This window comes from Xenopus laevis, chromosome 9_10S, assembly GCF_017654675.1.
Source record: "Xenopus laevis strain J_2021 chromosome 9_10S, Xenopus_laevis_v10.1, whole genome shotgun sequence".
Lineage (NCBI taxonomy): Eukaryota > Metazoa > Chordata > Amphibia > Anura > Pipidae > Xenopus > Xenopus laevis.
This window is the reverse complement of record NC_054388.1, coordinates 74,317,905-74,462,083: the sequence shown is the minus strand read 5'-3', so window position 1 is coordinate 74,462,083 and position 144,179 is coordinate 74,317,905. Positions and strand designations below refer to the sequence as shown.

The following is a 144,179-nucleotide window of genomic DNA, read 5'->3' as shown; positions in this document are numbered from 1 at the left end:
GTTATATTTTCTCTTTGGTCAAATCTTATATCAATTGAATTATGTTGCCGAGTAGATTTTACTTGCTGCAGGTGATTAAAATTCCAAAGCTGTTTTTCATCTCGAGTGTGAGTGAGGAATGTCAGCCCTCATTGCAGGTGAATTCTTTTGAAATCTCATTTAATTCTTGTTATGGATCTTGTGTTTTGAGTATAATTTATTTTTTAATAGCTTATGTAATTGCATTTTGGGACATGGGGTATTCATCATGAGAAAAAACCTTTCTATTATCCTCTGCAGCACACATAAATAATAAAAACCATTACACTAACCCACAGTATTCTTACACTGTTGCTTCATTATTCAACTTTATTTATTAATAAATATTAATATGATAAGCTTGAGCATATGTTTGGTACATGGCCTAGTCCTCTGATTGGAGTGGTCTCTCTTAGACTAGGACCCTCAGCATGCCTGCCAGTAGAATAAGGGAAATTAACAGGGCCACACAGTCATTTCTTTTTAGGTTAACCTCCAAACCATGCACAAGATGTTTTGTTTTATCACACCTATGCTAAATTGTCACAATGCCCACAGGGTTTTCTATATTCCTAGGCCCAGCAGCCCTGCAATTGCTAATGATATTCCAGGTACCTGGCCCATATTTGCTCCACTTGTAAAGAATATCAATATAAAATATCAATATAGGACCATTACAAGCTGCGTCATCAGTGGTTCCTAATAATTATCTTTCAAAAATAAATGTGCTACTTTATTATATTAAATAACAAATATTAATTTTTATTATAGTCTTAAACTTTTCATCTCTTTGCACTTGCAGGGCCTATGATTTCTGAGCACACCCCTCTTATCCCAGTCATATATGCTGTTGTAAATTAAAGATGGAAATATATGCATTTTTTAATGAGACAATGGTATTGTGCCTAAAGAAGCATTTGTTGTATCTTTTATAGATATATCCAAGTATCCGAAATGTAGAGTCCGCAATTTACCACAGCCAGGTAAAATGATTCAACCAAGGTTCCCAGAGATGAAACGATTTAATCAGATTAACCAGCCCAGAGTCATCAAATTATACAGAGATCTGTGTGCCCACAGGTTATACTTCCTTCCTTCTCTCTCTTCTTCCCTTCCTCTTCTCTTCTGCTTCCCTTTTTCCTCTGCTCTCCTTCCCTTTCTCTTCAGCCAAAGACCAACTCCCTTGTTATACTGTTTCTATGCCATTGACCCAAATAGGGAATGGTTCTGATTGGCTGATGACAGGTTAAACAGGAAAACCAGCTAATTTCTTTAGATGTCCCTTTTACCAATAACAACTGTACAAACAGTTCCTCTTTGAAAATGTAAAAGACCCTCTCCAGATGGTCTCTTGGAATGTGTCCCACCTATTTCTTATCTTATTTTTGCATTTTATTACAAGACAGGATGGGCTCCTTTGAAGGAGTCATAAAAACTCAGGATACCTTCTACCTAAGGATTAATTACAAACGGTCTATATATATTACTACAGCATTGTGTGTACTTTTGTCCTTGAGCAAAGGCACTGTGTGTTATGTGGCTCATAAATGTTTTTATTATCATTTCACGCAGAATGAAACAAAAGTAAGCTGCTGGAACAATAGTGGGAAGAGTAATGAATTCCATCTGATGTACATTACTATCTAGGCATGTTTACTTTATGCTTCAACTTGATGACAATCACATTAAGGTGCCCATTTGTCACCATAAAATTATTATTAAGATGGTTTACCACTTCTCTTTGTTCAGTGTTCACTATGCTGTATGAATCTCATTGTGCTAAATTAGAGTTGTCTAAGAATTATAGAATTGTGATATTAGATTCATTGTGTGGGTGTGAATCAGTGAAGGCCATTAATAAATACAGAGGAAACTCAGAGGAAACCTCAACAAAGTTATACGTAGTAGTGATGGGCGAATAAATTCGCCAAACCGCAGTGAAAATTCTCTGGCGTAAAAAAATGGACGCCGTTGTCAAAAACAGATGCAGCGTCAAAAATGAGATGCTGTTTGGCAAATTTTTTGCCATTTCGCAAATTTTGTGGGAAATTAGTGAATTTTTCGGCCAATCGAAATGCACGAAATTCACCCATCACTAATAGGTAGCCAACAAATGTATTTTTGCTCCATGTTACAAATAGGACACATACAGTACAAACCATATAAAGCATATTCAAGTTCCACAAGCTGTTGATTAAGTTGCTTATCCCTGAGAGGGTGCAGTATTGATATTTGAAGTATGCAGCATAACTACTCATTACAACCAAGCCAAACTTTTCATTATGCCCAAGTCATATTTATTACAACATTTTACTAGCAATACTCCAAAACCAGGGGTTGAACTTAATGGACATTGGTCCATTAAACCCAAATTAACTATGTAACTTGTTACATAATAATACCATGAGCTAATCTGTCCTAACAACTATTAAAATAAACTGTAGTATGTGAGTCAGGCATAGAATTACAGACAGCAGACCCTGTGGCTCTAAGTTCCAAATCATGTGCCCGACAGACCATTTTGCAGCTTATTGGCCCATGCGTGGCGCCATTGTCGATATCTGGTTGAAAGTCGGGCAGATGCCGATTGGGCAGGGTAAAAAATCCTGGATCATGGCCGCGATCAGACCACCTGTATCGCCTCCGTTCTGATCTGATCGTAGGGGCCTAGGGCCCAATGATCGGATCAGCCTGATATCACCCACCTCAAAGTGGGCATATCGAGGGAGAGATCCGCTGGTTTGGTGACATTACCAAATGAGCAGATCTCCCTGTGTATGGCCACCCTAAGAAAGGACTGCACCAGGTCAGAAATACACACATATGTGGATCTTGACTAAAGCTGGCCATAGACGCAACGATTCTTCTTTGGTGAACAACCGATTTCAGTGCAGTCCGACCAATCCGTCAAATTATCGTGCGGTTAGTGGGATGCGAACGATCGTACATCTTACGATTTTTCGGCCGACATCGGTTGGGGAATTGATCAGGCAGGGTAAAAAATTTTCGTTGTCTAACGATGAAAATTGCCCATTGATGGGACAGACAGATTGCTATCGTTTACAATTTGTAAACTGCGCATGTGTGGGGAGGTGCTTGTGTGACACTGGCAACGAACGATCTTATTACATTCATAAAACACAAAAAAGCAAATAGTACACAAAGTAAAAATATTGTTTTTAATGTTTTTTTTGCATGTTCAATAATAACAACAACAGTCATATATATGTATGCAGTAAGCATTCAAAAGAACACATTGACATTGGAACAATCATGTTCATAGCACATTATATAACATAATATATATGTGCCTCTTTTGTTAACACATAGGATGTTAATATATATATATACACACACTGAGGATAGGTGAGTGCTTGGAGATAAAATTGAAAAAAAAGGACAATCTTGTCCATAGCACATTATTGAACATTATATATATAGGCCTCTTTTGTTAACATATAGGATTTTATATATATATATATATATATATATATATATATATATATATATATATATATATATATATATATATATATATAGAGGAGAGGTGAGTGCTGCTTCACAAAAGAATACTTGGAGATAAAATTGAAAAAAAAGGACAATCTTGTCCATAGCACATTATTAACATGCTATATTATGTTATCGAAAGAGGCATATAAAGAAGAAAGACTTGGAGATAAAATTGGGAAAAAAGAAAAAAGGACAATCTTGTCCATAGCACATTATTGAACATCTTGGAGATAAAAATGAAAAATGAACAAACTGGCCCATAGGACACAACATCCTTTCCTTAAGGTAAAAAGAAGAAATTTTTATGGATAATTATTTTTTTAGAGCTGCAACTTTACTTTGTATTGCCTCCACCATCTCTAAAATGGCACCTAAACCTTGCTTCAAATTAGTAATGGCAGCTTTGCATGTTTCAATTCTGTCAAGGATGTCGTGCACATTTTCTTCACCGACTTTATTGTCTGCTGCTGCATCCAGAAATAGCTGCTCTGTTGCTGGTACTGTCTGCTGCTGGGTGGGGCCATATAGCAGGCCATCGTGCTCCTCTGTGGGTAAAACAACATAAAATACAATTTTGAGTGCAAACTTGTAAATGTGTACAAGGTTAATGTACAAATAAAAGTAGAGATACATACCTGTACTTGTGACCAGGTAAACTGGACTATTTGGAGGCACAGAAAGCATCTGTTCATTTGCAGGACAAACAGGTACATTTTCACATGGATTTTCCTCTGCATCTAGCTCTATGTCCGACAGATCCACTACTGCTGTTTCTTTAATTGTGTCTTCATCATCAACAGCGATATTGTTATTAGCCTCTGGTATCATTTTCTTTGATGCTTGAGATCTCATTTTAAGTTGTGCAGTTTTCAAAACCCGTCGTTTATCCTCTGCAATTAAATGGATGTGGATTTTTATAGATAATAGACTTATTAAAGGAAAACTATACCCCCCAAACAATGTAGGTCTCTATAAAAAGATATTGCATAAAACAGCTCATATGTAAAATCCTGCTTCATGTAAATAAACCATTTTCATAATAATATACTTTTCTAGTAGTATGTGCCATTGGGTAATCATAAATAGAAAATTGCCATTTTAAAAAATAAGGGCCGCCCCCTGGGATCGTAGGATTCACTGTACTCACAAACATACCAACAAACCATACATGTTAGGTCACATGAGCCAATTAACAGACAGAGTTGTGTCTTTTGCTTCCACACTTCTTCCTGTTACAGTTAGAGTTGAAGTATTTCTGGTCAGGTGATCTCTGAGACAGCACAGAAACCATCACGAAATGGTGGCTCAAGGTGAGAGATGTAAAAGGGCAAGATTTACTTAAATATATATTCCAGTTTGGTAAGATTCTTTAATATGCCACTTAATATGATATGAACTATCTGTTGCTTAAGTGTTCATTTTGGGGGTATAGTTTTCCTTTAATAGATGTACTACATATACATACCCCATGCATAAAAATGTTCTTGAATATATATATATATATATATATATATATATATATATATATATATATATAGATATATATATATATATATATATATATATATAGATATATATAGATATATATATATACACACATACACATATAACAGCATTTATATGTATAGACACACACCCACAGATACAAAAAGTACACACAAAGTATAATAGCACCTAAATAACGGCTTACTTTTTTTTATGATCTTTCTTATTGCTGTCAGCTGCTCCTTCTCTCCTAATTTCAGGTCTGACCATCTTTTCCTCAACTGATCTTTGGATCGTGTGATGCCATATCTTCTCTGCAGACCTTCTATAACTTTCTCCAAAATGGCGTTCTTTCTTGTATTAGGTCTTGTGTAATGTGCCAGCCTGCAGTCATAGTCTTGCCTGTCAAAAGCAGCCACCATATAGGTCATTTCAGTTTTGCTCATAGGTGTTGCCTTCCTCCTGTCTCTCTCCTCTTCCATCATTGCCTGCTGTACCTGCTCTGCTGTCTGAACGTAATGGAATCCGACCGGAAGTGGGAGGAGCGTATAGTTACCTTGGTATACAAACGAACGTTCGCGTGTTTGTTGCGCATTTCTTTTGTGTGCTGGCTGGGTCTCTTCGGTCGACGACGTAGTTTTTCCAGTTGTACAAACAAACGAACGATCGCGCGTTTTTTTTGTTTTTTTTTTGCCGTGGTCTCTTCGGTCGACGACGTATTTTTTCGTTAACACAAGAAACATCTGGTAAGTTTAGCACGAATGTTCTTTTGTAACGAACGTTTTAACCTCCCATTATTATTAGTTAACAAACATACTGTTTTCTTGTCTTGCAGACTGTGTGTTTGGACAATATGCCAAGTGACAAATTTCTGAAACCTGACTTTCTTCGTGAATTTATTGAATTGTACCAAACATTACCTTCTTTATGGAAAGTTAAGTCAGATGACTACTCCAACAGGAACAAAAGGGAAAAGGCATATGAACAACTTGTCACACTTTGCCGAACTGTCTGCCCAACTGCAGATGTACCTTTTGTCAAAAGCAAAATTTCTAACTTAAGAACAGTTTTCAGAAAAGAACTGAACAAAGTGCAGGCCTCAAAAAAATCTGGAGCCTCGGCAGATGATATATATGTCCCCAAACTGTGGTACTTTGATCTACTTTTGTTTACAGTGGATCAAGAAATAGCACGGTATTCAAATTCAAATTTATCATCAGTTGAAAACCACAATGAAACATATGTGGATGTTGAAGCACCAGCAACACAAACAGAGTCAACTGAGAGTATAGAGACCAGTACAGAGACCCAGTCTCAGGTAAAGACACACACACAAACAATTGATTAATAAATGCTCATTTATTATGTTTTATATATTTTTTATATATTATGGTTGTTGTGTCATAGTTCTTTTGTAGTATCAATTCAGATCATTGCATCTTGCCAATCCACTGCACCTTGTCCATTAAAATAATCTACATAGTTTTCCCTGTTTGTTTTAGCATCCACATTAGCATTACGTGTACCACCAGCTTGTAGTTGCAGCATTGCATTTGGGTCTGATCGCCAGTCCCCATAAACAAGAGAGCAATACTCAATGTCTTCTCTGTCAACCATGTTATTTGGCATATAAACATTTCCATTGGTACGCCGTAGGAAATTATGTAGAACACAGCATGTTAAAACCACAAGATCTACCTTGGCGGGTGAGAGAGTAATGGCTGTATGGAAGACTCTAAATCGATTAGCAAGAATTCCAAATGCATTTTCTACAACACGTCTTGCCCGTGATAGTCTGTAATTAAATATTCTCCTTTGCTTTGTCAGTGTTTTGACCGGGAATGGCTTTAGAATATGTTCCTGCAGTGCAAAGGCCTCATCTGCAACAAATACAAAGTTTAGACCTTCTGTAGTTTCATTATTTGTAGGTAGTTGTACTTCTTTGTTCTTTAGCTTCTGATAGAAGACAGTCTGTTCTATGGCTCCTCCATCTGATACTCTTCCATTTTTCCCAACATCCACCATTATAAATTCATATTTGGCATTTACTATTGCCATTAACACAATACTAAAGTATCCTTTATAATTATAATAGTAGGATCCTGAGTTGGCAGGAGGTTGTATTCGAACATGTTTTCCATCAATGGCCCCTCCACAGTTTGGGAAATTCCAATAGTCTTCAAACTGCTTTGCTATGGCTTTCCATTCTTCAGCGCTTTCTGGAAACTGAAAAACACATGTAAAACCATTGTTAAATTATTTTTTTTCAGACAAGTGTCAACACCAGTTCTTTGGATTCTACACAACAGACAAGCACTACAGAAGTTTCACACACACCCAACCGACCCAACCTTGGCGAAAAGGGGAAAAAAAGGAAAAGACTACAAACTGATGACAACACACAGAAATTAATAACTGATGCTGCTTCACTTTTATCCAAAAGAACAGATGAACATGATGCATTTGCATTTACTGTTGCCTCTAAACTGAGGCGTATGGAAGAAGAACAGCGCTTGTTTGCTGAAAACATGATCACGCAAGTGCTACAGAAAGGCCTGATGAAAAAACTATCAGACTATACCACAATTAATGACCATAACCCGACATCAATACAATACCCACAACCATCCTGGTACTCCCCTGCTCACAGTTTTTACCCACCAGTGGCAAACTCCTCACAATACCCACCGACACCACATGAAAGCACACAGTATGAAAATTTGTAACCACTACTTATTTACACAACCAAACACTGTTTTGCACTTTTATTGTTATTATTATTATTGGTATCTGTTTTTATATATTTATAGTTTTTGTTATTTTAATGGTTCATATTGTTATTTATGTGTTCACATTGCAGTGCACTTGTAGTACAAAGTATTTTAAATAAACTGTTTAAAATAACGTTTTTTTTTAATTAATTACCTTTAGATATTCCGCTTTCATTGCCTCAATTATTGCATTACATGTTTCCGGAATGATTCGGCCTAGACTTTGTGCAGAAATGCCGGTTGAAAACTTAAGATCCTCCAATGTTCTCCCAGTTGCCAGATAACGTAGTGTTGCTATGAGTCTCTGTTCTGGCGAGATGGCCTGCCTCATACACGTATTTTGTTTGGTTATGGCTGGTCGAATTGCTTCAAATAGGTGTTCAAAATTTGAGTCAGACATCCGTAGGTAATTTCTGAAATCATCTGGATTATTTTCTTTCAGTTCTTTCACAAGTCCCATATGAGAAAATTTATGGCGGTGTAATAACCACTGTTTGCTCCATATTGATCTTTTCCTCTTCTTCTTCTGCTTTATGGAGGTTAGTAGCAGTATAGCTAGTGCAGCCCTCCTGCTATCATCCATAAATATGCTCATCGTCACGAACGATCGGTGAAAGAGATCCGAATGGACTCAGCGCGTCGAATGAATGTAACACAAAGGAACGTTCGTGGAAAAGCAGTTTAACGAAAGCATACACGTCATATCCTCTTCCGGTTTGGGCTGTTGCGGGACGATATCGCTGAAAATGATCGTTTTCGCTGATGGACAGATCGTATCTATAAACGATCGTTTCACCAATATCGTCGGTCGTACGATTACAAAAAATCTGCAGGTCTATGGGGACCTTACGAGATCATATGGAATGCCCTTTATTACACACTCCATTATTTCAGTCCTAATTTATATTCAGCATCTTTGACCCACCCTACCTTGTACCTTATCTGCTTGTCTCTTGCAGATCCCCCCGTAAATGACTTTGACACCTTATACATAGATTGATATTCCTTTTGTTGGTCATTTGACCTATGAGCTGAATGTTGTATATATACCAGAGAACATCACAGCTTCATTGGAATCAGCTTGAAAAAGGAACTAAAATGTTCTGAAAGTTTGCTATGTTTATATTAGTTAGCCAATAAAGGTATTATGTTTATACCACTTTTGTTATTTTTTATTTCAAAAGGGTTGCCCTGTAACATTTTTACTGGCTAACTGGGTACAACAACTTTGACTACAATTTGTATATAGGACAGATATTTTTCCTCCTCTACATTGAAGACAGTAACTCTCCAAAACACAGAAATACATTCTGTATTGTTAACTGATGCAAAAATAACAGGACTGTTAAAACACTGGTCTGAATTAAACAATAGATTGCATACCATCATCATCTTCATCATCATAAGATGTTTATTATCGTCATGTAGGGGAGTCTGCATTGACTCTATTAACACCATGCAGGGATTGTGTAATTTGCAGTTCTGTCTGGAATGCTTGCTTTTGACTGATTCATTTTACAGATTGCTGGCCAAGAACCATTCTAAATGTCACTGGAAATTTAACAGGTATAGGAAAAGAGACATACAGTAGGCATATTTAAATGGTGTTCCATGTATTTATGTATAATCATTATATATACAGTACAGTGCTATTGCTATGTCAACTGTTGGTACCAGCACTGTATTTATTTCCTCCCTGTAACTAAGTAGTACTCTGAGTCTTTAATCACATAGCAGCTTTGATTCAATATTACTTAATAAAAGGAAAGAGATAGCAAGAGCTATAGCAGGGTGATGAAGGGGTCACTAGGGTACATAGTATAACTTCCAGTGGAAAAGAATATTGCTAATAAAGTTGTGCTTAAAGCAATTGAGTGTTATGTGTCATTTACTATGTGCAGAGCAGGGTGCAAATCACAAAAAAATCAGCATACGCTGACATGTTTTTTGCACATTGCTCCCTGTCCTGCACATAGAAAAATTGCTTTGCATCTTCACTTCAAAATGGAGTCTAGAAACCTGTAATCACCCCGTGAATACCATGCAGCTCTTGCTTGCAGGCTCTCAGTCTGTGACCCTCCTTGTTGTCTTCTATGCATTAAATTGGACTCCTTACCCATAAAGAATGCAGAGTATATTGATTGGAAAGTTGATTAGAATGACATTTTCTTTGTTTTTGGGAGAAGGATCACTTAAAATCCAGATTAGAGTAACTAGCCTCTCTCTCCTTGATGTGGCTTTATTAGAGAACATCACTTGAATAGTTGTCTTTACTGCCAGGAACATCAAAGAGAGATGCTGATAGGAATGTATCCATGCAAGGGTGCCAAGAAAGCACATCATGTTCTAGTACATGTTGAGTTGGTCAGCAGTAGATCCTAGCACATGCTAATATAGAAATTGGTGTCATTCATTGACATACAACACTGCCTGCTTTCTGTGCAATGTCATGAATTTACATTTTCTGTGATAGAGTAAAGCTCAATGAGAAAGACATTGATTCTATGATATCACTATGGATTGGGTGATTTAGCTAAGAAGGGTATACTGTATATAGTTATGTATATTAAAGATCACAATGGATTGATCCAATGAGCTATGCAGATTTTATCTTGTGTCAAGTAAGAATTATTTTGCCTTTAATGACCTGCTGAGGTTCATTGCTTGCTTTCCTCTGGATCAATCTGTACTAGCCGTGAAGTGGCTGAGCTTAATGGACTTCAGCCTTTTTTTTGCCATTTTCATTTTCGTTCACTGAAAAATACTGTGCAATCCTTTCTTTGATAAAGACCTACTCAGCATACGTATGGAGGCCATATTGGTGATTATTTGCACTCATTTAGCAATATATATATATATATATATATATATATATATATATATATATATATATATATATATATATAACAACCAAGGGGTCGGTGCACACAGAGCACAAAATGGATGCCTAGGTGCTGGAGCAATTAAACATAGAATGGAGGTAACAAGAAGAGCCCGCACACACAGGACTTGAGTGAAGAAAAAATTAATCGTTTATTCAACGTTTCGGCCCAGTCACATGAGCCGTCTTCAGGAAGACGGCTCATGTGACTGGGCCGAAACGTTGAATAAACTATTAATTTTTTCTTCACTCAAGTCCTGTGTGTGCGGGCTCTTCTTGTTACCTCCATTATATATATATATATATATATATATATATATATATATATATATATATATATAGTCAAACACAAGAGTCCTCTGCACTCAACCCATTATCAATATATTTAAGACAGCGACATTTTGTGCATACTGCTACTAAAAAATGCCTTACCCTTTAAACAAAACAGGGATTGTTTGTCCATATATTGCAATATATTTAAGCTGGCCAACTACGTCAAAGTCATCCCATATCTGGCCAGTCCTACGCTTAATTTTCATCTGATTCATTAAGAATTCTATTGCTTCATTATACATTTTACAAAGGGACTAGGTTTTACCTGCAACTTACTAGCTGCTTTCAAAGTAAACCTCCATACTTGGCTGCCCTTTTATTAGACACCAGTGGGATCACCTGACTATAGTTGGGAAGGGTGGGAGCTACAACATGGAGCTGGTCACTGCTCCTGTATAAACTATAACAAACAAAGGAAAGTTGTGCTCACCACTATTTTTTAAAACCATTTGGCGGGGGTGCAATGAGGCTGTGACCACAAAATACATATAGTCAAACACAAGAGTCCTCTGCACTCAACCCATTATCAATATATTTAAGACAGCGACATTTTGTGCATACTGCTACTAAAAAATGCCTTACCCTTTAAACAAAACAGGGATTGTTTGTCCATATATTGCAATATATTTAAGCTGGCCAACTACGTCAAAGTCATCCCATATCTGGCCAGTCCTACGCTTAATTTTCATCTGATTCATTAAGAATTCTATTGCTTATATATATATATACAGGTATGGGACCAGTTATCCAGAATGCTCGGGACCTGTGGTTTTCTGGATAATGGATCTTTCCGTAATTCTTCAAACCTTAAGTCTACTAGAAAATCATGTAAACATTAAATAAACCCAATAGACTGGTTTTACTTCCAATTAGGATTAATTAAATCTTAGTTTGGATCAAGTACAAGGTACTGTTTTATTATTATAGAGCAAAAGGAAATCATTTTTAAAGATTTGGATTATTTAAATATAATGGAGTCTATGGGAGATAGCATATGCATAAATTAACTTTCTGGATAACGGGTTTCTGGATAACAGATACCATACCTGTATACATATACACAAATATTTACAAACATACAATAAAGGGGATCTGCACTCCAATATCCATGTTTCTAAAAGTGCTTTATTCTATAAATGTATGGACCAAAACATTTTAAGAGACACAGATATTGGAGTGTGGGTCACCTTATTATTTATTATCTATCTATCTTTATTATGCTGATGTTCTAAATAAATACAACAGCACACGTGAGTGTAATTTTGTTGTTATGTTGTTATGGACTGTGAAATGTATACAAAATGCTAAAGCAGATGTGGATACACATGTTTGTCAAAGATCTTAAGCCAGTAGAAGAGGAATATGAGTAGTGATAGGTGAATTTGCGCCGTTTCGCTTCACCGAAAAATTTGCGAAATTCGCAAAACGACGAAAAATTCGAGAAACGGACCAGCGTCTCGTTTTTGACGCCGGCGGCCGTTTTTCGAAAAAAAAATTTTGACGCCGGCGAATTTTTGCCGCCAATTTTCACGGGCGTTTCGCAAAATTATTCACTGGCGGCGAATCGCGCAAATTCGCCACAAATTCACGCCTGTCGAATAAATTCGCCCGTCACTAAATATGAGCAGCATTTGTCTGGAAAAAATATTTCCACCATAGTGTGACTCCCCAATAGAACCCCTTGCCAGACTGTCACTTGTTTCTGATATGATGTGATTGTGGAGCATTTTAATGGCTATTGATACAGACACTGCCATTATCTGTACTTAAATGTATTCCTATGATGCACAGTGTTTTGTTTGGCAATTACAAACTGCATTTGCTAACTGGAAAGCATAAAATAAACCTCTCTAACAGACCCTCCCTTGCTTCGACACAGCTCTCTTCTCCCCTTGTGCCCTGACACGTTTTTAATGCGTTCCTACAGCTCTTGTCAAATTATGCTGAGAATATGTCACTGTAGAATGGACAAATTGAATGCTGATAAAATCCCTGATGTTTTGCGGAAGGAGCTGCCTACATTGTAAGACCTGTCACAGGTCTGATAGATTCGCTCGTAATATGTACACGGAAATGTGTATCTGTGTGAGCCTAAGCAGCTCTCTACAGCTGGCGAGAAGACAAGGATTATGAAAGCCCTAACGTGCTTGCTAAACTTCACCCTTTATTTCCAGCGTTACAAAATGAGGAAGGAATTTCATTCTGGGTTAAAAATAAGAAACACGCCTCTTATTCTAAAGAGAATTATATTACTTTGACCACATTCTGGTTAGATGGCAAAGCTGATGAAAAACACCACTCATGTCTCAGCAAGTTATGGTGCCATAATGCAAAAAAAACTGCATTTCCAAGCACAAGGCTGCAGGTCACACAACTCACCATAATATTTGTAATTCAATAGTGCAATGCTATTGAACTTGTGTTCCATACAGATATATCAGTTGTATATTTTTCTTTCTCTAGTTCTGTAGCCTCCGGTGCTACTTTTATCTGTAGCCTGTTCTCTATAGAACCAATATTATCCAATGTTATCCAAGGGCCAACATACCTTAGGATTGTTACAATGCTTACTTGACTTCATTTAGAAGCAATGATGGCATCTATTATCTGGAAACCCACAATAAAGAAATTGCTGAAATGCACCAATCCCATTTCCCCATAGAGTCTTGTTTAAGCTAACACTACTTAAATAATTAGCTTTTCCCCTTAATAATGAGACAGTACCTTTTACTTGATGGTATCTAAACTGCATAAATCAATGCAAATAACAATACTATATTATTAGGCTTTTTTTTTAAATGCCGTAATCCTATCCAGAACACCCCCAGCATTCCAGATAATAGATTCAATACCTGTACATGTTTACCATGGAATATTCTAGGCATATCAGTAGCTGGGTTTGCAGTCAAGTTCCTGTACCGACTAATAACAGTACAGGTATGTTGGTGCCCTAGGGTTTTCCTGATAACTGATTTTTTTACGTTATTTGGATTACCATACTTTAAGTTTACTAAAAATATTTTAAACCCAACAGGATTGTTTTAACTCCAGTAAGGATTAATTATATCTTAGTTGGGATCCCCATATAAGGTACTGTTTTACTATTACAGAGAAAAGGGAAAATAATAATTTCATTAAAATTGAATTCCTGTAATTCAGAGCTTTCTGGATAACAGGTTTCCTGGATAATGGATCCTATACCTGTAATATAAACTATGATAATATTTACATGCTGTTTCCTTCCCATGCTTTTCTCCTACTTTCTACTACAAATATAGGGGGGGGGGGGGTATGTAAGAAAAGGTGTAAATCTAATCACCAATAGCAGCCAATCAGCAGCTACAATTTAGTGACTGCCTTTTTAAAAGGAACCATCTTATTGGTTGTTATGGGTAACTGCACCTGGAACTTTTAGGTGCATTTTATGACATTTTAGAGCACCCCTTCATGCAGACATGATCTTACTTCAATATTTCAAGACCAGCTCTGTACTATGAAGCCATGTCATCATGTGACCTGCAGTTTAGACATACTGCCATACTGACGACAGGAATCAGCCCATGCATACATTTTGTGCAGCCGTTTTAGGGGCCTTGTCTTGTCTTCTATATTTGCATCATCATTTCCTGGCAAATAAATTAATTTCACCATTCACAGGTTATCTTCTAATCTATCTTCCAGCGGTGATCAAAACTTCCCTTGTGACTTAAAGAACATTATACTACACTGTCCTACAGTGTTGGACTGGGACACCAAGGGCTCACCCAAAAACCATAGACCAGGAGCCCACTCTCTATTAGTGCTATTATACTTCTTTTCCTCACTCAACCTCTATTCTCCTAGTCTCTATTCTTTAAATACTATAATCTATTATTCCATCTATTTAGCCTCTTTGTTCTCAAAGAAATAGGGAATGGCCATGAAATAAGCCAAATGTTTAGCAGCACAAAGGCCCACAGACACCTGGGCCCACCGGGAGTTTTCCTGGTATCCCGGTTGGCCAGTCCAACACTGCTGTCCTATATAGTCCAAGAAATGATTACACCTAATGAAGATAATTGATTTTACACTAGAAGTATTGCAATAACATCCTTGCATTCATAGGATGGTTGTGCATAATGAGCTATGCCCATATGTTTCACTGAACATAAACCTAAAGCCTGAGTATGTGGTGCTTATAGGGAACAGGATCTTCTCTCAGAAAATGTCTATGGAAAGCATTGCAAGTGACAGATTGCTAACGTAGTGAATGTAGCGCTCTTAACTTGGCAGACTCCCTGTCCGGTGTACCCGTACAGCTGTGTATTGCCACTCTGGGACATATTTGTCAGTAAAGCACCTCACTAGCCCTTGAATGATGGATACAGGAACAATGTGATTGCTCCAATTACCAATAAACCAACCTTATCATTCTGCCTTTATTTAGCTGAAGTAGATCTGTCCTCTAATATCATGCTGCCAAGGGAACTAATGCATTTTTTTCATTACAGAGACATAGATATTCTGTGCAGGGAGAGAGGTAGGGGAAGTTGCTATGTTTTTAACCAGTGAAACAGATACAGGAACAAACTAATGACAGAAAACACATTTAACAGCAAACTTGAAAGGAATACATCTTTTAAATAACACCAGTTTTGTAAGCTGTTCCATTAACTTCTTAGTCACATTACCTTCAAAGGGAGATTAAATATTATTGACATAAGGCCGTTTCCAAAGGGTGATGTATCTGGGTTATTTTTTCATTCTCTTTGCCCGTCACGTCATTTGATAATTTAATTTCCTCGTTTTCTAAAAACACATGTCAAACATGACAGACGTCCTTCTGGCACTGAAATGGTAAAAAGGCTAAACTGATGCTTACCCCTACACATGTTTGTCATCAAGTTCAGTTATTAAGGGGGCTTTGAAGTGCTTACTTTCTTATATATTTGTCAGCTATATTTAATTAAATTTGAAAAGTGTCATTCATTAAAAAAAAGCAGAAGTCTGATATCTGCATTCAATTGTCACGCTAGATCCCATCGCCGTGCCTCATCTCAGAGAGTGACAGGATAATGTGTGCTGCTCTTGAATGCTAAGTGCCTATGTAAACATCACCAAGTGAACTGCGTGGACTGCTTAATTACAGCAGAATAAAAATTTGATGTCACAATAAACACCTTGCATGCTAGTGGGAATGTTTTTGTATGCTTATTTTAAAGGAGAAGGAAAGGTTAAAACTAAGTAAGCCTTATCAGAAAGGCCCACCTAAATATACCAGTAAACCCTCAAAGTAGTGCTGCTCTGAGTCCCCTGTCAAAAGAAACACAACATTTCTTTCCTTCTATTGTGTACACATGGGCTTCTGTATCAGACTTCCTGCCTTCAGCTTAAACCTCATTGCCCTGGGCAAGAGCATGCTCAGTTTGCTCCTCTTCCCCCCCCCCTTCTCTGCTGTAATCTGAGCCCAGAACAGAGAGAGACTCAGGCAGGAAGTGATGTCACACCATGTTAATACTGCAGCACCTATCCTAAACAAATAGAGAGTTTCTAGAGCTTTTTACTCAGGTATGGTAAAACATTCTACAGAATAAATATAGCATTCTAGCTTGCACTATTGCAGCTAATCTATTGGCAATAAAATGCTTCCATAGCTTTCCTTCTCCTTTAACCCTTAATATGGCTGGCTTTCTCCTGCCTATAGATCACCCCAGCTATGCATGTCATTGCAGACGAGCTGCTATATTTGTACTGAAAACACAGAAACATGATAGATATATACAATATTAGTGATGAGCAAAACTGCCCATTACTATTTACTTAAAGGAAAACTATACCCCCAAAATGAACACTTAGGCAATCATTTATATCATATTAAGTGGCATATTAAAGAATATTACCAAACTACTGGTCTATATAGTTAAGTAAATCTTGCCCTTTTACATCTCTTGCCTTGAGCCACCATTTTGTGATGGTCTGTGTGCTGCCTCAGAGATCACCTGACCAGAAATACTACAACTCTAACTGTAACAGGAAGTGTGGAAGCAAAAGATACAACTCTGTCTGTTAATTGGCTCATGTGACCTATCAAGTATGGTTTGTTGGTATGTTTGTGTGCACAGTAAATCATATGATCCCAGGGGGTGGCCCTTTTTTTTAAAAATGGCAATTTTCTATTTATGATTTATTTATATGTCTGTTGTGTCATGGAGCCAAGCAGTGTGTCTGCTGTGTCATGGAGGCAAGCAATTTGTCCAGTGTTTCGTGGCACCAAGTAGTGTGTCTGTTGTGTCATGGTGCCAAGCAGTGTGCCCATTGTTTGGATAACTTGAAAAGTTTGCAGATTGAGCTATGAAATTACTTTGTTTTGGCTTGCTTTCTCTTTTGTGTTTTATGGGGTATTCAGGATTGGGGAATTATTTAGCTGTCCAAGCGGGCTGAGGGAGGTGTTACCCCACTTATCCTTTGCTTATGGACTATTGTGGAACAAGTCAGGAAGAACCTCATTGCTGGTGCATGAGGATAGTTCAATTCACTCTGAATTCCAGTTTATGGGTTACAAGTCAAGGATTTTATTTTGCATCCTTTGGGATAGGAACAACTATGGAGGTTTAAGCAAAAATATCACCTGGTATAGAGTTGGTGATCCAGATTTTGTCAACCAGGAAAGGGAGTTTGGGATAGATTTCATAATTTGTTGTGATGTTTAAGCATTTTATATTGTTCTAGGTGCTTGACATCAAGCATTGTGTCCAGTGTTTCATAGAACCAAGTAGTGGGTTTCCTAGCATTGTGCCCCTTGTCTCATGACACCCTAGAGATATAGTTTGATTCTTGATACAAAGTGTAATAATAATGTTTTTTCCACATATAAAAAAGCTTGACAGTTAAGAAATGTAATAACAGTAGTGATAATCCCGGAGGCCTGGGAGTACTAACAGAGTGTGCTCTAATTTGTTTTGTGTGTGTGTGTTGTTAAATGGGAATATAACAAACTGTGAAAGATTAACTTTGTCAGATTGTGAAGAATGGTCTAAATTAAACTAACCATGATCAGAAAACAGTAGCAGATGTTCATTCAGTGACTGGATCTTCCTAATGTTTCTGCATGAGGTGTCTAAGCTCTGATAACGCTCCCTCTTTAATTAAAGTGGAGAGATTGGTATTGTTGCGTGTTTCATTTGCAAAGGCTTGGGCAGGCTGCTTGCTAATTTGCCACAGTGCTCAAACACAGATGAAAGCCAGAATATGTCCCAAAGCAGCAGAGGCTTCAGTTTACTATTTGCTGTCCAGGGTAAACTACATACACTTGCATTTACCATTTAAACAAGGTCTCCCTATTACCACTGATTATAGTTTTCATAATCATTGTACAGTAACACATACCATTCTGTTCTCTGTTATTCTGTTTTAATTGTAAGCCACTTTAGCCCATTCTCATCCAAATACACCCAGGGGCAAATTCACTAAGCGCCGAAGCGCGGAACGATAGCGTTAATTCGCTAGCGTTTGGCATTTTCGTTACTGCGCACATTCACTAACGAACGCTGGCGTAGTTTCGCTAGTGTTACTTCGCACCCTTACGCCTGGCGAAGTTTCGGTAGCGACGTAACTACGCAAATTCACTAACGCGCGCAGTGTACTGAACGCTACCTTTTATGCTAGACTTCCTTCGCCACCTCAGACCAGGCGAAGTGCAATAGAGTAGATAGGGATTGCTTCAAAAAAAGTCAAAATTTTTTCTAAGTCCCAAAAAACGCTGGCGTGTTTTCTACATTATGGGTGATAGGCTGAAAAAGATCGAAAAAATTTTTGGGGCTCCCCTCCTTCCCCCCTACATTTCCTGACTCATGGCAACTTACCTAGACAGTGGGCACATGTGAAGGGAAAAATAAAATTTTTATTTGATGTTTTGAAGGCTTTCTAGCCATTTGTAGTGCTGATACGTATTCCTCCATTGAAATTTGAATTTGGCGCCGTATGCAAATTAGCCTTCGCTAGCGTAACTTCGCTTCACTAAGCGAATCAACGCTAGCGCAACTTCGCAATCTTACGCTACCCCTGTGCGCAACTTCGGATTTTAGTGAATTTGCGGAGCGCTGGCGAAACTACGCCTGGCGAAGTGCGGTGAAGCGCGGCGAAATTGCGCCTGGCGAAACTACGAATGTTAGTGAATTTGCCCCCCAGTGTTCATTGGCTGTCGGAGTTTCTTGCCTTTGCTTATTTTTACCATGGAAGGTGCCATGTTGCTGTGGATTACAGCAGCTTCAGGAAGCTGTGATTTCATCTGATGACCCATACATTATGTCCTTCTCCTGACTACTTTTTCATCACACTGAGCTGCCAAAAGTTTCTATGGAGAACACAAACACTGGCAGGATCGATAATCCATGTTGATGTCATTGCGTTGCACTGAGGCCACTTTTTGTGGCTAAACACATTCTGTGGGGTACAGATGAAGCCACTTGCATTTGTGTGTTAAATGCGTCATGACTCGGGATTAATTGAAGAAACTGTGCTAAGTCATCTTAACTCATTTAATGCATTTAACCTTTTCATTAGCATACCAGCACCATTGTTCACAATGGTGAACGCTTTAATTAGATGGGATGCTGTGACGCAGTTTTCTGTGTTAAATGGGATAAGTGGGATATCTGGGTTTAGTTATTCTGTGTCAAACACACAAACCAAAATGGCTTCATCTGTATGTTGTAGAACCTCTTTCGACAGGGCTGTAGTAAGAACTAGGGATGCACCGAATACAGGATTCGGTTCGGGATTTGGCCAGGATTCGGCCTTTTTCAGCAGGATTCGGATTTGGCCGAATCCTTCTGCCCGGCTGAACCAAATCCAAACCCTAATTTGCATATGCAAATTAGGGGTGGGGAGGGAAATTGCGTGACTTTTTGTCACAAAACAAGGAAGTAAAAAAAATTTCCTCTTCCCACTGCTAATTTGCAAATTAGGGTTCGGATTCGGTTCGGTATTCAGCCGAATCTTTCACAAAGGATTCGGGGGTTCGGCCGAATCCAAAATAGTGGATTCGGTGCATCCCTAGTAAGAACCACTGCTACTGACTTACCTTTCACTCCCCAATAAAATTATACATAGGACAGTCTTTCTGCTTAAGGCTGGACACATGTGGATCAATACAGTAGCGGGGAATTTATTTTGTAAATGTTGTATTTATTTCTATATATGCACTGAAGGCCACCCCCTAAAGCTGCCCTCTTAGACACAGGTTGCAGGTTGTACTTTTAGGGATTCTTTGTTCTAGGTGAAATCATGTGTTGTAGCATTTAAGATAACTCCAAAATGTTCCCAAATAACAATACATGTTGGCACCAAATAAAGAATACACTGGGTTGTTAATTTACACACTAGGTTTCATTGTTCTTTTACACTAGAACTTTCTATGGTATTCATCTCAGGAATGGAAATGGTCTTATCATCAATGTTTAGCAATGAGTCACCTAGCAATGAAAAAATGACACATAAGCAATGTTATGCCCTGTAGCATTAATAACGTGATGTGAAAGCAACATTCATGTCTAAAAAGTGATTTATATTTAGGAAAATCAGAACAATTCTATAACATTCACATTATACCATATATGATCCACACTGGGTGTCAGAATCAATTGTAGACATTGATTTGAGAACCTATACTGTATGCATGTATACTACAGTGCAGTCATATGTGTGTATAGTACAGTGGGTCATATGTGTGTATAATACAGTAGGTCATATGTGTGTATAGTACAGTGCAGTCATATGTCCAGCAGGAAGGCCAGATAAGTCAACTACCTCTTTTACCCTTTTCTTTACGATTCTGCCCTTCAGTCATAGTTCTGACCATTACCTGCTAATTCTCTCAATAAACAGACCACACCAATTTTTGCTGGATAATCTTGGCCACAGCATATTTTATTAACAAAAACTGCACAGTCCGGAACATTACACCAACATTTTTTTTGTATTAACATTTTGTAAGTCATACAACATTTTAACCAGTATGCCACTAATATTAATGATAACTAGTTTCTAACCCTAGCCTAATGCCACAGGGCAAGTGGTCCTGGATTTACCGTCAAGTGCAATGTTTATTCTTCAATACTCCATGTCTTTGATTAACCATCAGCCGCAATACAATGACTCAATGGAACTCATGGGACTCTGTGCCCGAGCTGGCCCACTACACCCCTTCCAACAAATAATACTTATATTCTGAATTCCACAGCCTCCCAGGACCACTGCCGTATGCTGCAACAAATTAACAGCATTTAGAAATCATAAACAGTCAACCCAGTTCTTGCTTTCCCTGCATTGTGTTTAGCCGTGCAGAACACGGAGCTCTATGAATAAACAGCTATAAGAACGTGAAATGTAAATATGCATCTTCCAGGGACATCTTGTTGCTAGACATTTTACTGACTCCTTTGTTCTGCCATTCTGTATTTGCTAGTGATTCCTAAATAAATCATAATAATATCATCTGGTGACTATGACTGAAGTGTGTCATTGCATGCCAGAGCTCCTAGATCATTATTGAGGAAGACTATATACCGGGATACAGCATGTTGAAATAAATCACATTATCTGAAGAAAAACTGGAGTGCAGGTCCTTACCGAAACACCCAAATATATAAATATATATAATTGGAATTAGTTCTGTACAGTGTAGTGAATATTCCCGGGTCTATACCTATAAATGCTCTGCTTATGTCTTTCATTAGTCAAGTTGTTACCCTCAGACCCTACACACCATCATACAAAATTACAGAACAGGATCTATTATCCAAAATTTTCAATAATGTATGGAAGGGATAATCTCAGTTTTTACCTGGGAAATCTATACATTTGTGACCAATTTAATATTAAACACTTATCTTGTATTTGTCACATGAAAACACCATTAAAGTCTATGGGGAAATTTGCAATTGAATTAGGAGATTTTTTTTACATTAAACTGAATCCGGCTCTTTGTATATAAGAGAGTTACCGTGGGTCTCTAGAGAACCAATCCATTAAGTTAGGAGTTTATAGCATTGCCTCTGTCACATGGCCTTTCCGATGGGTTCTTCTTTTTCCTAGTATAACATTATTTCTGCTTATAAAATGGAATGCGTGAATAAATTTGGGCACCCCAACAGAGATATTACATCAATACTTAGTTGAGCCTCCTTTTGCAAATGTAACAGCCTCTAGATGCCTCCTATAGCCTTTGATGAGTGTCTGGATTCTGGATTTTTGACTGTTTGTCCATACTAAATCTCTCCAGTTCAGTTAAATTTGATGGCTGCCAAGCATAGACAGCCTGCTTCAAATCATCCCATAGATTTTCAATGATATTCAAGTCGGAAGTCTGTGACGGCCATTCCAGAATATTGTACTTAAAAAAGCATAAATGCTTTTGTAGATTTCCAAGTGTGTTTAGGGTCATTGTCTTGTTGGAATATCCAACCCCTGCATAACTTCAACTTTGTTACTGATGCTTGAACATTATCCTGAAGAATTTATTGATATTGGGTTGAATTCATCCTGACCCTCGACTTTAACAAGAGACCCAGTCCCTGAACTAGTCACACAGCCCCACAACATGATGGAACCTCCACCAAATTTGACAGTAGGTAGCAGGTGTTTTTCTTGGAATGCGGTGTTCTTCTTCCGCCATGCAAAGCACTTTTTTATATGACTAAATAACTACATTTTTGTCTCATCAGACCAAAGCACTTTGTTCAAAAATTACTGCGGCTTACCTAAATGAGCTTTTGCATAAACCACGCGACTCTGTTTGTGGTGTGATTGCAGAAAGAGCTTCTTTCTCATCACCCTGCCATACAGATGTTCTTTGTGCAAATTGCACTGAATTGTAGAACGATGTACAGATACACCATCTGCAGCAAGATGTTCTTGCAGGTCTTTGGAGGTGATCTTTGGGTTGTCTGTAACCATTCTCACAATCCTCCGCATATGCCGCTCCTGTATTTTTATTGGCCTGCCAGACCTGGGTTTTACAGCAACTGTGCCTGTGGCCTTCCATTTCCTGATTACATTCCTTACAGTTGAAACTGACAGTTTAAAGCTCTGAGATAGCTTTCTGTAACATTTTCCTAAACCATGATACTGAACAATCTTTGTTTTCAGATTTTTTGAGAGTTGCTTTGAGGATCCCATGCTGTCACTCTTCAGAGGAGAGTCAAACAGAAGCACAACTTGCAACTGGTCACCTTAAATATCTTTTCTCATGATTGGACACACGTGCCTATAAAGTTCAAGGCTTAATGAGCCTTAACGAGGTGTTGCCAGTAATGAGTATTGAGCAGTTACATGCATTAAAATTAGCAAAATTACAAGGGTACCCACATTTTTGAGAGAACAATAAAGAGAAAGAACAGACCCATGTATTTGCACCCTCTTATCCATGATGGGAGGGTGCAAATACATGGATCAGTTCTTTCTCTTTACTGTTGCACAGTTGCTGTAAAACCCAGGTCTGGCAGTTCTTTCTCTTTCTTGTTCTGTTATGAATTACCACTTGACCCTGCACACCATCTTCTGTTTTTCTCATTTGATGGGAGGTGCTCCCCAACTTCTTTTCTACCCAAATTTTTGTACACCCAGTTTTTCACATTTGATTTAATTTCATAAAACTGAATACTGCTTCACTAAAAATCTTTGTTCATAAAACACCCCAGTACTCAGATGTTGAAATGAAAGACATACCACTGTTATCTTACCATATCTTACCTCACTCAACGAGAATACTTGTGAAAAAAATCAAGATTTATTGAAAAAATCATACATATATATCAAAATTTAAAGTGGCATGGGGGTGTAAACAATGGTTGCTAATGCTTCCCTTCTTGTTTTCTCAACATCGGTCTGACCTTGGATATAACATGTGATGTCTATAAATATCACATACTACTTACTAGTGATGATCCATCTAGTAACACAGTATTGCTGCCATTCTTTGGAAATCCCTGATAACACATTAGTCCAGCAGCCAAAACAAAGTGTGCCCCTTGTGGAGCCCTATTGCTTTCTGTGATCTTGCTTGCCAGTTGTCTCGCTTGTTTGCTCCACATTGTAATATGGCTACTTTCCAGTATCTTAACGCCAATTATTCCCTAGCACTTTCACATTAGCTTAATTGGTTCCTGCTCTCAGGGGCAGAATTTGTTAGTTTGCTCTCATTAAATACAGAAGTAAATGAAGGGATGAGGATTAGTGTAAGCAGTTCAGGGCAACTGAATGCTTGTCCTCCTAGTTTTCTGCCTGTAGATGTATGTTTAACCTGCCTTTTCCCTTGCCTTATATTCTTCACTTTTATTAAGCAGGATTATATTGGTCCATGTGTGGCTCTCAAGATCAGCCATTATTGCTCTGACAACAAGCAAATTATCTAGTTGACCTTGGTGCTGTACTTATTCTGATATTCAGAGAAAGCCATTATTAGCCATTGTGTTGCTGATGCTTAAATGCACAGTATACTGGTAAAGCGTTGTGCTATTTATATAAACCAATGGGGTTGCAGTGTAGAACTTGCTCTACATCTGCAGCCAAAAAAGACAAATTCAGCAGGTTAGGATGCCAATTTCTGAATAACAATTAATAACCATAATCACACATTAATGTAATAAATAATACAGGTGAGGGATCCATTATCTGGGAACCCATTATACAGAAAGCTTCGAATTATGGAAAGGCCATCTCCCATAGACTTCACTTAATCCAAATTTTTTAAAAATTTCCATTTTCTCTGTAATAATAAAACAGTACCTTGTTCAGGTGTATGACTTGTAATCCAGTATGCCCAGGACACTGGGTTTTCTGGATAATGGATCTTTCTGTAATTTGGATCTTCATAACTTAAATCTAATAGAAAATCATGTGAATGTTAAATAAACCCAATAGTCTGGTTTTGCTTCCAATAATAATTATTTATATCTTAGTTTGTATCAAGTGCAAGGTACTGTTTAGTATTATAGAGAAAAAGGGCATCATTTTTAAGAAAAATTGGATTATTTGAACAAAATGGAGTCTATATATATTGCCATTCAGTAATTTGGAATGCATCCAATAGCATAGTTACTTTGAAAGAATACAACCCCTTTAATGAGGCAGCATATTCCTGTGTTTAATGTGAGCCCATTAAATAGGGCTTTTATGCTTTTAATATGTTCAACAATATAGTAAAGAAAATGTTTTGTTTTGTATTTATTGTAATAAAGGGAATCTAAACCCTATGTAAATGAATGAATTCTAGTTGAGAGGCATCAGTTTTTCAGCTTGTACAGTCATAGGGGCAAATTAACTAAAGGGTGAATTTTCGCCTGTGAAGGCTCCGCCACGCATTGCTCCACTTCTTCAGGTCCAAATTCGATACCACAATGCTAATTCACTAAGATGGGAAGTTGTGTCCTGCAGCCGAACACTGGCGAAGTTCTGCTAGTGTTAATTCATCAGCGCAAGCATTTCATAACGAACTTTCTCTAGCGTTCATTTCTGCCTAGCGAAATTTCCTTAGTACTTTTACGCTTAGGTGAATTTGAATAGGGCGGTACATTTAGGTCATATAGGTGTCTTTATTAGAGATGTTGTCATTTATTATTACAAATGTCCATGGAAGCAAAATAAAGACAAAAGAGATCCTCTAATGCCCTAGACATGAGCCGACGCTAAAACAAATGTGGCATGCCCCTCATTTCTAAAGATTTGAACCAGCTTGTATACGAATTCATATGAACATTTTTCAATATTTGTGAGCTTAGACCATGTGCTCTATAGGGCAGGGTGCTCTTTCCTCTTGTAATTAAACCTGAATGTCATTGGACATTTTCACTTGTGTTCTATTGTTATGTATTGTTCAAATGTACAGCTCTGTGTTTACAAAAGCGGGTATACAAATATATACAGACATACTTACTATATTAATGTCCCTTTTAATGGTCCCTCATGCAGAGTCACAGCACTTGCTCTGTAATGCAGATAAATTGAAATGCCACTGCTGGAGTGTCTGCTAATGGCTGTGTATATGATCTCTGCTACATGGGTTGGGCAGTTGTTGTCTGATCTATAGGTGTGTACATAATGGCTCAAGCCTGCAAGCTCTGGTTCTGCAGATACTGCTGCCTCTCCCTCCCTGCGCCCCTGACAGGCCAGTATTAGCTGCAAGAGTGTCAGGGATTGTGGGGAGACAGACAGCCGCAGGGATACATCTCACAATGCAGACACTTGCTATGACAAACCTGAGCAGTGACAGTAATGGGAGTGTTTAGTAAAGAGAAGGGATGGTTTTAATAGAGATTCCAGAGCTGTAGCTGAGCCTTAGTCACAAGCCAATTATTTTATTTCCTAAAGGAGGAGAATTTTGCTTTCTCCGGCTCCATATCTGAGACACACACATGGAACATGAGTCACCAATTCTGCCTGAGAAACCCTGCTCCACAAATAATAATTTGCTTTCTTTTTCAGCTTGGCAGTTTCCATGGCTAAAATTCACATATATTTTTCCAGTTAAAAATTGAGATTAAAATGAATACATGAATGTAAATTACCCAGCTATAGTATTACTTCCTCAGTCTTATCCCTTAATGAAGACCTAAATAAAATCATATCAAAATTGGTGCAGGTACAGTCAAGCAATTCTATTCAGGCCTCTCCTGTTCATATTCCAGTCTCTTATTCAAATTAATGCATGGTTGCTAGGGTAATTTGGACCCTAACAACCAGATTACTAAAATTGCAAACTGGAGAGCTGCTGAATGTAAAATACTTTACATTGAAAAAGCCTAGTCTTTCATGTTAGCCCTTGCATTTGTTAACTAGGAAACCTTGCTTTGTTAACAAACATCTGCCTTTGCCCAATCAATACGGGAGTGCAGTTACGTGATACTTGTCTTGATCTGTAACATCTTCAGCAATGGTGATCAACACCTCCTTATAGTCTCAGTTCTTGATTGATCGTGAGAGTAATGTCTATGTACAAGTGGTACAACACAGGCTTCCAGGAGATCTTGACACATAATTAGAGGGATTAGTTAAAGAGTAACTAGAAGTTGATTACGTTTCTTCCCAAACCAAAGGAAAAGTATTCTGTGACGTTGCTCACTTGGTGTTTCTTTCAGCTTATTGTTCCACCTTATTCAGAAATTAGTTTTACAAAACATTTGTAGCAGCAATTCAAAAACTAAAAATGATCATAGTTAAAGGGATCCTGTCATCGGAAAACATGTTTTTTTCAAAACGCATCAGTTAATAGTGCTACTCCAGCAGAATTCTGCACTGAAATCCATTTCTCAAAAGAGCAAACAGATTTTTTTATATTCAATTTTGAAATCTGACATGGGGCTATACATTTTGTCAATTTCCCAGCTGCCCCCAGTCATGTGATTTGTGCCTGCACTTTAGGAGAGAAATGCTTTCTGGCAGGCTGCTGTTTTTCCTTCTCAATGTAACTGAATGCGTCTCAGTGAGACATGGGTTTTTACTATTGAGTGTTTCTCTTAGATCTACCAGGCAGCTGTTATCTTGTGTTAGGGAGCTGCTATCTGGTTACCTTCCCAATGTGCATTTGTTTAGCTGCTGGGGGGAAAAAGGGAGGGGGTGATATCACTCCAACTTGCAGTATAGCAGTAAAGAGTGATTGAAGTTTATCAGAGCACAATTCACATGACTTGGGGCAGCTGGGAAATTGACAATATGTCTAGCCCCATGTCAGATTTCAAAATTGAATATAAAAAAATCTGTTTGCTCTTTTGAGAATTGGATTTCAGTGCAGAATTCTGCTGGAGCAGCACTATTAACTGATTCATTTTGAAAAAAAAATGTTTTCCCATGACAGTATACCTTAAAAGGGTGGAAGTTAAAGCAGATCCTGCCCAGAGACATTCTAAACTCACCAAGTAACATCGTATTCGATCTAATTCGATTCAAAGTTTCCAATTGACTCCAAATGGGTTCTAGGAGGTCCCCCAATAGCAATTCCGCAATTAAAGAGACAGTACATGATAAATTTCGATATTTCTAATTTTTTGGATCGAATTTGGACTATTCCCTAGTCGAAGTACACAAAAAATAGCTCGAAATTCAATTTTTTTTAATTTGAATTTTCACTTCAACCCTTGATAAATCTGCCCCTAGATGCTCAAGAAGGAGGGCTCATTCAATTGCTATTCAGTAATTGGAATGGAAGGGTTAACAATACAAGGGTTGGACAGTTCTTTTTTAGCTTTTGGGAGAAGCCTGCAAATCAATGTTTGTTTCAGTTGTCTGGCACCCAGACATGGTGACACTGATACATTCCCAAGCAAAATGCAATGCATCTTCAGAAGAATAGAAGTAATTACTGGAATGCTGAGAGCCGTTTTGGGAACATCTATATCTGTATGTGAGGAAATAAAAAGAGCCATCAACTGCTGCAAATCAGCCACGTTGTTGTGTATTTCTCATGTGGTAGAACATCAGTGGGTGATTGTAATTTAGACTGGGATAAGCCTGGGATGTCCGACTGTGTCTCTGCAGTTTCTGTGGAAACATAACATTCATTGCAATGTGTTACACACAGATTTGCTGACTGCTGTTCATACATTACATTACTCTTGTACTTAAAGTTCCTTTGAAACAATAAAAACAATACTACAAAACCTCTGGGTTATCATGTCATTCGTTTCTCTGTTCAAGGAAAAGTAACAACAAAAAAATGAAAGCGTTTGAAAGTAATGAAAATATAATGTACTGTTGTGCTGCACTGGTAAAACTGATGTGTTTGCTTCAGAAACTCTACTATAGTTTATATATACAAGCTGCTGTGTAGCCATGGGGGCAGCCATTCAAATCTGAAAAGGAGAAAAGGTACAGGGTACACAGCAGATAACACACACTCTGTAGTATACAATGGGATTCATCAGAACTTATCTGTTATCTATTGTGTATCATTTGCTCAAATGGCTGCCCCAAGGCTACACAGCAGCTTGTTTATCTAAACTTTAGCAGTGTTTCTGAAGCAGAAGGATGACTGAGCCCTAATATATCCAAGGACTTTTACTAAGCCTATAACATTCCCTAATCTTTGGCGCAATTACACACTCTTGCACCTTTTTTGGAGTACTGCTGCATGAATGTTTTGAAATATAAGCTGCCAAGCTACCCACACATTTTTAGCCCAGTCACACAACAAATTGTGGCATGCACAATAACTTTGTGTGAAAACACATCATTTCATACTTAATTTGTATTTACTTACCCACCCACTTCTCTACACACAAAAAATTGGTTTCCATAATTATGTTTTAGCCCCAAAACCATTGGGATGTAAGAAGTTAACAGTCCCTACTGTAATAGGCCATAGGGTAGTGATATTATTCCTGTTCCCTGTTTCCTAGTCTATATAAGATGAGATAGTACATGGTTTTATCTCTTTGGATTTTACTCTAGGGGGTAGATGTATCAAAAAGTAAAGTTAGAGATCTCCACAGTCTGCTTGAGTGAAATTCTGGCCATCTTCATTTATTTCTATGGGATTTTGAAAGGCATATTTCACTTATTTCGCCCATTGATAAATACTCTTTTAAAAATCCCATAGAAAATCCCATAGAAATGTATGTAGACTGGCGGAATTTCACTGAAGCGGACTGTGGAGATTTCTAACTTATACCTCAAGGAGAGGGGTTGATGCTGCAGGAAAAAAGTAGTAAGAAAGTATGAATTAAGCCCTAAAGTAACTTAAGCCATACTGAAATTGTGGATAAGGGTTTCCATAATACCATAGTACTATGCAGTTTCATAACTAGCCACGTCAGCCCCCTCTTCCCCTCTGGAACCTAGAGCTAGTGCCCTCCCAACACTCGTGCTGAAAAAATTTCCAGGCCCTTCCATCCGTGATATACATTATTGTGACTCTGGCAGGCCCCAAAGGGGTGTGGGCCTAGGTGTAATTGCACCCTGGTAGTTACACCACTGGCACCATGCACCATGAAAGCATTATGGCCTTTTTACTGATAACTTTTTATAAAAGAGCATAGTAACAGCTCCAGACTGCAAGAAAGAGAGAAGAAAACACAGTAGACAAGTGAGTCAGTCTTTTAAGATAAAAGAAAAATATAAGATACCTTGAAAAATATATAGAGTCTGGTAATCATCTCAGCACGTAGAGGGTGTCTGGATAAACATTCAGTTTGTTGAACTAGATTAACAGTAATTCCTGCTGGTTCCCAGAGTAACAGTTCAGTCTGTGGGCTAGAATGCAGTTGCTCAGGGAGACACAGGGGTGATATCAGGATAACATAGCGCTGCAGGAATGGCATCTACTAAGCAGAAGTTTACAACAACAACATGTTTTTGAGAACTAAATGTGGCTCTTATTTAATCAACTTTAAGACGATGGGGATCCATCTCTGTGGCTGCACACTGGCATAACCGCACATTTGTCAACACTCTCCAATAAGATACCCAAACTGCCAATTTGCTCAGACCATCTACCAAGAGGATACTGTACATCTTGTTTGGACTTGTGTTGATTTACAGAGTCCTGTATTATTGGCAAGCTCATATAAATTGCTTTAGAATACCTACTTTAAAATAATAAATTGGTTTTATGTTTTGCAAGTTTATATAAGTTGACCTTCATAGGAAAACAGAAAAGTTTTTAGGAACCACAGAAGATATCTGATCTTAAAGCACAGGTAGACAAAGACCACACAGGAAAAGGTATGAGGGAGCCTATTATGGGCGGAAGGAGGGCATGACTGATAGGTAAAGGGGGGAGAGAATTGGCTGGAAGTATGGGCAAGAAAGGGGAAAAGAAAGTTAGGCATAGGGGGGATGGGGCTGGGGTGGGGGGTAATAAATAGAAAGTGCGGGAGAGGGTATTCCTTTTTCTACCTGGGGACCACAGGTAGCACGAGCCCACCCTACCCTCCCATGTTTTTTGGGACGGCGGAGAAGATTTTGGTAAGTATACAGGTAATTGTTTTGCTGGGATGGGACTTACGGGACTTGTCGCAGCATTTGGCGGTGGTCCTGGGGAAAAACAGAGTTAAATAAGGGACTATTATGAGTTCCGGAAAAAAGTAGGAATAATGGATAAGTGGCCAGCTCAGGCATGGGGTCCCCTAGGGGAAAAATGACTAATACCATTGAGTCGGTGTACTGCGGCTGATGAGGGGTACAGTGGTACGGAGGTTCAATGCACAGGACAATAATCCCAGGACCATCTGCCCAAGGCCATCAGGACAGTTTAAAATAGCTAGGGTTACAAAATAATATGTTATGTTATGGATGTTAAATATTGCACATCTTTTGAATATGAATAATATTTATTATGATTATTGATGTTTGAATGTTTGAGCAGAAGAATTAATAAATAAGATGGTGCAGCCATTATTATCCAACAAAAAAAATGGGTGTTGTCTTATTTAAAGGGAGGTTAGTGGATAAGGTTGCAGCACGGGTGGATTATCTGTAAGTATAAGGTTTACACCCCACCAGAAGCTCTCCTCTCCAGACCTTAGTCAGTCATGCTGCCTCTTCTTACCACTATTCTAGTTGGTGTGATATTCTAGCTGGTCCCCTCCAATATATCATTTACTGTCCTTTCTGCCTTGTAAATCCAAAACCTTTAAAATAGGCAGTATAGCTTTTACATGACTAACTGCTATGTCAAGTTGTGATATAGACGTTTAATAATATATACATTATATATAGGGTGATGTTATGGTCACTAGGCATTGATCTCTCTATTTGAATTAAGAACTTCATGTTAGTTTCAAGCCTGTTAACTTGAGGTGAGCTCAGATGTATTGCCATTGATCTACAAGGTCTAAAAATAACATTGTGTTTGCTGTTTGAAAAACATAACAATTCACCCCAGTGGTCCTGGTTTTCTTTCTCGAACATACTTTCTTTCATGCTATCTCATCCCTGTCCAAGCAAGAGTCTTTCCCTGTGCAAAAAAAAAAAAAAAAAAATCCAATAGACCGATCAATAATTCCCCATTCTGGTAGTAAACGCTGAGAAGAATTTCTGTCTATTTGCATTGATTTGGAGAATTGCTTTAAATTGCTTCTGATGTGGATAAAAACATTTCCTTATCGATTTGATTTCATTCTTTTTATTCTGCTGTTAGTCTGTCCACAAACCGTGTGATACGCTCAAGCTTTCTTATTGCAAAGTTAGAAAAATCTATGACTGGTTTATACTTAAAGTAACAATGCAGAACTAAGTGCGCTGCATCCATTCGCCAAAACCTTTTCCATAATGAACTCATTTTTTTTCCTCATTCAGCATACTAGCTATTGTATATATTTTATCTGCTGTGTTTTTACAGCAAATTAATCTGCAACCTTTGTCTGCAAATAGTTTAGCTTAGATTTATTTTTAATGAGAACAAAAATCCTGGTCCTGTATCTAATATAAAATGTGTAACAAGCATAAAACTTCAAACATATAATTATTAATGAATTAGATAAGACATAAAGCCTAAAATGAATATGCCTAGAAAAGCTGTATTTTTTATGCTGAACATACTGTATCAGCCCAAAGGCTCAACGGTCTTATAACAATAATGGTCAAGACTTGTCTTGACCATGTCTTGTCCACAGCAGCCCATCATTGGATCTTCTTGGATCACCTTTTCAGTGTCTGTGGCGCTGCACATGCTCAGTGTGTCCTGAGCTGTTAAGATAAGCTACAACAGTTACATGGGTCATAAAGGCTGGTGCTACATGTATGTTTATAATTCTAATCCACAATCCACTTTTGTACTTGTTTAGAAAAGAAAATGAGAAGCTACTGGGGCCACCTTTGGAGGCATAGATCTTTATCTTCAAAGGGCTTTTTTGGCCGTAGGCTGGTATAGAAGCCATAACATAAGATATACGGTTTCTTTGATGAGCTTGTTTGAGGGCAAGATAAAACTGAATTATATGAATGTGAAACAGACTCATGAGGGCGCAATAAAGAGCTCCAAATCAATAGTGTCAATTATCCCTTAGACATCCATGGTAATAACAATCTCACATTTAAAAGGGAAAATGTCAGCCTCTAAAGTATTTCTAGCTTGGTCGGGAAAACATTTGGAAATTGGATAGAAGATTAGCTACATAATTGTAGGACTCAATATGTATGTTAGCATTATATTATTGTACCTAAATGTTTGTCCATAATCAGAAGATTAGAGATTAGTAATTGGAGCACTGCCAATCTCAAGCAACAGAATAGGGTGCATTGGAAGTAAAAGGACTGGAACAGCAGGAGAAACCTTTCACTGCCTTGAGTCTAGGTGCTCATCATTGATCTCTCCTATGCAAAAGCATGTTGCCTGAAGCAATCCTAACTGACACCCTTTTGTGAGATTAAGCATTGAGACATTGCTACAATGAGATCAGGTTTTGTAATTCAGAAATTTATGGACCATGTAGGATCCTACAGTTTCTATGTGATTTACAATTTTTTGAATCAAAGCTTTTTATTGAGCCTTTGTTATAGTAACTGAAAATCAAAGGGAGGAGATACAGAAGAAAAAGTGATTTACAATTGCAATGTATAACAGAATACCGAACATCTTTTTCAAGGTGTATTGGGTGGGACGAGACCCAAAAAAGTTTCAGCTGTGGTGCTGAGTTGCTGATTGTATGTTGATGTGAGCCCTGCACAAGAGTAAAACCATTGTTTCTTTCTTTAAAAAGGTCATATTTCAATATACAAAGCAGCATTTGCTTTCTCTTGTGCTTTCCCCATCTCATCATTCTCTGAATAATGGATGGACTTGAGTTATGTCAGATAAATTGGATATAGCTGCATTTTAACAGCCAAGTGGTTACCTTGGTCAATTGCCACTAAGATGTTCAATGTAGAAATTATATTATCAGATAAAAAAAATCAGGCAACAGAGTCAAATTAAAGGTTACACGTTAATTAAACTTAATACGGTCTAACCTGTTCTGATAATATATCACTCTGGGAACAACCTGATGGCTTCATGGATTTGATCTTTTCTGTGTAGCTATTATTGCTTTGTATCCTAACAAGATGAGAACCACCTATAATATTCACCTGCATGAGAGACTGCCCTTTGGAGAAAAACAGAGAGGATAATACTTACTGATATTCAGACCCATCCAGACATGTTAAAATGACATCTAATCTTCATCGTTGATTTCTAAAAATAATTCTTGTCACCAGCAATTGTTACTGAGCAAATCTAAATTACTAAATGCAACAGAGAAGATTTTGGCAAGTATTCACTAATGTAATGGGTGATCTTCAGGTTCATCAATGGGTTGGCTATCAATAGGCAAATGAAAATATGTATGCACAAAAGCTATGAGACACGGTTTAGGGTTAGAGCTAACGTGTAGAACTTTGTAGAAACAAATTCTGTATTTCAACAATGAAATGAAGACATTGCCCAAACTGAAATCCACATAGGGTTGCTTTTGGAGTGAAGACACACAGCACAAAAAGCATATACTTGTCATGGCTACAAAATAGACAAAAGTGATAATTGGCTTTACTAAGACACAAAGTCACTCACAACTCATTTGAAATTCAAATAAATGTTCTCAAAGTGAGCAATTTTACTTTTGCGAACACTTTGCTCCTCACGTGACAGTAGGATAGTGATTGCGAATTTAATAGTTTGCGCAGTGTTTGTAATAAAACATCTCAATGAAAAAGTTGTTACGTTTGCTCCAAAATTTTACACCACCTTCAAGCAGGTGTTAAAGGTTTGTAATGTGCAATTAAAGGAGAACCAAACCCCCCTTGCTAATAAAAACCCCTACCCCCTATCCTGCAGTGCCCCCCCCCCGCTCCCCCCCCTACACACACACAGGTGCTCACACAACTAAATGGCCCTAAGTCCGTAATTACCCCTCATTCCAGAGTCAGCACAGTGAAGTTCACGGGAGCCATATTCCAGCATTTTGGTAATCTTTGGGTCTTCTTCCGGTGCTTTGGTAATTTTCACATATATACGACTATTCCATATGAGGAAATGGTAGAATGCATTCACACATATTTAGGATACATGGAGTTACCTACATACAAGGTGAATTTCTTATGCACATTGTTGGAATTGGTACTTACCAATAATTACTTCACCTTTAACAATGATTCTTACTTACAAGTACAGGGTTGCAGTATTGGACTGGGATACCAGAGGCCCACCAGAAAACCTTAGGTTGAGGGCCCACTTTCCAAACTACTATACCTCCTCTCCTGACTCAACCTCCTTATTCTCCTAGTCTCTTTTCTCTACATACTACACTCTATTCTTCAATTATTACGCCTTTTCTCCCCATAAAGAAATAGGGAATGACCATGAAATATGTCAAAAGATTAGAAGCAAGAGGCCCACTGACACCTGGGCCCACCGGGAGTTTTCCTGGTATCCCAGTGGGCCAGACCGACACTGCAGGATTGTGCAGGGTTGTGCAATGGGTGCAAACATGGCACCTGCATATGCAAATATATTTATAGATTTCTTTGAACAGACTTTTATATTCTCTAATGCGGATTTTTCAGATTCCATCGACTCTTATATGCGTTATATGGACGACACTTTTTTTATTTGGTAAGGTTCACAGCAACACCTTTATTCTTTTTTGTTATAGCTTAACTCAGTCCATCCCACAATAAAATTCACACTGGAAAGCCATCCCACTAATATAAATTTTTTAGATGTGAATATATCTTTAAGTGAGGGCATATGTAACACCTCCCTGTGTACTAAACCCAGGGATTGTAATAATTTATTGAGACCAACCAGCTTTCATGCCCCAAACTTGTTTAAAGGGTTACTCAAAAGCCAACTGATGAGGTTTAGAAGAATAACTTCTACAGATGAACTATTCAAACAAGAATCAGGAAAAACGATGGATAAGTTTATTGACTCGGGAAAAAATAGGTGAAATACCCAATGAAAACCTGTTACAGCAGAGAAAAAAAGATACCATTCAAAAAATTCCATTTGTATCCACATATCATACTAATTCTAAATGTATTAAACAGACAATACTTAAATATTGGGGTATCCTGGGAAATGATCCAAAAGTAGCCAATCTCTTCTCCTCCGATTTTTTCCTATAAACGAGGAAAAAATATTGAAGACGTGATTAAACAAAAAAGACAAACATTACTTCAAAAAAAAAAATCCCTACAGGAACTCATCCATGCCATAACTGCAGCCATTGTAATGGCATTATCAAAGGGGAGAGTGTAATGCATCCACTAAAAGGAACCCCATATCCCACCAAAGGTTTCCATACGTTTAATTTAAAATAGGTAATCTATTGTATTAAGTGCCCTTGTGGCATGGCATATGTGGGTCAGACACAAAGAGCAATAAAAGTTCGCCTTAACGAACATAAATCAGTAATACGAAATTATCAACCAGGGAATGAGGATAAAATAAATAAGAAAAAACAAGAAACAACCCTAGCCAAACATGATAACAAATATAGGATTTCACAGATTTGTTGGCAAATCTTGGAAAAAGTAAATGAGAAACAGGGACAAGACTTTAAACAAAAATTACTGCAGTGTGAAAGTTATTGGTTGTGGACTTTGCCAACACAGACACACAATTGTTTATTCATATGGGGTTGGGCTTACGCTATTTAATCTATGTGCACGTTTGTCTCTGTAACACTATGATGAAGGGGGAGTGCCACCGAAACGTTGTGACGTAATAAACGCACCAGGGGTCTGACCCCAGTTTGAATCGCTGTGTGTGCCAGCTTGTACTTTTCTCTACTTGAGATTGGGAGGGCCGTCTCCCTTATTAGGTTGAGCACCAAGTGGAAGCTTTAATAGAAGGGCCTGAGTGTGCACGTGAACTTCTGTACAGGATATTTCATAGCCACAAAAAGTAGCTACTGCTAGCAGCTGTGTGTGTCTTTGCCCTTATAGTACTGCTACCCAACTAAACAATCAGAAGAGCAAGGTTGCAGGATAATCTCTCTGAATGAACCCCCGGCTGGCCATATATGCTCAGATGGTTGAGCAGCATAGTCAAAATCAATCAAACTGGCCAACCAAATCTGGATATGTATCTTAATTATACTAAAGATATGTCTACATTATACATGAAAGGAACACACACCATGAAAATTATTTGTAGCCAACTGTTGGTGGACTACAATTGTCTATATACTCCAACATTTTGCCTGGAACTGTCGTTTTGAACACGGATTCTTGAATTACCATTGCTCTTTTGTTATGATGTGTTGATTAAGATATCTCAGGTGAAATATTAATCATGTTGATCAAATAAGCTCCAGCGTGTGCTGCGTTTGTTTATTTTTTAGATTTAGTGAATTGGGTAAAAAGAAAAACCCCTGCCTGTTTGTGTCTGGCTGGAATTAATCTATTAATTAAGCATGCAGACTCATTTTCCTGAATGTATTTGATTTAGCAATCTAAAAGATCCTGCAAGATTAGAGTATATTTTCTGAGGTGGGCTGCAAAGTCCACTAAGACATAACAGCAGGAAATCCCTGGGATGTTTCTGCTTCATACCTCTCAATATCTGCAGAGCCTGGACAGAATGGACATGCACCCTCTGCAGTGCCAAGTGATGTCTACAATCAGCTTTTAGGCTCCAAAGCTGTTGGGCTCCAGGAACTACAGCTATTGGAGGGTTGTGTACATCCTTGAGTCTCCCTGTAAATTTTGGGGCATTTTTTTAATATTTTACCAACTTTCATAGCATTTTATCATTGCATACTGGGATATAACCATGAAAAGTAGGAAATAGGAAAATGTTTCTATTCTCAATCTGGATGATTTAGGTTAAGAGGATAGGTTAAATTGTCTATGAAGTTTCTCATTCATCCAAGTTATCATATACAGTATCTATCAGTAAGTCTAAGTCTACCCAGTCATTCTGCTGAGTAATCTTATTTCGCCACCAATAAAGCTTATTCAGTTCAACTCTTATATTTTGTCTCATTTCAGCCACTGACAAGGAAGATTAAAATGTAAATACTGTGCTGTGCACCAATATCTTTGCAACTGTCAGTGCATGTGAAAGAATAGGTCAAAAACTATACTGAGAAGAATTGATCTGCTTACTCAGCTTACTGCTATGGGCAGGTGCCGCCTTATTTCTTCCTCTGCTGAGTTAAAAAGAAATCTCATTTATAGTATTGAATGACACAGTGCCCCAGTGGCCTAATTACTATTAAAACAACAGACAGTATTGTCACCTTTCCAATTCAAGCTCTCTATAGTCAGCACTACCCAAACCATTAGCATCTCTGTAGTAAGGATACAGTCAACAATATGACATGCATAGGGATGGGCGAATTTGACCTGTTTCTATCCCCAAAAAATTTGTTCCGCGGCGAAAAATTTTTGACGCGAGTATTTTTATTTTGACGCACAATGCCGTACAAGTCTATGGGGGTCATTTTTTCGGCGAAACAAGGAGAAAAAAATTTGCCCATCCCTATAATGCACTATATGTTGCTATTCCAATTTATTTGATTTATTGTTGATTATAAATGAGGAAACAATAACAAAACTGCTTTGGGGACATACATGGAGGCAAGTGTTAGGATGTAAATCATATATTCCTGTAATTAGCATTCTACTGTTTTGATACATGTGGACACAAGATATTTCACTATCAATTATAAGGATCTTGTTAGTCACAGAGGTATTAAATGACATATAAATGACTGAGATCGCAGGCCGAGTGATATTCTCTGAGGCAAAGAGATCCTTTTACTACAGTTATTTACTATCTAAAGAAAATTGCATGGAAGATACATGGGTTGTGTTAAACAGGGTATATTTTTTATATATGGTTTAGATGAAATGATTGACCTTAGTTGTGTTAGGTGTTATTGCTTGAATGGAAATATAGTTGTAAGTTAGCTGATTGTAGGGGTCTGTGTGGCAATTACAATGCTTTGTTGTAATGAGCTCTACATCACCAAGCTTCAGATTCAGACTTCAAAGAGTCCTATTAGAAATGCTCACAGAAAAGGCCATTTCTCTGAGAAGTGCTTTGAAGTCCAGCAATGTCCCCGAGCAGAGGGGGCTACTCGTGTAGGAATAGAACACATTTATAAAAGACTATAAGGTTGAATGGTGTAGCACAAGGAAGGCGATAAATAAATGTAAAGGTGGAAAGTTGCTGTGCATTTACTGTGCCAACTCTGCTGAATTCATGTAGGAAAAACATCAAGGGGCAAAAATTTGATGTAATTTTCTCTAGTAAAAAAAAAAGAAATGTATACTACTGACAACTGCAAATATAAAGATCTTACATCCTAACAGAAGCTGAGAGTCACCTTATTTTAACTAGGTGGATGCACTCACCTGTAAGACTTAGTAGGGTTTGTAGGCTGTGTGCCTGTCTGTACTGTCTCCAGTGGTGACTGAAGCTGCACAATGAACTTACAAAATATGTGCTATAGGGTAACATATAGAGCCAATGCAGTGCAAGATGACAAAAGTAAAGGAATCATTGCTTTTACAATTGCTGTAAAGGAAGTTCAAGTGCTTTATTATTGCACTGTCTAGCATCAATATTTTGTATGGTGATTTAGGGCTTGACTCCATGGGAGATTTTGTAGAATTGTGTCAGATTGAAGATCACATCCAAAAGTCGATGGTAGTCTAATGTGTCAAAATATAATAGGACTGATGCAAAAATATGATCCATAGTCTCATGGGTCATAATATAATGGGACTGATAAAAAAAATATGATTTGTAGTCTCGTGGGTCAAAATATGATGGGACTACAAAAATCTGATGTGTAAACTACATGCCAAATTTTCCATCTGATTCAACACGACTGTCGTACGTGACCGCAGCATGCGTCGAGATAAAATCTGATGGTGACCAAACTTTTTTCAATTGAACTACATTGAATGTCGAATGTAGAGGCAGGAACAAACTGTACCATCTGACATTATCTGATCCGTCTTTACATTGTAGCTATATGTGGATCCGATTACACAAGATCATTCAAATCTCATGCTGTTGCAGTAAAATCTGACCCACAAAATCTGATCAAAATCTCCAGTGGAGTTTAGTCCTTTGACATAAAGTATCTCTGCATTTGTATAGAAAAAGTATTAGAAAACTCTGTACTTTATACCTGTCATTTACTAGGCATTAAATCCATGGTTCCACTCAGTGATGTTGATTTGGACCTGGACATCTCTATGAAGTCTATCACCATTGTGGATTTTATGGTTATACTGTATACTGTATACTGTATATGAAGAATACAATATTATAATTCTCTAGTTTAAAATTGTTCACTCATCTCCATACTTTGAGCATTAGAACATGACAATAAATATTCTGTAATTTAGATTTAAAGGGCTTCAAGGCATGTGCACAAGCCCAAATGCACCTAAGGGACCGAAACAGACAATTTTACTCTGAACACCTTTGATTCTCATTGGATCACAGCCGGTCTGTGTAAACAGATTACCCAATCTGCATGTGCATCAGTCACTGGTAAATGTATACATAAAGGGGTCACACGAGCAGAGCAGCTCTATTGGCTATTCATGTGAATATTATGCAGCTCTTTGGCCCCTTGACTAACTGGATGAATAACCCAAATATTGGCCTTTGCATAGCATCTCCAAGTCGCAAGTGTTTTATTATAAGAAAAACATGTTCTAATATGTACCGGGAACCCGTCATTATAAATTTAGTATTTTCCTTCTGAGAAACGTTGTAAAATGCAGATTCACTTCAACACCCTGATGAACCTGTTAATTCCTATTAATCCCTGCTGTGACACAAATGAAATGTGATTTGTGTCATAAGATGTTTTTTTCTGGGCTGTTTCATAATGGCTCCTCAGGTGTAAAGGTCCTCAGTGAGTAACTTGCCAAGTATGTGAATTATTCATGCCAGCTTGTAATCAGAGGCCACCGCGCTAGAAAGCAACAGTCAGGCATAAAAATCGTAATAAACGCTGCAAATAATGTTCAACTTCCACTCTTTATACATTAAAAGGGCAGCATGGTACAAGGTCCCAGCTTATTCTGCATAATGAACAGTCCTCTGCATATTTGCTTACAGGGTCGCCATTAGAAATCACGGGGCCCCGTACAACAAAATTATCGGGCCCTCTGGACCCCGTCCACCCCAACCCCCAAGCTCCACCCCAGATCCCTCCCACTCCACATCACAGTTAAAAGACCAAACAGACATCAGTGCTAAAAAAGGTAACCCCCCACACACACAAGTTATAAAAAGCTATCGATGGTCAGGGCCCTCTTATAACTGTGGTGTCAGGGCCCCCCTTAAAAGTTTTTTTAAAAATTGGTGGTCAGGGCCCCCCTACAAGTTAAAAAAAATTGGTGAAAGAGCCCCCTATAAGTTAAAACAAAAACATTGGCGCCAGGGCCCCCCTTACAAGTTAAAAAAAATGGGGCCGCAAAGAAAATTTTTTGAAAAATACATTGGTGCCAGGGCCCCCTTACAAGTTAAAAAAAAATTGGGGCCCCAAAGAATATTTAAAAAAAAAAAAAAAACCATTGGCGTCAGGGCCCAGAGAATATTTTTTAACAAACACATTTGTGGCAGGGGCCTTTAGAGTATCAAAATAATACATTGGTGGCCAGGGGATTAAAAATAATAAAAACACAAATTGGTGTTCAGAGGAATTGAACTCGTGGCTTCAGGACTTCAACTTCGCCTCCTTTCATGACTTTGGGTCTTTTCGCCGCTTCAGGACTTAAATTTCGTCTGTTTTTGTGACTTCAGGTCTTTTCGCCACTTCGTGACTTCAATTTCGGTTATTTTCGTGACTTCGGGTCTTTTTTTGCCACTTCAGGACTTCAATTTCGTCTATTTTCGTGACTTCGGGTCTTTTCAACGCTTCAGGAGTTCTACTTCGGCTATTTTGGTGGATTCGGGTCTTTTTGCAGTTTCGGGATTAAATTTCGGCTGTTTTTGTGCCTTCGGGTCTTTTCACTGCTTTAGGATATCAATTTCGGCTGTTTTGGTGACTTAGGGTCTTTTCTCCACTTCATGACTTCAATTTTGGCTGTTTTCGTGACTTTGGGTCTCTTCGCCGCTTCAGGAGTTCGGCTTTGGCTGTTTTTGGCTTTTCGGCACTTCCGCATTTCGGCTGATTGTGACACTGTGACTTCGCAAATGGCCGCATGGCTTCGGTGCTGTCAAAGGGGGCCTGGCTCTTTTGAAAGTGCAGGACTCCCCTTCAGGCCCAGGACACCTGTACCCCCTGTCCCCCATGATGGTGGCCCTGTTATATGGATTTTAGTGGGAGCTGTCATATTGTTTGCTTGTGATGAGCCATATCTCACAGCATTCTTTAGCCAGTGTAGGGTCATGGCTGCCCCTGATGTCAATTCTCAGAATAAACTGTGTGTATAACTAGGTTTATTTTATTTGTTATGATCCTTGGTGCATTGCCTTCAGATAGAAACCCAGGTTCTGTACTTTTTCTGTACTTTTTCTGCACCATTATTATGATGTGCAGGGCTGGAATTGGAGAAGACAGGGGGTCCTTACAATGTAAGAATGCTCAGCCCCCTCTTTGAGGAGTGGATATTGCATCCATTGCTTGTCCTTCAGGCAGCCCTTGCAGCTGTTTTTAATCTATAAATCCCAGCATGCTGGCTGCAAGGGGGATGTGGGAGTTACAACAGCTGGAGGGCCATAGGTTGGACATCCCTCAAGTATATACTAAAATTACCAAACTATTTTTACAGCATGTAATATATATATGTTTTTACTTTTAGCAAATTTTCCTAAAGTATATATATACTTATAATATATGAAAATAGAAAATAATCAGTCCATTGTGTGACCCAGTATGGACAGCTTTTAGCTCTTTTACTAATTGTTTATGCTAATATTCATTTCAAAGTAAAAGTGAACGTACTGCGGCTGAGAGCCCAAATGGTATTTTGCCTTTTCATCTTAGAATGTACACACTGCAGCAGATGTTAGCACTAAAGCTGGCCATAGACGCAAAGATCCGATCATACAAATCCTCGATTCGTACGATTTTTGGATCATGTGTGGAGTGTCCCGACATTTATCTTGCCATGCCAATCGGTCGATCGTACAGGTTAAAAGATTTCTGTCAGCTGACGATAGGGTTGCCACCTTTTTAAAATTTCTTTACCGGCTGGTGGGGGGGCGGAGACGCAAATGGGCGGGGCGTGACATCAAACAGCGGGGCGTGACATCAAAGGGGGCGGGGCCGCATCACGGACACTAAACGAACCACAAAGAAAAGGTAAGTTCAAGGGGATTGGGGGCAGGCCGAGGGCTCTTTTTAATTGTATTACAAATTTTCCGGCAGCTACATTGCCTGTAAATTTGTAATACCGGCCCCGGCCTTGGCAAGCCAAATGCTTTTATACAGATCATGGAACTCCGAAATCCTGAAAAAAAGCTTGAAATCCATTGGGCTTTTTTTTTTAAAATGGTGTCATTGAAATAGGTGTATCATGTTAATTGTTTATCAATGCAAAAGGATAGTTTCCCACACATACAGGATCTGGCTACTGATACAGCTGTTCTCTACTCCAAATGCAGCTGCCAATTCAAAACATTATCTTCTTATTTTGGAGACAATTGGCTGGTTATACCAAGTTACCATACAATAGCCTTAATGTTGGCTGTATTGTGAATATTACATGGATTTATTACCAGTAACAAATGCTTTTGGGTACTGTTATATAATAATAAACATGCAGCTATCTGCAATCGCTCCAAAATTTTTTACTTGGCTCGAGGTAGTCCCCATTCATAACCTTCTGGAGAAACAGTGAAATGTACTGGGGGCACACAAAGGAAACAGGATTAGATCTGCTGAAGCAGGCTGTGAACAAGGAAGAATAAATAGCCTTTCAGACACATTATCTCAATGCTGCCGCTCATAAATTTCTACTAATCATAAACACAATCACTGAGCCTTAGCAGAATTTCTTCAATAAAGACAATGATGTGGAGTCTAAAGAAATAGTAAGGGGTCACAACTACAAGTGCAGAGAGCAATTTTGGACACAATATGCCATGTTTTTTTAACCACAGTGCAGCATTTCCAGGACTAGGCTGGAGGTAGCTCCATGACTCCGCAGCATCAATAGACACCTGTACACCATTCCTCAGAGAGCCAGGTAACACACGCGCCATGCATTTTATTTAGGGGCACATTTACTTAGCACGAGTGAAGGATTAGAAAAAAAAATACTTCGAATTTCGAAGTATTTTTTTGGCTACTTCGACCATCGAATTGGCTACTTCAACCTTCAACCTATTCGACCATTCAATAATCATACTGTCTCTTTAAAAAAAACTTCAACCACCTACTTTGCCACCTAAAACCTACTGAGTACCAATGTTAGCCTATGGGGAAGGTCCCAGTAGGCTTTCTAGGCAATTTCTGATCGAAGGAAAATCGTTCGATCGATGGATTAAAATCCTTCAAATCGTTCAATTCGAAGGATTTAATCGTTCGATCCAACGATTTTTCCTTCGATCGTTCCATCGAACGAATTGCGGTAAATCCTTTGACTTCGATATTCGAATTCGAAGGATATAACTTCGATGGTCGAATATCGAGGGTTAATTAACCCTCGATATTCGACCCATAGTAAATGTGCCCTTTAGTGTAGGATGGGTGATAGAAGCAGACCAGAACAGATGTAGTGGCTGAACACTTTGATCAGCTGATGCCATATTTTTTTATTATAGCACAAACCCTCGCTATGACAAACTCCCCTTTTTCCATTCATAGGTAGGACAAATATAGCATAACGTTCAGCTTTTTTGATGACTCTGGATCTCAAGTTGAAACTAATGGCCTTTTACTGAGCAGATGGGACCCGCTGTTCAAGTTAAAAAGCGGAATAACCAATTGACAAATTGCACGAACGCTCTAAAACATGAGTCATTACATGTCAGATCCAAATGCTATTTCTTTTTGTGAGTCAATCATATAGTGCTAACGAATAGAGTGCGGAAGGAGGCACCTGAGCTGAAAGAAGCTGGAAATGTCCCTATTTCCCAACATATATCAATATACTGTACTATCACACACACAGGACGCTGCTAAATAATGTAGCATATTTCTCCAGTTTCTCAATGGTTTAGGGATGTACTTTTCCAAAATACCAAGTTTTCTAAATATACAGATGTAAGTTCGTTTTATTCTCTGCATACAGTATGCTACAGAATAAAAGGTTATTCTCACAGGCCACTGATTTGTGCAGCATAGTATTGTATTTTTAGCCTCAAGGGCAGCCGTCACAATTCAGATGTGATATTTGCACAGGCATAACTACACAAACCTGCACTATATGTGTTCATTACACTGTGCTCTTAAATTATATTATCAAGCAGTTTGTTCTTATACTGTATAAATCAGAATCATCTCACCTTCACAGGTGCTTTCAACAGTGGCTTAACTATAGAGGAAGCAGACCCCGTGGTCACTGGGGGTAACGCGCACCGGGCCCCTCCAAAAAAATGTTGCCGGAGGGGGGAGGCTGGTACGTTCTTGTTTTGCTGCTGGCTTTCAACTTTTACTTATACAAATCAGCTTGAGTCACAAGTACTTTATGTGTAAATGAAATTGGATGTTTTAGACCGGAACATTTTCCCCATTTGACATTATTACCTTGTGTACAGCAGCTTCGAGTAAGTGTAGAAATATCCCCCACCTGCCCCAAAAGCTTCCCTTCTTGTACATGCTTCTAAATTGTGTTGGTGCCTGCTGCATATTCCATGTGCCCAGTCCAATATAAGGTTTGACCATAGCACTTGACATGCAGTTGGCTGTGCCTCCAGGGACACAAGAAAACCATTGCTAGCCAACAAATTAATGTCCATTTTGGGAAATCACATCCAAATTGTGCTGCACGTTTTACTTACTGCATTTGTGTTCAAAGAGCTTTACATCCAAAATACAGTGTGAATAATTGGCGTAGTGTCCAATAAGGAATGTCTGCAGAGCATGCTGGAGTTATTTCTCTTCTTCTTTAAAGATGTGAGAAAGTGGGCATTGGTATCCCCAGTCACCCAAAGGTAATTGACTTTAGACAGAAGGTATAAAGTTTTTTTTTTTAAATCTATGATACATCAAGCAGAGTGCTTTTCACCTTTTTTCAATTATAGTGCGAAAGGTAGAAACATACTATAACTTGAAGAGTGACCCCCAATATGTAATAAAAGGCACCATGTTTTCCCAGGTACAGTAACCTAAAGCAACCAATAACCAAAATTACTTTTTAAGCAGCTGACCCATAAATGCTGCCTGCTGATTGGTTGCTATGGGTTAAGGCTCCTGGATAAACTTAGTGTCTTTTATTACATAACCCCATTAGAATCTAAAGTGTAATGCAATGAACTTGGACCTGTGCACTCATATCCTACCTTGCTTTGGAGGCAAAGAGTATTCCCAGCTTGCCCAAACTGCCTTCACGCATCATCTGTACCTGTTCTTGCAATGTTTCCCTGAGTTGTTCTAGAATATAACAGTCTTTTCTATTAGTTCTATTAATATGTCACAGCCTCTATTTCCCCCACACCACCAGAAGACTAATTAATTCATCCTCCGAGGCAGAAACCATCACATCAATAATTATAGTCCCTCGTAAATAAACCTTTCTATGCTGTTTGCATAATAAATCATCCCAAATTATGAAAATTTCCTGTTTTTTTAATGCACATATATTAGTACAGATTTATATGAACCTGGTAGTTGGTAGTTTCATTGTTAAAGCCTACAATGGTCTTTCATTATGTCTCTTTGTCACCAGGAGAAAACATGACTTTGCCTTATTGTACTTTTACTGTATGTGCTCCGCAACTTGTTTAGCCACATCATTTGCTCAGCAGCCAAGATATTGAATGTAGGGTGGCCATAGGTTTTCCAGGGGATATGATAGATTTGTGTTTTTAGTGCACTGTGTTGGGCATGATAGCAGAATAAGGCACAATTAACTACCTGTTACAGATAATAGTTCCCAGCAGATGTAGTAAAGACTGGTATGCAGTTATACCAGGCAGGTAAATGAGATATGAAAAAACATGTGTCACCTTGATACATGAGGGGTGAAATCCATAGGGGTCACAGAGCCAAGAGCAAGAGCAACTCACAGACACAGGAGAGATTCAAACTATCAATTAGCAAATTGTGTAGTACATTGTATTAAAAAAAAGAGCCAACATTTCAAATCAGACAGGTGACGTAAAATACCCAATTGACTTATTGATGTCATTTTGAGTGTGTGTCTTGCCTTCTGTATCTGAGATACAAAACAGTCATCAAAAGTCTTCGGTGTTTGATGCTTTTAAAAAAACAATATATATTTTTTTTTTGTCTTGGTCTGAAGTTTCAGAAATATTTGTGTTACTTCCCACAGTGTGTTTCTGTAATGAAACTATCCAAATACTATTCCCATGAATCCCCCATAGAGCCACAAATCACATTGCACAGCAATCTTCCCATTTTATAAAGCAGGAAGCCTTGACAGCATGATTCATTTTATGGGTCATCAAAAAAGTATCACAGCCGACAAGGTAAAGTAAAATCTCTAGAAGGGGAGTTTGGAAACACAGGGGTTTTAACAATGACAAAATGAAGGGCAATTGGTTAGCTCAGCTCCTGTGACATTTATAAAAAAATAATATTTAACCAGTTAAGTGCCAGGGATTGTAATAGCCATGACATTTGGCAACCAGAGTTCTAAGCTCTGTAGAGTATACAGTTCTGGGTTCTGTATTATGGGTCTCTTGGTTTAGTAACGTGTGGTTTCATTTAAGATTGACCAGCAGTAAAACGGTTAATTGGAGGTTACACATAGCTGACAGTTGCTGGTGAAAAGCTTGCCCAGGTGTAAGAACTCAAAGTAACCAATTCAATATCTGTTTTTATACAGCTGACCGACTACTGCCACCTGCTAAATGGTTGAAATGGGTTATTAGACTTAGTTTACATTTTGCACCTTTTGTTATATAACTAGTTGCAGATATTTATTTATGTATCAACATTTATTAAGTTGAACCCATTTTGTCAGTTAATAACAATGCAGAGAGTAATGGTTACTTCTTGTTTGCATTTAAACTGGACAGTCCTATTTTAAAGGAGCTGTTTGGTTTCAAGGGCTGCAATGCCATCCAAAATTCCATACTAATGCAGGGTGCATAAAGTCATAGATCTGCTCACAACAATAATTGCTATAATAATTGCTCTAATTGGTCTGTACTCTTCCTAGGGGTGTAACAAGAACATGCAGGAATGATTATGGCCACCGGAATTAGTGAAGCCCTTGAGATGTCACTGAACTCCAAATACCAGCACCCCCTATTAAGCTGTTTGCTGGGATTCTGGGAGCTGAGCTTCAATTACATATGGAGGGCCACAGCTAGAATACGTTGGGCCTAATTAACAGCCTTTTACTGGAAAACCTCTTTAATACATGCATTTAAAGGAATCATTGAACCTAAGGGCACTTGAAAGTGTCTGAGAAACCTGTGCCACTGCTGCCCCAATATGTGCAATATGTGACCCTCTGAAAGAATTTCCACTGGAAACAGTTATTTCAGGAGTTGAACATAATCTGGCCTGCAGCCTTGTGATAAATCAGGCCGCTACATGGAAAAAGTTTGACAGCACAATAATTACAAATACTTGAACTCAGGATACACAGGCCTTCGTCTGCTTGGATTCTGTGTCACCATGTGCCAAGTGCTGACCTTTCCGTTGTGACAGGGAAACACATTACACTTGTAGGCCAGGTTTAATTAACATCCTTACTAGGCGCTTGTATTGTTGTGCAGTAACATGTGGCCTGCCTCGCCACTCTTATCCCTCTCCATCATGAGGGACTTAAATGAGCACTAGCTGCTAACACTGGCCACAATTCTTCAGCAACTAATGAAGCCATTCAAACTTTCTCACTTTTATTGATTTGCCACATTATTGCATTTCCCTTTTTTTCATTTAAAAATGGAAAGTTTGTAGTGCAGAAAAGATTTGATATCTGCTCCGACCACACAGACATAAAAGTTTACAATGCAGATCTCGGCTGGTTAACTAGAGAAATTGTAACATGCTCTATTCAGGGTGATGTGAGGCTAAGAGATTGTGCTTAGAACTTGTGTGCCTGTGTCTTGTCAGTACTCGAAAGATCAGATGAAAAGGAAACTGTTTGGGAAACCACATTATTTGCTAGCAGTTTAACTAAGGGTAGTAGATGGGGAGACTGACTCTGTTTTCTCCACTACATATAGATGAACTATGTGGCAAAGCCAGGCCAGAGAGAAAAGGTCTCCAAGATCATGGTTTCTGCTCATCCTCCCCTCACCCACTCACCAACAATAATACCCCCATTGCTGATCCTTTTGTCCCAACAGTACTTCTTCCTTTCTACCCCTACCTGCCACCATGTACAATACTTGCTCAGGTATAGCACTGTCTTAGAACTCATCCTCACTAATAATGGGGTGGAGAAGGCAGCAGAGGCATATATCTAAGGCTGTAGAACTAACTCCCTACCTCAAGCCTCTTATGGTTTCCTCTAGTTTCAGCCCTGTTATATGGGGATTATTGCGGCTACTTTATGAGAAATGAGGCGGCAATCACCTTTCTTTAAATATATTGGTTAGGTATGTTGGGAAATGCATCATATGAAACTGAATGGGAGATTTGTATATTATACAGGTAGTTGTGAATTAATTGGTATCCCTACTAGTGCTCTATTACTCATCTCACTGTTATCTAACACCTTGCAATTACCATGTCAACTTTACTTGCCAATATTACCTTCTAATGAACCTTCAGAAGGGAACAAGAGCTGCAGGGGTTCAGAGCTATAAAATAGTGTATGAATGGCTCCAGCAACAGCATCAAGAAGTGTGGACAGAGTCGGCAGATCAGGCAGCATTAGGCTATTGGCAACAGGGTGGCAGAATGTGGATAGATCCTCCCTTATGGAATCAAAGGAGAAAAAAGTCTTGCATTTTTATTACCTTTCTTTATTAATTCCTATTCAAACCTTGTGTTGCTGTACAGAAGAGAAGAAGTTACATTTACAAGCAACAGCTGCTATCCAGAAATACATAGGTTACCTTTTCACTTGGTTCCCTAGGAAACCTGCCTGATGGGCATGTTTCCTGAGATGTTACAGGTAAAAGACACAAAAGCACTCATTTACTAATGCAGGTGTAATGTGTGCCCACAATGCAACATTACTTAGCAGAATTCCAGTGTAATTGCAGACACCCGCTTATTTGCTTCCCCACTGGCAGATGTGTATTTTGCATCAGTGAAAGTAATAAATGTTTCAGGCAGCAGAAATGGAATTACCAAATCATTCATTAGGTGCAAATCAGATGCAAATCTTTTGGGTGCAGAGGTGCAATATACATAGGGAGCACTTGGTGCAGGTGTTTGCAGGTAGCAAGTGTAGTTCTCCTTTGCTCTATATACCCACTGTTTGTTACCCACAAAATTGTAGTGAGTAGGAGAGGCTGAATAGGAAATGCCTACAAGGCTTATCTGCCTCACAAGGATACACTGTTGCCAAACCCAGGCAGAGCTGAATTTTTGGGCAAATTGCCTGTTCTTCTGGTCCATTTTGGAGCCCAAACATTTTTTGTTCACACACCAGCTGTGTGGTAGTAATTTCCAAGAAACAAGAGTTAAATAAATGATGCAGCAACCTGCTGTTTGATAAATATACCTTGCAGACTTTTGTTGCTGTGGTTCTACTAAACAAATGCTTTATATAGTTTCAGAAAGGCCAATTCTACCAAACTGATTGAAACACTACATTGCCTCTAAACCATGTCCAAACAATTGTTTATTTTAAGTGATTTTACCATGTTTTGATTATTTGTAACCATTTTCTGCTTAGAACTCATTGTACAGAATGAAATCCTGTTTGATGACTGTGTGTATTATCTGTCTTCCTGAGATGTTTGATCTTCTCTCTCGCTCTCTTGACTAAAGGAAAGGGACAATGGGAGAAAGTATTGCTGTTCCCCTTTACATCATCTGTTGTATTAAAGCAAAAGGACAGAAAATTCACAGAAGCGTAATCACACAGGGAATAACAGCGACGGGACCCGGGCTGCAATCATCTCTCTGATTAATACTCCCTTCCACACACTAACATTAGCTCTGTTGCTGTATATTGTCTGGTGGTGTTCCAAACACTATTAAGCCACAGGAACAATGAATAGTCATTGGCAGGTTCTCACAGTTTACTGCATTTGGAAATAATATGTGTTCTGTAATATCAGCAGGCATAGCCCAACATTTTTCCCTTGATTCAGTCCATGTAAAGTAGGGAGATTCCACCATACAAATATTGTACTTTTTCTCCTGCTATCGCTGAAGAAATACATTTACAGATGCAGAAAAGCACACTCAGTTATATGAAACTGCTGACATGGTTGAGTCTGTTGGAGAATCTGCTACATTAGACTGTCAGTAGAGTTTATGATGTCATGGCAATTGAATTATGAAATCATCACGAGAAGGGATGTCCAAAGCCTCGGGTTTCAAAGAAAGGGCAAACAAGAAAGCAGGGGTATCCTGAAAACTAGAACACATGAATAATTAGTATCCAGTTGAACCAAAGCCAAAGTCTTACTGTCATGTTTTTAAAGAACAGGACAAGTGGAGGTAACACATTTTTACACTCAAGAGGTGAAGCTGTTTTATAGATTAAATTCACATTTAAATATTGTATGAGTACTGGTTGGTATTATCAGAATAACATTACTAATATTAAAGGGTGACTTCCATATTTGGTCAAACCCCACAAATTAGTGCATGCCAACAAGGAGTTAATGCAGCACAGGATAATTTACCACTGTACCCCAATGCATGGTACCATGACAATTATCCAGATTCAATTCTACTAGGGCAGAAAATTGGAATTAGAATTGCCCCTTGTTGGAGACAAAAACACAGGACATGACTTTTTAGTAGATCAATAAATCAATGTACAAGTGCATTGCTTGGCTTTCCAAACCAGAGAGATCTCATTTTCAATTCAGTAATCTAGAAAATGTGCAGTTTATGTATAGGAAAGAAACTTATGTTTATTTCATCCAAAACCTTCTGTGAGTTTTCATACAATGAAAGGTAACCTCAGTGGATTGTGGACTTTGTGTGGTTTGAGAGTTTGCTTGGAGAAAAAATCTGTTTGTGTAATTTTTATAATGATTGGCTTAGGTACTGGCAAGCTGATTACGCTTATCACATTCCTTGGCTGGTCAATAGCACTCACATTTAAGAAGGCTACAGCCGCACGTAGTATGTTTGTTGCTATTTGAATAATGAATGAAACACATTGTCTCCCATCTGCTCTAGGGAATTTGGTTCCATGTATTGTTAAACATGTAAAACAAGGACACGTGCAACATAATTTCTTGTTAGGGACTGATCTCTAGACATTAACATTGACAATAACATAGTGCTGTACGATGCAATGTGAAGATCAGGCTTAATGCATCATTTTATTAGTTCCTTCTTTACAGTATGTGTAAGGTGATGGAATGACAAATTGGTATTTGTAATATTTAAGGGGAGATTCAGCTCTGTTGAATTTAAGGCAAATATAGACTAAGCACTAGCAAGCAACACAGGCAATTTACCTGCTACAAGGAGAATGGTCATGCTTCTCCACAGAGCAAGGATCAGAAACCTCTGGCTTTTCAGCTGTAGCTGAATATAACTACCAGAATCACCCATCAGCTCTTTGTTATATTGAGGTAATAGGAGCCATAGTTCAGCAACTGATGAAAAGACACAGATTTTTGATAGAAGTGATTCTACAGTTTATTGGATGACAAAGCAATAGCTCCATAAAATAAAAATGACACAGTATTGTCAGAAAACAACCAGGTAGTAGTTGAGGTAGTAGGGATGATACCTATTCTATCTGTACTTCTGTTGTAATTGCCTCTTTGGAAGGTTTACATTCACTTTAAAGAGATACAGCACCTTATCTCCATTTACATTTTTGTAATAAATATATTTATAGATGAATGTATAAATATAAACCTTGGGTTCCCCAAGTTTTATAGTTTTTTATAGTTTGAAGTTTATTGTGATTATTCCATTGTTTGATGAAGTGTTTCCATAATGTTTTCCTATTTCCTCCCAAAAGCCCTTCTGTATTATTTATTTTGAAGTGAACAACATCTTCAGGAATTCCCAGTTCTGGCTCAAGTACATACTGTAGGTACTTCTGTTGTCTATACACCATCAAACATTGTATTAGAACATGTATAATTTGAAAAAGATCCTCAGTAGTGAAAAGTGAACATGCATCATTTTGTGTCACTGATACAAAATGATAGTATGGTTGTGTTTTTATATCTGCACTAGCATAAACATTGATCAGTCTTGTAAGAGAAGCTCCTCTCCAATGTGCTAGAACTGTTCTTCTTAAAAAAACAAGGCTTTCCTGTTGCCAATTTCTTCCAAATATGTTGCCCATTGGTTGATATGGAAGGCAAGTGGCAAATAATTATAACATCTGCATTTTTTCAGCACAACAAACTGTGGTGTTTGTGGAAAAATAAACCACACGGTGAAAGTCTAGCACATATGTCGCCACAAAAATTCTAGAATATTAGATTTCTTTGTAGGTTATTTCAAATGTCTCCGGTATAAATGCCAAGTTGTCCATACTTTGTTCTAAAGACAACAATTGATCTTTTAGATTATTTGTCCTGCACAGAGAAGAGAACCCAGTATCAGGTTAGAAGCTTTTCCATAATAAAGTAATAGAATAGTTATCAGGAAGTAGACTAGGCGGCTACTCATACCAATAAGATATATAGGGGGAACATCCTAGACGGAGTGAAGCACAGAAAGGGTTAGCCCTCATGTATCTTTGATACATCTGCTATTCATCTACTGTGTGTTTTCCCAGATAACTCAAACAAAACAATCCTGACTTCAACATGGTCCGATGGACTTGAAGGACAATTGAGTGACAATTGAGATTGAAAAGTGCATTTCTGATAAAGCTGCAAACTAAAAGCATATGGAACAACCCTCTTGATGTATGTTCTCAAATAAGATCAGATTGGATTTCTATTAGCTTTCCCCCTCAATCTTCACTAACTAACCAGTCGGGAGGATTTGCAAGTTTTTATGAGGTCACCACTGCAGTACTGAATTGAAACCAAGATTGCGAAATATGTGGGCTCAGCTAAGACATCAGCCAGTAGGGTGCTGTTGTGTTATTACACCAAAAAATTTTGAGATTTTTATTTTGTTCATTAGAAATATTAACATTCACAGCAGGTCCTTTGTGAATGAACAGGAAATGTTGGTATAATTAATGCTGCCCTGGAAAGCATTAAGGATAGATAAACTGCTGGACATAATATCCATAGGATCCATAGAGATTGGGGCCATTTTTGTCTCTTTCAACACCTGCGCATTTTTTTTTCTATAGACTGCTCTTTTATGTTCTCTTCCTCTTGGCCCACTTCACTGAACAGTCTGAGACTGTACAGGAACCCCCATCATGTTTATATGTCCACTTGGGGTTGTTTAAGTAAAGTCAACATTAAAATACATTAGAAATGCACTGCTGGAGCACACAAAAAATATTTTGTCTGCATCAGATAGAGCGAAGCAGCGCATACTCTCTCTCTCTCTCTCTCTCTCTCTCGCTCTCTTTCTATATATATATGCAAACATACAATATGTGTTTATATGACACATAAATAGCTGGTAACCTCTATTAGTCCCTTCCATAATTAGATAAATACAGGTATGGGACATATTATCCAGATTGCTATGAATATACAGATTAATATGGAGTCTATGGGAGATAACCTTCTTGATATTTGGAGCTTTCTTGATAACGGATTTCCCTTATAATGAAATAAATTGCATATGTTCTGGTAATACTAAACCATGCATTTTAAAACACAAACTACTTTAGTATCATGGAATGAATTTGCAGGGTTTCCCATATATAAAACATGGGACCATTTGTGACTACATAAATTGCGACTTATTTACAATGGGTTGAAGAACTGGTTAAAGTCGGGTGAGCCCTAAAATATTTTTCCTCTCAAGGGTTATTGGCAACAAACAGGTAAAAGCTGTCCTTGGCTGGGATTTATGAGTTTATTTGCTGGCTTGGACAAGGCATCTTATTTGAATTGATTTATCAAGATTGCATTGAAGTTATTTCCAATAAACGCATTAATTCAGCGCACATCATCAGCAATCCAATCATTATTCTCTGCAACACCCTCAGCACGAAGCTCACCTCTCCGATTTCCTTTTTTCTGCAGGTCAGTTGGTTTCCCTGGCTAGCAATGACGGCTCAGTCAAGCTGTTGGTCCTCTCAGCTGGAGAGCCTGGACAGACACGAGGATGATGTTCACTCAGTGTGTAACCTTCAATCACAATTGGGATTACCTGATCTCTGGAGGCTCTGATGGCACAGTCCGAATCTGGTCCTGAAGAAGAGTACATGCAGCTGTAAATAATGCAGTCATTTGCACAAAGACAGCAACATAATTCATTTTATGCAATTTCTTCAGCCTGAATACATGTTTTGCAGTTGTATGGTCCTGTGCTTTATTTTAATATACTCATTATAGCAATCAAATGCATTTTGCATTTGCTGCACCGCTATCATAATGTGAGCAATGATTTTTTTTCCCAGTTCTAACCAAAGATATTACAGCGGTAAGAGTGTATGAGAATTAGGGATGCACCGAATCCAGGATTCGGTTCGCGATTCAACCTTTTTCAGCAGGATTCGGGCAAATCCTTCTGCCTGGCTGAACCGAATCCTAATTTTCATATGCAAATTAGGGGTGTGGAAGGAACTCACGTGACTTATTGTCACAAAACAAGGAAGTAAAAAATGTTTAACCCTTCCCACCCCTAATTTACATATGCAAATTAGGATTTGCATATGCAAATTAGGATTTGGCTCGATATTCAGCCGAATCGGGGGTTTGGCCGAATCCAAAATAGTGGATTCTGTGCATCCCTAATAACAATGAACTAAACCTGGAAACTGGGCATTTCTATAGTATCAAAGATCCTCGAGATCTTCTCCCTACTCCCAGAGGTACACGAATCCCTTTAACAGTATTTAAACCTATCAGTTTGCGGCTTCAGTAAATACTTCGACCACAGAAAAGCAAAATAATGAATGTTGGATAATGCATTATCCATGGGCTTGAATGCAGACAAAATGCAGGCTCAGGCTTAAAGGATTTATAATGTTCAAGGGCGAACATGTATTGCCATATACAACACTTGCAGAGCAAAGACCTGTGATGTCTTACCTGTAAAGTAATATAATTTACCTCTGTATCTAAAATAGTAATAGTGGTCACTGCACCGTGAACTATCCAGATGCCTAAACTAATCATTGAAATGATTTACAATTTTATGTTTATGTGCTAACTGAAAAGTAGAACCAATTGCAGGGTTCTAAATTATATTTACGGCCCTATTTACTATTCAACTGACGCTATAAACAAGTCAGCATTGTAAATTAGGTCTAACTTGGGACCCTCTCGCTGCCGTTGCATTAAAATTCCCAGCGACCTTTAACTACCAGTGGATGGTGCCGGCTGTCGTTCTGCGATAGTTGAATGGTAGCAAGTTAAACATCACTATCATAGACATTTTTTTTTCCCTTGCAGCGTTACACAAGTAGTTAACTGAAGGGAAGGGGGGGAGAGCCCCAGCCCACGTTAGGTGATTCTGTTCTTTATTTCATCAGTTTTCCCCCCTAGCGTCTCTTCTGCTACGGACTGGAGCGTTGCTGTGTCGCTGTTGCGTCCTGCTGTGCAGTGGAGGAAACGCTGCGCCTCTGCTGCTGTTGCTGTTGTGAGTGCGTGTATCAGGGGCGCTGTGTGCCATTGTACTGCCGGGCGACTCTCTCTCTGGGAACAGCTCAGAACAGCGCGACTCTCTCTGGGTACAGCTCAGCGCGACTCTCCGCTGTCCGTGGTGCTGATCTCTGCTTGGCGTCGCTTGTCAATGGGCAGAGCTCTATTCAAGTCAGTTCACTTCTTGACGGAGCTCGGAGCCGCTGTCCGTGGTGCTGAAGACAAACAGCCTGTTGTATGAGTCGCATTGCTGTCCATGGTGCGGATTATAACTATGCCCGGGGTGCTACAGTCAAGCAGTGTTTAGATGGAGACAAGAGCATTGATGTGTTCGTAATGATGAAAAAGCAGCCACTTGGGAGCTAATCATTGTTGGGGTGTTGTTTGCTCCCCCATATTATCTCTATTGTGGTGCTGAATTGACTCTGGTTGTGAAGCAAAATGTTGGTTGTATTTATTGTATTCTCACACTGCAGGGTGATCACCTGAAATGTAAAAAGTTATGAATTCCCCTTGTTTTTTATCCTCTGGCTACTTTTCTGACTGCAGCCTCCCACTGAAGCAACATATTGCCATGGTACGGAGGGTGTTCCAGGCTGGGCAGAGGCTGAGCTTCATGCTGTTGCTGTTTGTGCTGCTGAAATCATAATATACACATGCACATACACACACCGCCTCCTCATCTGCCGCTGATTGAGGGGAACCCAACCGAACGGGATATATTGCAGTTGGGACTCCAGTGCAAGTACCAGAAGGTCACAATGAGCTGTGGATTAATCTCTGTGTATTGTGGGGTCATCGCTGCATATTAGTAAACCAGGCTGTGCAGAGCTGGGAATCCTGGTGGCAATACTGTATGCATACCAAATCTTCTGTTCTGTGCCATGGATGGAAACCTGAAAGGACACGCTTTAGATCTTCCTAAAATGGGCCCTTCTGACACCTAGGATGGGATAAATATGGATGGTTATCCATTGGCACAAGGTTGTCCTGCTATTCTTCAGGATTAACCCCCTTAAAGGTAAGGAAATTGATAACATGTGCTATCAGGCATTGCACCTCTCATGTAACCTGCCTACTGGATTATTTTAATATCTGTACTTTATCACCATCAAAATGCTTCTGTATTTATTTACTCACTGAAATAAAAGCATTATGTTAGTTAAAGCGAACACACACATATATATTTATATATATATATATATATATATATATATATATATATATATATATATATATATATATATATATATATATATATATATATGATCCATTATCCGGAAACCCATTATCCAGAAAGCTCCGAATTATGGAATGACCATCTCCCATAGACTCCATTAAAATGAAATAATCCAAATTTTTAAAAATGATTTCCTTTTTCTCTGTAATAATAAAACAGTACCTTGTCCTTGATACAAACTAAGATGTAATTAATCTTTATTGGAAGCAAAACCAGCTTTTGGGGTTTATTTAATGTTTGCATAATTTTCTAGTATACTTAAGGTATGAAGATCCAAATTACAGAAAGATCCATTATCTAGAAAACCCCAGGTCCCGAACATTCTAGATAATAGGTCCCTTACCTGTATATATATATATATATATATATATATATATATAGATATATATATATATATATATATATATATATATATATATATATATATATATATATATATATATATATATATATTATATAAAAATCCTTTGTGATCTGCACTCCACTGGAATCAAAAAACCACCCAGGTGCTACTCATATAAACATGTATAGATATAAATCCAAAAAGCATGAGTGCACACTGGGATTTACTTAAAAATATAATTTTATTTTGTTACATTAAAACAGGCCAACGTTTCGGTCCAAGTCTAGGACCTTTATTTACACAACATCCCAGTTCCATATCCTAGATTGCTTTTGTGAACAGGGCCCCTCATTGCTTTCTTAATACATCTGATCTCTTCCAAATTCACTTTAAGGGAGACTTTAATCCACATAGAAGTTACTTTGCCAGCAGCTATAATGCAAGCAGGTTGCATGTTATCTATCCCAGTCTCTATGCATAATAAAGTAACCTGTAGCATTTTGAGAAAGGATTATTGAAGATGATTTAAATGATAAGGAATTTCCAAGTCTCCTAGGCACTCAGCCTTCATTTCTATAGCCTGTAAATGCAGAGGAACCTTCCAAGTCGCTTAACAAAATTGCTTAATGCCAAACATACTGCTGTAATATCCACGGTCTCCTCTCAGTGAAGGCTACGAGAAAACTGCAGTGTCAGTGTAGCATTCATTTTATCCAGGCGTGCGGCTGTTGCTCTCAATTTTACACCTTTTCTAGAGGCTCAGGACAATTAAGAAGGAAACCTTTCTTTAAACAAGTTGTATTTTTCCTGACCTGACCTGCACATATATGAAACAGTTGATTTGATTCAGTGACTACATTTTGTCATTCATACACAGTATTTACAGTTGTATGCAGCATGCAAGAATGTGTGGGGAAGCATTGGATGGGGAAACCATTATTCCTTTTGAAACTTGTAATAAGGCTGTGGATAATTGTTTTATTCATCATTATCATCATCATTATTATTATTATTTTTATTGAACCCATTAAAGATATGTTTAATACAAGATAGAGGCTTTATTGCTCTATTTTAAGTCTACTCTGCCTTTTACTCTTTTAAACACAGTCCTTATGTGTTTCATTATTGCAATGGTGAGTCATTGCAATACTTACATGGAACAGTGGATTCACCAGAGGGGACTCACTCTCCATTCACTCATCCGACACCCTAAAGAGTTAGATTTCAGCCGAGAGAGAACTTTTTGTTTTTTCTTCCAAATTTGAATAAAATGCAGAATTTATTCAACCTGAACTCTGTGTTGTACTCTGGAACTCAGCAGTGAGGTGGCTGGGCCTCCAGTCACTTAGCAAATAGGCCCCACTTCTTTATTTGTTAAAAAGATTTCATGTTTGTGGCACACTTATTGTCCCTTTACATCCTATAAATTTCGGTGGAAAAGTCATGTTGCCCCATTGCTGTGTCCTGATGTATTTTCTCTTCCCATTGATTATGTAACATGCCCTTCAGCTATAACATTCACTTTAACAGAGATAGGGACATTCAATTTGCAGTAATTATGAACAACAACTTAGAGTTCCACCCAATCGTACATACAGATATGCTAGGAGTTGTAGCAATCACCGACTGGAGTGTTGTAAAACATCTATTATTTTGCTCACATTTTAAAAATCTTTTATGTTACACATTCCCACCCCTTTTCTCATTCATATTATTATGTGTTACAGAGCTTACTGTGAGCACATTTGTCAAAATGAGAGTGTGATACCAACTGTGGAACTCTATAACTGCACCTCCTTAGGGATTGTACACCCATGGGATTTGGTAAAGTGGTAGAATCCCCTTACTGAATTCAATAACACGTCTGTAAGCAACACATTTCAGGAGTTTCTGTCTTCCTTCCTCATACAGACCCCCAGGTGGCAAAATCGACATTTCAGACATCCGTTAGTACAAAGCTTTCACAGACAAATTCCATTCACTTTTCTTCAGACCAACCTCATCTTTGCACAAACATATAAACATATATCCCATAAACCGGAAACTGGACCTTTAGTCAACATTACAGTCACTGAAAAATTAAAGCAGTAGAGCTGCATTAAATAAAGCACTTACCCCAGTCTATAAATATGTCTCAGAGCAGCAAGTAGACCATTAGCTGGAGTGTCATCCCCTGCAGAGAAAGTATTTTCATTATTTGAAAGTGATTCATTTTTGAAGCCACCCAGAAGACTGGACAATACACTCTAAGGGATGTGGTTTAATGTCCTTAATTAAGTGAGTGTCAGACCACTGCTGCAAAGAGATACAAGCAGAATATTGGACAGAGAGTAGCAATTTTGTTATTATGATTCCATGTGCTCGAAACAATAATGCCTGATCTATTATATGACTTCAACAGAGAGAGTCGATAGTGTAAGCACTTCCATAGTCAGAACAACTTAGTGTGTCAATCACAATTACCAGTGGAAGGATTTTGGAAGAGGTTAAACTCAACTGTGAATTCTTAGTGGATTTTACTCCATGTATACACAAAAGTTGTTTGCACAGAGCAGAATGGGGCCTTATTCATTATGAAATAAAACATCAGCTGGGGATATGTGCATTGCTTTAGGCTTCTCATTCCCTGGTGTGCAGTAAAATCAGAAGCTGAATTTATGTAGTACTATTTTGAGTTTATGGTGGGATTTCTCGTACTAGGCTACTATGATTAACAATGAGATTTGTTAACTGCAAAGGACTTCATTGAAGAGAACAGATCAGGTATTTGTTTGTTTGGAGAGTGTGGATCAGCTCTCAGTAAAACATATAAATCAACACACTCTACACACTTACATTTCTCTTCTTGCTCATATTTCATGATTACACCTGGCACCTTGCCCTGATCTGCACAATTGAGTAACCGGGGAGAATAAAACAAGGCTAACTTAAAAGACATCAAACTATCTGTGGCCTGTAAAGGAGTTGTTAATAGTCACAACACAGTTTCAATTACTGCCCCATAAATAACTATTCTTTTTTTTAATTCCTTTTTATTTTTTACCAATTCTTAAATGTCAAACATAAATTGACCCCCCATGCTCCTCACTAGCCGCTAAGTAAGTCTGTTTCCTACTAAACATATTCCTTAACATGAAGATTTTCTTAAATCTGTTACAGAGCAACCATTGCAATTGTATACAGTACATTAGTTGCTGGAATCTCTCACTAAAGCTTCAGGCCAAGGTGAGGATGCATCTTGCCTTAAAGCTTTACTTAAGTATATGGAATATATGAGAGGGAAGGATACCAAAAACAGGTTTAAAACTATAACACTAAACAATACTGTTTGTGAAACTATAAAAAAAACCTATGTACAAATGCTATGAAATGTTTAGAATTGCTATATTTTATTTACTGAACTTACTGTACCAGCAGAGATTTTCAGCAGCTCTTTAATAGTAATGATCCTATCCAAATGAGCCTACTTTGATCTTGCTAGACCATCTTTTGAGTTTCAGTGACACTACAAATAGTTATAATTCCCTGTGCAGACATTTAAGATGTTAAGCCTAAGGATCAGCAGCAAACCTGCTGTAAAGTTTGTTTGTCCCGTATGCACTTGTTTCTGAGCTGCATTTATTGTAAATTAATTACTAATTAGCTTTGTATTGGGACTTTTAGACTATCTATCTACTGTATATTTTTAGTTAGTCCTTGACAGCAGCCAGCATGTGCAGCGAATCAGGAGAAACAAACATTGGGAGCTACTGGGAGCATATTTAAATTCAAATATCTTCCCTTCTAAAGGCTGTTGTTGCCTTGAGCTAGCCTTTGTTTGCAGAACAGCACCAGACTGTAATTCTTTTTGTTTAAAAAGCCTTTATTTCAGCTTAGGTCATCACAGCAACGTTTCAGGCCATGCGGCCTTTTATCAAGCTTGGTTGCCTTGAGCTAGAAAAGAAGCCCAAAACATTTGCTCCATGGTTGAACTTGATGGACGTGTATCGTTTTTCAACCTAACTTACTATGTTACTATGTTACATTTATGCTGTGAAAGATATGATGCAAAGTAAAAAAAATGGTATAGTAAGTCATGTTTTTACACTTTGCACCATACTTTCAACACTATATGAATTGTTGCAGGCCTCTGCACTCTGTTTCAGCTTGCAGAGAACTACATTTGTCCTATGAATATGGCACTGCCTGTTCCATGAAGCTGTATTCATGAGTGTCAGACACAGAAAGATACATAGACAACCCTTTACTTGCTCTTTATTCAGAAACACATGTTAGGGAATGTCAGCAGGCCACATTAACACCGTGTACTTATGAGTTGCCCTATGACAGGTGGTATGAACAAAGTTAGTACCCTCTGACACTGCCCTCTGACCCTTAAGCTGGATTCTTTTTTAGCAAGTGGCACAGAGTGCAGCCAGATCCCCAGACACTGATATCAGTATTTTTAGTTTTTGAGTGCCATGTGCAGTATGTATAGAAATGAGGAGATTAAAAAAGCATTAACAATGCAAGATGAAAGCCAAGAAACAAACAGTTAGTATGGCACAGCAGCTAAATGACACAAAACAAATCCAGACAACCCTAAATTTTGTTACCTGGTGGCAGCTGGTGCTGGAGTGTTAATAGGCACAGTTTTGCACCCCTTAGTACTCCAGCACTTGCACACTTGTTAATGTGCCTTAACTTACTTGGCTTTTATCACAAATGTGTGAGGGCCTCACCTGGCCCACGGGCCTTCAGTTAGACTCATTTTTCTTGATATACTGTAAGTATGGAGCTCCATCCAGTTTCTTGCAACCCATTTACTGCTGCTGTAGGTTAGGCAGTTATGCTTATTACCCTCCTGTTTTTGTCTATGAGTAACCAATCAACCTTTTGGGATATGTTATACAAGGTACAAAGTTTGCCACAGGTCTGGTCAACTCTATCAACTGTGGCATTTACTTATCAACTTCTTACCTTTCTAACCGATCATTCACTGTCTCCTATGATAACAAAACCTCATCTCCAGTCCACTTAATGTGGGGGTGCCGCAAGGCTCCGTACTTGGTCCGCTGTTGTTCTCCCTGTACACTCTGTCTTTGGGAGATCTCATCCATTCGTTTGGCTTTAATTATCATCTGTATGCTGATGATACCCAAATATATTTTCATTAACAGCTGGAACAGAGGCTCAGATCTCTAACTGCCTCCTGGCTATCTCAAATTGGATGAACCAGCGCCATCTCAAACTCAACCTAACAAAAACTGAAATAATCATCTTTCCACCTAAGCCTGGTCCTACTCCCCTATTTACTATCTCTATTGATGGCATGCTCATTAATCCTGTCAACTCAGCTCACTGTCTGGGGGTTATCTTTGACTCCTCTCTCTCCTTCTCTGATCATATTAACACCACTGTCAAAACCTGTCGCTTTTTCTTACGCAATATTGCCAACATCCGTCCCTTCCTTTCACCTGATACACCCTAGACGCTCATGCATGCTCTCATCCTATCCAGACTAGATTACTGTAACCTTCTACTAACTGGCCTCCCTAACTTCCATCTCTCCCCTCTACAGTCTGTATTAAACACTGCTGCCAGAATTCTCCTCCTCTCATCCAAAAGGGTACAGGCCCCTCTGCTGCTGAAGTCCTTATCATGGCTTCCTATAAAACAAAGAATAACTTATAAACTCCTCCTCATAACCTTTAAAGCCCTTCATTCCTCTGCACCTAACTACATCTCATCTCTTGTTTCTCTATATGTTCCTGCCCGAAACCTCCGCTCCTCTCAGAGCAACCACTTGGTTGTACATCCCACTACTACTGCTGTTTCCCGTATCAAACCCTTCTCTCTTGCGACTCCTTATATTTGGAATGCCATTCCTGCATCTCTCAGGAGAGAATCCTCCTTCAATGTTTTTAAAACTATACTCAAAGACTACCTCTGGGAGCACCTGGATAACACCTGAACTGGCACTTATATAACAGTGTAACAAACTGTAACTCACAGCACCTTAATACCCCTCTGAATTGTGTCTGTATGTTACCCTCCCATTTAGACTGTAAGCCCTACGGGGTAGGGTCCTCTAGCCTTTTGTTTCCTTGACACTGAGCACTTAATCTGCATTGTAATTATATTTTATTTTTATGTGAATAGTATTCTAATAATGCACTTATTGTTACTTTTTATTCCAATGACCCCTTGTTTGTTACTACTAATTTATTGTTTTGTTGTACAGTGTTGTACAGTGCTTTGCCCCCAAGGAGCACTTTACAAATAAAAATATACATACATACATACGAATATCTTATTGGTTGTTATGGGTTACTGGTCCTGTGTAAACATTGTGCCTTTTTATAGTATAAAAGGGTTGGTGTGAGACCTCTATGGGGCATTGACCCATCTAGTATCTTAGCACTTGGGCTAATTACTTAACTATTGTTATGTTTTTACCAGCAGTTCAGTGTTTACTTCTCTTAAAAAGTATTAATTATATAGACTACATGACTTATGACAATAGTCCAAATCATTAACCCCCTCATGTGATTTGCATCAGGGATTAATAGGTGCTGGTACTCAGCGCTGTGCACTGGCACCCAATGTTCTTGACTGATCAAAGCAGCCAATCACACTGAGCTGCATTCATTTATTAACACTTTCCGGACTAAAATTGTTCCCGGCAGCCAGGGAAGTGTTATTAAATCGTAAAATTGATCAAACTGCTTGGAATTCTTCTGGATTCCTCAGTTTCGACCTGTAATAAAACAGCAATATCTTAAACGTATATTGATTTTTTACATTCACTTATATTCCATTGTATAGTCCACATCTGTGCTATGAATATATTGTTTTAATGCACAGTGTTTATGTATACAAATTTGTCAATAAGCGTAGGTAAAAACTTTCTTTGCATTCTCAATGTATCAGGTTCATTAAACAGTGTTCAACACCTGAGGAAGGATCATTTAGATTTGAAACATGCAGTGACACTAAATAAAAAATCACTTGTTTGGCTTCTATGGTTCTCCAGAGTGATTTATTCTAATTTGTTATGTATACAAGTATCTCTGTATTGTTAGAAGTATACAGTATATGCATGCATACATAAAGGCTGTGAAATGCTGACTATTTTATCATATACAATGCTCACATTTTTCTAACACTGAAAATTGGTGTTTTTTATCCCCCAGATTCCCAAGTGTACTAGTCTCCTTGCAGCTTGTTTCCGACCCACATGGCAGCAGCTGGATAGAGTTCCTAGTGGAGTGACACATATCAGGTCCGGCATTGGGGGATGGCTCTACATATTTCTGCAGCCTCAATGATTCTGTTGGCAATCACAGCATCAGCATCCTCCGCTGCTATAACCCAGGAAGACTATGCTGCAGATGAAGGAGACCAAACCTCTAGTAATGATAACTTGATTTTCGATGATTACAGGGGCAAGGGCTGCGTGGATGACAGTGGTTTTGTATACAAACTTCGGGAGAGATTTTTTCCAGGGCATTCTAATTGCCCTTGCGTTTGTACAGAGGATGGACCTGTTTGTGACCAACCGGAGTGCCCAAAAATTCACCCCAAGTGTACTAAAGTAGAACACAATGGATGCTGTCCAGAGTGTAAGGAAGTAAAAAACTTTTGTGAATATCATGGGAAAAGCTACAAAATTCTGGAGGAGTTTAAGGTAGGTCTGACAACTTATGTGCCATCCACAAATATTATCAAGCATGCAGTATACAATACTAGATTTACAAAATAGTGAATACATTTATTTACACATTTATGTTATATATATCATTACATTGCAGCACTGAGATCCTGAGTTTGATCCCTGCTTGGGCACAGTAAGAAGTTTGTATGTTCTCTCCATGTCAAAGTGCTTTTCCTCTGGGTTCTCCAGTTCCCTTTCATATAAAACTGACCTGTATAATATCTGTAAATCTGTACAATTAGATTGTAAGCTCCACTGGGGGCAGAGACTGATGTAAATTATGTATAATCTCTGTAAATTGTTGGATGAATGTGATTCCTCTCATTACATTTAGCCCCCCCTATAAGTGAAATTTGACCCTACTGTGTGTGACATTAGATTGTAAGCTCCACTGAGGGCAGGGACTGATGTAGTTGATGTATCAGCTCTGTACAGTGTTGTGTGAATGTGGTTTCTCTAAATCCTACTGTGTGTGAATTTGGAAGGGACCTTGGATTGTAAACTCTACTGGTGTTAGGAACTGAAGTGAAGGAATAGAGTGTTAGGAACTGAGTGAAGGAATAGAGGAAAAAAAGTTTGACTTTCGAATGGTCGAATAGGGCTTCTTGGACCATCGAATGGGGTACTTCGACCTTCGACTACGACCTTTGACTTTGAATCGAACTAAAAATCGTTCGACTATTCGACCATTCTGTCGCTTTAAAAAATTCTTCGACCCCCTAGTTCGCCACCTAAAACCTACCGAGGCCAATGTTAGCCTATGGGGAAGGTCCCCATAGGCTTCCTAACAATTTCCTGATCTAAGGAATATCCTTTGATCGATGGATAAAGATCCTACGATCGTTCAATCGTAGGAATAGCGCAAAATCATTCGACTTCGATATTCAACCCTAGGTAAATGTGCCCCTTAATCTGTAAAAAAAAGCTGCACCCTTTATAAATAAAAACAGATAATAAATAAAGGATATTTGGCATCTTTAACTTCTGACAGCGCAGCCATCCAAAGAAATACACTATGGGGGTTAGTCATTTCTGGAAGCTAAAGATACAACATTTAGGACTGTGCAGAAATAACCAAGGGGGTCCAAATCTAACACTTTTCCAAAAGTGTATTGGAATAAGTGGGTTTTAGATAGCAGCCTTGCTCTCGATGCTCATATACATGGTAACATGTTGCAGTATTGGGAATAGACTAAGAATGTGAGAGCGGGGCCCTTGTAAGCAAAATTATAGCCAATAAACCATTTTGTGCAGGCTGCTTTTTTTCCTTCTATGTTCATGCTGATCACATCAATTCTAGACCTTTCAAAATCTCCCATGCGTATTAAATATTGATGTGCACTTTATTTATTGGAACCATAAAAAATGAAAAGAAATTCTTTAAAGAATATCAGCTTTATGATCCTAAGAACAAGAAGAATCCTAAAATGGATATCAAGCAGGCTCTGCTCTTTTTCTTTCCTTATTTATATGACATAAATGGTTAGTGAAGACCTTGCTTCCCAATGTGCATAAATGTCAGTACATTCAGTTCTAGTTTGTGGACGTAACCTTATAATGTGCATGATTACAAGGCATGGTTGTATTTCTTTCAAAGCGTGCCTTTCGCTATATATATATATATATATATATATATATATATATATATATATATATATATATATATATATATATATATATGGGACCTGTTATCCAGAATGCTGGGGACCTGGGCTTTTTTCTTGATAATGGGCCTTTCCGTAATTTGGATCTTCACACCTTAAGTCTACTACAAAATCATGTAAATAAGATGGGTTTTCTTCCAATCAGGATGAACTATATCTCAGTTTGGATTAAGTACAAGGTACTGTTTTATTATTACAGAGAAAAAGGAAATAATATGTAAAAATTTGGATTATTTCATTATAATGGAGTCTATAGGAGTCTATATATATATATATATATATATATATATATATATATATATATATATATATATATATATATATATATATATATATATATATATATATATATATATATATATATATACCATAGCAATGGAGAGCATACACAAAAAAATCCACCAACTGCCTGGGTGCAAGCACATCCACAGCAATATCTTAGCACCCATAGGACTTGCTTAAAAAATGAAAAATTCATTTTTATTATGCAAAATCAACATTTTGGTCACATATTCAGACCTTTAAAAGGTTTTTTTTTTAAGCATGTCCTTTACATGCTGAGTTGCTGCTGTGGATATATACTTTACGTCTACTAGAAATCTTAAACATTAAATAAACCCAATAGGCTGGTTTTGCTTCCAATAAGGATTAATTATATCTTAGTTGGGATCAAGTACAAGCTACTGTTTTATTATTATAGAGAAAAGGGAAATCATTTTTAAAAAGTTGGATTATTTGATTATAATGGAGCCTAGGGGAGATGGGTTTTCCATAATTTTTAGCCTTCTGGATAATGGGTTTCCAGATAACAGAGCCCATACCTGTAAATGATTTTTTTTTAGAGCCTTTGGACTTAATTTTTTGTTTTGTAACTGGAAATGCAGTTGGTTTTGTAAGAAATGCACTCCATTCACCAAAATATATTATTGGAGCCAAAGTATTATTTTGTAATAAAATGACATGTTATGAGATAGTAGAAGGGTAGAGTTCAGAGCTAGTAGGCACAATTGAGCCCACTTCTGCCATAAAACTGGCATTAATAACAGGCCTCCTTTGCACACTGCACTTACTGGTACTCCCTAACTTGCCTGTTTGAATGACAAGTTAGGGGATGGGTAAGGTGTAGGAAATACTATTACGCCTGTCATCCCTCATGAATACAGTGATGGTGAATGCATTCTGGAGCACAAAGACCTGCCCCCACCGGTGTTGAGTGCCAAGTGTGAAAACATGGTGACTTGTGCCTTAATGAGCTCATTGATTTTTATACTGAGCTTCCACTTCATTCACAACAAAAAAAGCTCTCCCAACCATTTTCAGGTTTAATATCCCTACTTATTCAGCAACACACAGCTATTGCTGACCCCTGTTCACCAAAAACATCAATTAGTTCCACACAGCAATATAGAAACAGAGGTTTTCTGACTTTTGTGCCACCATTGCTACTAGGTATTGTTTCACCACCATATTTTCTACAAATTAAAATTGACCCAGCGTAAAGTGTAATAAAGTATAAGATTCTCTTTTAGTTAGTATACACTTTGTAAGTATCACCCGATGAAGGGGCTTGGCCCCCAAAAAATTGCTGGGAAATTGCTGGAACAATGAAATAAAAATTTAATATAAGCTTCATCATACTAAAAAAAAGGAAACTTTGTAAATACAATTAATTAAATATTTTGCATCATTTCTGAAATACTCGAGTTTGTTTCACTATTCTTCACTCATGGTCTGTTTCTCTTCATTCTGTCTTCATGCAGCAGTTGGGTGTCAGATAGTCATTGACAGTTAGATCAAATATATCTTATATGGGGGCTCCTTTCCTAGCAGATGAATTAGAGCTCACTCAAATAACTAATTCCAGCAGAAACACAATCTAACAAAATAACTGCCTTTATGCAAATTCTGCATGTAGAGAGACATGATGGCAAAAATTGTACTTTTTAGGCTGTGAATTTTGTGCATTGGTTTAGCATGAGTGAAAATCGAATGTGTGCACAGGGGAAATATGTATGTGCAGCTTTTCCAGTTACTCTTTATACATAGGTAGGTACTTTTAATGTGAAATAATATTTGAAACATTTGTTCTTTAAATAGGGACTGAAAGGAATACATAACATTCCCTACTGACTTCACAGCCCATCCATGCTAATGATCTGAAACTAGTCTTCGATTATGAAGTCAGTTTTCCTTCCCATCCTTTCCCATGCTGTAAGAAAGTCAAAGCGTCTATGACTGTAAAATGGGCAATATCAGGATGATTGAAATTAATTATGACCATGAACATAACCTACAAGTTTCCATAGAGTGTCAAACAAATCCACTTATGTAATACGGTATTTTTATATTTTTCTGTATTCTTTTTAGGTTATGTGGCCTTTCATTGAGAACATTACTAAAATATTCATTCTGGGTAGAGCAAGGGTGATGTGAAACAGTCAGCGTAGAAGATAAAGATATTTCAACACTGACTCCTCTCCTTTTTTCATTTGAAGCAACATTATTTCTCATTTTTCTTTGTTTTTGTTAAGAGAAGGATGTATTTCACTTCCTGACACAAGGTTTTCCCTTGGTTGAACAAAGATAGTTTCTTTTTACTTAAAAGTTAGATGATTGATAGATATAAAGTTAAAGGGGCTGTTCACCTTTGAGATAACTTTTAGTACAGGTATAGGATCCCTTATCCGGAAACCTGATATCCAGAAAGCTCCGAATTACAGAGTGGCTGTCTCCTATAGACTGCATTTTATCCAAATAATCCAAATTTTTTAAAATTATTTCCTTTTTCTCTGTAATAATAAAACAGTAGCTTGTACTTGATCCCAACTGAGATACAAATAGTCCTTATTGGAAGCAAAACCAGCCTATTGGATTTATTTAATGTTTAAATGAATTTCTAGTAGACTTAAGGCATGAAGACCCAAATTACAGAAAGATCCGTTATCTGGAAAACCCCAGGTCCCGAGCATTCTGGATAACAGGTCCCATACCTGTATAATGTAGAGCATGATACGCTGAGACAATTTGCAATTTGTTTTAATTTTTTATTATTGAAGGTTTTTGAGTTATTTGGCAGCTCTTCAATTTGCATCTTAAGCAATCTGGTACCTAGGGTCCAAATTCCCCTAGCAACCATGCATTGATTTGAATAAGAGACTGGGATATGAACAGGAGAGGGCCTGATTAGAAGAATCAGTAATAAAAAGTAACAATACCAATACATTTGTAGCCTTACAGAGCATTTGTTTTCTAGAAGGGAGTCAGCGACGCCCATTTGAAAGCTGCAAAGAGTCAGAAGTAAAAGGCAAATACCTATAAAACTATAAAAAATATACAATAATAATATTATATAATATATTATTATATATATTAAATTATTATTTTAATAATATAATACAAAGTTGCATTCTATAACATAATAAAAGTTACCTTAAAGGTGAACCAACACTTTAAATGATCTTCTCCAAAAAACACCATGTATATCAAAGATTTGGGTGATTATCTTGTGCAATAAAATGTTTTTGGATGATGAACTTGAAGTAGGGTTGTCTGTGTGTCACTGTTTGATGTGTGACCAGTACCAAAGGGGCTGATGATGGCAAAGAGTACAAGAGTACTGGAGAGGTACAAACACCCATAGCTATTAAGAAGAGAGAGAATATATAGTTAAATTTACCCTTTTAGTATATTTAGTTCATAACCTCTCAGTCAGTGGCTCCCAGTATTTTTGCCTGGCCCCCTCTGGGGGGCTTCATAACAAAATATATATACATACAAAATATGGATATGATCAAACTAACTCTTTGGCTGAATGTTTGGAAGCACATTTAAGACATTGGGCTGCACTGTGAATCTAGAAATCCATATTGCCTGTGTTTGGCAGATAGCAGTTGTCTACATAATATGCAATCTAAGATTTCACTTGCACTCTTATTTCTTCTCTTACACTTCTAATGACACAATTCTATCCCATCCATTGCATTTTGCAGGAGCAGTATAAAAAAGCATTCAGTGCCTATTCGGTGGGGAAGATCTTGCAGCAGCTAATGGTAGTGAGTTCTTGCAGAATGAGCTGGGCTAGTGATCACCAGTAGCTTCACAGGCTTCTAATAAATTGCTACTTCTGCTTCCTGTTAACAGGCTTCTTTAAATGTGAAAATTGCCTTTTAAAACATTTTTTGATGACCCATAATAACACAATGTGCACTTTCATCAGAAATCAAAAGTTTGCTTTTATGTATGAAAAAAAAAGAAGTCATTTCAAGAAAGCAGCCTAGCACTGTAGTATCTTAAAAAATGTTAGTGTTATTTTAAAGCAATAGTCTGTACAGACCCTACTTATACATCATCACAGTAGGAATGTTTCCTGCTTCACTGCACTTTGATGGTCTCCATCGAAGCAGGAATTCCCTATTAATCAAACTTCAAAAAACTTTCTGGTGAAGTTGGACGGAAAAGTGAAATAATTGTCAGCTCTGGACTAGAAACTTCACAGAAGAAGTGGAATGTTACTGAAATTCCATTATTTTAATTGCTTCAACATCCTGGACACAAAATATTTTTTTCTAATATTTGGCAAAAAAGATTTCATCATCCTCTCATAGGAAATAATGAGATTCCATCAGGGCCGAGCTGGAGTACTCATGTCATTTATATTTTAGTAGAAAAGGATGTTGAAGAAGAAATGTGTCGGAAGTGCAAAGGAATGAATTGTTTCCAACTCGAAAGTTGCAAACTTTGACATTTCTAACTTCAGTCCTTAATAATAGAGCCCCTGCAGTTTATTCTAAGTATATTGTTTTCAATTAAAGGGGATGTAAAGTCCAAAGATAAAATCTAAATAATGTGTTCCCCACTCATAAATAATCCTGTCTCTGTATTCATTCTGTATGCTGACTGCTGTAAGCATAGCTCTCCTGTCAGCTGTTGTCTGTCCTGCTTGGATGAAAGGGAGCTCCAACTGCCAGCCAACATGAAAGCAGAAGCAAGAGTTGATAAAGCAGTCTATGTTAGGGACATTGATAAAGACAGCTCAGATATAGCACCACGTACCAGCGTACAAATGGCTGTAAAAATATGACTATTCTTTATTTTGTAGGGAAAATGGGAATGTAGGATTATTGGATGTAAATAAAATTATAAAATTAATTAGTCTGACATTTGAGTTGTGGATATTGTAGATGTCAAAATGTGCAGCATTCCACAAAGATTACATTATATTGTATTATACAATCTGTCAATAAAAAAATCTTCAAGTGTATTCCTCTGTATCCAAAATCCCAAACTAAGGGTAGCAAAGTCTTCTCTTTGCTGCCGAGGGTGAGAGTGGGATTTCCACTTGATTTGGAACATTCTTGGTGAGATTTGCTTCTATTCAGCCACAAGAGCCTGAACGAGCTTAGACACTGATATTGGAGATCAAGTGTGGCTCCTCCTCATGTTCCTATTCATGCTACAGCTGTTCAGTTGAGGGGTTCAGAGTGAAGGTCAAGGATTTGTGCAGGCCAGTCAAGTTCCTCCACTCTCATCTCAGCATACCCATTAGTGCCTGTCCTACCCTCTTCTAGACTTAGGGAGAAGGTCCTATGGGAACCATCGTTCTTTTTCTTTCTTGTAATGGGTGTCAAAATAAAGATTTAAAAACATATGGAGTCCCACTAGATGGCTATCTTTTTAATTCACTGCATAGATCTGGGTATGTTTATATACCTGCCCTCTAAAAATGATGCCTTCCTAGGATTGTCTTGTTCTTGTTGAGTAGCTCTTAGTGATGGTTGGATGGGTCTCATTTCGCTTAGCCAAAAAAACAGCGAAAAATTAGCAAAACACTAATTTTGACGCCCGCGTCAATTCTGCCGCAAGCATCAATTTTGACACCGGCATTAAAGTCAATGGGCGTCTGAATGTTGATTAATTAGTGATTAGTTGTATGTTAAAGGGGAGAACGTCTGATCAATTTGCAGATATTGTACAAATAATGAGCATGAAAGCCTACAGAGGTGTTTTCATATTACAATAAATGTGTTTTTTACAATAAATGTGCACATGAATAACTCATGGGGATTATATTGCTTGAATTACAGAATTCTTGTCAGTCCAGCTTGCATCCCCTGATTCTAGTTTTAGCTGCCCAGCATTGCAGGTAGCATAAGGCACCAATATGCTCTGCAGTATTGCATAATTGCATAAAACATCAAGTGAAATGCCAGGAGGGACACAGTAATCCAGTCCAGATTTCACTTATCTTTAAGGTTCTCAATAAAGAGTAATATATCCGTACTAGCTGGAACCACGTTGTTTCATCTCACTGTGTATTCGTATACTGCTGAGATGACAATAAAGTTTACTTTTACTTTGAAAATAGTATTATTAAAGAAGTAACAAAGAGAGTGCTGAAGGCAGGAGTTCTGGCCACTCTTGGTTCCATGGATCTAAAAGGACCTCACTAGGCACACTTCATAAGAAACCATAGTCTGGATGGACTGATCCAAAATATCACATGACTATAGATTAGTGATATATAGGCAGATAGATGGGATGGCAATAAGGAAAAAAAGGCAAGAAGGTACCTTGCTCTATATCCTCTAGCTACTCCCTGAGGGCCCTGTAGAGATTGAGAAAAAAAAACAGAATTGAAGTTTAAGTATAAAGCCATAGAATATACAAGCCCCATGAAGGCAGCTCTTGTTGATAAGTCCTTGCTCTAGTTTCAGACGTCTACCTGCCATAACCTAAAGCTTACATCCCTGGAGGAGGATATGTGCAGTTTAAATAAAGCCATTTTCCCAGTGAGCTAACAGTAAAGAATTAGTCTACTTTTACTATAACTGCACATTGGGAGCTCAATAAACTTTGCTTGGGAAGCAGAGGGAAAATGTGGAACATAATTGGCCTTTAAGCAGCTTCACTTGTAATGCTTTTGGTGTATTTAAATAAGGATTGTAAGCAAGGTGTGGGAGCGATATCTTTAAAGACTGAACTGCAATTGAATCAGCAGCAACTGTATCTACAGTTATAAGTATGCAATTTAAATCAAGCTGTTGGGGTAAGGGAGGAGGGGAAGCAAGTCAGAAATTAATTTTACTCTATGTAGCAGGAACTGATTGCAGTGACTGAACTTTTGCTAGTAGAGAAGCAACTGATTAGAAGGGTTTCATTTCAATAGGATTGCAGTCATGATGCTGCCAAGTCAAAAAGTCCCAGTCTGCTGCTTTCTCTTTTGCTGTTTAAAGTATAAACATGCTAAATTCCAGCCTATTATGCAGTTGGTCAAATCCTGAGTTTCTGGCAAAATCGGATCTGACCCCTTACCTTAATATGACTTTAGACCACTGTACAAATGTGGGCAAATTTTTTCTTGCACACTGGCATTTTTTTGGGATGGGGGTTGTCAAATTTGTTTCAACAAATCCGTATTTAGATTCTGTTACTATTGAATACTAGTATTTTTGGGATGGGGGGGGGTTGTCGAATCTGCTGATGCAAATTAGTATTTAGATTCAGTTTTTTTACGCTCAGGTTAAGGGCCAACCACTTGTAACCAGGGTAGTGTAAAAGTCTGATACTAGTTCATACACCATTGATGGGAACGAGCACTTCTTTCACGTTGCTCTAACTCCCAGACCTGTAGATATTTATCATTGCACTTTTTTCTCTTTCTGTGAAGTTTCTTTGTACATAACCCTGCCTTGATTCTAGTTTCCTTTGCCTGCTTCCTCAAAAGAATGATGTTCCAGATCTTATCTGACTATTATTGCTGTTTTATTCTAGTGTGCCCACTGTGAATTGTGTAAAAATGTGGGTACAGCTGTCATCAGCCAGTAATCCATGGTAACCAATCAGCAGTTAGCTTTTATGGGAAGTTGGAAAGTGCACAACCTAAAGGAAAATCTTCCTTCCTGATACAAAAGAATAATTGAGCCAGTCCATGAATCCACATTTTGCTATAAGTTATTTTCAGTAACACTGTATTTTCTTTTCTGCTAAAACAGTATTCAACCCCTTCTTGAAAATCTAAAGTATTACAATTTCACAGCTGTTACCATAAAAAAAAACCTTTCCCCTTTATCAGTGTCATTTGGAAAGATCTACTAATGAGTAAGAGAGTACATTTTATGATCCCCTTATATATTTATACATAGAGATTATATCCTCCTTCACCAGTGTAAACATTCTTATTCTGATTGGCATTTATTCATAATCAATACTATTCATAGCCTTTATCTGAAACAAAAGCTGCATTGTGTAATCTAGATGGGAGTCTTACCAGTGCTTTGTGAAGGGAAGAAATACATTTTCCACCTATGACCCTATCAGACCCTGCTGGCACTTGCTTATTTGACTAATATTGACTGCTACAGCTGAATAATATACAAGTACTCCTAGGTCCTTCTCCATCAAGGATTCGCGTATTTATGTAACCATGAGACATGAGGTATGGTAGACTTTCTCATAAACAGTTCCAGTTTGTTGCCATGATGTTGTCATAACAGGTAAATGGCAGCACAATCCTTATACATCTCCTTTCCCTAACATAGACTGCTGTCCATTCTTCTATCACTGCCAGAATGGCCATTGTATTTCCTGTTCCTGTTTTCTTTATTCCCTTTCAGTATTAACATTATTATACTCCACAGTTGGCCAAACTAACTATACAATACTATTAAACAATTCACATTGTGCCTCTTTACAAGCAGATATGGGGAGCTCAGATAGAATGGCAGTTAGGGTATGATTTGGGGAGTATACTCATTTGCTCTACTAGAAAGCCAAGCTTGAGGTCAGATAGGATGAGATTTGTGGTGAAAATGTATTTGGTGTCATAGTTATTCTTGAAACTATGTCTGAATTACTCATATACCATTATTTTATCTGCAATCTCCTTATGAGCTAGGAGGGGCACTTAAACTGAAAAGTTCAGACAACCACAGAATTGAGACTATAAGTACCTTGCAGGCTTTTAAATGCTTATATTTATAGATACTGAATGTCACCTGCCACTTAACCATCCTGACTGCAATTTTGCAAAGATGCTGGGATAATAGGTCCTGGAAAACACAGTTATTTAGCTTTTTAATTGACAGCTCTCCAGTTAGCAATCTGGTTGCTAAGGTCCAAATGCACTGATTTGAATAAGAGACGGACATGAATAGCAGAGGGACTGTAGATAAAGATGAGTAATAAATGTAACAATATCAATAAATGTGTAGCCTTACAGAACATTTGTTTTTAGATGGGGTCAGTGACCCCCATTTGAAAACTGAAAAGATTTTGAAGAAGAAGGCAAATAATTAAAAAAAAATAGGACCACTTGAAAATTTGCTTAGAGTTAGCCATTCCATAACATACTAAAAGTTAACCTAAAGGTGAACCATCCCTTTAAATAAAAGTGGACCAATTCTAGAATACAAAGACCTTTGTCATATGCAAAGCACCATACAGACTGACTTGGTGCATGGGCAGATTACATTTTCAAACCTTTCCAATCCCAAAACCGACCAATATCCATAAAACCTGTACATGTATTTGGGCCTGGATTGATGGACCACTATACACATACAGATAATTATATAAACTTAGAAACTGAACTGGGCTACAGTGATCTTTTCCACCAGGTACGTACCCGATAATGACTCAACTAACCATGAACTGAATGGGCTGCTTCTATTACACATTTGTTATCCAGGTGCAACAAAAAGGACTTCATTATTTGGGAAGCCATTATTCTAACTTTTAACTTGTTTTAACTCTGTACAACTTATAGGGGAGTAAAACATTCACTTATTACTCTAAAGGAAAAAAGATGATTGATAAAACCTATTTGTGAAAAAGAATTGTTCTGCATCCACTTTACTGTGGGTTCATATCTACATACAATTCCCATGAATGAAAAGTCTCATTTTTATTATAAAAGTCATTTTTTCCCAATGCTAATGCTTGTAGTCTATGCTGTAGCAGTATTGAGATATGAGAATCTCACCAGACACTATTAAAGAATTTACTCTGTAAAAAAATTAATATTCCTGTAGTCACTCAGTGCACCCTATTAATAATTTGCAGGAAACCCAAAAAGCAATTTTATCTGTCAATCACCCTTTCTTATATTTCAGTTTTCGTTCACTGCAACTCTGGTTTTTAACATCCTTTTCTAAAAAAAAAATATTTAAGGGATAGTGACACTAAAGTCTTTCCAGAATGGTGTTCTTCATCAAAGTGTGCCTATATGTCCTTTTTCCTCAATTCAACATATTTCAATTTTAATTGGATATGGGTCACTTCTGCTTTAAGAGCATGCCACCCTCTTAGGGTCCCTGGAAGTCTGTCAATCAGGGCTTGCAAGGTGGAACTTATACAATTGACTGGCAAGAAGGATCTTGCTTATACTAATCTCCCCTCGTGATTGAGTTCACAGCCCTGCTTCTTCACCATCACACTATAAAACTCCTTTCCTGTACTACTTTGTGTTGCCATTTTCTTTTGTTTAATGGTGCTTTTAATTCCCCCATACTTGATTGTTTAAGCCTGCTTGAAGCAGTCCCAATGGTAGAACAGTTATGTAATGGCCACAACAGGAAGATTTACATAAGGGCCATCTACTGAACACACTAGTAACAGCAGCAATTCTGTCCCAACACATTCATATCCCTGGCCACTTATAAAGAAAACAATATAAAGAAGCATGATATATAGTAGTAACCTTTTTGTCCATTGACTTTTTCACAAAGATAAATGTTGTGGACCTTATAGATTAAGGCAGAGCCAGTTGACCCCCTCTTCCAAAAAAAGAGCATACATGGAAATTAAAGTGGGGGAGGAAGGCAGAGTAGAAGATCCCAAGAGAGTTCCAGAAGTTGTCTCACTGTTTGTAAAATTTGAAGTTGTGTTATATGGACTATATTGTAGATATTATTGGGGTGCATGAATCAGGGGAGACAGATTAGTCCTGTCTTTATTGCCTGCCACAAGGCCCCATTGCATCCATCCGCCATTTGCTTGTTTGATTGATGTGCAAGCTAAGGATTGGAAGGGGGCCCCTATAGGCCTCAGCCTGGCCTGATGGGGCCGTATGCATACAGCAGTGTATTCATGGGAGCCAATGCAGGTCTCTGTGCAGAGACCTATGGCAATTTATAAATCTGGGAAAGCAAGGTGAATAGTGCAAAAAAATGTCGATTACAGCCAGTTTGCATTTTGCACACCCCCTTTTAGTGGTAGATAACTCCTTAAATGTAAAGCAAGCAATACCCATAGCTGGGTCAAGGGAATTTTCTGAGCCCTGTATTAGCTATGAAACAACAATATTATCTAAACGGATGTATTGAGGTTGCTTCTTCCTTACCATTCAGGATGATTTGAAACAAGGAGAAAAATGTAGGAACAACCTATTTAGTATAATATTTATTTTCCTGGAACCGTTAATTTGTTGACTTGATTACACTACTTCCCACAAATAGTAGAATATTAGTTAATCACCAGGGTATTATGCTGGCAAAAAATATAAATTTGTTTATAATAATGGCATAAATATAATAACTGTAAAGTCACATTTATATTGAAGAAATAGCTTCTAGTGCTTCCATTATCTGTCTGTTAGCTTGCATTACTCTAAGTAAATGACTGTTATGAGCAATCTTTTTAAAAGCTGGAGCGGTTCCTTGAAACCATGTTAGTCACTTTGGCTTGGAAACAGAACAGCATCGTTCCTAGAAACCAAATACTGACTGTTCAAGGAAATGTAGACCCTCAAAACTAATGAATGTAAAATTGCTCAGAAGATCATCAACATCTGGTGGAGCAGCACTGCTATTGATGCTATAAACAGCACTAAATTAGGGATAAGACCCCTAAAAACTATGAACATATAAGCCAATTTCCTGCTAAGGAGTAGTTATAAGACTGAGATTATATAATTGTAGCCTAGTATCCTTAAAGATGGATTCTTGTAAGACTTGTACTCTATACATTCCCTAAAACTAAGACTTTTTCTACACCTTCCCCTTGACAGTAGGCTTCCTAACCTTGATTACAATGAAAGAGTTCTCCAGTAATATATTTATTTTATTTAGATCCACCCAAATGCAGGGCAGAATTTAACACTGGTGTAACCCTAGGTCACTTGCACCACATCATACCCCCTCCCACTCATATCTCCCTCACCTACTCTCCACTGCTTCCCTGGTGCTGCTCCCCTTATCACTGGCACATTTCCCCATTTCAGATGTCGCCAGTGGGTGGTATGCTGCCTTCTCAACTTTGAACCTAAGCCCAGGTCTACGTGGCCTGCACACAAGTACGGGCCTGCCCAAATGTTGTCACATTTTCTAGCACTATCCAGCACAGGCTTTTTTAAGTGGTTTTGAAATGGAACTAAACTCTCAACATAGCCCTCTGGATTTTCCCTCCTCACCCAGTCTGCAAGTAACTCCTGCCCCTTCCTGCCCAGTCCATAAGTAAATACTGCACAGTATTCCCAATATATCAGATAGAAGTGTAACTGATGTTGTAGAGCTGGTAAAGGTGATGCTCATTGGGGCATTTTCTTGCATCTGTAATTAAGCTTCATATGTTAACTTTGTAGAACTAGGGAGAGCAAATGAGTAAGTTTTAGCAATGTATTTGATTCCTTTAAAAATACAACCTTGATATTTATAAACTACAACTACTGGCATGTTTAACCCTTGATAATATGCTAAAGTATGCTGGAATTTGTATTCCAGCAAAACATTATGGGGCCCATTCACTAAGCTCGAGTGAAGGAATAGAGGAAAATAGAGGAATTCAATTTTCGAATGTTTTTTTTTGGCTACTTCAACCATCGAATTGGCTACTTTGACCTTCGACTACGACCTTCGACTTCGAATCGAACAATTCAAACTAAAAATCGTTCGAATATTCGACCATTCGATAAAGTACTGTCTCTTTAAAAATTTCTTCGACCCCCTAGTTCGCCACCTAAAACCTACCGAGGCCAATGTTAGCCTATGGGGAAGGTCCCCATAGGCTTTCCAAGGTTTTTCTGATCGAAGGATAATCCTTCGATCGATGGACTAAAATCCTTCAAATCGTTCAATTCGAAGGATTTAATCGTTCGTTCGAATGATTATTCCTTCGATCGTTTGATCGAACGAATTGCACAAAATCCTTCGACTTCGATATTCGAAGTCGAGGGATTTTAATTCGGCAGTCCAATATCGAGGGTTAATTAACCCCCGATATTCGACCCTAGGTAAATGTGCCCCAAAGTGTGTTTGTGTGACAGTGTTTAGATCCCACTTACTGACAACCTATATATCTTCAAACACTTGACTTGGCATGTCAGAAATATATTTATGCCCATATTTGAATGTCTGCATGTTATATACTAAAAAATGAGGCTTCACTTCCCCGGCTCTGACAGAAACAAGCATTTCTATCTCTAATATTTATAATGCACCAATATATTCGCTAGCCTTGAACAGCTGAAAAAATGCTAACAAATACACATGGCAGATTAGAGGAATGTTTTAAACAGAGCATTACGCAAAGAATTAGGTGTTCTGCTACCGAGCTCTTCCGCTCTTGTCTGGATTTCTTCCAGTTGGTAGTCAAGGGAGATGTTAATCTCAGTCAAAATTTCCATATTGGCACACTCAACTATCCAAAGATTGCATCTTAATTACAGACGATGGAGAATTCTCCAATGAGAATCATCTTAACCACTATTACACAGTGAGATCAGATTTTTCTGTCTTTCTGATATTACCCAGTGATATGTATAGTGCAGTTTAGGTGCTACAAGATACAGTATGTGATTAATGTTGCCAGTGATGATTGTATAAAGAAAAAGCAGAAGGTTGGAGTGGATACCTTTGTGCCTCACCTTTACTGTCCCTCATGAATGCAACTCTGTATTCATGGGGGGAACAAAGGAGTTTAGAGACATGAGAAAATTCAGAGAGAAGTGTGGGGCAAGGTGCAAAATACAAAAATATGGCTCCACCTTGCACGTAGGAACTCCCAGAATACTCTATATATTGTGAATTGAGGGAATAGTAACCCCTCAGTGCAGAACTTCTATAAAAGGTTCATGTCATGTGGCCCTGAGGCAACCCATGTAAAATCCTCACCCTTTTTCAGGTCTCCAAATTGCTAAATACTCTGGTAACAATCTTGCCCGCTAGGGTTGCATCAGTCACTCTGCATTTAGGACATACTGTATACTGTACCTTCCATAGCAGTGGTGTTTTACCCACTAGTTGCTAGACTACAACTTAAAGAACTTTATCATAGGTTAAGCATGATGGGTGCTGCAGTCCAACAACCGTAACAACCAATCGAGAGTATCCAAGAATGGCAGTCCAGCCATCCTGCTCTGTATACACTTGACCCTTTGTTTTTGATTTCATTTTACCATTGGTGGAGCACTAAACTAAACAATATTATATCCATCCTTCTGATGTTTGATTACAGTGTAGTATTAGCAATGAAAAATTGGTGCATAATCCCAATATAACTGGTTGCTGGTACTGATGGAAATGCTGATTCTCAAATCCTCTAACACCTGTTCTTGGGTGTTCTTATGGCATATTCTTCTTTAAATTGACATCTTTCATAGCAGTGTTGCTGGATTGCAACTTGCAGCTTTCTTTATTTTTTTTCAGCAACTTTTTATTGGTGATTAAATGTGCAATGTTTACTTTGGAGAGCTAGGTGGGAACAAAAGTTAGATTTAGGGAAGTTATAAACGCATTGCCATATCATACCATATCAGATTCAGTGTGTATAGTTCACATTAGAACTAATATGTTAGGAGTAATGCCAATGAAATAGCTGTATTCACTGCTGTTGCCATAATGATTTTGATTTCCTCCTTGTGTGTTCTACTCTAGGTACAGACTATTCCTTATTAAGTATTCACACAGGTTTAAACAATTAACAGTAGTATTCAGGTCCAGTGCTGCCCTAGGCACTGGATCTGTGAGCAGTCTTGTGTGATCAAGGCACAGTTATTACATTATTTTTCCCCCTGTCTTGTGTTTTAAGTTCCTTTACAGATCACCATAAGGAGATGAACATACTGGCACATGGAGCCACAAACATCAATACTAGATGGAGAGGAAAGCTTCCCAATCCCCATTTGCAGATTTGCAGTGCAGACTTTGCCTGTTTCATAACCACTGTAGGTCTTGTTGCTATTAAAGAAAAGAAGGGGCAGAATAGAAGTGGCTGGAAAATAAATATATACATATCTATCTGCATACCCATCTCCTAGTGTTTATGAAAGGTCGCCTGTTCTGTACATCACATACAAGTTCTGTGGATGCTGCTAATGGAGATGAAGGCATGAGAGGGAATTGAAAGGATGCACGAATACTTGAAGGTACTTGAAAGCTTAACATGGTTTTTGTTAACATATTTTCCCTTTCTTCCCCAGCCCTCTCCGTGTGAATGGTGCAGATGTGAGCCCAGCAATGAAGTGCACTGTGTGGTGGCAGACTGTGCTGTTCCAGAGTGTGTGAACCCTGTTTACGAGCCTGAGCAGTGCTGTCCGGTCTGCAAGAATGGTGAGCATGCCCATGTGGCTAATCCAGATGCAGTGAATATCGATCCAGACTATGCCGCTGTGTAGCCTGCTCCAGCCCTTCTGGGAACTGCCAATGGTGGGATATTCCTATTGCCCAGCAATCCTTTTATGTACCATAACATGATTTGCTATTAAATGTATATACAGGCCGAGTGGCTGCAGGCTTGATGACTTGACTCTGACTCCCCTATTATCTCAAATTTTAAAATACACACAACTTGTGTTTTCTTGAAGTTTTAACCTGCATTTCTAATTACAAACACAATACAGTATATTCATAAACAATATAAAAAATAAGCCATTTAATTGACAATGTTTTTTACACCCTTTTTCTGCTGTAAAAGCTTATTTTTAAATATGTCTCACATTCACAAATTGTAAGTAAGATTTTAATATTCAACAAATGTTTGCTTATTATGATTCACATTTCTTAAAGGTAAACTAAAGTCTTCTGTAAAGACAAAGCTAATGGAGATTATACAGAACAGCAATATGCAGGACGCTTACATGGCAGGAGAGCCCATACTTTACTAATGTGAGGTCTACTTTTAGGGATGTTCTCCCATTATGATCTACTTCCATAAAAGCATTGTTAGTATTCTGTTCCATAGAAAATATTACTTAAATACTGATTTATGGGAACATGTATATTGCAATATTTAACAAACAAGTATTTCATATGCAACCTTAACAAAAATAATATGCTGGGAGGAGGGGGGATATCACTCCAACTTGCAGAACAGCAGTAAAGAGTAACTGAAGATTATCAGAGCACAAGTCACATGACTGGGGGCACCTGGAAAACTGACAATATGTCTAGCTCCATGTCAGATTTCAAAATTAAATATTAAAAAATCTGTTTGATCCTTTGAAAAACGTATTTCAGTGCAGATGACTGCTAGAGCAGCACTATTAACTGATATATTTTGAAAAATAATCCCATGACAGTATCCCTTTAATAGGTATGCATTTCACTGCAGCGTTGTTATGTGCAAATTCACAAAACTGAATTCCTTTTATATAACAATATATGCCAAAAACAAAGGTGAAAGGTGTGAAAATCCACACTGCACCAGAATCTTCTTCTTAGTCTGAAAGCCAAACATTCTCTATGGAGAGGCTTCCACACACCATTGCACTTTCCTCAATAGCTGCTTGTCAGCTGACAGTAATGCTGCTTTCACAGATGAAGAGGATGAGTGTGTGTAGCTCTGAAGGACTGAATTATTTACACTGGCAGTCAGTCCCACCACCAGCTTTGGGATGAAAATAAATTAAAACGCATTAATATCAATTTCTCTAAGATTATAAGGGCCAAGTTTCCCATATGATTCTATCCTTCACTAATACAGACTGCCATTCCAAGGACAGCAACAATGAGAGTGAGAAATGAATTTACAAGAACAAATATCCTCAAAATATTCACATAAAATAAATGCAATTCTTGTGTATTCAAAACAATTCCCTTTGTCTGTAAATGGTCTTTTTTCTTTCATTACTTTCACTATGCCACTATGCCCCTATGTCTTCAGTTTTTGTCACCCTTTGTATTTTAATAGAAGGTAAATGTATAATTATTATCCCTTTATTATTATCTCCTTAGCTTAGGTCAAAGTGTTGTAGCCATGTCTAAACTGGCAGACAGCCTACAACCAGCCTTACTTTGCCTCTAGTGGTTCTCTCAAAAGGGGGAATGATATTACATTACTTTAAAGTACCAGGGAGCCCAGGGCATATATCTTGGTGTGCCCCCACTTCCCCAAAACATTTTTATAGAACAAACCTGAAGCACATGAATGTCAACATAGTAGGGATGCTGCAGGGAAAAAGAAAAGAAATGCATATACCCATGTAGTAGAGCTAGATCTCTGTGGGATACTTCTGTTACACACCAAAAATCTGTTCTGGTAACTTTATGAGTTGATTATAATTTTTTTACTAGAAAACTCCCTACACTTGTGAATTTGCGATGGACCCTCTTGCCCAGTCTGGGGGTTCCTAAACATTGGGGGTAAAGTTGGGAAGGTACAGGGTTGGCTGAATCAGGTAGCATTTGGGGCAGACACTCTCCTAATATTATTCCAGCACGGACCTTATTAAGCTCATAGGAGGGGTGGAAAGGTTTAAAGGGACATAAATATGGGTTTAATATAAAGGGCTTGTGCTGATCATAATTTTGAGCTATCTTGTTACCTAGTGATCAGTGATGGGCGACTTTCTCCCAAAACAGCGAAAAAATTGTGAAAATCAAAATTGACGCGTCCAAAAGGTCGCTCGCGTCAGTTTTGACTCTGGCATTAAAGTCAATGGACGTCCGAAGTGTTGACTCGCGGCGATTTAGACGCAGGCAAATTTTCCCTTGTAAATTTTCACGGGAGATTCTGGAATGTATTCACCTGCGGCGAAATGTGGAAATTTGCCACAAATTTGTGACAGGCGAATTTATTCACCCATCACTACTAGTGATACTTTGCCGTTCCAGTAATCAAGCAGCCTACTGCAATCTCTCTATAGTTTGTCATGAGTAATCCCTGCTGGCAAGTAAACAAATAATACTAAGTACATATATATGTGAGTAATTTTACATTGTGTTCTGAGAAGTGCCATATAGAAAGGAAGAGAACAGCCTGTTACCAAAGTTACAAATGAAAGCCCCTGGGAAATAACACTGAAACTTGGAAGTTCATGATACTAACTGTTAAAATATGTCACTAGGGGCTCAAATTATGGTTACTGTTCCTTACAAAAATCAAGATTACTCTAAAACATTGTAATTGTTTTTCCCTGTATGTGATATCAAAAATGTAGCCCCACTGACTGAATATGTAACGAAGGACCAAGGGTTTCCAACACCCGCTCACAATCATTTTTGCATTCAATGCATGTTTCTCAGATATTGCTATTTCCTGCCATAGAGAATGAATTACTTTTACAGTTTAATAATGACCCATTTTATCTCAGTTGGGCCTCAGAGGTCCAGCTACTGTATGGAGCAACTTCTTTAGCTCCTGACTTTAATATTAATTATTAATTCCCATCAGAGCTTTAGATTTATTGTATGGGGAGCATTTCCTTATTTTGTATATATCATAGGAAGACCAATCCTCATCAAAATATACTTTAATTAATTAATTAATTAATTAATGACCTGGAAATGGGCAATGAAAGTACTGTTTCTATTGTTGCAGACGATACTTAATTGTGCAGAACTATAGGTTCCATGCAGGATGCTGCCACTTTGCAGAGTGATTTGTCTAAATTGGGAAACTGGGCAGCAAACTGGAAAATGAGGTTCAATGTTGATAAATGCAAGGTTATGCACTTTGGCAAAAATAATATAAATGCAAGTTATACACTAAATGGCAGTGTGTTGGGAGTCTCCTTAAATGAGAAGGATCTAGGGGTCTTTGTAGATAATAAGTTGTCTAATTCTGGGCAGTGTCATTCTGTGGCTACTAAAGCAAATAAAGTTCTGTCTTGCATAAAAAAGGGCATTAACTCAAGGGATGAAAACATAATTATGCCTCTTTATAGGTCCCTGGTGAGACCTCATCTGGAGTATGCAGTTCAGTTTTGGACTCCAGTCCTTAAGAGGGATATAAATGGGCTGGAGAGAGTGCAGAGACGTGCAACTAAATTGGTTAGAGGGACGGAAGACTTAAATTATGAGGGTAGACTGTCAAGGTTGGGGTTATTTTCTCTGGAAAAAAGGCACTTGCGAGGGGACATGATTACACTTTACAAGGGTACCAGCTTACCAACTCGGGTCCTGAGTTCCCTTTGCAAGGTGAAAGGTACTGGGAAAACTCTTCTCTGGCAGTGCCTCCACCTAATGGGGTCCTGGAATACTCCTGAGGATATTCCCATTAGGAAACAAATCACTCACACACTTTTATTATATAACAATATAACTTTATATAAAATAAGTGTAATATTAAAGGGGAAGTAAAAGGTAACGTTTCGCACACAAATGCATTTAAAGCATGACCCACTACCCTAGAACATGTTGCAGTCCAGTCCTGGTGATTCCCTGCCAGGCAAAGTCCCGCACCACTCCTTTTGGCAGCCCAAGAGTTCCATCCCTTGTCCCCAAAAGACTACAGTTCTAGGTAGCGCTACCTGCCCACATGCTTTCCCACAGGAAAGTGTTGCCCCCACGTGGCAGGCTCACAAACAGCCTGTTTCCATAAACAGGAGATCGCTGGATCCTCATCCTTTCCTACCCTTCCCAAAGGTAACACTTACCCAAGGGAGTCACACAGATGGTAGTCTCACACAGAGCTTCATCATCCACAGCGATGAAGGCTCCAGACATCTTCCAGTCGAGCACACACAGAACCATCCTAGTTCCTCTTTCTCTACCATTCCAGGCAAACTCACATAGAGATGAAGCAGGCATCCAGATTTATCCAGCTCCCAACACTGTCTATAGCGCGAGCACAAAACGACATCCATGCTGAGCTGCATCTCTCACCCATCTCCAAAGTTGAATACAGAAATCCGGCATCCAAACTCCAAACCATCTTAGTTGAGTTATCCAGGCACTGGAGGATCCTGCCCAGCCTTTGGCAGGCCTATTGCACTCCACTAAAGCCTACATTTTGCCGGTGTTGTCACTATATCCAAAGTGAAACAAAGATCTGCAGCAGATAACAGTAACAGATCCCATACCTGTACTACAATTTCTCATCGTATATCCCACATTTCCGCATAAGGTGCAATTGTGCACCACATTTATAAAGATATGATTCCTAGGTTTACATGACCACCAGTAGGTAAGAATCGGGAGCAAAGTCAAGCCTTATCCCATCTAGGATGGAAAGTATTTCAGCACATATAGTGGCTTATTTATAAAGGTGTATAAAAAAACAACGATCATTGCAAATGAAGACATATTATATTGATTTTTTTTTCTACGCCTTTATAAATAAGCCACTATGCTGAAACACTTTCCATCCTAGATGGGATAAGGCTTGACTTTGATCCAAGATATGTGAGCAAGTATAATATGTATGTGTTGCTCTTGCATGTTCTTTAATATACAGTAAGCAGCATGTATTTTAGTGTCACTTTAATGTCAGTCTAAATCAAGTATATTATTGCCATAAAAGCCTAGTAATTTCATAGAGAGCAACTCATAAAGCAGTAAAACAGGCCTAATAAAACAGTTATGTTTTATAATGCTTAAAAATGTTCCAGAAAATACAATGACTGATGTCAGCTTGATTTTGTCCCCAGTACAGCTCCTATTGGCAAGATACAGACGGAGATGTGTTCCCCCTAAACTTGTTAAACTGACACATGTGGTTTTCCAAATTCTCTTCACTGCATATTACAGGGCCTTCTCTTACATCTTACACCTGATTTAAAGAAAACCCTGGGGCACTTGCTGCACTAGCTGTACATGTATGAAGCACCTAGCGAGGTCTTCAGATCTCTGAAAAAGTTGTCCTCAGTGAAACGCGTTAAGTGTGACATATCTTCAGGTTGAAGCAGTGAGTGGATGCACAGGTGAAATACACAGGAGTGGGAGTCTCTTTGTATTGCAAAGGTTCACCTCCACGATCTGCACCATAACAATGGAGAAAGCGATTGTTTGATATGCACTCAGTGTTCAAGACACACACAGATTTGTGTTGTAACACGCTTGTTACTGCACTAAATGTGGCAATATTATGCTAGGTTCTGTTTTTTGTTTTTTTCCATAGCCTGTGGTGCTGATCTATGATTTTATCTAGACTTGGTGATCCAGCGGAGGAACTGTGAAAAGGATTGGCAAAGGAAATCTGAGGGTTTACGTTAACTTTAATCTTGCAAATTTTGTTTGTTTTGCAATTTTAATTCTGCTATACGTCCTGCAAAGGGCCACCTGCCCCTGCCTCTTTTTGGTGCAAATGATGACAGATGTTACATCAGGTTTTAATGTTGTTCTGCTTGTCTAAAGATAATCTGACACTGATTTTGCACTGGGGGCGGGTGTCCCCTGCAAAGTGCCCACTCTCTCCTACTGTTGCTGTTAGCTATGGGCTATTTTGGTCCAATCATTTTCCAGCAGACACATGATGATTGCACGCTCCATGACTAACAGTCACTACCCTTTTTATATATCATAAGGATGGTATTTGCCAGGGAGTCATGAAAAAAAGACCTTCTCTAGTCACAAAGGCCCAGGCCTAAGGTGGCATGATTTTTAGGGGCAGAATGCTGCCCAGCTGCATGTGTATTTGTTCCCAGAGCACTTGGGACTTGGCATGCAGGACATTTGCCAGCTGTTTAAATCTCCCACTCCCCAGCATTTTGGCAAACATCAAGTATCCGTGAGAGGTTGAGGCAGAGTGATGCCTTAGGGTACTGCTTGCCTTGTTGTGTCAGAGAAGCAAATCCACACCTGTATATGTCCCCTTTAAATGGATAAAGAATGGCCAAATATAATATAAATATTATATAAACATATTATATTTAGAAACTAGTCTCATCATCCAAAGGGTTATGGGAAGGCTGTATAAAAGCAGAACATTGATAAGGAAGATGCACATCTTGACACTGAGTTTCCTTAGTTACAAAGAGTTGTTATTTGATTTGCCCTTTTGCAATGAAAGTATTTTCCCTTTGTTGGAAGCCAAGCCTGCCTCTCACAGCACAACCACAAAGTAACAACAATTAAAACCCTGCAGTGTGTGCCAGAGCTAAGCCAGCAGCCCCAGGAACAGTAGCCTTTATACTCCCACAGCAGCCTAAGAAAAAGTGCAGGGCTGCCCATCCATAAGCCTAATTTATTTCAAACACTGACATACAGTAGATGGGTATATACCTGCATATCTTAGCTTTCTTTAAAGGGCTTTCATATTGGAATAAACAGGAAGGGATAAAAGCATAGCTTAAGGAAGGAAAATGCAGTGCACTTAGCAACACAGAAATAAAGGACATTATAATGGCAAAGTTAGGACTTTTTAATAGGAAAAAATGAATAATTTAGTGTACCAGCAGTGGAATCCTGCTTTTCCCTCTGTAGGGACATTTATATAAAGTTCTTAGAGCAGACAACAGAATAGGACCTTGAAGCTGGAGACATTCATACAAAAGGCTTCAGATGCTATTGGGGAGGGGGGATATGGTAACACTGTGCTCTGGAAAAACAATGCAGTTGTTGTGATTGTTTTATGTATAGTCCAGGCAAATGGTTTGTCACTGTATTGTCTCTTGAGATATATACAATATATATATATATATATATATATATATATATATATATATATATATATATATATATATATATATATATATATATATATATATATATATATGTAGAGGGATGACAACGCCATGTATTAACTTTATGGCAAGCATCTGAACCTATAATAATATTCTCAAGATCAAGATATGGATGAATCTGACCCTGGTTATTCCAGAACCTAAGAACTATTTTGCAGAAGTGTTGTGATCCAGGTCAGGCAACAGAATTTTTATTTGGCCATTTTGCTGACCTACATATGTGGCCCAGCATCACAGACATGCATTTGCACATACAGGAGAAGATGGGTTTATGGGTCCCAAAAGATGGGCCACGTAGTATTTAAAGGGATACTATTACAGGAAAATATGTTTCAAAATACATCAGTTACTAGTGCTTCTCCAGCAGACTGCTGCAATGAAATCCTTTATTCAAGAGAGCAAACAGATTTCTTTTCATTTAATTTTGAAATCTGACATGGGGCTAGACGTGTTGTCAGTTTCCCAGGTGCCCCCAGTCATGTGAATTTTGCTGTAATAAACTTGTGTCACTTTTTATTGTTGCACTTCAAGTTAGAGTGACATCACACTTTATCGCACTCTAATGCTTTATTTACCAGTAGGTAAAGGCAGCTGACACAAGGTTACCCATTCCGATCAGGAGAAAAGAGGTTCTGCCTAAATATTAGGAAGGGGTTTTTTACAGTGAGAGCTGTCAAGATGTGGAGTTCTCTCCCTGCATCAGTCGTATTGGCTGATACATTAGATAGCTTTGGGAAGGGATTGGATGGCTTTTTAGCAAGTGAAGAAATACAGGGTTATGAAAGATAGCTTGTAGTACAACTTGATCCAGGGACTAGTCCAATTACCATCTTGGAGTCAGGAAGGAATATTTACCCCCTGAGGCAAATTGGAGGGGCTTCAAATGGGGTCTTATGATTTCCTCTGGGTCAACTAGCAGTAGGCAGGTTATATATAGGCTTAAAAGATTGAACTTGAGGGATGTGTGTATTTTTTTTTTACTATGTACTATATTACCCCCTCCCTTTTCCCCCCAGTAACCCATCAGCCCATCATCAGAACAATGAAAAATTAACCAGATTACAGCTCACTGACATCAGATAACCGCTCCGTGGTATATACAAGAATAGAACTCAATAGTAAAAATCCAAGTCCCACTGCGACTCCTTCAGTTACATTGAGTAGGAGAAACAACAGACTGTCAGAAAGCAGTTCCATCATGAAGTGCTTGCTCTTTCTGAAATCATATTACCAGGCAAAATGACCTGAGATGTCTGCCTACACACCCAATACTACAACTAAAAAAATATTACAACTAAAAAAAATACACTCAGCTCAGGAATACATTTTTTTATGGTAGAATGAACTATTAGTGTAAACAGTGTAATCTAAAAAATACTATACCATAAAAATCATGATAGAATCCCTTTAAAGGAGACATGAACCTTTTATAGCAGAGTTGCTCCACAGCTGTTTTTTTGCATCGCATTTTTATACTATAGATTAAAACATGCTGGGAACTGTAAACTGGCAGCCTTAGGGATAAATTCCTAAGAGAGAGAATAAATGTATTTATTACAAGTACTTTTTATTTTAAATGACTCCTTCACACACACAAATGCAACTTCAACCCTCATTTGCTGCTTGATGTATCTGATATATCTGGATTGTTCTAACATTTCCCCTTTGGCAAGTAGATGCAAAGAAAAAGCAATGAAAAAAAACAAGCGTTTCAAGAGGTTTAATAAATCTCCCTTCTGAGCAATAAACACCAAAACATAATAGATGTTTCCAGTTGTCCTTTGTTACTTGGCACAGAGTGGGGCTAAAAGTTATATCTTCCTTCTGCATGCCCAAATGGATGTTTAGTGTAATATAAGGAAATGTCTGCATGGATGGAAAGAAATATCCATTCTGGGCACATGCCATGCAGTGTTAACATTATGCGCATGATTTGGCAAGGTTAAGCATGTATTTATCCAGGCAAAAAAAATCTAATTTGGCAGCAGTCATTTGCTCCTTGGTTTTCTATATATTGTTGTATTGTTTGTTGTGCTTGGTGCTGATGCACCTTTGCTGACAACAACCAAAAGAACTTCTCAATACAACTGTGTCCAATTTGCTTTGAACTACACACCCAACTGCATCCCCCTGGTGACCTCAATGTCATTAGAAGGAAAACCACTGCCTTATGGGTAAAAAACATGGCAATTGCATCTGAGTTGCACTCTGCACTTGCAGTCGTAAATTACCCCTATGCTCCTACAGGCCACTAGGACACACAGCACAGCCTTAGGGCAGGTGGAAAGGACAGGGCCCTGAAGTGGGTTGTTTGTCCTATTGCTCCCTACCTACCGTTTCTGAAATGTAGAATGCCTAAATGGCTCCACCTTTTTTTTTATCTTGCACTGACTAACAAAAAGGCCAAAGGCCATGCTACAGGTCTCTGTCTGTCAAACACGCAGTGCAAAATGCAAAAAAATGGCTGAGGCTGATATGCCTTCCCTAAAACTGAATATATTGCTGCTCCTAGCTCTCCAAGCTTAATGACAGCTACAAGTGAATTCTTTATTACAGGCTCTAGCCCCCACATCATTTATTTCCCTGTTATCTACCATATTGTACTTGCAAATATTATATTGTAATCAAACATCAGAATGGTGGATATAATGGTGGTTACTTATTTAGAGCTGGAATATTCAGTGCATGTAACTGTATCCCTATTCCTAGAGAACCAAATATAAACAGAGCTGGCAGCATTGTTGTTGGATGATACTCTTGCATCAACTGGACTGCAATTCTGCGTTAAGATTTCAGCTTTATGGTTGCTGAACTAGAGCTTCAGGTATGCTTTAACTCACAGCATTATGCTGTAAATTGTAAATTCAGCAACATTGCTATGGAGGGTATATGTTAACCTGATAAAATATGCTGGGATTTACAGTATATTCCATCAACCACAGAGCAAAAGTGTTAGGATCCCCTTTAAATACTGAGTTCACAGCTATCATTTTCCTAAATGCCACCAATAAATAAATCTGTTTCTCTTTAAAGAAAAGGCCCGTAGGTTATCACGCAGATGCTTTCTAACTGAGATTTACACTTTGACCACTGTTTCCAGGATTTCAAATTTGCAAGTCAATCTGCTTCACATCTGGTGGAGATTCCTGAGGGCCCTTTCATTCTGAAGGCAGGATGCTCAACTGCTGTCAGATATGCTGTCAGATATGCTTTATGAGCACCTATCTTCTGATATGTGGTTTATTATTCTTAGCCAGCTTCAGATCTGCTTAACCTGGTCAGTCAAAGCATTTTATAATGTGACAGCAATTGGAAAAGGGTTGTGCCAGCGTCTTGGGGGAGCAAATGCAAAGGATTAATTCAAAGTTGACAGCTGTAAGCAATAACTACATGTTACTTATTATAAACTCCACTTCAGTCATGACTATAAATATTTTCATATTTATTTAGTTTTATAATGCAAGTCAGAAGGCTGGTGGCAAAACACCTACATATACCTAAAAGCACATGGTACATGAAGTAGGTTCTTGCCACCTGCCTTCTGATGTGCCTGATTTTATTTATAAAGTATTTCCATAATTCCGTAATCAATTTTCATCTGATTCATTAAGAATTCTATTGCTTCATTATACATTTTACAAAGGGACTAAGTTTTACCTGCAACTTACTTGCTGCTTTCAAAGTAAAACTCCCAAACTTGGTTGCTCTTTTATTAGACACCAGTGGGATCACCTGACTATAGCTGGGAAGGGTGGGAGCTACAACATGGAGCTGGTCACTGCTCCTGTAGAACTATAACAAACAAGGGAAAGTTGTGCTCACCACTAATTTTTAAAACCATAAGAAGGGGGTGCAATGAGGCGTGACCACAAAATACATATAGACAATATAATGAAGCAATAGAATTCTTAATGAATCAGATAAAATTGAGCATAGGACTGGCCAGATATGGGATGACTTTAACGTAATTGGCTAGCTTAAATATATTGCAATATATGGACAAACAATCCCTGTTTTGTTTAAAGGGTAAGGCATTTTTCAGTAGCAGTATGTACAAAATGTCTCTGTCTTAAATATATTGATAATGGGTTGAGTGCAGAGGACTCTTGTATTTGTCTATATGTATTTTGTGGTCCCAGCCTCATTGCACCCGCGCCTATTGGTTTTAAAAAATAGCGGTGAGCACAACTTTTCCCTTGTTTGTTGCAGTCAGCTGGGTGACAGTAAGAAAATCTAGTGTGGGCAATATGAAAAGGGAGGCTGCTCCAGGGTTTATTCATTCCAATGGATTTTCCAGATTGTGTGAAGAAGATACGAACGTGAACTCTGGATTGGCAGTTCTAGATGGGACTGACTCTTCTAACAGCCGTGAGACAGGTTTCTCCAGTAGTGGTGGGGAGGAGAGCAGAGCCAGGCCTAAACAGGTTATAGGGGATTCAATTAAATTTTTATGTTTCCACTATGATCAAGATCTCTACAGACCTCTTTGTAGGACTCCCCTGTAATAACCCAGCACCCAGAATCATGAAATAGCAGATAATTATCCCATACCATGGGACATCTTGGAGAGCACTGCCTCAAGTCTTAAAAAAAAAACTGTAAACATTAATAAAGCCCAATAGAATTGTTTTGCCATCAACATGGATTTATGCAGCTTTGTTACAGTGAAGTACAAGGTACTGTCTCATTATGACAGAAGAAAAGCGACAACTTAGAATTGTTGATTAAATAGGACACAGAGGGGGAAAAGGCAAAGTTGTATCCTGGCGCTTTCTGGATAATAATAATACATTGGCACCTGTCCTTACTGATTGATATTCTCAGAGGTGCACATTTCTTTTTTCTATTCTTATGTCAATGTTTATTTCACTCCAATTTAATTTGTAGCATTTTGCTGATGATAAATTTTTTTTACATTATCATAATACCAATATTTCAGCTTTTAAAGTTTAAAAGTAACTTCAGGCTTTCCACTAGATTCCTACAGCAGCCAATAACTCTGCATTTTCCCCTAAATCACGAGTGCCACGGGCCATTTATTGTTATACTTACACAGTAGTTTCCATTGGCATAGAACCTGACTGGCATATGTTTATAGCAACAATTCTGCCATGAACTATTTCTTTGTGCTTTCTAGAGACCAAGAGCACAAAAAAGAGGCAAATGACACAATAAAAGAATGATTACTTCTCCGTTCATCAAGTATAAAGTCATAAGACCGAGCTTTCAGGAGACATATTTAAAGGAGAAGGAAAGGTAAAATCACTGGGGGCTGCCAGGTTGTTAGAACCTTCATTAATTGTAATAATTTACCAACAACCTCACCCTGGCATTCCTTTTCTTCAAAAACTCATCATCTGGGGTACTGTTTAGGTAACACTGTGCCATCATTTTGTTCTAGTGGCCGCTTCATCACCTGTGTTGCCATGGGCTTCTTCCACGATTTCTGTGTTGCCCATGTGACAAGCTTTAGTAGGTACAGGGGATATCTAAGACACCAGGACAAGATGGTGGCATGATGGTCTTCAAAAGCACCTGTGGCCGGGGCATACTTTTGAAGAACAATTTGCCAGCCTGGGGTAAGTGACAAAAATTACTGGCGGTCAAACATGTCAACTCACAAATATTTTTTGGGAGTCACAATGATTTAACCCCCATAGCCAGTCAACCACAGTATGCCAGCAGCAACAATCCCATGGAAAGAAGGAAGATGGTGGCATGGTGCTCACTGATATACTTTAAACTAAATAAGCTGATAAAAAAGCAGTGTAGTTCCATAGAAACTTAGACATTTAAAAAAAAGTTGGCTCTTTTATGCTGAAGAGTCAGTACAGAGTTTAAAGCAGGAATTTCTGGGGGGAGTATTCTCTAGAAAGAAATTCTTCTTTTTTTTCTTTATATAGATGTGTGTGAGTAGAACAGCTAGTCTCAAAGAAGCAAGGACAAGGGTTTCTAACTGTACCTTTTGGTATGCAATTATTTGCAATTATTACTCTTTACCTTTCATATTGTTATGTTTTTTTTTCATTTTAACACTTTGCACTGTAAACAAATCTCTTTTTCTCTTATAAAAAGTGTCTGGTGTTGTACAATTCTAATTTTAATTTTTAAACCCTATTTATCTGAGCACCCACTAACTATAAACATAAAACCTGTGCAAACTACGACTTTATGCCCATATGACCTTTAAAATACTCTTTTCTTCTACCTCTTGGATGTTGCTCCCAGTGGCCTCAAAGCAGGTTCTTCTTTTTGAATTCCTGGTTTGGAGGCAAATTTTGGTTGCATAAAAAACAATTGTACTGCTAAGCAGAGTCTCCTGTAGGCTGCCAGTCCTCATATAAACAAATGGCTAATCACAGCACTTATTTGGCACCACCCAGGAACGTGTGTCATGCTTGTGTTACCCCTCAACTCTTTTTATATCTGAATGTGGCTCACGGCTAAAAAAAAGTTAAGGACTCCTGCTCTAGCATAAAAGTACAAACTACATTGAATGTGCAGAGGACATGCTAGTCTGTTTTAAGTTTGAACCCAGTAACTTGCTCTGTCTGTAGGCTAGTGCTATAAACAGTGATACATTTAAAAATGGGAACGCAGCTAATAACACCTTCTATTTCCATAGAGCACAATTCCACCTCCCTATTTGAATATACAGTATTATGATCAGGGTGCCAAGATGGCAAAACAAAGTGTGGGCAGTTGATTGGCCATTCAAATTCTGAATAGATTCAATTGCATACAGTTGTTTTTTTTATATTAGTCTTTTAACCAAATAAACATTCTAAAATAGCAATATACTGACATCTACAACTAATGAAAAGGATTAGATTTAAAAGTTCTGCTCTTACAATTTAAAGGGGAACTCTGGGTTCCAAACTAAAATTTGATAAAGAGGCCCACATAACACAGAAACTCCTAATATACCCATCATAGTTACCTGTTTTTTGAAAAAGTATGAAAACGTGCCATTTTCTTTGCTGAAATCCGGTTAACAGTTCTTCTCTTCTTGCATCATTCGAAATCCTGGCAGGGAAGGAGGGACTAAACACTGATGTTACAAATTGTAACAACTTCTCCACAGCTCACAGGCAGCATGCTGAAACTAAATAACCCACAATGCATTGCACTTTGGTTCCATTTCTTATTGAAATCACGTGTGCAGTGAATTGTGGAGTTTGGAGGATGCAGGCTGAGGACAGATGGCTGCTGATACAAAGTAACAATAGTCAGCCAGCTCAGCAAAGTAGTCAGACAGATCAGCAGGAGAGCAGTGGGCTAGGCTTAGAATTGTTTCAAACCATTAAAAATCACGATAATCTGAAAATTTTTTAATTGATGAATATTGCAAAGTTGCTTGAAATTATGTTTACTTTTCAAAAAGCTTAAAGGAGAAGGAAAGTCGTTTCACTCTTGGGGGTGCCAAATGTTAGGCACCACCAAGTGAATGTATTTACGCACCTGAAACCCCGGGCCGGTGCTCCTATCAGCAGAAAACTGCACCGGCCTGGGGTTATTCCAATGAGCACCACAGAGCGATCCTCTTCCAGCTACTTCTTTCTTCAAATTTACCGGGGCAGATGCATGCGCAGTAGAATGAAATAGCCGACTTTTTAAGTAAAGCTTTTCACTCTAATGCGCATGCACAGCTGCGAGAAGAAAGAGGAAGCTGAAAGAGGATCGCTCCATGGTGCTCACTGGTATAACCCCGGGCTGGTGCAGTTTTCTCCTGATAGGAGCACCAGCCCGGGGTTTCAGGAAGTCTCATTCTACATTTTCCACAGAGATCTTACAGGCATGTCCAGGATTAATGGAGTGATATTACTGCCATATCAATTACAACTAAAGTGGTGTAACATTTTTAGCACAGGGCTGTGTCACCTGTAGACATGTTGTGATGACTCTGAGCATCTGTGTACATAGAATGGGCTGTGGGAGGGCACAGTAGCAGGTGCGCTTATGTGTTTGGTGGGCCCTAGTTACTCCAGTCCGGCACTGTTTTCCCCATATGTCATTAACATATGTGAATCAGTGAACCTCCTCAAGCCTCGACATGAAAGGAAAGTTGTATTCTTAGCAGGGCATTGACTTGCAAGGACATAAAACTTTTGAAGATGATCATAAGCACAGTGAGCAATAAAAGTGCACTGGCAAAGTCTGGGAAACCAGCTTCAGAATGAATGTTACTCTTGGAGAGAAAGGTTAAGTACCTACTTTAAAAAGAAAATCAATTCATGAAAATTACATTTTGGTGTGATTCGTTTGGTGGCAGTCTTTTTGTAGGAACCCGGGAAATATCTCCACATTCAGAGCAACAGGACTTTACAGCATCAAAGCGCACATTTGCACACAACTCAGTAAAAGAGTCAGTGCAGAGGCAATGGTACTTAGCTCAACAATGTGGAACTATGATCTTGCACCTTTATATGGTCATGTAATCCCTCAGGATCTCCTAACATCCTATTGCTTATATATCGGTCACATGTCTGTTGTTCCCTTTTAAGTAAAAAAGTAGATGCTAAGAAAAATGAATCCATAACTGATTAATGAATATTTGCTTCCTAATCTCAGCAAATGGCATGAACCAAGAATCATTTCTTGTGATTTACAGCAAAAAAACTGCTTGCAGTGACTCTTGCCCTCCACGTCCAAAGCTGCTTCTAAATCTCTCTGTCAAACCAAGAGATTGATTTTGCTTTTTTGTTTTATATTTCAAACCATCCCTAATTCTAACTTGCTGTCTCTGTGGGAAGGCAGATAAATGGAGAAATGTGTTGATTTGCCAGCTCAGTGTCACATATTATGAGTAAAACACAGATGTGTGCGGACATGTGTTAAGTTCTCATCATATTTAATATGTGAAAGCAAACCATTTTTGTAATGTTTCTGTGAAAACTCTAGAAAGGGGTGTTTAGGGTAATAAGCTTTTGCAGTGTTTGTCTTTTCCCACAAACACTATTACTAAATTCCTGTGTAGATTTATAGTCATTAGTGATGGGCGAATAAATTTGACATGCGCAAATTAGCCGGAATTTTCGAGTTTTGCTGTCGGTGAATAAATTAGCAAAACTGCGGCGAAAATTCTGCGCCATCAAAAAAATATATATGCGCGTCAGAATAGTCGCTTGCATCAAAACTGTTGCAAGTCAACATTATTAGGACACCCATTGACTTTAATGCGGGCGACAAAATTTACATATTGGAATTAGAGTTGGAATTGGAGTCTAGCAACACCTCTTTAACCTTCCAGACTAGGGTCCCTAGTTGATATTTACTGATAAAATAGAAAATAAATTCATTAATCTGCAGGCTTGCATGGAAATCATTGGCATGGCATTGTGATGGAGTGGTAGACACTCTGATAATAGATGTGGCAGTTAAAACTCTTTACTGTCAGGAAAGTATTGATAAATGTGGAAAATATCGAATTACTCAGAATCCTTCATGGCTGCCGAATATGATATTAGATAAATGCTCCTTAAAATGCTATTGTGATATATTGTTGTTAATGGATAATTCTGGCCAGTTAAGAGGAAACTTCAGGAGTGATCTCATAAAAGGAAGAGGCCTTTGTTCTGTGTTGCACAGTATGGGGTTGTATACTTATATAGTTTATGTCACCGGAGACCTCTCCAGTGTGGATTACACAGTTTTCTATTGTTAGTAATAAAGCTAACTCTGCCCTCAAATCATGTCATGTCATATGAGAACACCAGTATTAAAGCATACACCTGATGGATATAGTTTAGCTGCTTAAATGAAAGGTGCTGGACTCTCTTGAAAGTAAAGGCCAATGAGCATTTCTGCTTGTGTTTAAATAGACGAGGACACGGGATGTAGTGGTGAAGCCATTTAGGATGTCACTCCTTTTATTAAACTAGACCCTACTAATTATGGGAAAATCAATTCCAGTCTTTAGTAAGTTTGCCTAAGCATTAGGAGAGTGCTCTTGCCAGTCCTGTAGCTGAAGGAAGGTGCTGGACAGATTTTGGATAAGGAAAGTATGAATATATAATATTATATTAGACTGCATATTCCTAGGATTTAGACTGCATATTCCAAGGATGTCAACTGCATAGTCCTAAGAGAGGGACAAGGAACCACAATACATTTAGACCCATCTAAGCCCATTTTCTTGTCACAACACAACCTATTATGCAGAATGGGTGATTGTTTTGTACTACTGTGTTGCAAACTAAACTGAAATACACAAGTGATGGAGCTGGAAGGGTTAAACAACTATACCGTTATTTTGCTGTACCACCCAACAGCAGTTAACATCATACTGGGCTTCTTATAGAGTTTCAGTGCAGTCTGATGGTTGAATAGGGCACAGTGATGTAGCTCTATTAATCTCCTCCTCTGTTTCTTACTTAATAACAGCTCTCCTTCTCAGGAATACTAAAGCACAAGGACAAACCTGCTGCAAAGGGAAGGGAAGTAAAAGTGTCTCTCTTAATATTAACTGGGCTTTGCTATTGCTTTTATCCTTTGACCTGAAAGACTCCTGGGTACTGTGTTTTTGCTACAGCTCATGGATAAGTACCAATTTGTTCACCATATTCTTTGAACTTGTGAAGACTTGCAGCCATACAAGATCAACCCCCACAGTAGTATAGAAAGAGAAAGCTGCAGGCTGTGATACTCCTTGGAAGCGATGAGAGGACAAAAGCTCTCCCGGGATATGCCATTTCAAGTCTTGCCACATTTTCAGACAGGAGCAGGCGGAAGTGTGAGGAGTATTCAGTCTTGGATATGAACCTTGCCTTGTGCTATTAAAATCATGTTCAAAATTTGCCATCTGATCTTTTGTATCGGAACAAGCTACGTGGAACACTAAAATACTTCTTCATCGCATTCATTTCTAACTGCCCTTTTATCAAGATGTTTAAAGCAAAAATAAATCCCTGTGTTCGGTAGGTAGTTTGCCTTTAAATGAACTTCTACTATGATGTACACCCTTATATTCTGATATAATTTGCAACTGGTCTTTTTTTGCAAGTTTTGAATGATTAAACGTTTTGTTCAGCAGCTTTCCAGTTTGGAAATGCAGCATCTATCTGGTTGCTAGGATCCAGGTTACTCTAGCAGCCAGGCAGTGGTTTGAAGAACAGGTTTTTATTTGAATGGGGGGGAGGGCTGAAAATAAAAATAAAATTGCAACCTTACAGAAGAATAGTTTCTTGGCTGACAGGATCAGATGGAAAGAAGCAGAACAGGAAAACAAATAATTTAAAAAGTATATAAAAATTAAAAGAAGACCAATTGCAAAGCTGCTTAGAATAAGACATTCCCTATTCCCCCAAATCCCTCTTGTTATTGGAAGACAATACACCAAGGTGCTTATTGGTGTCAGCTAATCTTGAGCAAAGCCTAACTCAGTAGATGTACAGATGGTGTTTCAAGTCAATATTTGATATAAGAAACCATTTACAAATGCATCTGCATGTGCCAAAACAGACAATGTGGATCGCATATTGACGCAGTATCTTATGGTACTTGTGCACAAACATGCTCCAGCCCTTCTACATAGTTGCCATGTTTTGTAGATGATTGATGATGAAAACTGCACTTGAGAACCCTGGAGCTACTGTAACCATGGACCTGTCGGTTGCACCAGGATTCCCAGGCACACTAGACTTGTTAGTCAGACACAAATGCCATTTTGAACATACACTCTGCAAGCGACATAACCACAACTCTAAAAATGCTAGACCGATGTGTCAAAATGCAAGCGTGATTGAGTCCATTTTGATGCTTCATGCACAATTCTTGTGAAGGCAACTTGCAATTAAACATGGGAATAAATGCTGTAGTATGGGTTAAAAAATGTTGATTTGATCTGAAACTGCTCTTGCATTCTTAAATTAAATCTATAGAGTATTAACTTGCCCACAAATGTGCTGAAAAAAATTCTGTGATTTTGTAAAAAATGTACAGGTTATTGATTTAACTGAGGAACAGACTTTTGTTTCAGACATGTATAATTTGCTTGGAGAATCTATGCATCCTTTAGTGCATGCAGTTCATCTATGCGTATTGTCTGCAGTAGCTATTCCTATTGCAGTTGGCTGTCAGTATGATGTCTTAAAGAGTTTATGATGAGAGGAAGACCCATGGGCAGTATCCTCTGACCTGATTGTTTGTAGCCTGTTTGTCATATTGTTCTTTTTCCACCACAATGCATTGTACTGAGCTATGGAATATGCCTTTGGTACTAAAGCTAAATTAATGCCATGAAACCAACTTCTGATAGCTAAGAGCACTGGCTCTTGATAAAGGCAACTCTTGTTTCCAACAAATTACTTATTGTTATTTAGTCTTAATTGTATTGCCGAGTAAATAGTCTAAGTTGTATTGCCGAATAAATAAACTATTTCCCCTTCAGTTTCATGTTTGTATTGCCTCAGTGTCCTGAACTTTATCACAAGAATGTTAGATGCCATGTTTATTTACTACTTACTATTGCCTTTGATTCACTTTTTCGGACACTATAATATTTTCCTGCTCCATTTGGCATTATGCAGTCAAAACAACCAATGTGTTGGCATTTGAAGCTTGTGGGAAAAAGGGACAGGGGATTAAACATAAGTGTTAAAAAGTGTTAAAAAGCCAATACATTGAGTGATGTATGCCTGTATATGTAACTTGCTGGTATCCCAGGTATAATTACTGATTCAAGAGAATTCTCCTAAACCTGCTCAACATCAGTCATCTTACTCTTACATAAAAGATATAAAAAAAACTGGAATGAAACCAACAACAGAGAGTCAAATATAAACTGAGCGGCTAGGATTTTACTTAAAGGACACTGCTGTATCTATTAGGCTGCTGGCTCTGGAGTACAATGTTGCTTTAAAAATCTATCTCTTTGGTTGCTAGACTACAAGTTCCATCATGCATCAAACCATGGTAATATGTTTGAGAATGCTGGAAGTTGTAGTCCAGCAACATTTAGGAGACACAAAACTGCCGTGGAAGGTACAGGTGTGTTCAGAATAATAGCAGTCCGACATCATAAACCAGACCAATCACTGTTTTTGGTAGAAATTATATTTTTACATAGCAAATAATTTACTAATAGGTGTAGTAGAGACCAGAAAGCCAACAGACATGACCAGGGCATTGCTGGACACCTCTGGCGGCACCCCTCTTCCGGCTAGCGCACACATGGAACTTTGCGAAGCTGCGTGTCCCCAGTGCTCCTCAAAAAGCAGCTGGGCTGCATGCTGCCCCTGCAGTTCTGCCGTCCTAGGCCCGGGCCTTTGTGGCCTTGCCACAAATCCGGGCCTGGTCATGACATGCATGCTGCTGATTCTGTGTAATTGAATCATTAATTGAGGCTTGTTCAAATAATAGTTTGTTCAAAATAATAGTAGTGCAGAGTTCAGTTAGTGAGATCATTCATTCTGTGAAAAAACAGGTGTCAATTACGGCCCTTATTTTAGGAAGGAAGGCAGCAAATGTTGTGCATGCTGGTTATAGTGCATTTCTCGCGCGTCCAAAAAAATTCGCCCGCACAAAAAAATTTTTGACGTCCATAGACTTTAATGGGCATCGGAGACATATTGTCAGCGGTGAATTTTTGGCGAAACTAAACGGGTCAAATTCGCCCCGTGTTGTTGTTACAGACATTTTTCAGAAGAACAGCGTATTTTGATTTAAAAGTTGATTGCAGAGTGGAAAACATATAAAGAAGGGCAGAAAATGATAGGCTGCTCAGCTAAAATTATCTCAAATTCTTTAAAATGGCAGCCAAAACCTGAAAGACATGGATGAAGCTACCATTTGAATGGATAGAAGGTTAACCAAAATAACAAAGACTGAGCCAATAATCAGCTCCAGGAAGAAGGTCTAAAGTTACCTGTGGGTATTGTAACAAGTAAAAGGCGCCGATGTGAAACCAATCGGCAAGAAGACCTCACAAAAAATGTGCTTAAAAGGTTACAATTTGATAAAGAACACATTGACAGGTCTAAAGAGAAATGGTGCAAAAATTTTTGGACTGATGAAAGCAAGATTGTTTGTTTTCGGTCTAGGGCCACAGGCAGTTGTTAGATGACCCCCAAACAGCGTTGGACCTCGTGGGCCCCCGCTGGCCCAGACCCTCTCCCTGATCGGCTGGCCCCAAAAAAAATTATATGAGGTGCCAGCATTGCACCATGCACACGAACCCCTTGTAGTTTGGAACCCAGTGGGCCCCACTGCTCCAGTCCGAACCCAATGCTCCAGTCAGACCCTGCCCCCAAACACTGAATTCAAGCCACAGTACACTGTGAAGACAGTAACGCATGGTGGTGCAAGCATCATGCTATGGAGATGTTTCTCATACTATGGTGTTAGGCCTATTTATCACATACCAGGGATCATGGATAAGCTTCAATACATCAAAATACTTAAAGAGCTCATGTTGCCTTCCTACGTCTCCCACTGAGGGGAAGCAGTCACTGAGGTTGGCTAACAGGACTGCACCCTAGTGGATGAATGGCAGGAGTGCCAGGAAAACAACACAGTCAGATCCAAATCAGAAGACAAATGGCAGATCAGACAGGCAAGAGGTTCTTCAAAGAACCAGGGACAGGCCAAGCCAAATACACAGGAAAGCTAAATAAAGGATGCTCAGTGCTACTTCACAAAGTTTCAAGAATCTGGTGTCCTTTTATGCGCAATGCACATGTGCTGTGCATCAGAAAGTGTGCGCACTGACGTCATAGTGGCACGACTAATTTTGTGCATGTGCACCGGCACTGCGATTCCAGAGTGTGCCATGTTGGAACCCAGGAGCTGTGCAGGAAGGTAAGTCCTGACACCTTATGCTGAAGAGGAAATGCCATTGAAATGGGTGTTTCAACAAGATAATGACCACAAACTCACCAGTAAATGAGCAACATCTTGGTTCCAGACAAGATTGAGTGGCCGCCCAATTCCAATCCAATAGAACACTTGTGGGGTGACATAAAAATTGCTGAAAAAAAAGCAAGAAATGCAGAGGAACTGTGGAATGTAACAGGTGCCAGAAGTTGGTTGACTGAATACAACACAGATGTGCAGCAGTTCTCAGAAACACTGATTATACAACTAAATATTAGTTCAGTGATTCAAAGGGAAAGCTACAGTAAATCTTGAAACATTTTTCAGTTTATACAGTGAATGTTTGAGTTTGTAAAGAATACAGACACTGCTATTTTTTTGGAACAGCCTAATATTCCCTTTTCTTCACTTTCTGTAAAGGAATAACACAAATTTGATAAACGTTTCTTCAAGTTTTGATTTGGAATAGAATGTGGAATGTTCCCAATGCATTTGCGTGTATGGAAATAAAATTATAAGGATTTTGAGCTTCATTCACTTTTTTAAACACAGTTATTATTCTGAACACAACTGTATATGTCTCCTTAAATATGACTGAAACCACGGCGAACATTTATAAAACAAATGTCCTATCCTAACGAATGCTGAGAAAATAATTGTGTAATTACTCTACACTCCGTGTAATCAGAAGAGGATATAGCGGTCATTGCCTATCATTTATATACAGCCTTTTTATGCGAGAGCAGAAGAAGGTGAATGACAAATGGTCGAGATAACTGGGAAGGTCTGGGCAGAAGCAGCCTGCTTATTTCAGGTCAAATGGCTAGATGCAGATTACAATCCTTTAATTACTCACTCAGTTTTGATCCTGTAGATATGGCACTCACCATGGCCAATACAGTATCTGCTACAGTGGGAGAGTGTTGGGGTCATTGGCTGCATTCATCAAGGACAAATAAATGAATGGAGGGTATGAGTTTCTCTTAATGTTCTTCTGTCATTTAAATAACAAAGCTGTATTTATGAAGTAGTTATGTTTCTCCTTCAATGATGAAGTACAAGATTTAATGGCTAGAATGAAGCACAGCAGGCTGCGCAGATCACATAGATACTCGTCTGATAATTTGTTACTTGCAGAATTAGTTAAATTTTTTTTGGGCTCTGCTCATCTCTGTTTGTGCACCTTCTTGTTGTGGAAACATATTATACAGACAATAATAAAAATTATTTCACATACCAATAGCACTAGTAAGGCTCTGCTTTTAGCAGTAGCTATTGCTGTTTATACATAGAGCCTACCAATAGTACAGATATTACATCATTAGTCGATGTGGTTACAGTTTACTCCATGCAGAGACTGTAAATATTTGTGTGATAGTTTTTTTTCTTTTTTCTTTTTCTATTTTTCTCTTTCTCTTTGTGTACAAATATTGGCTTTTTATAGTTTATAGCAGCTGGTCAACTTGAGATTGTGGGTTAGACTGAGCGCTAGCACATAGCAGCTGGTCAATACCACAGCAGGGGTTCAACCAAGAGCTGGCGATTTCTTTCTGTGTTTCGTGTACAAATTGTAGCCAAATATTGCCTGTAGCTGCCATTCAGCCTTTAAAACAGGGAATGATTTACAGGTGTATGTTAATGGTTAGGGATGTCGCGGACTGTTCGCCGGCGAACTTGTTCGCGCGAACATCAGCTGTTCGCGTCCGCCGCAAGTTCGCGAACGTCGCGCGACGTTCGCCATTTTGGGTTCGCCTTACCTGGCGCTTTTTTTTGACCTCTCACCCCAGACCAGCAGATACATGGCAGCCAATCAGGAAGCTCTCCCTCCTGGACCACCCCCACACCCCCTGGACCACTCCCCTTCCATATATAAACTGAAGCCCTGCAGCGTTTTTTCATTCTGCCTGTGTGTGCTTGGAAGAGCTAGTGTAGGGAGAGCTGCTAGTGATTTCACTGATTTGAGGGACAGTTGATAGTAAGTTTGCTGGCTAGTAATCTACTTGATACTGCTCTGTATTGGAGGGACAGAAGTCTGCAGGGATTTGAGGGACATTTTAGGGTAGCTTTGCTGGCTAGTAATCTACCTTCTACTGCAGTGCTCTGTATGTAGCTGCCTGCTGTGGGCACTGATCTCTTCTGATCTCATCTGCTGACTGCTGTAATAACCCAATAGTCCTTGTAAGGACTGCTTTTATTTTCTTTTTTGTTGTTTTACTTTGCTACTTTAACAGCCAAGTGCTATTAGTCTAGCAGTGTTGGGGAGTGGGACTGGTGTGCTACTGTGCTGCTCCTAGTAGTTCAGCAGCACCAACCCGAGAATATTTTTTTTTTTTAATATACATATAATTTTTTTTTTTATTTTACTTATCTTACTGTTCTTTAAGGTGTCCAGTGCTGTTTGCTGTTCTTCATAGTAGTGCACCAATAGTAGTGCACTTGCAGGCATTATTTGCCCAGTGGCCATCTAGCTGTGTGAGCTTGTTCACATTCTGTCTAAATATCAATAATAATACCGTCTCCAGAAACACCACCTGAGTGACGTTTTTCAAGCAGCAATAATATATTCCGTATCCACCACTGCTGTAGTGTATACGTTGACCTTGTAGGCATTATTTGCCCAGTGTGTTCTTCATTTTCAAACCACTGCCACTTAGCTGTGTGAGCTTTTTCACATTCTGTCTAAATATCAATAATAATACCGTCTCCAGAAACACCACCTGAGTGACGTTTTTCAAGCAGCAATAATATATTCCGTATCCACCACTGCTGTAGTGTATACGTTGACCTTGTAGGCATTATTTGCCCAGTGTGTTCTTCATTTTCAAACCACTGCCACTTAGCTGTGTGAGCTTGTTCACATTCTGTCTAAATATCAATAATAATACCGTCTCCAGAAACACCACCTGAGTGACGTTTTTCAAGCAGCAATAATATATTCCGTATCCACCACTGCTGTAGTGTATACGTTGACCTTGTAGGCATTATTTGCCCAGTGTGTTCTTCATTTTCAAACCACTGCCACTTAGCTGTGTGAGCTTGTTCACATTCTGTCTAAATATCAATAATAATACCGTCTCCAGAAACACCACCTGAGTGACGTTTTTCAAGCAGCAATAATATATTCCGTATCCACCACTGCTGTAGTGTATACGTTGAACTTGTAGGCATTATTTGCCCAGTGTGTTCTTCATTTTCAAACCACTGCCACTTAGCTGTGTGAGCTTGTTCACATTCTGTCTAAATATCAATAATAATACCGTCTCCAGAAACACCACCTGAGTGACGTTTTTCAAGCAGCAATAATATATTCCGTATCCACCACTGCTGTAGTGTATACGTTGACCTTGTAGGCATTATTTGCCCAGTGTGTTCTTCATTTTCAAACCACTGCCATCTAGCTCTGTGAGCTTGTTCACATTCTGTCTAAATATCAATAATAATACCGTCTCCAGAAACACCACCTGAGTTGTTGTTGTTTTAAAAATAATGCCAGGCAAAGGCAGGCCGCCACGCAGAGGCACTAGGGGCCGTGCTGCTATGCTATCCTGTGGCCCTAGGAAATTGCCCAGTTTTAAAAAGGCAATGACCCTGAACTCCCAAAATGCTGAAGAGGTAGTTGACTGGCTTACACAGCACACCCCATCCTCTACCGTTTCTAACTTTACCACAACATCCTCATCCTCCACTGCTATGGGCACCCCACGTAACACTTCCTCCACCACCGGCGCCCCTTCTTCACTGGAGTCAGAGGAGTTATTTTCACATGAGTTTCTTGAACTGAGTGATGCGCAACCATTATTGGCAGAAGAAGATGAAGGAGATGAGGACGTTACACCAGATTTAATTCTGGCAGAGAACACAACAGAGATGGACATAATGAGTGATGACGAGGAGGTCCCCGCTGCTGCTTCCTTCTGTGAGCTGTTAGAAGAAATTGATGCATCTGAGGAGAATGATGATGAGGAGATTGATGTTTTGTGGGTGCCCAGTAGAAGAGAGCAAGAGGAGGATAGTTCAGATGGAGAGACGGAGAGTCAGAGAGGCAGGAGGAGAATAAGACTTAGAAGAAGCAGGGAGGACAGCTCGCAGGGAACAGTAGGGCAACAACATGTATCGGCACCTGTGGTCAGCCGGCCAACGCACCCGCCATTGCCGCCAACGCCGCCGACTTCTACTTTTACCCCCAGATTGCCAGCCTCAAAAAGGTCAGCAGTGTGGGATTTTTTTAATGTGTGTGCCTCTGACAAAAGCGTTGTAATTTGCAATGAGTGCAGTCAGAAACTGAGTCTTGGGAAGCCCAACAGCCACATAGGTACAACTTCTATGCGAAGGCACATGAACGGCAAGCACAAAGCACTTTGGGAGCAACACCTCAAAGGCAACAGGCAAACTAAAAGCCACCCTCCTTCTGGTCCAGCATCTTACTGCTCTACCTCTGCTGTCCTTGACCCGTCTGAACCACCCTCCACTCCGCCTTCCACCTTGACCACCAGTTCCCATTCCCAGTCATCTGCCCCCAGCCAAGTTTCTGTGAGGGCCATGTTTGAGCGTAAGAAGCCAATGTCTGCGAGTCACCCCCTTGCCCGGCGTCTGACAGCTGGCTTGTCTGCACTCTTAGCCCGCCAGCTTTTACCATACCAGCTGGTGGACTCTGAGGCCTTCCGCAAATTTGTAGCAATTGGGACACCGCAGTGGAAGGTACCCAGCCGCAATTTTTTTTCAAAAAAGGGAATACCACACCTGTACCACCATGTGTAGAGCCAAGTCACCGCATCTCTGTCACTTAGTGTTGGGCCAAAGGTCCATATGACTACTGACGCATGGTCCTCCAAGCATGGTCAGGGCAGGTATGTCACCTACACTGCCCACTGGGTGAACTTGGTCATGGCTGGGAAGCAGGAAATGTGTGGCTCAACAACGACAGTGGAGTTGGTGTCACCGCCACGGATTGCACGCGGTTCTGCCACCACCTCTACTCCTCCTTCGCTCTCTACCTCGTCTTCTTCCTCTTCTTCGTCCTCTGCTGCTGGGTCCTCCTCCTCCACCACAGCTGTGCACCCCCAGCTCCCCCTAGGCTATTCGACGTGCCAGGTACGCCGTTGTCATGCTGTCTTGGGGATGACGTGCCTGGAAAGCAAAAACCATACCGGATCTGTACTCCTGTCATCTCTGCAGTCACAGGCCGATCGGTGGCTGACCCCACACCAACTGAAGATCGGAAAAGTGGTGTGTGACAATGGAAGCAATCTGTTGGCAGCACTGAGACTGGGCAATTTAACACATGTGCCCTGCATGGCACATGTTCTGAATTTAATAGTACAACGTTTTGTCTCAAAGTACCCAGGATTCCAGGACGTTCTCAGGCAGTCCAGGAAGGTGTCGGCCCATTTCAGACGTTCCTATACAGCCATGGCACGCCTTGCTGACATTCAGCAGCGGTACAACATGCCAGTCAGGCGTTTGATTTGCGACAGCCAGACTCGCTGGAATTCAACGCTCCTCATGTTGGAACGTCTGCTGCAACAACAAAGAGCCGTCAACGAATACCTGTTTGAACTGGGTGGTAGGACTGGATCTGCAGAGCTGGGGATTTTTTTCCCCCGTTACTGGGTGCTTATGCGCGATGCCTGCAGGCTCATGCGCCCTTTTGAAGAGGTTACAAATATGGTCAGTCGCACCGAAGGCACCATCAGCGACCTAATACCCTTTGCTTTCTTCCTGGAGCGTGCCGTGCGACGAGTGACAGATGAGGCTGTAGACCAGCGTGACGAGGAGCAGGAAGCGCACGATTTCTGGTCGGAATCACCAGAACGAACCCATGCACCTGCTGCAACGCAGGGAGAGGTGTCAGAAGTGGAGTCAGAGGAGGAAGGTGGCTTTGTGGAGGAGGAGGACCAACAGGAGCAGGCTTCCCAGGGGGCTAGTGGTGACCTTTTGGGGACCCCTGGTCTTGTACGTGGCTGGGGGGAGGAGACCGTGGATGATGCAGTCCTTGATAACGAGGAAGCGGAGATGGATACCTCTGCATCCAACCTTGTGAGAATGGGGTCTTTCATGCTGTCATGCCTGTTGAAGGACCCCCGTATCAAGAGGCTTAAGGAGAAGGACCTGTACTGGGTCGCGACTCTACTAGACCCTCGGTACAAGCATAAAGTGGCAGAAATGTTACCAACATACCACAAGTCTGAAAGGATGCTGCATTTACAAACCAGCCTGCAAAACATGTTGTACAATGCTTTTAAGGGTGATGTCACTTCAGGAACTCATCAACATTCCAGGGGCAGAGGTGCCAGTAATCCTGCCACGAGCGCACCTGCAAGGACAAAGCACTTTGGCCACTCTGTAACGTCAGACATGCAAATGTTTTTCAGCCCAAGGCAGCGGCAGAACCCTTCGGGATCCACCCTCAAAGAACGCCTCGACCGGCAGGTACTGCAGATATCGACACTCTGAGGAGCGATGAACCCCTGGACTACTGGGTGCGCAGGCTTGATCTGTGGCCAGAACTGTCACAATTTGCCATGAACCTCTTGTCTTGCCCCGCCTCAAGTGTCCTCTCAGAAAGGACCTTCAGTGCAGCAGGAGGGATTGTAACTGAGAAGAGAACTCGCCTAGGTCACAAAAGTGTGGATTACCTGACCTTTATTAAAATGAATGAGGGGTGGATCTCGGAGGGTTACTGCACGCCGGAAGACTTGTTCTGAGTTTCTGATTCTGACTCCCCATGCAGCTGTCCTTCTCTGCACGCCTCATGACTCCACATACAGTACAGCTGTCCTTTAGCGTCCTCCTCCCTCCACCACCGTTACAAACTAGGGTGCAAACCCTACTGGTTTAATTTGAATCCAGGTAAATCCTGAGTTTTTCTGGCCTCTGTGCTTCAGTGGCTGCGACCAAAAAAAACAGAATATTTTCAGCATTTATATGGCATATTTTTTCTGGCCTCTGTGCTTCAGTGGCTGCGACCAAAAAAAACAGAATATTTTCAGCATTTATATGGCATATTTTTTCTGGCCTCTGTGCTTCAGTGGCTGCGACCAAATAAAACAGAATATTTTCAGCATTTATATGGCATATTTTTCCTGGCCTCTGTGCTTCAGTGGCTACGACCAAAAAATTGAATATTTTCAGCATTTATATGGCATATTTTTTCTGGCCTCTGTGCTTCAGTGGCTGCGACTAAAAAAAAACAGAATATTTTCAGCATTTATATGGCATATTTTTCCTGGCCTCTGTGCTTCAGTGGCTGCGACCAAAAAAATTGAATATTTTCAGCATTTATATGGCATATTTTTTCTGGCCTCTGTGCTTCAGTGGCTGCGACTAAAAAAAACAGAATATTTTCAGCATTTATATGGCATATTTTTCCTGGCCTCTGTGCTTCAGTGGCTGCGACCAAAAAAATTTAATATTTTCAGCATTTATATGGCATATTTTTTCTGGCCTCTGTGCTTCAGTGGCTGCGACAAAAAAAATTTATATTGTTAGCATTTATATGGCATATTTTTCCTGGCCTCTGTGCTGCAGTGGCTGCGACAAAAAAAAAATTAATATTGTTTGCATTTATATGGCATATTTTTTCTGGCCTCTGTGCTGCAGTGGCTGCCACAAAAAAAATTAATATTTTCAGCATTTATATGGCATATTGTTTCTGGACTTCTGGTTCAGTGGCTGCGACAAAAAAAACATAATTTTTCAGGAAAGTACACATGCCTAATTTTTCAGGGTTCTGCAACAGTGGCAAAATCGCATCTTTTATGGTCACCGCAGGTGATCAATAAAGTAGACCAAAACTGGGCCCACACTGCAGAATCAGTGTTTTTTGGTTCGCTTCACTGTACATTGAATTACCTCTGCCTGACCGTGCACGTGCGCACAAGCACGGTGACTGCTAAACACACCACTACAGAAATATTGCCACCAACAGGACGAACATCCTGGAGGTGACAAGCAACTAGTAATTAAAAACTATTATTTGCTCACTTGACGGTATCATTCATTAAAGCTCTTTGCGTCTTTTTGCGTTGCAGTAAGCACCGCGTTTCGTCTTTGCGTGTGAACAGGCTGTAACTTTTACACGACTTGATTGGCATGTAGACGCCGGACGTTTTAAAGCATTTTATTACACAGGTTTAGAAATGTAGTGTGATTTCTGCCCTTTACAGCACAAAACGCAGCGCTGTGTCAACAATGGATTTTTTAGAAACATTTTTGCCCTTGATCCCCCTCTGGCATGGCACTGTCCAGGTCGTTGCACCCTTTAAACAACTTTAAAATCATTTTTCTGGCCAGAAATGTCTTTTCTAGCTTTTAAAATTCGCCTTCCCATTGAAGTCTATGGGGTTCGCGACGTTCGCGAACCGTTCGCATTTTTGACGCAAGTTCGCGAATATGTTCGCGAACTTTTTTTCCGACGTTCGCTACATCCCTATTAATGGGCTGGGGCTTAAAATCTCCCTGCTTTCTCAGTAGAGCTTCTGTGTAAAGAGTAAGTGCACTGTTGGTCTTGCTACTCAGTCACACTGTTTGCTGGGGGACTTGATTTTAAATGCAATACAGACTTAGAATGCTCACAAATAGTGTAGGACCCACGTACAATGAGGGGCCTTGACGTGGCACGTGAGCTTATATATTTTGGCCAAAGTGTGGTACTAACACCTCCTTTTTTGTAATAATTATTTTTGAGGGCAAACAGTGCCCTGGCAATTTTTCTATTTCTCTTTGTTTACAAATATTGGCTTTTTGTCATTTATAGCAGCTGGTCAACTCGAGTCATGGCGCTGGAGATTTATTTCTGTGATTTGTGTGATCGTAATACCCGAGGGTGCATGTAACGCCTGATTATTATCTCCCTACTGATAGTTCAACTGGAGTGTGAGGTGTCTATAGGAGTCATTTTACTATCTTCTATGACCATGGATGCAAGTGCTAGATCACTAATGTGTACAAAAGTGCACATTAGTGCAAATTCAACAGTTGCGGCAGGGCATATCTTAAATGTGTAAAAATCATGGCAGTTGGTGCTAATTTTTTTTGCACTCTGACCTGGACATTGTAAATCACACCTTTTATGTTAGACCTGGCTAAAAAGTAGACTAGTGTTAAAAATACCTAAACTTTCCAGGCCCCATTGTGATTTTTACAATGTACAATATTCAGTGCTAACCAGTGCCCTAGAACATTGCAGATTGGCTTCATGCTAATAGTTTTACTGAATCCCAGAAAGCCGTAAGAAATTTAAAAAACTGCTATTAGCTCAGGAAATGAATAGCATTGATCTTAGAATAAATGTTTCATAAATCAGAACAAAAATCTGAAAATGCTACAAAATAATTGCAGTAATGGTCACCTTTCTCCAGGAATTTCTCTTATTCCTGTAATTCAGAAAGTCAGGGTGGCTTTATTATTTATTGACAGTAATGCAGCCCCTGCTTCTCCTACATTTGCCAGGGATGGAATTAATTTAACCCCTTTATGCCACAGTAAGTGTGAACTTAATGTCAATACATGAACAAATAAATATTTAATTCGTTTTTTCTTCCCCAAGTCACGTGCCAGTTCACCGGTCCAAACTCCCAGTTTGACTAGATTTTGTGGAGTTCAGATTTTCAGGCTGCAGATTCTTTATTTGATGCGGCAGTTGAAAGGGATATATCCTTAGCTGATCATGCTCTTATAATACCATTCATCCTATGGCACTTCAAAAGAATGCCTGTGCAGATTAATGAGGATGTATTATGCGTTTCTGTTTGTTCTTGGAGCGCAGTGTTCGAGTCTAATAGAATAGAAAGTACTCAGTAAGAAACAATATTAAATATTTAATAATATTTAAAGTCTTAAATATTTAAAGGGAGTTTTTTTAAAAATAAAAAAAGACTGGAAATTAACCTCACAAAGCTAAAGTCTGATCTTCAAAGTCTATGCTTTGAATAAACAAGTTGGATAGATCAATTTTTGTGTTGCTCTTGCCATCAACTCTGTTAACCTTGGAGTAGTGAATGCTTTAATGCTGTGATTGGCTACCCGCTGGCCTAGGTGCTATTCTAGAATTCTAATGATTGGCTGTATGCAGGTTCTAGTTCAAACCACATCAAAGCCATTTTATATACTGTAGACATACATGGGGGAAAATGTTATTACACCCCAGTGAAATGTCTCTATAAGGGGAGAAAAGTGCCCACCTTACTTGCCCCACTGAATATGTCCTTGCACTCTTCTAGAAAGTAATATTGTTTATATTACCATGTATCTCAGTGTTTAATTTGTTTACCTGAGTGCAAACAACCACCCAAATAAGATAACACTTGTTTTACAGATGCCTAAGGAAACCAATTTAGCTTTGCTATCGGATAAACATGGTTCATAGATATAAAACTTGATCAAATACAGCGAAACATTAAATGAGATACATATTGCCAGCTTTTTTATATTTTGACTTTTATTATATTTTACTTTTGAACAGAAACCTGGCATCTGTAAAGGAAACTTTAATAGCAACATGCCAATCTAAGGTTTTTGGGTTATTTAATATTGTCTTATTGGTCTTGGTGGGGTACTTCAATGAGTAGGGAGGAAGCTCATTACGGTATTTCCCCACTAGAAATAGCTATATTGCCCATGTGTGAAGTAGCACTGTTTCAATAGAGTGGCTATCATACAATAAAAATTTAGATATTTTAGAGATTGAGAAGCGGGAATTGAGAATTGAGAATTGAGAGATTGAGAAGCGGGAAGATACTTCTAGAGACCTCATGCTGAATGTTAGATGAAAGAATATTAAAACTCAACTCCCATTAGACTAAAGCAAATAAGACTGATTTCTTAATGTTTAAATCTGGTGCTTGGCTCTCATTCTATAGCATGCACCTAGGGGAAGAGTGGAATAAGGACTTTGATTTAATCCATAGCCAAATTTATTACATTTACCAGCAATTTATTTGCAATTCACGTTGTGAAATCCTGAGCATTATACAAACATATCTTTCATGATATCTGTTTTGTTTTTCTTGTGCTTGGATGTTCGATTATTCAAGGGCATCTCAGTGAATCTATTTTTAAATTAACTAGTCTCCATATCAGAAATACTTTAGAAAAAATAGAATGTTATGGCAAGAACTGTATTTCCAGGGGGCCATCGACAGATGCAAAAGGGAAACTACCCCTTTTATTGTTTCACTTTATGATTAGGAGCTGTATAACATTTTTACTCTGGATTGAACACTAAGAAATATGTTTAAATATGGCCAATCATGGCCAAGACATCTAGGGTAACATGATAATCTTGACCTGTTGCCAGATTCATGAAATGCCACATTAACCACAACATGATGCACTCTTAGCTGTTTACATTAAGTTTTCTTTTTAAACTCTGGCATAACATCCAAAACAAGGAGAGAAAAGAGATGCTGTTTTAAATTCCCATCATGGTTGTACAGACACCTCCTGGGAAGCAACTAGAAGCATGCTGTACGCCTACGTCAAATTTGTCGAATGTTATTTAGGTCTTTGCCGGAGAGTCTAAATTCTAAATGAAATGTGTGCTAATTCAAGCTGGCTGCTGAAGCTGGAACAGATGCAACACACCACAACAATGACCTTGTGAATGAGGTTATATTTGCTTTACAACAACGAGGTCAAGATGCAGCATTTAAATTCTTTTTATAACAAGGCAAAGCTGTTAACCTATGGTTCATGTTGCCCTTGCTGCTCATTTCTGGAACAGTGCAAAAATTCCAATATTGAACCCCAGGAGAAATAGTAAGTGAGGAATGTTTATTGTGGGTGCAGGCTTGGAAAAGTTTCTGCACCTTGCAGTGCTTATTAGAATATTCGGAGAGCTGGTTACTGTGCACAAAAACATGACATTCTCTAACAAATTCATGAGCAATTGCTTAGCATTTTGGTGAAATTGAGTGTACAGTGTGGGAATACACAGTAGTTGCAGCTGAACTGCATTTTCCGAGGCCCTAACTGCACCTATATTTGTATATGGGTGCAGTATATATATAAAGAGTTGCCACCTTTCCTCCCGACTAGCTAAGGACGGAGAGGCGGGGCCATGAAGTAGCGGGGATGATGTGCCATAGAGGGGTGGGGTTATGATGGGGCGATTGTTGTATCAATCTCATTTGGAAAAACACGCAGTCAGTTTTGACCTGGACAGCCCTTCAAAAAAGTGTCAAAACTGGATAGGTGGAACCCTAGATGCATATATTTGTTCATATCCTCCTTAATCATTTGCTTTTTATCTTTTTGTGTACTTAACAAAACCTGCTTCTGATATGTATTCCAACTAGTATGTATTAAAAGAGGTACAGCATGCAAAGCCTCTGCATTTGGCATTGCAAATATCCCATGTACAGTAGCTGGTAGCTGCAGGATGATTCTTCTTTCTTCCAGGGGTTCAGACAGACATTGCACCTTAACTATAAAAAGCAAATCCATAGGGCAGTTGTTCCATGTTGCTCCTACAGGGTTTATTTATTTAGAGAATAAATCCAATTTTCTTGGAAAAAATTCCTCTTAATCCAAATTAAGATTCTATTATAAATTTTAAAATTTAAAAAAATGCAGACATAGTCCATACAATTTGTTAAGTTTAATTGTTAAGTCTATGGTCACCTTTCGGCTATTTACTTCAGTACCATGGACAGGTCAGAAGAAGTCTCAACTGCCACTGGGCATTTAGCAACACTTTCCTATCATTCTAAAGGTTATCTACCACCCAAAAACAGTTTTTTGAATAATGAAAGAAAATGTACAGTAATTCTAAGCAACTTTCCATTTAACACTCATTGAATATTTTTTAAAGATTTTAAAGTTACTTGTAAATGTTACAGGAGCCAGTTCTATGCTAGGTCATTTAATCAGCTCATTTGCAAATTTGTTTCAGGAGTCAAAGCCAAGAGTGCAAAGACTGTAAACAGGGGCCATGACCCCAGCGGCTAAAAAAAATTGCTCTGTGAGGCTAAAATATTCATAATAAAGTCTCTAGGATTCTAATGTAAGATAGACACTAGCAACCAAACTACTGACTACTGAATTTACAGACTCAAGAGATGTTGAACAAAATACTAAACATATAGTATATCCTCCTATTTCATTTTTAAAGGGATTTATGCTAAAAACATTTCACATATTAAAGTTTCACTTCTATAAAAACTGGGCAGTGATCATTAAAGATTCCTATAAATAAATACTCAACAGCATAATGACCTTTTGCAGCGTTATACTTTTAATTAGACTTAATGAAAAGACATTAACACTTAGACCTGATTTTTTCCATTTCCAAGCATCTCTTACTCTCTTGTGCTTAATAACTTAAGTAATTGGTAGCAGACAATTAAGCAGCTTCTGCCATCAATTCATCCATCAGTTCTCATCCAGCGTCTATCAATGCAAATGTAATATAAACAGAAATGGTTTTCTGGTGCTTTAGAATAAAATCAAATTGAGTTACTTACCTTGGACTTCATTTTGTCTTTGATAAGTTTCCCTATGGGTCATTCGCCTCAGCACTGAAAGGGATCACTTACTAAACTGTTGTCAATGAATAGGTATACTACAGGGGTCCAGCATGCAGGGGCCAAAGATAAAATGAATTGTCTCTAACTAATAAAGGGCAACTTGCAAAGAAATTGTTACACAGAATCAAGGCACCTTACTGTAGCTTTCTCTTTTATATGATAACAGCCACTGTAAAACAGTTCAATAAGCCATCAGGCAGAAAATTCACATCCCCAAAGCACAGCGCAGTGGTGTAACTAGGGTACCAAGGCCCATGGGTAAAAACTGCATTCAGGCCCCATGCCAGTCTGCCCACCCTTAGGGACACACATGCTCTTACCTGCAGTTGTCTGCACAGTGTCCTCACTGGGGCCTAATGAAGGGGGTGTTGGAACTGTTGGAGTCACACCTAATTGTAGGTTATAGCACTTCTCACACTTACACATATGACAAATAGGTATGCTACTGTGGCCCAGCATGCAGGGCATAATATAAAATGATTGCAAAAAGTGAATGTTTACATTGTAAGGTCTTGCAAGTTGGGCTCCTATGATCCCATTTTACTCTCCGACTTTTGCTTGTGAAATTAATGTAAGACCTCTGTTCATTATAAACTACTGTAAAGCACTTAGTAACTTGCTGGTGCTGTATAAATAATAATGATTATTATGATGAAAGTTGTGCTTTAAACCATTTTATTATGTAATTATTTAATTACATAAAAACACAAGAACTCCTCTGCACTCACCCATATCAATATATTATACTGTACCAAGAAATGTCCTCCCCATTAAACAAAACAGGGATTGTGCGTCAGTATATTCAAGCTGGTGCATTTCTTTTTATCAATTATGTCAACACTGTGCAACATATAAACTGGGCTTATAAAGACAATATCATTTCCAAAACATTGTGTTTCTAAGTGACATTGTCTTTTTATGTAGGATCTCACCTTTTCATGATGAATGAGCTTTGGTGGATGTCTCTGCAAGTTAGTGAATTAAGATGTAGATTTACTGCTGGGGGAAAGGATGGGGCGGCATACATTGCCACCTTAAAACCTGGTTTATTTCTAAAATCCCTTACCGTAACCAACAGTTTTTCTTTTCGAAAACACCATCCACAAAGCTGCTGTATTTTATGCCAGAATTCTATTTAATACTCAGTTTGATAAACTTGCTGTGTTTTACACGCTATGTCTGATGATTGAATGGTGAAGTGTGTAGTGGTTAGCAGAATAGCAGCTAAACATACTATTGCCAATTGTTTTAATGATAAAAAAATCTTTGTAGTATGATGTTGCTTGAGCTAAGCAGGACAAACAGGGAAACTGAAGCTAATCCATGTTTGGTCCTTGTGAGGCACATACAGTATGTAGATTACTAGCACACAGATATCGTCTGCATAATGGGCTTCTGTTTAACTGTAAGTCACAATATTGAATAAAGGGAGGGGGTTGTCTACCTTGCAAGGGCCAAGCACGGATCTTGATCTGGTGACTGTACACACTCAGTCCATGTACTGTAAGTAGGTAGACTATGATTATTGCATAAAATGTTGTTTTGGCTCTACAATAAAGATGTCTGCCAGAGAACAAACCTCCTCTGTTTATTTAGTTCCCTGGGTTGTCATTTTGCTGCAATAGTATCATTTATATCTACAGCAGGCCAGAGGTTCACTTTGTTAGGGATTGCCTATGTAAAACAAATTGGCCTTGACAGGTTCAGATACCCAAAGGTAAAATAACAGACCACAATGATCCTTAAAGAGCGGGGAAAAGCAAGCAAGGTATATACCTCTTTGGTCCTAATATACAGCTAAAGGCCAACCACACAGGCAGAGGGATAAAAAGAGACTTTTCCCCTCATTGACTTGTGAAATCTAATTTCACTTGTAATGAAATGACATTTCTGCTCATCGTTAATTTTACAGCTATCAGTCGGAGCTCGCTTTTCCCTCTTCTATATGCTTCTCTCTACTTTCACAAAGAGACGCCAATTACTAATTGCTTTTTTTATTTTTGTCTTTTATCCTAAAAGCAACAACAGTTAAACAGAAATTAAACTTTTTATTGGGCACATTAGGTTTTAACTCTTACTCAGTACAAAGGGAAAGACAGAATTATGCAAATATGCATTATTAGTGGAACTGTGTCTGTCCGTTACGTGCTATTCTGTATACAGTGAGTGTGAGCAGACTCATTGGTTTTTGCCAACACCGGAGGGCTGTTGCCTGCGCTGTAAGGTTTTTTCAGTGCTCACATTTACCTGCTGCATAAACTACTATTGTTTACCAAGTTATTGGTGCATGTTGGTATTCTCTCTTCTACAGTATCCTTACATAATCCCCAGGTTTCAAAGTAAATTGTAAAATATCGGTGTACTGTGGTGCATGCACTTTTTTAAACAATTCAACCATATCTGCTGCATAAGTACTTATATGCCACATTTCTGTATATTTGTGTTAAATTGTATTCTTTTTTAGGTTAAATATGCAGCTTTATAAATAGGCCCAGTCTCTCTTATCTGCATTCTCTGCAATCTAAAAGCTAATGTCAGACAAGATTTTTTTTTCCACATTAGAGCATTTTTGGGCTAAACGTATTTTGTACAGTGATGTGCAAATTTTTACATGAATTGAACCAGTTTTTTTGTCATTCGTCTCATTCATGGGCTGGATTGTATTAAATAGATTTTGACATTCTAGAGCAGATTGGGGGCTATACAAATTCTTTGGAAAGCTACCAGGAAGCCCTGGCCTATGAAGTCTATACCAGCAGTCATCTCCAGGTTATTGTCATTTTCCAAGGAATGTATGAGACAGTTTAATATACAGAATATTAAATATTTTAGCAAATGTTAAAATCTATATGTTATGGGTTGGTTTGAATGGAATCTATAGTCCTAAAATAGACATGCTGATGTGATACCTATGCAACCAACCTTTGAAGTAGCAGGACTGGGTTCCAGGTCTTTATTGAGTTGTCTGTGCACAGAATCAGATGGACACACTTTGTAGTGAACCAAAAGTTTGATGTTAATGTAGCGCTGTTCAACAACCATAAAGAAATTATACAACATTCTAATGGTGCCCAATACCTGTGTGTCAGGCAGGTGTAGCACACCTGTAGGTGGGCATGAGAAGTGTGTGAGTAGTGTGACTTGCTGACAGTTTACCCCAGATACCCCTAGGCTGTGGACAACTCCCTGCAACTCCCAGCAGTGTGTAGAGACCACAACCCTCAGGTGGATCCTGGGTGTCTTCTGGTGCACAGATCAATCAGGCTGAAAGTAACAGCAGTCCAGTTAATTGCTTCAAACTGATAACTTCTTTATTGGACAATGGCAGATGACATGGCTCACAGCAGTCAGGCAGTATAACTCTTCAAATACACAGAACACAGTGGAAAACCTTCACACTTTCTGATATTCCCAGTAGATCCCTCTCAGGGGGTAGTGCAGCCTGTCTTGGTGATGTTCCGATGCAGTAGGGATCCCACAGGGGATCTTGCTTCTTGGCACTTTCCTGCTCATGAGCTCACCCACTCATGTCCCTGTTTGGCTGCTTGATCACCGCGAGGGTGCTAACCCCAACTACTCTCCTTATTAGAACCAGAAAGCTGCTCCCTAAAATAATCTGCCACTATATTTTACTCCTAGAGTGACTCTAACACAAACTCTTTCCACTAAATAAACTTTCTCTGATACTGTCCAAACCCACTCCTGTACTCAACATCCCACAAGATGAGATCCAGGAAGAGAGCTCATATTCTCATAATCGTTTGCAATTGGACAAGGTCGTCTTATGTGCTGATAGGCGTCTTGATGACTGTTATGTCCCACCAATGTGTCCATGAGACAAAAGTATATAGCGGGACATGCAGAGTATATTTTGACAATTTTTACAAAGAAATAGTATTGTCTACAACTGACATGGCTTATTACTTGAATTAATAAGCAGCAAAAGCTCTGGTAAACTACAAATATAAACAAGACACTGCCATAGCCAGATATCTTTCTGAGAGTGAAGGCAGACAGAGGAGTTTAATGTTCAAGAGAGAGGTCATAAATATGCAGCCCTTAAGGTCCCCGGTAATTTTTTCATTGGTTTCATTCACTGCCTGAGAGCTCCACAAAGACAATTCCTAATAAAAAGTATTTAAAGGGCGTACAGGGACCATTCCAGCATAAAATCGGACCCATTGTCTCAGGAGAATTTGGACTTTGGCTTCTTTATTTAATTAAGTCAGATTTAATGGCTGGCTCCCTATTGATCTAAAGGAAAAGGGTTGTGGTGTGTGTTGTGAAAGCTAAGAGCAACAACACTGAAAGACAAAAGGAGCCTGCATTATATGGAGAGGAACCCAGCATTCAGCTGTTATTTCTCAATGCTTGGGGGACCACTTGTCCTTAAAAAATCATATTAACTGTTTTTGGAATGATTAACACTTTTTGCTCCCAATCATAAAGGTTCTGAGACAAAAGGCCCTTGTGACTGTTCAGAGGGATCAAGAAATATAGTGATGCTTAAGGACTCATTCACTCTGGACACATTCAGCAAGACTCAAATAAAAAGAGTTTATAGAGATAAACCTTGGTAAAATGAAAATCTGTTTCAATGATTATCTTATTCCCTTTATTATTATATAGCAATGCTCTTTTTAGCACAGATGGCATACTTTACAAATGAAGCTAAACAATTCAAGCAAAAAAACAGGGCAATATTTTTGCCAGAATGTCAGTATTTGTGTTTAATATTCATCTGTTCAGTAAAACTGATATGTCTATTTTTGTGAAGTTACTCTTTACAAACTTATTACACATATGTAAAAGAAAAAAAAAAACAAAATGTTTTTGGGGGTTAGTAAGACTTCTGCACATCAAGCTTTGCTGTAACAAGTAGGTGTCTAAACATCACCTTGATTTTACTACATTGATGACCGTATCTGATTTGACATGGGGACAGGATATACTGGCTGAAAACAGATCTGGTTCATATTTATTGCAAGTGCCCGTCTGCAGTGTCGGACTAGGTTGGAGGAACAACTCCAAACTAGGCTTCTTTGGCCCACTGACTGAGGTATGCTTCTCCTCCCAGACCGTCCCCTCCCTTCTCCCCAGCCCAACCCGATCATAGTGCATGGGAAGTAGGCACCACCACCACCACGTACACATGTGGAGGGTACGGGGATTGGTGAGAGGTTGGACGTTGGGTGGAGGGCCCTTTCAGTTTCCCAGTGGGCCCACGATGATACAGTCAAACACTGAAAATAGTGTATCAGTGTTTGCAGATGACAAAATGATGCAGCCCAATTAATTCCTTCCAGGATGTGGCATCCTTGCAACAGGATATTGACAAACTGGCAATCTGGGCAATTAAGTGGCAGATGAGATTCAATGTTGAAAAATGTAAAGTCATACACCTGAGATGTAAAAATATGCTAGCCACCTATACCCTTAGTGGGTCTGCACTAGGCAAATCCATAATGGAAAAGGACATTGGAGTCATTGTAGATAATAAACTTGGCTGTAGCAAGCAATGCCAGTCAGCAGCTGCAAGGGCAAACATGGTCTTGAGCTGTATGAAAAGGGGCATTGATTTGCAGGAGGAGGGGTTTATTCTTCCACCGTTCAGAGCTCCAGTAAGGCCTCATCTTAAATATGCCATGTAGTTTTGGTCTCCAGTGCTCAAACAGGACATTATTGAAACAGAGAGGGTCCAGAGAAGGGCAATTAAACTGGTAAAAGGTATGGAAAATCTTAGCTATGAGGAAAGACTGGCCAAGTTGGGGTTGTTCACGCTGGAGAAGAGGCGCTATATGATATGATATGGGAGATATGAAAACTATGTATAAATATATACAGGGATCATATAATAATTTATTTACCAGTAGGTCCTTCTAGCTGACACAAGGTCACCTATTCCAATTAGAAGAAAGGAGGTTCTGTCAAAATATTCGGAAGGAAAGTGAGGGCTGTGAAGGTGTAGAATTCTCTCTCTGAACCAGTCGTACAGACTGATACATTAGATAGCTTTGAGAAAGTGTTGGATGGCTTTCTAGCAAGTGAGGGAATACAGGGTTAGTTGATTGAGGGTCTGGTCCGATTGCCATCTTGAGGGAGAGGCTTCAAACAGGGTGTTATGCCTTCCTCTGTATCAGCTAGCAGTTAGGCAGGCTTAAAAAGTTGAACTTGAGGGACATGTGTCTTTTTTCAAGCTAACTTACTATATTACTACTTTAATACGGAATGATTTCAAGGGAAGTGTCTAAATGGAGACACAGGGCCTTATTAAATATTTCTGGTACAAGGAAATCCTATACATTATACTTGCCATACCCCTGGGCACTCTGCCCGCTCAGTCTTTTTTTTTACACCGACAGTATCACATGCAGTTAGAGGGTATGTAAGAAAATGTCCTTGCATCCCGTATTATAGCATCACACTGGGTTCTGTGGTAACTTGTAATGGCAGACACAATAACACTGAAATTTATCCACCCTCTTGCTATGAGCCATTCTTTCTATAAGTCACTTCGACTATCCTCTTTATGTCTGCTTTCTCTCCTCTTTTCCTTTTCCCATTTTCACAGCTTATTTCGACCCCCCCCCCTCGTCCCAATCATTGGGGCAGATTTGCTAAACTGCGAAGTGGCTGTCACTAGCAAAAATTCGCCAAAATGACAATTCGCAGGGACATCACCAATTTACTAAAAGCTATAGAGGACAGTTCACTAGCGAAAGAGCTCAGCATTAATGAAGTTTCACGCCCTTTCGACAGGCAAATTTTTGCTCAGGCAAACGATCGTTACTCCGCAAATTCATAAAAATGCGAAGTTTCTACTATGTTACCCTTTTCGCCAGAGTCTGCTTCATCAGGTTATATCTGGTGAATTGATAGGATGAGGCTACATCCTCAACAATCTTATGTCCGTGACATCATATTGTGTATGCCGAAAAGTTATAAAAAAAAAGACAAAATGCTGGCTTTTTTTCATATTTTAAAGTGGGATTATGTTTAAAAGTAACTGTTACTGTTAAATATATATATACATTTTTTTAACCATTGGAGGGGCATGCCACATGTGTTTTATGATGGGCTCATGTCTAGGACATTTCTTTTTTTTTTTATTTTACTTGAAGCTATTTCACCAACATCACTAATAAAGACATATATATGACCTATATGACATTGATTTGAATTGTAAGAGCCCATAGCTCAAAACATGTGGTGTTCAATGTAGCAGCATAGTTTCTGCAGTGGTGAATCTGCTCCCACAAATATTTTTTAGCATTATGACCTATATGTACCCTATTTAAATTGACGTAAGCATAATTGTGTTGATGAAGTTTCCCTAGGAAGTAATGCTAGCAAAAGTTCACTTGGAAATGCCCTAGTTGATGAATTTTCGCTGGCGATACTTCACCAGCGTGACTTCGCATTTTTATAAATATGTGTATGCACTGCAAATTAACCTCTGACGAAGTTGCATGAAGTGTAGCAGAGCCTTCCGAGGCAAAAATTTGCCCTTTAGTAAAATTGCCTCATTGTCTGCTTTCCCCCAATTTGTGCTCTCTTCTCCTCTGGCCCTCATTTTATTTGAGAGAGTGCAACCGTTCATTTGCTACAAGACGGCAGTTCAGGCACCATATTCTTTTTGTAGGGCCAGGATGTGCAAGTGTAGTCTCTTTTACCAAACTGAAACACCCATGACATATTAAGGTACTGGCATTTATATGCATTAACAATATCTGTCCCTGGAACTTATTATTGTATCACATTCTGATTTACTGCAGCAGATACAACATAACAACTGTGTTTATTGGCAAATCTGTCAAAATTAATTGTAGTTGTTAATAAATAGCTACAAGCCTGGCAGTGGCCAGGAAGAAAATGATTTTTGTTTAACAATGCCGTGGGGAAGATGCCTGCCAACTAAAATCAACCATAAAGCAACGTCTGCCACCAACATGTTCTCTAGTCACCAACAAAAGCTTGAAATAATATTTGTATCTCTCTAGATAGGCTCCAATGTTTACCATGCTTTATTGTTTCTAGGGTACGTCATATACACCAGGAAGAGTTTGCCTTGACTTGGATATGGTTTACTCACAGCAACTTCCATAAAAGTGACATATTGTCTTTATTAACCATATAGCTCATTTGGCAGCTAATCAATAGTGATGGGCGAATCTGTGGCGTTTCGCTTCGCCAAATAATTTACGAATTTCCTGAAATGGAGAAAAATTTGTGAAACGGCGCCAGTGTTTCATTTATGACACCGGCGTCCTAGTGTAACCCTTGCTGTAATAGTGGGCACCTACTGAACATAGAATAATTAAATAAGAGGGATGCTTAGCCACCCTCTTAGAAACCAACTGCTATGTTTTTATAGATAATAATATGTTTCCCCGTGGAAAGGCTTTCATTGGCTACTCCCTTGGAGCTTACAATCTAATTTCTATATAGACAGTCACACAATGCATGCATAATAGGCTTAGTAACTTTCATCATATAAATTTAGCAACTATATAAAGAATGTGGACTACATTTTAAAGACTGTGGAAACTCGCACAGACTTGTAGAAAACATACAGCTCTCTGCACATGGTTTCCATTTCAGAATCAGGACCATAGTAATACAAGCTAGAAATGCCAACCACTGTACCACCACTGTGCCATCATGCTAGCTAACCTACTTCCTTCTGTACTTCCACTCCACAATGGAAATTTAAGAAATATCATCCTGATCAGTGTAGATGCTGAATTCTGTAAAATAATGATGTAGTATAGACTACTATCGGCCTACGACAATTAACCTTAGAACATATCCAGCAATTTTTCACTGGAAGCTTTCCTCAGCATCACACAGTTGCTTCTGGAATTAAACTAGGATCTCAGACGCCTTGGAGTTTCCCTCATTTTATTGGATTGTATTCCTCACACTGGGTATAAATCTAGGAACATTGAATTTATTTCCCCCATTCAATACTTAATATACTTAGCTGTGCTCAGACATGGATTGCCATTGAGTATAGACTATTTATGGTAGTATTGGGTGAATGCTTTTCCATACACATGTGTAACAATGTAAAATATATGCAGTAAACATGCAGGTTTGTATTAAAGTGTCACCCTGAGGGAAACATATTCCATAAAGTTATAAAATAGATCTTGTAACAATAATGTACCAGAGAGAGCTTGCACATGCATTAGTATATTTTATAGATAAGCCCCTTATGGGAATGCAACACATTTAAATGAATATATGAATAAATAAATAAATAAAAAATAAATAAAGCATTTAAGCACCAAAGGAAAACCACGTAGTGGTACCAATTTATTATTAACCCCCAGCAAATCTGCAATTTCAAATAAGGAAATGTTAACCCTTCTTCTTCCAGATATCAAAGAATGTTACTTTTACACAATCACTAGTGTTGACTTGTGCGTGTCAATGACATTAATCAGCTCAATACTGCTGGTGCTGTTCGTAAATGGAATATTTTATATTTTGGGGTTAAAAGACACACCTTTAGAATGACTTTAAAGGGGACCCATCACCCAAAAAAAATATTCAAAATCCTGTATTATCACATTAGTCAAGCAAAATGAATTTTATTTACACAATATAAATTATTTGAATCTAGTTTCCTTCAATCTGGGAATTCATAATTATAGCAAGCAGGCAGAAACCAATTTGTGGACAGTGTTATTAAGGCAAGTCTTTGATCATCTCATAATCTTGTTTGTGCACCAGAATGGGGGACCTGATGTCCATCCCCATGCCCTGGCTCCACAATTAAACGGCGAAGACAATAGGGTAATGTGCGGAGAGCAGTGAAGTGCTGAATAGAAAGTGAAAGTAATTGTCTGCCCCGCCTCTATGCCTAAGGCATAGAGGAGGGGCAGGTAATATTTGATTGACAGCTGAGATTTTTAAATGAGTTTACATAGTGTCGGACTGGGACACCAGGGGCCCATCCAAAAACCTTAGACTAGGGACCTACCAATTAATCTTAGACGAGGGGCCCACTCTTAGTACTATTATTCTTTGTCTCCTCATTCAACCTCAATTCTCCTAGTCTCTTTTCTTTACATACTATAATACTATAACCTGTTATTCCATCTATTTAGCCACTTTGTATAAAAATAGGAAATGGCCATGAAATAGGCCAAATGTCTAGCAGCATGAGGACCAACTGACACCTTGGCCCACCAGGACTTTTCCTGGTATCCCGATGGGCCAGTCCGACACTGAGCTTACAACAGCTATGAATGCTTTAATAAAAAATGGAAATTTGATTTCATGTTTAATTTGAAAAGGACTTTTATTATACAGATTTTTGTGTCTGGGTGACAGGTCCACTTTAAGGACATTCTTACTGCAAAATGTAAACAATGCTGTGAGCATCCCTTGTTTGTTATAGCATCCATTAGAAAACCATGCAACTATAGGACAAGTAGCCATAAGACTATGTGCGTGTTACCTGGCTCATGCCATCCACATGATTTCTAAATGGACTGAAAGCCCAAGTGATTTTATAATGGATCTACATACTCAGTTATATTTGCCTTGGGCAGGTCACTGTATTTGCCTGAACCCCAGGCTCTAACACTTGCAAGCTCTATAGACTAAGGACTTACTGTGCCTATTAAAGGAAATATATAGTAGTGTGATAAAGCAGTAATGCTACTGCAATAGCAATGAAGAAAACATTTATATGGGTCCAGGATAGCAGTTATGATCCATGAGCCTGTGGGATTCATTCTAACTCTCCGCTTGGAACATGCTTGGAATATGTTTCCTCTATCTCTGCTGCTTCTTATGTATTTGTAACATTCTAACTCCAGTCCTTCATCTGTTCTTGAACAGCACCGTGATGTATATAATTCAATAACAGCTGGATGGTTGCAGATTACATACCATTTATTTATTAAAGTGCTGAAATATACTGTAAGACAGTGGAAGTGAATTGGATGTAACTATATGAAAGAGCAACCAAGGGCATCATGAGAATATACCAAGTATATGAGAATATACTTTATTGAAATATACTGTTAGACAGTTCAAGTGAATTGGGTATAACTACAGTATATGAAAGAGCAACCAAGGAAATCATGAGAATATTCAGAGTATATGAGAATATACTGTTAGCTTAAGTAACAATTTTGTTAATTACACGTTGTAATTTTGCTTTGGTCAGGGCTCCTCCTGGGTTTGCAAATAGTATCTTAATGTGTGATGCTTTTATGCTTGATGGCTTGATAGCTGGATAGCTGGAACCATATATATAGGCTAGGCTGAGTTTGTGCTGTAATATTTAAAAAATAAACCTTCATCTATTTTACAAGTCTGGACTGGAGCAATCTCTTGGAGGGCATACAGACAAATAACAGATGTCCTCTGCACTCAACTCATTATCAATATATTTAAGAAATTGAGACATTTTGTGCTTTAAGCTACTTAAAAATGCCTTACCCTTTAAACAAAACAGGGATTGTTTGTCCATATATTGCAATATATTTAAGATGGCCAACAACGTCAAAGTCATCCCTGCTCTGGCCAGTTCTACACTCACGTTTATCTGATTCATTAAGAATTCAATTGCTTAATTATACATTTTACAAAGGGACTAAGTTTTACAAGCAACTTACTTGCTGCTTTCAAAGTAAAACTCCCAAACTTGGTTGCCCTTTTATGACTATAGCTGGAAAGGGTGGGAACTACAACATGAAGCTGGCCACTGCTCCTGTTTAAACTACTGTATAACAAACAGGGGAAATATTATGCTCACCAATAATTTTTATCAAACCACTAAGCAGGGGTGCAATGAGGCTGTGACCACAAAATTCATACAAAATTCATAAGACAAATACAAGAGGTCGTCTGCACTCCATTATCAATATATTTAAGACATTAAGACATTTTGTGCCTACTAGAAAATGCCTTACCCTTTAAAGAAAACAGGAATTATTTGTACATTTATTGCAATATATTTAAGCTGGCCAACTATGTCAAAGTCATCCCTAGTCTGACCAGTCCTACACTCGACTTTCATCTGATTCATTAAGAATTATATTGCTTCTTGGAGGGCATGCCCTGACTGACAATTGGTTCATCCACTCCATAAGTTTTAATCACAGGGCAGTGCACTCAAGCCTTAATATATGGGTTGTGCTTACATTACAGATATAGCAGACATCTACTAAAGCAAAGGAAAATGTATTTGGTCATTGACTAAGGTTGATCTCAATGTATCACTGCTGATTAGACTGTTGGGATTAACAAAGAAAGCACATTTGAGCACATAAGTATCATTAAATGAATGCTTGTTTGGTGATACATTTCCATAGTGGAGAGTGGGTGAATTTTATAAACCTGAACGTATTGTTCTTCTCCAGTTGGTATTACTTAAATTACTTACAGTTATCTTCAGTTGCTGGAATAGCTAAACTCTTCTGTAATCCTGTTTTTTTCCCTTTTAGGTCCTAACTGCTTTGCAGGCACCATCATCATCCCAGCAGGAGTAGAGGTTAAAGTGGATGACTGTAACATCTGCCATTGCCACAATGGAGACTGGTGGAAACCAGCACAATGTTCCAAGAGGGAGTGTCAAGGAAAGCCAACCCTATAGACTGTGCCTATATTGGACAGAGAGGAGAGAATGGACCATGTCTCTAGAGATCAGCCAGTAAATGAACACATAACTCAAGGGAAAGGTCAATTATAGTATAATTTTAACTGAAAACATGCAGGAACAAGTAGGATTAATTGTTAGGTGCCGATGCTGATCTGCAATGATTGAGACATTCAAATGACAAAGGAACTTATGGCAACTCATGATCACCTAACCGCCACCTCTGGGGACGGCTGACAAGGTTTAATCAGAGTGACACTGTGAGGAAGCTTTTGGATCCGTCATTGGTCCTTGCAAATTTACCTGACAATCTTTTGTCCTGTTATTTTATGTTGTTTTTTGTTTTTAATTATCCTGAAACTGAATATGATTTTCACAGAAGAGACCACACAAAAAGGGGGGGGGGACATTATGTTCTTTTTCAAAAGTAAATTCTGATTCATTCCTGCATACAGCCTCGGGATAACTAAACAGTTTACAGTTTGATTACTTTTGCTTACAGAAAGGCCTTGAATGTGATTTTAGAGCACTGCAGAACCATTTGCTCCGGGCGAATTATATTTGTTTAAAATGTGCGTCTTTTTCATGTAGAAACGCATTGTTTGTCATCAGTTTTTTTTATGTATTGTCTGTTTTCAATTAATATGGGCCAAATTTCAGTGGCAAATCTCCAGTGGTGACAACTAGTGATGGGCAAATTCATGTGAATTTTGACAATTTGTGGGCATCAAAATTAAACCTGGCGACAATTCCCTGGCGAAACGCACACATTCACCGTGAATTTGCCCATTACTGCTGACAACTGTTCCTTCTGCCTGTCTCTTTAAGCTAAATGGCCAGTAACATCAAAACATGGAAATGATTCATCTGCATTGATATTTATTTGTCTTCAGAACTTATACAATACTCACTTCAGAGCTAAGGCTTTGAACAAACCACTGTTAAAGGAAACGTAAACAGTTTAAATCAGTGTAATATTGCTCTGACTGCTGTTCTAAGCACAGTGCAAATGTAATCTAACATTTCTGTTGTCTTACCTAAGGAGAACATCTTCCAACGTTCGGCTAACCAACATGTGGAGCTGTTGTTTCAGTTTCATTATATCAGCAGTGTCAAAATTGCTAATATCTTGAAATATAGATAAATAATATATGAGCAATAATGTCTGAGCAAATCTACATTCATTTGTTTTGAATGTTTAGGTTTCCTTTGTTTACATTTCTACCATTGTTTATAGTTTAGCCATAGACAACAGAAATTTATATATTGATTCGGGCAGCCTCTGTCAGTGATAGTTTTCCTTTTAAATTAATTTTTCAAACTGCAGATAGTGGAGAGTGTGCTTTGCACTTTTTTGTGATGTTACTGGTCCTTTAAAGGGAAACTATAGCTAAAACAGACTTCCTATACTAAACAATATTTTGTAAAACTCAGCTATATTAAGACACAGCTACAATCTAATGTAAAAGAAGATAGGACCTAATGATGAAGGGGTATCTAATGGTTGCTGTGAATATTGGAATGTATTCTGTTTTTCTAAAGAATAAAACACATCTTCTTTCCTACTTCCTGCTCAACAGAATAGGAAGCATGTCCAGCCTTCCAGTTGTATGGCTATTATAAATAGACAAGGCCACTGATTGGAGAGTTCATATAGATACAATTTTGTTTACTCCATAATAACACATTTTGCTGAATATTAGTCTTTCCTAGAGGAGCAACACTTTATTTATGACATGGAAGGCAAAGTGCAAGTGCAAAAAATGGGCACAATCTACTATGTTTTTGTACATCGCGCATAGGGTTGACGTCTTATTTCCTGAATAATACCATCCTTTGAGGGGGACTGGATGGTGGCGTCACTTGTGGGTAGGGCAATGATATCATGTGTGGGGAAAATTGGCGGTGCAGAGGTTGACCTTAAGAGGGGTAATCACTGGGAGGAGGATGTCAGGGAAGGGAGTCATACTGTATGACAAATGTATTGGTAAGTACAATGCTGGTAAATTTGTAATATTGGCCCCAGCCTTAGCTGGTGATTTTCTGGCCAGGCTGGCCAAATAATAATGGGAACCTTAACTGCACCTGCCTTCTACCCCAGATGAATTGCTGCAGGTCTTTGCACTCCATTTCGGGAGAGCAGAGATCAACGTCTACTCCATAAATACAGTGTTGCCTGTGTTCGGCAAGGGCAAGGCACAAAGGCAGACACACAAGTCTGGGAATGGGAGATGGCAGAGGCTGAAATGATCCCTTGCTCTATACCTAATGGTGATTTTGTGCAAACTGCATCATTGGGGTTGCAGGCCAGTCCTGTCTTTGCCAATGCACAAATCCAACACAACCAAACCCCATAAGAAAACACTGTCTGCATTAGTAGAAAGGGGAATGTTCCTGCACTTCTGTCTGTAAATGGCCATTTTATATATACAGGTATGGGATCTGTTATCAAGAATGCTTGGGACCTGATGCTTTCTGGATAACGGATCTTTCCATAATTTGGATCTTCATATCTTAAGCCTACTAGAAAATCATGTAAACATTAAATAAACCCAATAGGCTGATTTTACATCCAATAAGATTAATTATATCTTAGTTTGGATCAAGTACAAGCTACTGTTCTATTATTACACAGAAAAAGAAAATAGTTTTTTAAAATTTGGATTATTTGGATAATATGGAGTCTATGGGAGATGACCCTGCTGTAATTCGGAGCTTTCAGGATTTCTGGATTCTGGGTCCCCTACCTGTATATAGTTTGCATTTTACCCTTTATACAGTCGATCATATAATCTAACCCCAGGGCAGTGGATTCTATGTTTCCTGTTTCCCTTTCTGTTAAATATAGGATTGATCTGGCTTACAGGAAAAGCAGCCAACACTTAAAGGGTTAAGGTTTTTTAAAGTAAAAATGGTAACTATATTTGTCTCCCTGTTTGACATAAATAAGGCAGGAAAGTGAAAGCCATAGTGCATATAAAAAGGAAATCAAATGGTATATTTTTGAGAAATATGTGCCATATTAGCTTTTCCATTCATATCAATCTACCCATTTCATGTTGTTACAGATACCGGTTATTTCTAACTATATGAACTATTTTAATATGTTATTATCTACACATCAGTGTATCTTCCCCTCTGACTGCTCCAGCAGCAATGGGTAACTTACCAATCTAATGTATCAGCTGTCTAGTGTCAACATCCTGAAATAAGAGTGTGCCTGAACAGTGACGAGGCGCTGTCTTCTGTGCACGACTGTGTAAATTTTATGGGCCTCGCTTAACAATATTTGATGCGACTAAAATAAATTATTAAAAAATATTTTGTTAAATATAAAAGTTGTGTTTACCAACATCCACAGTTCTGATGTGAGACTTTTCTGTTTTGTTGGACTGAAAGACAGGGCCTACTCTTTTAACTGTTCCTTTGGCATTTTCATTTTATCATATATACTGTAGATCTCGAATTTTAAAGGAGAACTAAACCATCCCCAATAAGAAAAGCCGCTATCTACTAGCCGCTAGTTAGTTACCCCAGAAAATGCCCCCAAGAGTTTGCTCACATATTGGTGCGTATTAAGCGCAGTGGAGCTCATGGGCACCACCTTCCGGATCTCCGGTCTTCTTCTGTAAGTGAGCGCCATATTGGTGCATGCGCAGTTGGAGCAGTCTTCTGGTTCATAGCAATTGGACATGCACCAAAATTGCCAGATATTGCCTAATGCTGGCCATAGATGTAAAGATTTTTAAAAGATCCGATCGTCATCGTGAGACCACGATTATCTCGAATTATCGTACGATCGTGCGGATTGTCCATCAACTAAAAAGACCATTTGCCAGGAAAACAAAGGGTAGCTGTCTGCTTGTCCCTGCAAACACAGATAGATTGCACTGGGACCGATAAAGATTTTTTAACCTGGCCGATCAATTTTCTGACAGATGTTGGCCGAAAAATTGTAAGATGTACGATCGTTCGAATCCCATTAACCACACAATAATTTCGAAGGATTGGTCGGACTTCGCTAAAATCGGTCGTTCGGCAAGAAAAAGTTTTGCGTCTATGGGGACCTTCAGGGAAGGAAGAGGACCCGAAGAAGACCAGAGATCTGGAAGATGACGCCCATGAGCTCCACTGTGCTTACTCTGCACTAATACGTTATCAAACGCTTAGGGACAATTTCAGGGGTAACAAACTAAGTGGGGAGGAAGCAGAGATGGGGTACTACCTAGGGTAGGAGGTAGGGGCTTTTCTTATTTGGGAGTTATTTTTCCTTTAAGTTTGTAGCCTGTCAGCTGTTGTTGAACTACAGCTCCTTGTATCTGCACAAATAGACTTTATCTACTGATTGGCCTCATGTCTTGGTACCAACCCATCCCAGAATGGTGCCTAATACACAGGAAGACTGTTGACTACAGACTGATGGTTGTCATGTCTATTGCTAGGCTTCTTAATTCTAACAATGTGCTCAAAGTGGCAGGAATAGTAAGCAAAAGATGCTGAATAAATTACAGCCTGACATTCTTTTTGTTTTGCAAGCGTCCCATTATATTGCCAAAGCAAAGAAGGCCAAAATGCCTTCATATATACTGAAAATACTGTACAAAACACCTGTTTTATGGTTTTTACACACATTATACACAGGAGACATGGTATGATATGGTATTAATTTGCTGTAAATGCTGCACATGCAACTTGTAACCTCCACCAGCAATATTTTGTGGGTTCTGGTGATCTTGTGCTCTGCAGTAAGAGTTTAGAAAATCATCTTAAGAAGTGGTTGTGATGTGACCTTATTCTGAATAAAATGAAGAAGTGAGACCAGTTAAAAGCAAGGAATAGCCACCAACCACTGATTACCTTCAACTGCCAATATTCTCAGTGTTGACATCAACTACTTGGATCTGCAGTGTAAAATATATATATATTGAAGACCAGGGTTTACACATTTTCTGAAAAAAACATACCTGTCATCAAATTAATACATTACTGTGATCTATTGTTTCTGCTGGTTGAATTGACACTGGCCAAGAACTGGCTGGATGGCAACCTTACTTTGGACAGAAAGAATGCCTCTACAAAATCTTAAACTCAGGGAAGCCTGTACATCAAGGCCCCAGTACAGCTCTCTACTCTGATAAAAAATAAAACATGTGTAACCCCAACCTGGCCCAGAATACAGTTTTGTAGCATAGAACATCGGCTACACTGGACTCCTTTTCTCAGCTGGGCCATTGATATATGGAGATGTGAGTGGTTTTGTGCAACTACACCTCTCAGCTGATGCAATATTAAGACCCAGAGGTTCAATGCTGGGCAGTAGTAATCAAATACAAAGCTTAACATTTACACCACTGTGGAGAGACTTCGCAGGTTGTAAGATACGTCTTTGGGATCAGCTAGTGATCTGACTATTAAGCCTGAACTGTTCTTACTGTGATCCCTTCACATTAGACTAGTTATGCCTCAGGGCATAGGTGTAGCACAAGACTGCTCTTTCTAGCTAATCTGCCTTTCCTAGAACATACTATAACAGAGCTATCCTACTGCTGTCTACCCTTGTTCACTAGGGTCCCCAACTTCTCTAAAGGGGGTTTACTGGGCCCTTGTTGAAACCAGACTACACAACAGACATCCAACTTGATCAGAAGATGGAGACAAAGAAGAAGAGCCAGAATGTAACAATCACTGCACAGAAGGTAGAAAATATAGGGTAGGTGATATCTTTTATTGGCTAACTTAGATTCCTGGTGTAGGCATTTTATCATGCCAGAAGCAAAGACACATGTAGTCCCGAAATCTCAAATTTATTATCTACTAAATTAGCCAATAAAAGGTATCACCTACCCTATCTCTTCTGATTTTGATCTCTGACTTACACAGGACAACACTCTGCTTGCATGCCTTGAAGCTAACAGGAAATGGTCAAAGACTCCATGGACCAATGGGAAATACTAAACTGCCAGGTACCAGGAATACTGTATTAAGTAGATGGTTTTCAATACATAGAGGAAATTAACCATAGTGATCCCTGCATGGCAGTTACTACACCAGCACCTGACACTGATTTAGTAAAGAGAGTGCTATATGCAAAGGTTATGCAAGGTTGCTAATGAATAAGGATGTATTGTAATCCACTCACAAGTGTGATGATCCCCAGTAATTGGTTGTTTTTTTTTCTGATAAAGCATTCTGCTGGAGCATCATTCAGCTGTCCCCTTAGACTACTCATGCATCTAAATCTGACTTGCGACAGTGACGGCACAGTCTTTTTTGCCCCTGGGAGCTGAAAAGTCTCTGTCTCAATGCAACATTCTTACACAGGCATCAATAACCTCTGAATATATCAGCAGCAGATTTGTGACCTTTGCTCAGATGTTTATAGAATAACTGTCTCTCTGTGGATCCACTTAGGCCTCTTTATCTCAACAGGTGCTAGGTTACTGAGTGCATTCAGAGTACAAAATTGCAAAAACAGAACCAGTAGTTAAGCAGGTTAGGATGATAGGGGAATTTGAACCAATGCCTATTTATTACAGCCACAAATCAAAATCAACCCAATTAAGAAACAACCTACATACGGTCGGCTGAATTCAGAGATGCTCTAAATTGCACCATTGAAGTTACCCAGAGCAACCAATCACAACTTTTATTTATGCTGTTGCAATTTAGCATCTACGTAAGTAAAGGTCCAAGGGACTGTGTAATTAATAGCTCATCACCAGACAGTTGCATCTGACAAGAGAAGAAAGCCATTTAAGTATAGAACCCTCATATGATTAACCAATAAAGATATAACTTTTAAAACTGAGGAGAAACATGAAAATCCTGGTTAGAGGTTGTTTAACTTAAGTCATGTTAGCTGGAAGCTCCTGGGTTTTCTAAAAGAACTATTGAGGCCTTTTAAATACTTGGTATTCCACTTCTAATTAATCATAGGCTGTGTCAGCACAGCAATATGTCAATGGCCGCCATTCAGACATTCAGCTGCAGATCCAATTTAATTTGTTGAGCTGTATCGATTAATTGTCACTCGTGGTGAAGGATCCGTGTTTTGCTTCCAGGAATTCCCAGGTTCTGCATATCTCTGCTTCTTAACCCTCTCTGCAAAAGGGATGAGTCTATGTTTGGAGTTGTCCGCTAACTAACACATGGTAATTGAATTTTAACAACCAGCTAATGTCTGTTCTTTTTAACTGGGTCCAATAAGCCATTTTATAGACCACCAAGTCTCTGTAGCAGGCAAAGCTGATCTGTCCTATGCACTTATGTTTAAGCCTGCAGGATCATCTGTAAATATACATGCAAATAAAGTTAATCTGCCGTATAGCTAATAAACGATTCATTTAGGGGGAACACTGACCTGGAGTCTACACAGTATGGGGTTCTATTTTAATTGTCCTTAAGCACTAGAACATATGGAATTTATATGTGGCCAGTGTAAAAGAGAGAGCTGCCAACCCTAGTAATGCATGTGCTTATTTAGAATCCACTAGAATCCATTAGCTGTATTGCTGTATAGATATTATAAACATTCCCAAGCCCCTAATTTTCAGTAGGGGGTTTGGAGAACCCCAAATTCACCATTATTATTTGCAGTTGTATGAATTAAATATAAACATGAACAGTACTCTGGAATATGTCAGCACCATACAAAGTATAATACAGGGTAATTGTAATAATGTTATGCCTCAAAGGCCAACATATGCACAAATAACAGCTTCCGAAACAGACAAAAGACACTGTGAGTCCAATCCTATTTATTAAACAGCCAAGTATGAAAAAGTTTTTAAGCCAGTTATGATAGTGAATGAGTTCAGGTATATTCCAAAGCTCCTCTGTAAATAACCCCCTCCTACCCACATACACACCAATTCCTGATTTAGGGCTGCACGTTAGATGCAGAAATCTGCAGCATTTCAAAGCCTCGCTGTGTGTTCACTTCAAGTAAGGGGGGTGAAAAAAAAATCAATATCCTCTTATTTATATGCGTATAAAATTAGCCACTGTCTACAGGCATTAAATATCCAGTAACCTTGAATCTGACAGAAGTTAAAGAGAAATTTGAAGACAGTGCTGCTGGAGAACAAAGGTGTAAATTGGTCCATGTGCTCTTTCATAACTTTACTTGTGCTTACACAACTTACAATGTAAATATTGAAGTTCAGAAGGCGCACCTGGCAACGGATTTTTCATAGGAACCATTTGTTGCCAGGTGGCATTATATGCTGTTATAAATATTGAAGATCTTTGAAATGAGAGTAAGGTCTCAGATATGGACAACGGTGGATTTGGCACCAGCCGCACCACTGCAGGAACAAGCACACACACACACATTATATATATATATATATATATATATATATATATATATATATATATATATATATATATATATATATATATATATATATATATATTCTGTGCCTAGCTTCCTTCTGTTCATCTTTGTATAGCCTGACAGACATCTGTTTAACCAATGAGAAAAAAAGAGTGGAGTATAATGCAAAGAAGGCAGCGGTAAGGCACCCAACGCAGGTTCCCAAACAATGGTGGTCAGTGCAAAGACCAATATTGTGAAATCTGAGCAAACTTCAAGTTTGTTCTCTAAGATATTCCTGGTAAGTTAGGTTAATGCAACTAGTCTGTGGGATGCACGCTTGTTAATGTTTCTAACTGTCAGGCTGCTAAAACTGGAAAGATTTAGTTCAGGGCTCAGTCCCTGAGCTTAATGGTGGATCAGTATAGTTAGACTGTGTCCTGACTGTAAAGAACCCCCTACGTTGCTTCAAATGAAAGTTCTTTTCTTCTAGTCTAAAGGGGTGGCCTCTGGTACGGTGATCCACTTTATGGGTAAAAAGGTCCCCTGCCATTTGTCTATAATGTCCTCTAATGTACTTGTAAAGTGTAATCATGTCCCCTCGCAAGCGCCTTTTTTCCAGAGAAAACAACCCCAACCTTGACAGTCTACCCTCATAATTTAAGTCTTCCATCCCTCTAACCAGTTTAGTTGCACCTCTGTGCACTCTCTCCAGCTCATTTATATCCCTCTTAAGGACTGGAGTCCAAAACTGCACTGCATACTCCAGATGAGGCCTTACCAGGAACCTATAAAGAGGCATAATTATGTTTTCATCCCTTGAGTTAATGCCCTTTTTTATGCAAGACAGAACTTTATTTGCTTTAGTAGCCACAGAATGACACTGCCCAGAATTAGACAACTTCTTGTCTACAAAAACCCCAAGATCCTTCTCCTTTAAGGAAACTCCAAACACACTGCCATTTAGTGTATAACTTGCTTTTATATTATTTTTGCCAAAGTGCATAACCTTGCATTTATCAACATTGAACCTCATTTCCCAGTTTGCTGCCCAGTTTTCCAATTTAGACAAATCACTTTGCAAAGTGGCAGCAACCTGCATGGAACCTATAGTTCTGCACAATTTAGTATCATCTGCAAAAATAGAAACAGTACTTTCAATGCCCACCTCTGGGGCATTAATAAACAAAATGAAAAGCAAGGGACATAGTACAGAGCCCTGAACACTGGTCCAGTTAGAATATGTTCCATTTACCACCACTCTTTGTAATCTATCTTTTAGCCAGTTCTCTATCCAGGTTAGGGATGTAGCGAACGTCGGAAAAAAAGTTCGCGAACATATTCGCGAACTTGCGCAAAAATGCGAGCGGTTCGCGAACGGTTCGCGAACCCCATAGACTTCAATGGGAAGGCGAACTTTAACATCTAGAAAAGACATTTCTGGCCAGAAAAATGATTTTAAAGTTGTTTAAAGGGTGCAACGACCTGGACAGTGGCATGCCAGAGGGGGATCAAGGGCAAAAATGTATCTGAAAAATCTGCCTGTGTGTGCTTGGAAGAGATAGTGTAGGGGGAGAGCTGTTAGTGATTTCAGGGACACCAGTCCCACTCCCCAACACTGCTAGACTAATAGCACTGGGCTCTTATAGTAGTAGTAGTAGTAGTAGTAGTAGTAGTAGTAGTAGTAGTAAAACAACAAAAAAATAAATAAAAGCAGTCCTTACAAGGACTACTGTTATTGCAGCAGTCAGCAGATGAGATCTGAAGCAGGACAGCTGCCCACTGCAGCTACATACAGAGCACTGCAGTAGAAGGTAGATTACTAGCCAGCAAAGCTACCTAAGCTTAAATGTCCCTCAAACCCCTGCAGACTTCTGTCCCTCCAATAACAGAGCAGTATCAAAACGATTACTAGCCAGCAAACTTTCAACTGTCCCTGAAATCACTAACAGGCAGCAGCTCTCTCCCTACACTATCTCTTCAGCACACACAGGCAGAGTGAAAAAACGCTGCAGGGCTTCGGTTTTTATAGGGAAGGGGAGTGGTCCAGGGGAGAGCTTCCTGATTGGCTGCCATGTACCTGCTGGTCTGGGGTGAGAGGGCAAAAAAAAGCGCCAACAATGGCGAACCCAAAATGGCGAACGTCGCGCGACGTTCGCGAACTTCCGGCGAGCGCGAACACCCGATGTTCGCGCGAACAAGTTCGCCGGCGAACAGTTCGCGACATCTCTAATCCAGGTACAAAAACTATGTTCCAGGCCAACATTCCTTAATTTAACCAGTAACCTTCTGTGTGGCACTGTATCAAATGCTTTAGCAAAGTCTAAGTAGATCACATCCACTGCCATCCCAGAATCGAGGTCCCTGCTTACCTTCTCAGAAAAAGAAATTAAGTTAGTCTGGCAAGATCTATTACCATGCTGGCCCACACTCTCAAGTCCAGTATCTTATCCTCTATTAACCCTTCGAAAGGCTTTCCTACCACTGATGTCATACTAACTGGGCTATAGTTTTGAGGCTGAGAACGGGATCCTTTTTTGAATAGAGGCACCACATTAGCAATTCGCCAGTCTCTCGGCACTATGCCAGACCTCAATGAATCCTGAAAAATTAAGTGAAGAGGTTTGGCATTCACAGAGCTAAGCTCGCTAAGTACCCTGGGATGAATACCATCTGGCCCCGGACCTTTGTTTATCTTAACATGCTCTAGCCCTTTTTGAATTTCCTCATGTGTGAACCATGCATCATTAGTTGTATTACTGGAATTGGGACTATAAACCTTCATTAACTGGTTCCTCATTTGTGTAGACAGACGAAAAATATGAGTTCAGAATCTGCGCTTTTATTTTGTTTTCATCAACCAGCTGACCCCCCTCTGATTTTAAAGGTCCCATCCCTTCCTGCTTAATTTTTTTACTATTAATATATTTAAAAAAATAATTTTTGATTTGTTTTACTGCTTGCTGCAATATCCTTTTCTATATCAATTTTAGCCTGCCTTATAGCTTCTTTGCATGATTTATTGGCCTCCTTGTACCTTATAAATGTTTCGGCTGTACCAGCTAACTTGAAAGCCTTAAAAGCACGTCTTTTCTTACCCACCTCAACTCCAACACTTCTGTTGAACCAAAAAGGTTTTGCTTTGCAACGTCATTCCTTGCTTACAAGGGGAAAATACTGACAAGTATACTTATTAAGCAGCATTTCCCACTTAATATGTTGCAGAGATGCCTTTATACTGTCAAAGTATGATGACATTTAGCGTTTAAGTTACTCCCTTATAGAATTGCTTCTGCAACAGAATCTCAAAGGAGACCATGTTATGATCACTATTCCCTAAATGCTCTCCCATAGGCGGATTTTAATTAAGGCTTGGGAAGGCTAAGCCTTCCGAAACCTTTGTCCATTGTAAATGTACCCTACCTTGTCTGAAATATTGTGCTGGAGAAGGTTCTAATTAAAAGCGATTAATGTAGCACGGGCACTGTCAAAGTTCCGTGGGAAGGGTGTGATAGAGAAGTGATAAGTAAGACAGTAACAATCAAGCCTGATATACTCCATCTTGCTGTCTCAGGATTTGTTCCTTGATTCCTTGGCTCAGAATCTATTGCTCTTCCCTGCCCTGCTTCCAAGAACAATTGGCCGGCCAGCAGGGGGAGGTGCTACACGGAGCTAAATCTACAGTGCAGGGAAACTGAAGCTCAGAGCAGCAGAAGGTGTGAAATATAATCTATTAATAATAATCATCCTGCTATTCATGCATTAAATGTGGCTGCATTTCTTCATATATGATTTTGTTGTATATGTGAGCTGAAGGAGTTGTTTGTGGATTTCTAGAATACCAAATACTAATACAGACACAAGTCTTAGGTTGAGACAATGAGTCTTTTGTGGCTGTAAGAGTTAATCTTGCTGGGAACGGAGTGTGGGGAGGCAGGAATATGAATTCTACTGGGATTTATGGGGGAATGTTTTAGTTGGAGGGGTTATTTTGGGGGCTTAAAAAGTTTTGGAAATGCAGCAAATGAAGTGTGCTGAAGTGATGTGAGGGCTGGGCCTGCTGGTCCCTGTGGGACAAAAAAAATAACATACTGGGAGCTGAGTTTAAGGTAGCTGTGAGTATTGAATTCATCTAATATTAAAGGGCAAAGAGAGCCCACAGTCCAGTTGAGGGTAACATTAGTTTTTTTTTAAAATCCCACCCCCCTGCCAGCGCAAGGCCACCAGCACCGGGAGGGAGCTCCTGGTACGCAAAATCATGGAGCCCCATACAACAAAATTTTC

The 144,179-nt window shown here is 38.9% G+C and overlaps 1 protein-coding gene and 1 long non-coding RNA gene across 4 annotated transcripts; one reads left to right on the top strand and one right to left on the bottom strand.

Annotated features, from left to right (window-relative positions):
• Nucleotides 1-50,594: 50,594 nt before the first annotated feature.
• On the bottom strand, nucleotides 50,595-56,692 carry LOC121398818. 2 transcript variants are annotated; one of them, XR_005964527.1, is made up of 3 exons: nucleotides 56,569-56,692; nucleotides 55,258-55,450; nucleotides 50,595-51,552 (listed from the first exon to the last, which is right to left on the bottom strand). It is a non-coding gene; the product is annotated as an uncharacterized LOC121398818 (long non-coding RNA). The 2 variants fall into 2 exon arrangements; XR_005964528.1 differs by lacking the exon at nucleotides 50,595-51,552 and adding an exon at nucleotides 51,967-53,695.
• A 44-nt stretch (nucleotides 56,693-56,736) lies between these two features.
• On the top strand, nucleotides 56,737-133,143 carry vwc2l.S (von Willebrand factor C domain containing protein 2 like S homeolog). Of its 2 annotated transcripts, none has more exons than XM_041578153.1 (4): nucleotides 56,737-57,866; nucleotides 65,604-66,097; nucleotides 83,201-83,426; nucleotides 131,427-131,518. In XM_041578153.1, exons 2-3 carry the CDS (start codon nucleotides 65,708-65,710, stop codon nucleotides 83,393-83,395), a joined length of 585 nt encoding a protein of 194 aa, XP_041434087.1. In that variant the 5' UTR covers nucleotides 56,737-57,866; nucleotides 65,604-65,707; the 3' UTR covers nucleotides 83,396-83,426; nucleotides 131,427-131,518. The 2 variants fall into 2 exon arrangements, with proteins under 2 accessions (XP_041434087.1, XP_018093253.1); XM_018237764.2 differs by having other exon boundaries at nucleotides 56,747-57,866; nucleotides 83,201-83,330; nucleotides 131,427-133,143.
• Nucleotides 133,144-144,179: the final 11,036 nt, after the last annotated feature.

What these genes read in the sequence shown, in the direction of transcription:
- vwc2l.S (XM_018237764.2), top strand. Translation starts at nt 65,708, where the DNA reads ATGGCTCTACATATTTCTGCAGCCTCAATGATTCTGTTGGCAATCACA. An exon ending in AAATTCTGGAGGAGTTTAAG is followed by an intron (nt 66,098 to 83,200) that starts GTAGGTCTGACA and finishes TTTCTTCCCCAG; the next exon opens with CCCTCTCCGTGTGAATGGTG. An exon ending in CTGTCCGGTCTGCAAGAATG is followed by an intron (nt 83,331 to 131,426) that starts GTGAGCATGCCC and finishes TTTCCCTTTTAG; the next exon opens with GTCCTAACTGCTTTGCAGGC.